The 139140-nt window shown below is 40.1% G+C and overlaps 2 protein-coding genes across 2 annotated transcripts in view; one reads left to right on the top strand and one right to left on the bottom strand.

Moving 5' to 3' along the window:
* The first annotated feature begins 27557 nt into the window (after nt 1-27557).
* On the top strand, nt 27558-128128 carry PCSK2 (proprotein convertase subtilisin/kexin type 2). Its single transcript, XM_031504219.2, has 12 exons — nt 27558-28033; nt 46964-47068; nt 78785-78898; nt 80244-80352; nt 82312-82349; nt 99088-99164; nt 104733-104821; nt 107999-108174; nt 116992-117207; nt 118427-118527; nt 121043-121270; nt 124986-128128. Exons 1-12 carry the CDS (start codon nt 27593-27595, stop codon nt 125470-125472), a joined length of 2181 nt encoding a protein of 726 aa, XP_031360079.1. The 5' UTR covers nt 27558-27592; the 3' UTR covers nt 125473-128128.
* Nucleotides 128129-131150: 3022 nt separating this feature from the next.
* The window catches only part of BFSP1 (beaded filament structural protein 1), a 17188-nt gene continuing 9198 nt past the window's right edge, over nt 131151-139140 (bottom strand). The window contains exons 3-8 of the mRNA XM_021555878.2: nt 138714-138809; nt 137842-137934; nt 137049-137156; nt 134753-134973; nt 133388-133473; nt 131151-132097 (exon numbers count right to left, since the gene is read on the bottom strand). Of these exons, the coding sequence (XP_021411553.1) occupies nt 131151-132097; nt 133388-133473; nt 134753-134973; nt 137049-137156; nt 137842-137934; nt 138714-138809 (1551 nt within the window). The remainder of the gene's footprint in view (nt 132098-133387; nt 133474-134752; nt 134974-137048; nt 137157-137841; nt 137935-138713; nt 138810-139140) is intronic.

Here is a 139140-nt window from a genome sequence, read left to right as displayed (position 1 = left end):
AATAAACCTCCTCTCCTACTGGGACATGTGGTGCAGCCACATCCAAGAGCTACTTGTCTTCATGAAAGGAGTCAGTCTGCCAGAAAACTCCTCTCTGCACCTGTTGAATCATGCTGTTATCACTGGCCATCAGTGTGGTCTGGTGTTCCTAACAGCACATCTAAGAGGAACACAGCCTTGGATATCACCAGCACAGTGAAGCTCTGGAGAATTATACTGAGACCAAAGAACAATTACAAAATTTGGACCAGACATTTGGCACCGCTGCTCCACAAAATGTGCTCAACTGTTCAGCATGGAAAAGTGTAACCTCCCTTCCATAAGCTGTTTTCCTACCTTCTAGAGACTTTGTGCATCTGAGGGCAAGTAAGATTTTGAAGTCCTGCTCAATTGAACACTAAATCCAGGGACCTCAGATAACAGGAAAGCTGGGCAGGAGAGAACGCACATCCAACCAATATGATAAATGCAACATTCTCCCATAAATTAGTGAGAAGATGGCAGTTTTTATACACTTCTATATAGTTTACAGTTTACAAAGGCACTCTGATTGGCAAGCTAACATTGTTTACCTTTGCCTTAAGGTAGTCAGACTTTTCACACTGCAGCTTTACTCTAATTCATGCTTGGATAGCTCATTACTTTGTAGTTACCTTAACACAATTTCTGTCTGCGCCACAACTGAATTCTCACTGCATCAAAGGCTTCGAGGCCCCACCAAGGCCGCTCATCAGGGCCTGGTCTGAGGGGTAGTGTCACCCTGATTATTAAGATTTTCTAAAGCCTTCTGAGTTTACATTCTGTTTGAAAACTTTCCCACACATTTTCTATAAACAACATATTGTTTTGCATTCCTTCATGGGGGTGGAGGAAGTTGATGTACTGGTGGTTTGTCCAATGTCTTTGGAGAGGTGGCCCATTCACTCTCCAATCCACTGTCACCTTTGGAAAAGTATAAAAGTTGGAGTCAGAAAATAAACCTTCTTTTTTACCTTGCCATCGCAGTGGCTTGTGTTGTGCTTTCTCGTGTCCTGTAGTGACAGGGTAGCTCAATTCTCACTCCAGACATAAATCATGCCCTCTCTCTCTCAGAAATTCTGTAACAAAACACTCTGCTTAAAAGCCTGGCGTAACTTCTACTGTGTGGGGCAAACTCAATACGGTGCCAAGAGGAGCCCTGCTGGCTGACTGTCACTGCAGGACACGTGAAAGCACGATGTGAGCTGCTGCTATTGCAAAGGTGAAAAAGAGGAAGTTTATTTTCTGACTCCGCCATTTCTACTTTTCCAAAGGTACACAGTGGGTTGGAGGGTGAATGTGCCACCTCTCCAGTGATATTGGATAAACTACTAGTACATCAAATTTCTCCACCCCTATGGAGTAATGTAAACAATAGATGGTTTACAGAAAGTTGTGTGAGAAAGTTCTCTACAAGAATTTCTAAAGCCTCAGAAGGCTTTAGAAAATCTTAAGAATCAGGGCAACAGCTGACTGAGGTGCAGGTGGCCATCTCTGTGCTGATGGAGTGAGATCTCCTCCTTGTAATGCCATTACATCCTGCTGTCAGCTGCCTCTGCAGGCAGAGAAGCAGCGACCAAATGTGGCAGTGACGTGCACGAGTGCTTGAGGTCAGTCTGTGAGGGCTGAGAGCCACACAGCAGCACTGTGCAGAGAGAAAACCCAGTTCTTTGCTCTTCAATTTCAGGTACTTTTCTGAAGTTCTGCTCTAGTTTGTGTTGTTCTTGGAGATTAATTAACAAGTTATTTAGAGGCCATAACTAAGACATAAATGCACAGATAAAGCAGGAACCATGGGTGGAGGGGGGTGAGAGTGCCTCAAATGCCACTTTTCAGTTTGTTGATCCACCCTTCTCTCTCTAGTTGAACCAAAGCAAAGGCATTGCTCTTCAATTATTTTTCTCCAAAATCCAGAGATCTTATGTGTGCCTCTTTGCCCATATCAGAGAAATTGAGAAAAACAGAGGAAAGGGCAGACTGTCCTTGAGTCATTGGTGTATCAATATATCGTGTTTAGCAATCCCCTTGATGACAGAGCTCTCAGCCCTTTAGCTCCAATTCCTTGCCATGTCTGCTGTCCTGCTTGACAAACAAAAGTGATATTGCTGCCATTTAAACTGCAACTTTTCATCTGACATAATTTCTGTTGAGACATTTCCTTCACTACAATTTTCTATATAAACACAGATGTTGAAAAAGGCAAGAAAACTTGGAACTACCTTAAGAGCAGCCAGTTAAGTTACGGATAAAAACTTGTGCTTAAAAAATTCCTCAACAAATAGTTTGTTGTTTACCTACCAACTCTGTCACCATTACATCATGAATTGATGGAGATTGTCGAATCTGGGAAGAGAATTTTATTCAAAAATACTTTGTTATGAAACTGACAGTTTTCTGGGTCATGGTATCCCTGAGGGCTAAATGGTGAAATGGGAAATTATTTTGATCAGAGAACAGGCACAGAGGATCTCTTAATGCAAACTCTTCTACAGATGACTGGATAGTCATTCTCCTGTTCCTGGTTCTTGACTCATCTGTGGCATTTAAAACAGAGAACTGGAAAATCCTGGGACAGAATGGCAGTATGGCATAACTACTTTAGATATGATACCAAGAGGACTGAAAAAAGTATGTTGTGTTATTCTTGTGTGGGAGTTAATTAAAAGAAGAGAGGATTAAGTGCTCCTGCTCACTCAGAGCCTTGCTTTACTTTCCCACCAGATGCTCTGCCTCCTTCCCTTCTCGATATAACCATGATTGAAGCAGCAAATTTCCCTACAAAGTGTGTATGCAGTAGTCTGCTGTGGTCGTGAAGGTCAGGGGAAGCTCTGCTCTCCATAGTTCTGTATCTGGACACAAAATAGACTTCCGTGGTTCATTCTCTCACACATGGTTTCAAGTTTTGTGCAAATCCATATCATTCCTGACTGCCTTTGCAGGACAATCCTGCCTATCAGAGTAGTTTATTCTTTTCCTCTACAGCCACTGAGTAATCTCTCTCAGGAATCCTGCACTCCAAACCCTTCCTGGTATGGAGCACACATAGCTTTGAGGAACTTCTGTATTTCAATAGACGTGGGACCAGCTGTAGCAGTGTCAAAATTCCTATGCTGGATACTCACACAACATTTTAGTAATCTCACAATACCAACAAAGAAATGAAAAGGAGCCCTGGAAAAATTACTAGGCTCTCTTAGCTGGGAAATAAAAAAGATAAATGAAACAAAATAGTACAGCAAAGTGCTTCAGTTCACCAAGGTTTGCATACCCACTGCACATGCTAATAATCAGGTTAAGTGGTGATATATAAGAAACATCTTCCTGGAGGTGATAATTATTTTAAATTCCCTAATCTGTTGTCAAAATGGTCCCATTAATCAGCTATTGCATAAAAGGATAATTTTCTGCTATTTTGACAACTTCAAGTGGATGAAGTGCTGCTGTGTTTGGGGCATTAGAAACTTTTGTTAGGCCAGTGTGACACCTTATTATTTTTTGTAAGTTCTGCTTTGGAGGATCTAGATATGTGTATTGAATTCTGATCACCATTTTCTTTCATTTCTAAAAATAAGCAATGTGAGAGTACAAACAGTATGCCTGGATCTCAAAAAGCAGTATCAGCACTATTTTAGCTCATAGTCACAAAGTTGTTTCCCCTCTTCTAAATTTTTAATGAGACAAGCTTATATAGCACAAAATTATATTTGAAAAGCATTTTAATTCACTTGATTGGAGTATCATGAAGAATTTACACAATTTACACATATATGTAGAAACAACTGGAAACAAGAATTATACAGTAGCATAGTCTTTTAATGGCTGCTTCTATTTTGATTTCATTTGTTTAGAAGAGTAGCAAAAACCTTATGTGGTCAGAGAAAACATCACTTGTGGTTCAGTGAGCAAAAGCATAAATAAGTTCATTTCGTGCAAGCTTTGTTGGATGGATTTGCTCCATCAAATAAAGATTTTGGTTGTTTTTAGCTAGAAATACTTAAGCAGGATTGATGGCTAACAACTTATCAATAGACTGAAATAAATCCTTGGCAAAAAAGATGAGTTCACAATGAATGAAGGAGAGGGGTCATTGTTAAATATCTTGATTATCTCAGGATATCTCAAGATATCCAGTTATTCACCTTCTGAAGTATTCTCCTGCTTTTTTAGAGCTGGCAGCTTTTAAAGAGACCAGCAATTTAGGCTGAACTCTCATAACAAGGGCAAGGAACTGAAACATCTTTTTCTACAGGATGCATTGAAAAGACTTTTTTTGTGTTACCTATGAAATATGTATAGATTAGGTAATACTGCATTTTTATTGGGTTTTAGTGCATTTAGAGTAATTAACTTTGTTCTTTTCTCTGCAAGTTACACTGTGTATGAAGTTTGAATAAAACAAACGTATAAAATAAAAATTCGTAGCATTTTAAAAGAATTTTGGTCTAAATACCAAATTCCCAAATCTACAAGGTGAACTCCCTCTTCTAAAGCTTTTGGGTGCATTTACATGATCTCATTAAAACAAATGCTGTCTGTTTGTGCATCTGTAAGATCGTTCATTAGTCAGATTTGATGTTCTGAAGAGGAGCTGTAAAGATTAATTTCTTTCCATCTCTTTCTTCTCAGAAACAGATCCATTTCCTTTTTTTTTATTATTTATCCATCACAGTCTTCACGTTATTTGATAATGCATCTTCTGATGTTTGCTCCATGAAACCAATTGTCTTGTGAAGGTAAATGACATAAGGATGTGTACTGGAGTTTTTTGTTTGGTTAGATGCTACTGAAAAATGCATAGTGTGTGACTAGCAGCCATTTCCAAATGTCATAGAATTCTTTGTCCTTAGAGAGGGACAGCAAAGCTTATATCAGAATAAATTTAAATTCAGTATGTTCTGCTCTGGTGAAATATCCAGGTTTAGAGTTGAGAGAGAAAATGTATTTTGAATCTGTAATTCAGTTTTCTACTAACAAACTTGCAAGATTCTTAATGATCTGGATAAATTATTTAATGTACTTTTTCATATTTTTCAACACATATTTTTTAGTAGATCTTATTTTTCTTTATAGATTAATTTACTTCAATAATGTGGGCACTAAATTGAATCTAAAATGTATTGACTTACCATTTTGTGGTGTGTCAAGAAATGAGCCAGATCTAAAAAAAGAGGTGTATACAAAAAGTGCAGTTTCTTTCATGGTGTAACACTGATAACCCCCCGCTGTGATTAACATATTAAACAGAGATGTGCCACTTTCTCTTTGCTTTGGCATTCTCAAAAAACTCATAAGAATTAACAGTGATATGTATTTACAAACAGATATTGATACACATGAATGCAACAACCCATCTTTACTGGACTTTATTAGTGATTTATCATATTTAAAGAGATTTCTAAAACTACTTAATACAAACTGAGCAAAGTGCTCATCTTAGCTTGTCAATACTAGGAGATAATGTTATATTTGGGCTTGGTTGCTGTACTATTTCCTGGATAAAGGTTTTTTTATTAAATAAAGGGGTTTTCTGAGCTCTATTTCCCTTTGAGAGACTGAAGGAGAGAGTCAAACTGTTTCTAAATGTGGTTTGTGCTCACTACAGATTAATGCCTGGCTGCATTGGCCATGTCTGAAATGGCAGCATGAGGGGCTACTCCTTAGCTACTCTTTTTTCCTTCACTTTAGGGAATCATTTCTTCCTCTATTGAGGAAGAAATGAAAAATTCTAGTTTAAGCATTTTTTTTTCTCATGCAGGCTTTATCTGGGGAAGAACTTAGTAAGTGGAAAACCTACTTGGAGATATACCCTGCCCTTCTCCTTTAAAAATTTCTCAATATTGTTTGAAGAAAATCTCTTTTTGTTCAGAATAGACCAAATCTGATATTAGGATTGGATAGTTTAAGTAGGAATAGAATCTTTCATTTGAATTGAACGTGCTTTAATGAGATATTTTGTAGGTGATTGGGTTCTCTGTTTAAACAAAGGAAGATTCAGATTCTGGATTGGGCTTTGACCCCTGATACCTCTGATTTCCTCTCTGTCAGGTCTGCTCTGGCCAACACAAGAAGAAAGGAAACATCCTGTGGAATGGCTTTTATTGTGAAGCATGGCAGGAATGATTCTCTGACCCAAAGTGAAGTGCCATCCCAAACAAATACAAATTTGATAACACTCTTATTTATAGCATGCTGCACTTTAGTCTTATTCATGATCAGGGTGCTGATTTGCAAGCACACAAAGCATTTTTGTTTAAATGGGTAGAGCAGATAAGAGATAAGTAAGGAAACAGGAAAATAAAATGTCTTTTTTTTTTTTTCCATGGACCAGGATAGGAATAAAATCCCATTGTCATGATTCTCAGCCTTGTGTTTTGCCTCAAAACTTGCTCTGCTCAAAATGGCTCCCTTGACAAACCGTAGATGCCATAAATTTTAGGCATGATAAACTTTCTTCTTATCTCCTTCTTTTCTCAGGCTGGCCAAGGCACACAGGCTGCAGGTTAATTGCTTTATCTCCCATAGTGAAAAAGACACAAGAGCCCCAAGTGGAAGCAGTCTGAGCTGCTCCCCAGATGTCTTTCTGCACAACATCAATATCACAGACTCTAGGGCTTTTTTTTTTGCTCAATCTCTAATTTTCTTTAATCATATGAGGCAGTGTGGAGCCAGCATTCAGCTTTTTGATTTTTTTGTTAACCTTTCCTGCTTGGCTTGGATATTTTGATGTTGTTCAGAGGTATCAAATGTTTTGATGACTCAGAGTAAGACATGCAATTAAGTGTAAGAAACCCATTCCTGTGGTAGAGGATCTTTTAGTTTGCCCAGCTAGGAGCTAAACTCAAGCAGCACAACAAATTAATATCTCATTGATGGCTTCTCTGGTGTGGGGGTATATTAACTAAAGGTTGTTGTGCACAACAGGAAAACAAGTGCATTTTCATCAAACAGCAGAGTGCATGCAGAGTTGATGATGGAAGCCAGTAACTGAAATATAAACACTGGAGTACAGTCATCCATTCCTGGGAGAAGTGTATGTGAAAAGGGAAACTCCAGGAACTTTAACCTAAGGACATTTTAGATGAGACTGGAAAAAGGCAGTAGAGTGCTGCAGGAAGGATGTGGAAATGGGACTGCTCAACACCCTCCCTGTGGCAGGAGCAGGGCACAAGACAAATATTGGTGTTATATTGTTCCCAAGTAAAGGGAGATACACACCTGCATTTGACAAGATTTGGCAAATATACAACTGACAAGTGTTGACATGTGTGAATTCTCCCTCTTGGGATGGCTCAGTAACTTCAGTTAGAAGAGGATGGTCAGATGCTTTCTAGATATTCAAGACAGAATAGCTGTTTCAACCTCTCCTATTTCAGGAAAAAAATCTGACAGTTCTGGAAGAGATTTGTGCCAAGTTTGAGGTTCAAAATGTTTGGATGGTTTCTGGTTGTGGAGAATTCATTGGTGTCAGTACTGATAACTGGCTGTTAGAGAGTGAGGACTCAAGGAGGAGTACTTTTTGGGATCCTTCTGGGTGTTTCCTGTAGTTCCTCAGTATGTTTTCCAGTTTTCCTTCCTATTTCATAGCATGTAGCTATGTAGAGGTAGAACATTTCCACCTCCTAGCCCCAAACTTCTTTTATCTTTCAGTTTTGTGAGGAATTGTAAAAATTTTAAATATTTCTGGCCAGCTGTAATCAAAACTACAGTCTAACTTCTCCCTCATTAGACTCTCTGTTTTCATGACTTGGGGGGTTTGATTTTTAATCCTAAGTAAATGCTTCTGTCAAGAAAGTAAAATCATGTATCTGATCACAGGAGCCAGGCAACTGTTTTGTGAGTGGGCAAGACAAAAAGCAAGGATGATTTCTAATATACTGTCAATTACTGAGGGTTGACAATTTTGCTACCATTGGGCCCTTGAAAAAGTATTGCCCTCTCTCTCTTAATACTGACAAATAATGTCTGACAAAAAAATGTAAAAAATCAGGAGTGCAAACAGGTTACAGTCACTAGATTAAGTCTATAGGGGGTATATGGTCTGGCTGGTTTGCTATATTAGCCTGTTTTCAAAGTCCAATCTAGTATTTCAAAATCTGACCTAACTAACAATACAGCCATGAACAATAAACAAAAAATATGGGTGGTTTTGTTGTTCATCCTCTTCCAGAAGATTTTGGTTTTCTTTGGGTGCAAATAGTCTTAATTTTCTACTTTGATAATTATGTTGAGTTATGCTTTATTTATTGTTAATAATGTTTATTGAGTTCTCTCTAAGGTGGCTATGTATCCCTGCTTAAAAATAGATGTTTATAAAAGAACTAAAATTATTTTCTGGCTGGTTGATTGGATCATTGCAATTTTGTTAGACCCATTGTGTACAGAGAGGTAAGTCTCATGTTTGCTGGATGCTCTTTTAAATGTATCAGCCATGAGCATCCCTGACAACATTTATTATTACCAGGATAGTTTCAGAGAGCTATGAGTGACAGCTGAGTTACTTAGCTGATTTCCTGTATTGCCATCCCTTAGCTCAGCCTTAGCACTGAATGAGAATAGTATTAATATTTGTAAGACAAGCCTCTGGTAACATTTTGAATATAGATTGAGCAGCAGAGAAATGAGAGAAGCAATCAGGGTCAGATCTTCAGACATAAATTTGTCCCAGTGGGCAATGGTGGTGTGCTGCATGTTGACATTTTTCCTTTGAGTACTTTCCACTGGAGAAATCTTCCCTAATTTTCTCAAACTCTAGACTATAGATAAAATTTAAAAACCTCCATAAAGCAATGTGTTCCCTCTGTTTACTTGCAGGTCACAGGCCTGGGAAGTTGTGCTGTATTTGACCAGGGTAGAGTTAACTTTTGTCACAGTGGTTGGTGTAGGGATGTGTCTTGGATTTTTGCTGAACATGGGGCTGAAAATATAGAAATAGTTTAGTTATTGCTGAGTAGGGTTTACACAGAGCCAAAAGGAATTTTCCATGCTGAATGGCATCATGCTCAGTATATAAAATGGAGGAAAGAAGGAAGAAAAGTGGGATTTTGAATGACAATGATATTTGTCTGCCCAAAGGACTGTTACATGTGATGGAGATAGCTGAACACCTGCCTGTCTATGGGAAACGCTGAATTAATTCCTTGGTTTGCTTTGCTTGCATATGCAGCTTTTGCTTTCCCTATTAAACTGTCTTTACCTCAACCCATGAGTTTTCCAGCTTTTACCTTCCCCTTCTCTCCCTCATCTTGCTGGTGGGGCAGTGAGCTGCTTAAGTGCTGGCTGAGGTGAAACCATGACAGAAGTGAAGCTGGTTGCTGCTCTTCCGAGGTGCAAAACTGCTCTTTGGGGTAGAAGAGAGGTGTGGCTGTGCCTCACTTTTGTGCTTCCCTTTGCAGCAGCCCGCTAAAGCTCCAGGGCTCTGTCCAAATCTCTTTTCTCTTGCTCTTCAATTTCTGTGACAAAAATATCCCAGCATAGCCTGGCCTCTGTGACCTTTCAGGACAGGATGAGAGGAAATCTAGCTCCAAAGCTGGCTGCTTACAGGAGGAACAGCTTTGGAGAGACTGCAGAAAAGGCAGCAGGACCAGCTGAGAGTGGTGCCTAAAGCCAGGATGAGCCCCAGCACCATGGAGAGCTGTCCCACTTTCTTGGCTCCGTGCCTTTCCTTTTACAATTTTCAATTTTCTCTGTATTTTCAGTTATCTCTGTATCAATTACATGAACTCAAAAGATGGTATGAATGACAGACAGCTGCTTCAAAATATTTTTTTTTCCCTTAACTAGGCAGTTGTGAAATTTTCATTGGTTGTGTACAGAGTAGAAGGGATGTCAAAGGTTTTTACCATTCAGGCCATCAATTGTGCTTCATAAGGACTAGCACTGTGCTTTACCTGAGAAGGTAGAAAGTGAATAAAACATGCTCTACTTGTTGCCTGAACCTAACATTAACAAAACCAGCTCTATCCTAGCATGGCAACATTGATATAAGGCTATGCCAATTAAACTTCATAAAGAAAAATAGAATTCTTGTAAATATTAATCAATTTTATTCAGTGGAAAGTACTTTAGTACTTTCTAACTAATAATAATTTAAATGTTATGGTGCAGACTAAACAGGTAACCACTTTCCAAGCAGACCTGAGCAGTGAATGAGGCACCCATTTTCCTGCTTTCAATTTAGGGGTTGGGTAACTAGAAGAGAGGCAAAACAGGTAATATATTTTCCCTTCAGTTTTTATTCTTTGTTATTAAAATACACCTGGCTGTAGCAAATGTTTCCACAACTGCCAAGTAGGCAAAGTTAGGATATTCAGAGCTGATTAGATGGACAAGGCATGTTGAAAGGCACCTGGGAAAATTTTACTGAGAGAAAAGTATGTGCTGAACTCTTTCTTCTGAAAGAACTCTTTCTTCTTTCTTCTTTTGATTTTCAAATCAAAAGGTGCAAGGTTTTTATTTCTCTATTTGTGCAAAATAAAATATATCTTAATAATGTATTCAGTCCTTAGGCTGCATTGACACAGATCTGGGTGGGATTTCTTCTTATATATTCTGGTTTTAAATTTTTTTTTTTTTTTCAAAAGGAAGCCTCATGGGTTAAAAAGGAGATGCAGATTACTTGAGACTGTGTCCAGCAAAGGACTTGGGTATGAGAAGTTTTCTGGGCAGCCTTTTGACAGGTTCAGACAGACCCTCTGTTCTTCAAAGGTCACATGAGAAGAACTTTGTGCTTGAGAAGGAACTTTAATCCAAATTAGATAATAAGATTTAAGATGAGTATGAATTATGAATCTATTCCAGGTTAAAAAGAAGATATAAAAATATCTCTTATGGTACCCTTTCTACGTGGCTATTTGTATTCAAAATTGGGCTGAATGCTCTTTTCCTGCTACCTCACTTAGTTATGAACATTTTGCTTTTATTGACACACCTGCAGGTTTAGAATGAAAACAGTTTGCAGCTGATTAAGGATGGTGTGCCTGGCAATTTCTTGCTAATCTCTCTTATTGTGCCCTTCATAAAAATGGTAGTCATGGCATAAATCCTAGTTTAAATCAATACCTGGAAGTGCTAATCTCTGAAAAGGAAAATGTCAAATACCTCCTGCTGTGTGCAAAGTCTCAAATTCTATGGCATAAACATTAAAGGCTACTGAAATGATTCAACTTTTTTTTCCTTTACACAAAGCTTTGCATTTCCTTTTCTAGCATTTCAGATGCCCTTAGGCTTTCTTATATAAGCAGTACTTTAATGATGGTGGGTGCATGATGTGTCTGACAGTGACACTTGGTCACTGTTCACCCTCTGGAGGGGCCACTGCTGGTCCCAGGTATTATTTTTGTCTGTGCCTTGAGTTCTGGAATCACCTTCCTTCCTTATTCATGGGATCTCTTCTGAGAAAGGTTTCTGAAAGGCCTAAGTGTTAGTTGCATGTGTAAGTGCAGTGTAGCACTTAAATAATCAGTGTAAGGAACCCTGCAGCCAAACTGAGTGGTAAATTTAATCTGTTTCAGGACCTTAAACCCAGATTTGAATACTTACTGTCACTATCCTATCCCACCCCCATGATGTTTTTCTTGCTATTAATATTGGGACACACAGTGCTTTTAAAACCCTGCTCTTTGCTCTGCAGTGCCAGAGGGGAAAGGGCAAGCAGGTGAACTGTAAGACTGAAAGATCACTTAGAAATTAGGACATAGTGTGCTTCAAGGTAAAATGACTTTACCTGCCCACTGTTTCTGTTCCATCTCTGCAGAAGTATGTGCTCTAAATGAAAATTGTTCTCATAAACATAATTCAGAACCTAGAGAGTATTTTTGCTGTCACTGATATCCTTGGTCCTCTGCAAAGCCAAGCTGCTTGAGTACCACAGTGGATTGGGGAACCTAATTCTGTAAAGCACTTTTTGTAGATTTGTCATGATTGAGATTAACAAACTGAAAAGGACAGAAATTATCTATATAAGTTTTAAAACTTTTAGAAACTTTATTTTTATAAATATTTTTTCTATAAGCTACATATATGTTCTTTATAAGGTACACATATATTTGTTTTTATAAAGTACATTTATGAATTTTGTCATTGTGCTAGTTCTGCTGCAAAAATAGAAGCCAAATTTCAAAAAATCTTTAATTTTCTTTCATTATGTCCATGGATAAAGACACCACTGATTCCATGTCAGCCCCAGGAAGATCCAAGGAAAATTAATAAAGTATTAACAAATTAGTGACTAAATCTGCACTAGATTAAAGGTTTACAAGGAGGAGACACCTGAATTTGGGTGGTGTTCTCTTAGCCATGGAATAACATGAGAGAGGGATGACTGCTAGAGGAGAGTCATAGTGTGTGCAAATGGATGGCTGCAGACACCTCAGGAATTATTTGGTCTGAAAGGACCCTTAAGAAGTTGGTTTTTTTTTTTGTTTTTTTTTTTTTTTTTTTTTTTTTGAGATAGGGACAGCTTCTCTTATAAAAAAAACCTCTGTTCTCCTAAGGACTTTTTGTGTGCTTAAGAAAAAACCCCAACCTGTTTTCAGCTACCATCTTTAAGGAAGCGACCTTGGATTGCATGCACTCACACTGTTTTCCTCCTGTAAAAATACTGTCAGAAAGAATATGTCAAACAGCAATCCTCTTTTTACAGCTCTGCAGCTGGAAGGACCACCACTATTCCATCATTTCCCAGAAGAAGGTATAGTTTCTCCCTGGTTTTTGGCAACTTTTGGATGCCAGAAGCAAATAAGTGTTGAAAGCTTACGAATAGTAAATTTGCAGCTTTATACCTAAGACAGCTACTGCCATATTCTGTTCACATAAGCAGTCCTGCTGTAGAACCAGCAGGACTGTGTGCAAGCACACTCTGGGGCACAGTCTGCGTGTCTGAGATGACTACTACCAAATAAAACCAGTGCAGAATTGCAATCTCTTCTGCCTCTATTGCATCAGTGACATTTCTGTTGACATCAGCAGAAGTTGTGTTGTCTGATGGAGCTGAAGCAGCACCTTTCCTTTCCTGGGAATGAAGTAATTTAGTTTTATTTTAAGGGATGGAGGCATTTCACACCTCAGTGTTTTCATATTCCAGCAAATACTAAGTGTAATTCGAGTGACCTCTGAGGAATTTGTGTGGTGAATCTAGTAGGTGGATTGAACCTTACTGTGGCTCCAGGGATCTGTGTGTGATAAATTAATAACTGTTCACCAGTTGGATTTGTTTGCAGAGTCTTAAGGGCACACAGTGATGATGCTGTGCTGAAAAGTGCATTCCAGCACTTACAGATGTACAGAGACTGCATTAGCTGATTTTTTAGAGCTGTGTTAGTTTCTTTGCAAGATCCTATGTCAAATATTAAAATCAATATATATGGAGATGAACACTGGGCAGCTGTACCAGAACTGGAAACTGGTGCAGGGAAAATGCCTGGTAGGAGGCAAACAGGAGGCTTCTTTTTTGCCATGACAGAAATATGCATCTTGTTCACACATTTACAATATCCCATCGCAGTTTCTCACAGTGGCTTTCTCACATGGGCTTTGCACATATTTTGGCCCCATCTCTTCCCCATGTGCCTCTTTCCAAACATTCTTCTTTTCTGAATTTTCATTGGTTTATCAGTCTTTCCCTTTTTTGCCTCCTTTATTTGCTTCTGCATTCCCATTGCCTTCACTCCTGGCTTTTCCTTCCCCTCAGTCTCATACATTCTTTCTACAGGCACCTTTGCCACTTTTTCCTAATTATTTCCATCTCTACATTTTCCTGGGCAGTATGCAGGGTCCAACTTGTAGGGTGTAATTACCCTTTGCACACCCAAATGAGATCAAGGCTGAAGCTTCTTGAGCCCTTAAAACCATTGCATCTTCCAGACACCCCTGGGCTTTGAAAAAGGAGAAGACCAGCACACAGATCCTGACTGATGACAGGCAGGTCAGAAGGGGAGCTGCAGCTCAGTTTCTTCTTTAGGGAGGCTCTGAGACCTCCATCCTTTCCCAAAGCGACCCCCAAGGTACAACCAGAACCTGAGTTGTTATGTTTGGATCAACATTTCCTCTACTGTTTTGCAGAGAAGGTCAGGTCAATATAGCCTTGCCACATATTTTTGGATTTTTGCCCTCAGTTGTCCTTGGTTTCATGTAGTCAGAACTGGTAGAGCTAAGTACAAAAGGTACAGGTGTTATCCTGCCAGAAAGATATGTTTTTATGGCAATAATGTGCCTGGTCTTAAATGCCCCTTCTTTATCAGTGCTTTCCCTTAGATGTGTGACTCTGTGATTGTGTTTTTAAGAGCAGTTCTATTCCTTCTCTTCTGTTTTGTTTGATTGAAAAAACCCAGCTGGACTTTGCAATGTTTGGGCTGACTCTTGGTTTCTGTGACTGTCTTAAATGTTTTGGTTTTTTTTTTTTTTTAATACTGCAGCAATATCAATCTTTCTTGAATCTGAGTGGCCAGAATTATTTATGTTATTCCAAACATTCCCAGTGCAACTAATTAAATTCTTGACTGCAAAGAAAGCCTGCTTTTGTCAGAAATGTTAGGTAACTAACAATTATCAATGACTATCAGCAGAAAAATAGCTAATAAGTACTTCAATTTCTGATGCTCTTTAACCTTGCGACAAACACTGATTTTAAGGTATAATTTCCTTTAGACATGTGTAAGTAGCTCATATGATTTTTATGTCTTCTTTCCAGAAGTCAGTCTTGCTCCTTGCATTTGTTTGACTTCTCTTTGTACATTCAATAAAAGAAATTCAGATCTGACATCTTAGCCAAATCCTTGGAGGTCAAGAAAGCTGCAATAAGCCCATGTGCCTGTAGCCACAAAGATATCCCTCTGCTGTTGGGAGTGTCAGCTCAGAGCCCACTCTTGCTTTGATTTGCTGGTGACCTTTCCTTTCAGTGCTCAGCCCTGTTGAGACTCTCATGAGGGATGCTACAGAAATGAACAGAATCACTTCCTGAGAAAAGAAATGCCAGGCATTAAACAGGCAGCTGAAGAAGCCAAGGATAAATAGGAATATTCTGTTCTTGAGAAGGAAAAGATTGTTTCTCTGCCAAAAAATCCTTGCAGACGCCAGTCAGTTGCTTCTGGAGGGCAATGTTGCACATTTTGCTTCCTCATAAAATTTAATGCAAGTGTTCAATACTGGGTGCCTGATTAGATTAGATAGCCCTAATTTATATATATATTCCTATTATGTAGGTGAATGTCACACTGGAATTGAGGGATTTCAACCTCTGGATTCATGTGTTTAACCATTCCTCTTTGAGGGTATGCAAAACCCCACATAGGGTTTTTTTTTTTTTTAATCCTTTTGTCAGGACCATCATTTATCATGGATATATGGGTACTTTTATTAAGATAGCTAATATATTACTAGCAATCACAGTTCAGTTTTAAGATTATTAACATTAAGATTAGCTGAATTGTCCCCCAATGGCATAATGGGCACATTAACCCATGTCTGTACATCAGTGCCAAGCTGTGATAGTCACCTCTTAAACAGAGTGATTGAATATGTGATTTTCAAAGTATGAACAAATGAATGATACTGGTCCATCTGCACTGGGCCAGTTCAGGAAGAAATGGTATTTGCAAGTTAACAGGAGTGGGAATGAAATGCCATTTATGTGATTGGATGGAAGTGAAAATTGAAAAACAAAAAAAATTATCACCAAACAAATAAAATCCTTTACCCTTCATGAAGGAGGGGCTGTGTCCCAGCTGTACCTATCAAGTAAAGAAGAGAGAGAAGGAGGATTTTTGTACCAGGACATCAGTGGTATCTCTTAGGCAAAGAGCACACTGGCATGTGCCATGCACCTTGAGCTGAGAGCCCAGCACAGTTCTTCCTGCTCCTTCTGAAGGGTTCAGAAACTGATCTATTTTCATGAAAGCCAGAATAAGGGACGTTCACTGAATTTTATCTAAACTGATTCAGTTATAGAGCTGAAACATTTATTCCTTTTTTTTTTTAATCCCCATATGTATTCAAAGTCTTTGTAGAATCAAGACAATAATTAACATTAGTGCTAAGCTGGTTTTATCCCTGGAACTCAAGTGCTTTGGAAGGATGAGTGTTATCAATCTGATTGAATGACTCCACCTGCCCAGTTACAAAGACTTGAGGCAATTGTTGGAGAACCTGGTGAATGAAGCTCAGGCTGGATGGGATCAGGCAGTGGGGAAAGACTCCTTGACCCCCTTGTGTGGGGCTGTATCTTGCTCCTCAGGGCTGGAGTGGTTTGTGTGCATGCTTGTTGGCACGAGAAGGCACATAAGGTAGAATGTAAAGGAGATAAAGGTTGTTTAATATAAATTCTTTCACTTTTGGAAGTTACCTCTGTGGAGTATTGAAAGTGAAAATAGCTACTTTTTGTTTGACTGTCTTGTTTTCCTCTACTGAGCAGCACTCTGTCTTTGCCCTGAAATGGTTTAAAAGAAGCTGGAATGTATTTCTGCTAAAACTCAGTGATGCTCAGTGTTACAAATCACCTCATTCCCAGGATAAAGTCTACTGAACAGAAGCATCACTGGGCACAGTCTGATTTCTTGGTGTAGGTCAGGAAAATGGGAAGGGTCATTGCTGCTGGTTTAATTGAGCTGATTTGTTGAAACAGAGGCAAATACAAATCACCCTGTCAAAACAGTAAAGCAGACAGTGTCACCTAGGCCTCAGAGTACACTTTATTAAAGGGTTTGTCTTGGAAAGGAAGAGAAAATCTAGCAACAGCACTGAAGATGAGGTGGTTAAGATAGAAAACATGCATGAATTTCTTGTTTGAGGGGCTGAATGTCCTCACCTGTCCCCTTGAAAAGGTAAAACTGGACAAGTCATGATTTATCTGGTGCCTGAGGTTTTCAGCTGAGAGTGAGGAGTTCTAGGCTCTAACCACATTTCTAAGACCCTACTTTATTTTTTATCCAGTGACTCCTGAATAGGAAGTTCATAAACATTCTTTTTACCCACTCGAAGCTTTAGGAGGTTACAGCCTACAGGATTTCAGCATTGTGTTTCTGGACTTGGTTAAATTTTATCTCCTTGAAGATTTAAACCCTCCTTGGGATATGGTACTGACATACATTGGGTCATAATCCTCAGACACATTACCTAAGATTTGGCTGGTGAAGTCAGAATGAGATTTCAGGAGTTTTCAAAATTCAATTTGGGACACATTTTGCTAAGGTCATTTGAAAATGGAGGTTTGAGGGCTTGTATAAGTTCCATGCTTTTGAAAACTCTTTATATTTAGACATCCATGCTTTTTACTCTTCTTGTGCTGCTAAACTTTTCATTAATAACTTTCACATACAATTCAATAGTTCTAGCCAAAAAAAAAAAAAAAAAAAAAACAACTTGAAAAAAATATCTTTCAAATTCCACAGGCCAATGAGTCAACCCAGTAGTGCAGTGAATTGATGAAAAGCCCAGATCTCACAGCTGTCATGTAAGACATGAAGATGAGCTATAACCCACTGTGTTGTCCCTGGTAGAAAGATTTTTGAGGGTGGCTGTGAAGGGGAGGAGCACCAGAGTGTCCTTGCATTGTTTCATAGAAGCTTTGAGGTAAACTGAGTCTTTCAGTTGGAGAAACTGAACATCTGGTTATTGACTGTGCCTGTTCCTACAGTGGTAAAGAGAAGTCTTGATGCCAAATCAAAACAAAATCTCTTATTGAATAGATTGCCTGACATGTTGTGCATATTTTAAGCAGCATGGCTGGTGCCACCTCAGTGGAGCCTGTGTATTTAGAGTATTACCCTTGTAGTGAAGAGCTCACGAGACAGGCACTGAAAGATTTAGAGCAATGCCACCTAGTGCTAAAATGAAATCTCCTGAAATAAATACATTTTAATTTTTTTCAGGCTGTAGGTTTTTTATTTCTTTATTTTTTTTTGGCAATTCCACTTGTTAGCATTAAACTTGGACATCAGAAAGCCACCTTGAGGCATAGATAGATTTGCTCAGAACCAGCTTGGAGTTGTAATTATGGCTCATATCTTACTGAGAGCAGCAGGAAGAGCTGACCAGGAGGAGCCTTATTGCCTCACTTCTCTTCTGTCTTACACCAGTTAGTGGCTGGATGCTGATACCACCACTTAGCAGGAGGGTGTGCATCTGAATTTAACCATTTTTAGCCTTTGATGCCTGATTGTGAATAATTTTTCCCCCACAACAGCTGTTTGAATAAGGTGACCATCTGTCCCTTATTAAAAAAAAAAAAAAAATTAAAAAATCCTTTTCCCAGTGTTGTTCAGCCTATATCAGTTTAATATAAGTATGTACTTTGTCCCACATTTTGGCAGTGATCACCCAGGGGAGTCCACAAAAGATAAAATGTTTTCATAAGATCCCTGACTGTTGCATAGGAAATAGAACAGAGAACATTGCAGGCTTTCCTTTTCCTTTACCAGTACTCATTTTTCTGGTTGTTTCCTTTTTTTTTTCCCCAAATTTCTTTTCATTTTTGTATTTTCTGTTTGTATTTCCTATACAAACAGGTATTCAATATCTGCAATGCATTACTGTGATCCTTTAACAATGAAAATTATTAGGGCTGTTCTACATTATGCACTTCCATAAGAAAACAGATTTGATATCTTTCCCACTGAGATTATTTTTGTCTCACGATGCCCTTTATGATGTTGGTGATCCTCCTGCCTAATTTCTTCATGGGAGGGTATCACCATTTTTCAAAGAGATGGCTCCTGGGACTAACCTGTACAGGATATGACTAAAAGAACCTGCCAAAACAAGCCTTTGGGCAAAACAGCAATGCACATTTGGAGAGCCAGATGCTCTCTCTCTTTCATTATTTTAAAATAGTGATCCATGGCTCTGCCAAGACCAGTGTATTATAATATATAGTGGGTAAGATGTGCATACAAAGGCAAAACTGTCTCAAAAACCAGATCTTTTATTTCCTTTTAATCACTGATGCATCTCTGCTCCCATTGAGAGATAAGGATTGCAAAGAACTAAAAATTATTGGAAAGTCTCTTGAAAGGTCTCCTCTACCTTGAAGCCAGTATGGTTGCGGTAATGGAAAATAGATTTTCACTTTTTGAAATTTGTGGTGATGGAAAATAAGTTCTCATTTTATGAAATTTGATCATGTAGCAAAGTAAAAACGACAACCAAAACGAACCACACGGTAAAATAAATTTCAGTTTTCCCATACTAAGGTGTTTATTGAAGACTTGCATTCTCATCTGTTCCTTGAGGCTTCTTTATTTTCTGTAAGTGAAATAAAGATTTAGCCAAACACCAGGTTCTTGTAGTAGTTTTGAAATGAACTCTTGAGCACAGCCTGCACATGCTTTTGTTGTGTTCATTACAGTTCTCTGACAGAGGAAATAGCAGCAGGTAATGCATTTATTTGTGAACAGAATGATGATAGGAGAGGTGTTTAGGGCCCAAGTCATGTTTGTTTCCTAGTGATTTACTTGTTCTTTTGTTTGTTTGTTTGTTTTTCCTTACTGAAAATTTGCTTTTTAAATTCAGAATGTGTAATAGCTATTTGGTGAATTGTTTAGCATGACAATATGGATACACTTCTTCATGATTTAGAAAAAGACAACAGAGCAGAAACAAAGGTAGAGGAATAGAGGTGTTTGTTTTCATGCTAAAAACCCAGACAAAATTATTTCTGTCAGAGGAGAATTCAAAAAAATAGACAGCTTTATTATCCATCTCCCACTGAATTTCTGTGGGCTTTTAGAAAATCCTCAATTTTTCTTTACAAAATGTTGTTTATTGCTGTTGTCTACAGCACAAGGTCTTCGAAACCTCTGAGTGGAATTAAGTTTCTTTGTCCAAACAGTCTCAGTAATCATTACAGGAGATGTGGGATGAAGGGGAAAAGCAGAGTTTTCATTTCTCCCTTTGCCTTTGCCATTGCTAACCTTCAGCAAGCAGCTTTTTGTGGCACAGCTGGTGGCAGAGGGCTGGGTGGTGGCTGGTGGCAGCCTCACCTCAATCTCACCATGCTGGGACATGGCACACTGATGTCCCAACATGGTAAGATTGTTAATTCCTAATTCCCAAGCGAGTACCTCTAGTAGACTGTCTGCAGCATCCTCTGCACTTTGTTTGGATAATATTGCTAATTTTGATAATGCTGCTCATTATCAAAACAAACCAATCAAAATTTGCTTTTATACACTGGCACAATTTTTAGGTTGTGCCTGCATTCCAACTTCAGTGCCTACCTACCAGGGGTGTAAAAACACCACTGGTTTCTAGGAAAAGGTTTTTAGGCAGAGGCACCCAAATATGACAAAACAAGAGGCAGCTACGCAGACATCCTGAAGGAAATGAATTCCAACAGGGGTGAACATCTATTACCTTAAAACTAATATTTTGGTGTGATTCTTTAAGCCATTTTGTGGATTAAGGAAAAGCTGGTGGTCTTTAGGTTTTTCCAGGGTGGGAGGTAAACTGCAGGTGTGTGAAATTGGTACGAGGAAGATCACAGACTAATTCACCTCAACTAATTCACCTTAACTCTGGTCGTACTTGGCAGCTGAATTGTGAGAAAGTTGACCAAAGCTGCCCAGCACAGAGTGGAGATCATTTACTTGTATTTGTCTGTACTTTTTGACGGGTTGCAAGGCTTTAATATACAATAGAAAATACAGATACTTTGGAAGTTCCAGAAAAATTATATTTATATAAAAAGCTGTAATATGTTTATTTTCCTATCAACAAGTAGAACAAAGTTACTAGTGGAAGAGTTTAATTTGCCTTTTAGAAACTTGAAATCTCAAAGACAAACTTTGAGAAAGAAACCTATATTCATCTGGATGTATGATGCCACATCTCTGATTTATGAATGCAAAATTAAGTCTCTTCATAGAGAGCTTTTAGCTCAGATGGGGACAACTCCTTGTTTTATTTTCATTCTTGCCTTTAGAAGTTACTTTTTTGTGATCATTCCTCTTGGTTTTTCTTTAAAATCAAGTGCTAAAAAACAGATAATGAATTTTCTTCTGAGTTGTTACTTTTGGTTGGAAGCAAAGCCTGAGATTTTAATGCATGGAAATAAAAAATTCTATAAACATATAATGTTTCATACAGATGATCATTAACTGCTAAGATAAAAATCATCAAACCTTCTGTGGGAAGCATAACATGTTCAAATGAATGAAGTCTAAAATGAAAAGGAAACAGTAAACACAAGATTTTTCAACATTTTTTTATTAGGAATCAAACACCCCAAAAAATTGTCATGGAACTGTCAATACCACATGAGAGTTATGATTGCAATAAATTGTATTTTTGGGGACAGCTGTTTTGTTTTGTTGCTTGAGCCAAATGTTCACTATTAGTGTTCTACCAAAGTTGAAGATATTATTATTATCTATTATTATTATTATTATTATATCATTATTATTTATGTCCCACCTGTATGTTGTCACCCATTCCTCTCTGTCAAGGAGATGAACAGTTGCAAGGGCTCAGAAAGTTGAACAAACTGTAATTACTGCATTCTATTTTTCAGCTTTTCTGTAATTAATTTGAGACACAGTTTGGAGCTTCCTGAAGCAAAGTTAGATTAGTTAGTAATTGATGAAACTTTCATCATCTATGTGGGTGGACTTCTTGGAGACCAATTTTCTGGATCTTTGGATGTTTTGTTTTGAATTCCACTTTCAATCTATTTTTTGTGATGCATGATCTCTGTCCCTAACTCCACATATCCAATCATTTTCCTTCGCCCACTCATTCCCATGGTCAACACACATCTTTTTACCTCGGATTTCTGGTACCCTTTTCCCTGACTCTGTTGTTGGCTTTTGGTTTTGTTTTGGCTTTTTTTTTTTTAATATTAGTATTTCCAGGTATTTCTTAGAAGCTTTCTCTCACCCATTGTTATCTTCTAAAACGTCACTGAGACCATCTGCTCCAAACTGACTCTGCTGAGCAATTCCAGTTCTCTAAGATCATTTGCACAGAAATTATTTTTCCAGACAGATTGTTTTCAGCAAAGACTCAGTAGCAGAAAAAGCATAAAAGTCTGGCAAAAGTGGCAATCATATTCTTTTAAAATAAATGAACCACATATTTTCATGAATTTTAGTACCTCCTTGTCATAGCTGCCTAAGCTGAACATTTGTCTATGTGGATATTAAGCAGTGGCTAAGAGTCAGATTCAGGGAACAACTTTTGTGTATGGATAATCACATTCCTATTTAGAAAACAGACATGTACATGCCATAGTCTCTTGAGGCTTTCAGCACAGGCCTAACTTCAAACCCTTCTTTAAAGGGCTCAATTTTTCCTTTTTTTTCTTAATGCATATTTTACCTGTAAGCTATTACTCTCTGTTGATTTTGGATCGTGCCCTCATTAAGTAAGTGTAGGAGATTACACTCACTGGTTATCTCAATAGTTTTGCACTTCCCTGTCAGGTACCATCTTGCTTAACAGCCCCTCTGGTCCTTATGTCTGGGAGCATAAATCAAAGAGAACCCAAACCACTTGAAGAGGTAATTACACTTTTCCTTCTCCCATGCTCATTGCCTGCAGCCCTGCTGGCCTGCAAGGGATGGATGCTTAAAACCAGACTTTTACTATCTGCATTATCATGTCTCTAAATTAGTACATGTTCACTCTGACACTTGGCAGTATAACAATTGCATAGATAAAAGTGTATTGGAAAGATTCTGCCTGCAACTTAAAGTTTATATAACTAGAAGCTGTGGAATAGGCTCCCAGTTTCCAAATGTCTTTTAACTTTGACATGTCCATGCAGTTTCACATGGTGATGACACAAAATATTTTATCCTTGGTCATAATTCTATATCTTAGATATAGAAGGAGTCCCTGCCCTCTCTCTTCAGTAACCACATTCAACTTAACATGCAACAAAGCATGTGCCTATAAATAATTCTGCCATTGTAATAACATATTTTGATAGCATAATGTGGATGTGACCTCAACAGTGACAGCATAAAACAATGAAAATGGTCAGGGAAGTGTTTTTAAGTAGGGAAAATGATCTTGAAGTCATCTAAGATAAATGTATGCCAAGCTCTTTAATCTAGAACCCCCACACAGAAACACTGCTGCTGCTTGGCTTCATCATGCGTGGCTTTGCTGTGGTAACTCATCCATCCATCTTCCCATCACTGTGCTAAAATGGCCTGGATTTGTTTTAGGAAAATCCTCTTTGAGACAGTCATGGCTGATTACCAAATCAGCCCAAAGTGGATCGTAGCTGTGCTCTCTGAACTCTTACTGAGGTTTCTGCTTTGCTCATGCCTACACTGCTCATTATCAAAACAAACCCATCGAAATTTGCTTTTATACACTGTCATAAGACAACCAACAGCAATGCAGACACACTGTTAGAGAGCTTCTAGAACCCTGGAGTGACTGTGATCCTGTAGGTGTTGTGGGCCAACTCAGCAGGGGATTTTTCATCTCAATTTCTATGGCATTTCCTCATTGCATTTCACTCTATTCTTTTCATTCTGTACTTTCATTATGCATATTGTCCTGTATTCTTGATACACAGACAATATAAGCTTTATATTATTCTATATTCTCTAGTTATTGCTATTATTCATATAGGTCTGTTTATTCCCTGCCCTAAATAAAATTGACAAATGATACTGCTTCACTTTCTTTCAACTGTGGCCTTTTTAATTATGCATCCAATTTCTTCCCTTGGAAATCTCTTCTCAAGCCTTTTTAATCCCATTTCTGTTCTTCTAAATGTAGGTACTATCCTTGAGCCTGCTCCAGAGTCCACTTAAAGCATATATGCTGACTTCACAGCTTCAGAAAGATAGGTTTAAGGGAGACTCGGAGTTGTGCCAAAGGGTGCTTATGTGTTTTGTTCTCTTGTAACACAAAATTTAATTATTGCAATGTTCTGTTTCCAGCTCTTCAGCACACTACTGCTCATGCATCTGCTAGGATGAATGATTAAAGATGAAAGCAATGTAAATCCTGGACTTAGGATTCTGTTTACTTGCACAGCAAGGAAATGAGTTTTTGCAACTTCCTCTGACATACTGGTCTCTTGGCATGGCACCATCCTGTGCAGCCCCCAGGGAAAGAAACATCTCCTTTAAAGTTAGTACTTCACTGACCTCAGAGTGAAAGCCAACTACATGTTGTAAAATAATTGTAGTGATTTAATGGTTGTTTAAAAATGTAGTCAGAAATCCATTTGGAACTGGGATTTTTAAACTAATTTTATATATATTTTTTAAAGCACTATTGTAGTTTTCACTGGTAAAACAAGTATTGTTGTTTATTTGCCTTCTGTTAGATAAGCCAGAATTTAGGGGGAACCTTCATCTCCTATACTGGACTACCTGATGAAATTGAAAAAAATTGTAGTTTTGTTTTTTTTTTTTGATCCATTGTATCTGTGACATTGCTTGTGTCTGGGAGACCCTTGATATTGTGTGACATGTCAGTAAATAAATAGGATACAAAAATCCAAACGGCCTTTATGACACAGACTAAAAACTGATTAAATGCTAGGTTCTTTAGTATAATGACAAACTGGGAATCATTGCTGGAGTTGATTTGATTCTGCAGAGGCTCCAAAGGACTGGGGCCAAGAAATTATCTCTGTAAAATGTTGCTAATCCAGTATATCAATATAAACTTATTACTAATAAAGTGAGTAGGTTAAAGATGAAAGCCATAAAGTATAAAAGAGATTAGTGCTGAGTGACTGTTTGGAAAGCTCCATGCAGGTAAATTATGTGTATTTTTACCAAGTAGAGTCATAAATATCTAGGTACAAAGATTGTTGGTTGTGTAGGATACCATAACTTGCTCTGAAGAGGGCTCAGGGAGGATGAGAGAATTGAGAGTCAGCATCAGCACTGCTGCACATCAGGGAGATTAGGCAGCATGGAGGCTGAATAAAATCCTCAGCTGGTGAAAGACTGGGTACCCAGTAAGAATAGAATTGTGATGTAACATCCATATAACACTGGCCTGACCTCTGCTGAAAAAAATCTGATGCAGATACAGTTCACATTTCAAGGAGTAAAAAGATTTATGGGAATGCTTGAAGGGATGGAAAATATGGCTTACAGGAAGACATTCAAGGGAGTGTTACTCTATGTCTTTATCATCACAATCTTAAAACTCATCTGGAGAAAATAATAGTTCAGTAGTTCCATGAAAAAATTCATAATAAGAACAAAACCTATAAGTCAGCGTAGGATTGATCAGCATTTTAAAGAGAGGCAGAGATATAACTTTTTACAAATGACTGTAAGCAGTCATTGGAACATTTCCCCAGTAGATCAGTCATGCTTGCTAATTCAATGTTTGTATGTTAAGGAAAAAAAGGACTATGGGCCAGATGCAAGAATTAATGCAAGTAAGCCCTACAGTTAACATAAAGTACTAGGTTAGAAATACCAGTGGCCCTGTCTAATCTTAAACTTCTGTAGTCATCAACATAATGTGTATTTTTCTTTAAATTGCTGCTTTTGGTGGAGTTTTCTCTTTTTGATGTTTAGATTTTGCTTTTGAAATCAGCCTTTCCTAAACAAATCCTTTTAAAAAATGTTATTATTTTTAACATCACACAGGCAAAGCCATCAAAGCTTGCCATTATAAGGTTTACAAGCTATAGACAGTGGATGCCCTGTTGGCAATGTCCCTTTAAGGGCACCAGTCCTGAGAGGTGCCAGGTGGGGCTGTCAGAATAAGCACAGAGAATGATCCAGTCACACCTCTCACCCAGACCTGTGCTATGATCCTCATTTCTGAATGTGTGCAGGATCTTGCCTTGCTGGTTAGAGGGAGCCAGGAGGGCTGCTCCATTGCCTTTGCTATCGTTGTTCCTCTTTCTGTGGACTGGCAACAAAATAAAACGTGGTGTGTCAACCCAGGGAAGACCTCTGGGAAAAGAAAAACCTGTATACATGAATTTAAATTAGAGAAAATGCCTTTTCCCTACTTTTATCTACCTTTTTTTGTCTGGTATCAAGGAACAGCTGTGGATAGAAAGCAGCAGGGTTTGACTACTGTCAAGCAGCCACTAGTAGGTAAAACTGATCCAGGAGCTCACAGGAGCCTGTGTTACCTGGAAATGCTTTAATACTGGAAAGATTTTGTAAGGAGAGGCGTTGCTGACTCTTCATGAAAACAATCAACTTGGTTTAAGGAAATAACACATAAAGTTGTTCTTAATAACTGCCTCTTCTTAGAACAAGCATTTAAAAGATGAATTCTACCAACACTATTGCTAATCTCTTAATGAGACTGCAAAGTTGTTTTCCTTCTCTACTCTGCCATTTCTCATGGTTTACCTTTCCTCCACGTTTGATTTTTTTCCAACATCAGTCATACATTTACAACACTTCTGTTGATGTAACTGGGCTTTGGATTGGGCTTCAAGTTTCCATTTCCTTTCTGTTTAAATAGGGATTTCTTTTATCCAGAGGGGAAATCAATAATTTGTCATGACAAACCAATGCTCATTTGGATTCACAATGATGCGGTCAGCTCTTCTATTGTGTTCTAAAGCACTTTAGGATAATGGAAGAAGAGCCTTGTTTGTGATTTTTGATGTTTTCTTTTGTTTTCCCTGATTTATTTAACATCTGTACTCCATTTGACCATTTGCAGGACAGATTACAGTAAATCTATAATTTTGTTTGTTTTAAAGAAGATTTTGCTTTCTGTGTCCCAAGTCTTTCCCAGGGGATCATTCAGGGAACCATCAAAGGATTAACCTTTGGTATGACAAAGTAACAAATGCATCTGCAAGACAAAGCTTAAGTATACTTTGCCATAAACTTGCATAACCTGTACTGTTCCTTTCCAATCATAGCAGATGGCAATTACTTACAGAAGCGAGCTCCCATTCTTTTTTAGGTGCTGCTATCTCTGCAATCCCACCTGTGCACGGAACATTCTCCATCCTTGGCTGTCTCAGCACAGGGAAGGCCCAGGTAATTTCCTGCTAGTCATCCCCTGCAAACTATTTGGGGATTGCTCAGGGAGCCTCTGTGTTCCTGAGCATCCCGGCAGGGCAGGCTGGGAGTCAGCGAGGAGCCCTGGCCCTGAGGCTTTCCCATGGCTCTGCGCTGTCACTGCTTGATCACCTCCCTGTCCCTTTGCTTGTGCAAAAAGAGGGCTAAGGGACAGGCTGCTGACAGCCCTGTGAGCAGCAGGCGCGGGGCTCTGCCTAGAGCAGGAGGTCTGGGGGGAAACTCCGGCTATTTTGTGTTCGCGGCTCGAGGAAAGAAGCCGGGCGCAGTCAGGGCGGTGAGGGTCTTGCCAAAGTCTTTCGTCCTCCGTTCCCTACAGCCACCCGCGTTTGCTCCAGCTCGGGAGTGTCTGCCTCCCCTGGGCGACCTTCCCCGGGGCAGGGGCAGCCGGAGGGCTCCGGGCACGGCGGGGCTGGCGCCGGGAGCGGGCTGCTGCGCGGGTGCAATGGGGAGGCGCGGCTTTGCGGGGGCAGGGCTGTGGAAGGTGGGAGTGAAGCGTGGGTGGGGTGCTGGGGAGGCGTGCGGAGCGCTCCGGGAGCGAGCTGGGAGCGAGGGAGGGAAGCAGGGAGGGAAGGGGGGCCGAGGCGATCCTCCCCCCCATGATTGGCAGCGCGGCGCGTCCCCCTCCATCCCCGCCCGGCTGCTGCTGCCCCTCGGCCGCCGTGGCACACGCATCCGCACCGCCCGGTGCTCTCCGCGCTGCTCTCCTCTCGCCTCTGCCGCTCTCGTTTGTTTTCATTTTATTTTTTTTTTTTTCTTTTTTTTTCCGCCCTCCTCCCCTCCCATCTTTTGGGCGCTCCCCCTCTCGCCCGCCCGCCCGGCGGGCTGCCTCCGCGGGCGCGCAGCGCGGGGCCATGCCGCCGGGGCCGCCGCTGCTTCGGGGCTCCTTCCTCCTCCTCCTCCTCTTTCTCCTGCACTTCCTCGGCGCCCCGGCCCGCGGAGCCGTCTACACCAACCATTTCTTGGTGGAGCTGCACGACGGGGGCCAGGCGGAGGCCGAGCGGGTGGCGGCGGAGCACGGCTTCGCTGGGGCGCGGAAGGTAAGCCCCCCGCGCAGGGTCGGTGCCGTGCCGTGCCGTGCCGGGCCGGCGGAGCGGGGCTGGCCCCGGCGCGGTTCTGGCCGCCGCTCCCCTGCGGGCAGGGTCGGTGCGGAGCGCCCGCGTTAATCCGCGCTGCTCCGGGGCCGCGAGGAATTGCGGTGCCAAGAGCAATCGCAAGCGGCTCCCCGGCGTTGGCACGGCAGGGTGGTTGTCTTGGAGGGAGAGCGGAGTTTCCCACATGGGAACTCGCTGCCTTGCGAGTTACTATGTAAACATCCTGCCGTGGAGGTGCTCCCATCCTGCGGGGCTGGGGCTGCTGCCCGAGCGCGCCTGGAACGGCTCGGGGCACCTACGGGAAAAGGAGAGACTCATCTCCATGGAGAAGCCTGCACACAATTTGAATAGAATTTTGACACTCAATTTTTGGTTTTGCTGACCTTCTTAATACCCCTATTATTCCCCTAGAGAAATAGGATGACCCCGTGATAAACAATGAATGGTTTTCACTAATAAATGTAAGTTGGGAAACTTCAAGTGCCATTGGAGGTTGTTTTCGCTCCTGAGGTCCTGGGAAATCAAGCGTAGCCAGAGTGGCAGGTCCCCTCCTGGCTCCTAGAGTGTCCCTCTCTGCTAGAAATCTCTCCCATTCAAGCAATAATTAGACCTGTAAATATTTTCAGGTAACAGTAAAACTTGGGGTGAAAACAGGGAGAGGCTGATAGAGTGCCCTGGTCAATACAGTTCCTGGCAGATTTGCTTAGAGGGATGCAAAAGGAAAGCAGGCTGTGAGCGTTGCTGCTGCTTTTTAGGTTTTTTTTTTTTGTTTTCCTGGCAGTTATGCAATGACAGCCGAATCCTACATCCTACATGCTATTATGAATGATAATAGCACCCTGAACTTGAATGAGTGAAATGGCTTTACGCCTCGATTTAAAAATAAAAATTAAAAAAGCATATCAAGTGAGACTCCCTCCCTCAGGTTGCCTTGTTTCAACTCCAGTGGGAGCTTGTTAGAGAAATGAGGACAAGATCATTGTTGCTGTGACCACAGCTAATTCCTGCTCTGATAAGATGCTTTTGTTTTAGGCACACAGCCTTGTCATGATAGTGACAGATAGCTGCTGATACATTTGGGAACGGATTCATTGTGTGCATTGGGTTTTGTTATATGAGACTTAGACAGAGCTTTTTGCTTAACAGTTTTCCTCTTCTAGTCTCTTCCTGCTTGTGCTGCCTTCCTCCTCTCCTGGGGTTATCTGACTGATAAGGCCTTTTGAGGATAGAAGGGTACATTCCCACATAGATCAATTTATTATGACTTTTGCTAGATGCTTTCAAATGATCCTGTCATCCAAGTAGGGAAGAGACGGGGAGAGAGAGGATTTTGTAGGATGGAGAAATGCAGCTTCTGGGCTATTTGAGGGCTCTCCCCTCTACCATGCTTCTCCCCAGCCTCATTAGGACACATACAGCTTCTTCATGGAAATTGTAGCTTACCTGAGGAAAGAGCTGGAGGGAAGTCCCTCAGGTGTGCAAGAGAGAGGTACCTGCTTTCCAGGACATGCTAAGGGGAGGCTGTGGACACGGTGTCTCTAGGAGTGAAGCTCAGCAGAGCCATGGTGTGGTGTGTGTGTGTGTGCACTCATGGCGTGGGGCAGTGGGTCCTGTACTCAGCACACACCGGCTGAAGTTTTCTGAGTTATACTATCCCAATCCCTGAAAAACCAGTGGGTCCTGTACTCAGCACACACTGGCTGAAGTTTTCTGGGTTCTACTATCCCAATCCCTGAAAAACCAGTGGGTCCTGTACTCAGCACACACCGGCTGAAGTTTTCTGGGTTCTACTATCCCAATCCCTGAAAAACCAGTGGGTCCTGTACTCAGCACACACCGGCTGAAGTTTTCTGGGTTCTACTATCCCAATCCCTGAAAAGCCAGTGGGTCCTGTACTCAGCACACACTGGCTGAAGTTTTCTGGGTTCTACTATCCCAATCCCTGAAAAGCCAGTAAGCTTGCCCTGCCTCCTCCCCAGCTGTAAGTGGAAACAGCACTCTGATTTCTGCAAGACAGTAATTTTAGGGAAGAGGAAAAGTTGGCTGGGTTTGACGCTTTACTGGGTGTGTTGGATAATCCGCGAGAGGTTGGTAACAATCTCTACTCTTCACAGGGTTTGGGTGGTGACAATTGGCTGCCACTAGAAGCATGTGCCATTTGTGCCAGTGGCTCTTCAGTGCTGCTGGAGAATCTCCTCTCTGTTTTGCTGTCGTCAGGCTTGTCTAGCAGCCTGCAGCCTGCAGACTCAGCTTTCATGGCGATGCCGACGGTGCAGGAAGTTGAACGTGGCCGTGCAGAGAAGCACAGAGCTGTTAGTGGGAAGCTCTCGAGGGAAACTACTATGTGGAGATATGCTGGCTAATGAAATATTCAAAAAATACCAGCACACCCCCCCCACTCCCAAATTACATCGCAAGGAGAAGTGGTCTTTTAGCTACTTCGATGACACATGCTGTTAGGATGATATATTGAGTTATTTACTTAAAACAAATCCAGTTAACTTTGCCCATATTGGAGAAGAGCCACGTTCTGAAAATAATCACCTTTATTTCAGTGCACTGTAGGAACACAAGAGCAGATTCCTCTTTTTTTATTGTGTGCAAATTTAAGATGCGTATGAGAAAGATTCCTTTTATACGTTTAGAGTATCACAGATCTCTTTTAACATGACTTTATGGGAGCTGGTTTTTAAATTATGTATTTTTAGTGCACATTTTTTTTTCCCCAAGTAACAAGCAATCTCTGAGCAAGTGCATATTACGTTTACTTAACAGCAGATTTCTGTGGAAATGCATGAGAAAGCATTGCTTTCAAGATTAATGTTACGGACTGCATGATGCTCTTTCTAATTGATTCCTTGGCCATGCTTCCTACCATCATTTTGAAACCAGAAGATGTCAGGTAGGCTAAATGTGTGCTTTAAATTCAGTGCTTGATGAATTGACTAAGAAGGGCTTGGTGCTTACATAAACAGGTGCTTTTGTTTAGGTCTAGGATCCTAACGTGTCAAAAAGAGTAATCAGTTTTCCTTTAATCTTCCCTGAATTAATCCTGAATACAGACATCTTTGTAATGCTGATTGTGCTCTTTGGTTTTTTATTTTTAATATTTGCAATTTTTCAGTCCATTTTTACCTGCTAAAATTGATTCTATGTATTCCTGGTGGAACACATACTGTGATAAAACATACTTTTTTCTTAAAATAGTTAGTCTTAACATTTTTAAGCATTCAGGAATAGTGAGACTGCCCCCCTAATATTGTAGGAACTGCAAAAAGAACAAGTTTTTGGTTCTGATTGGGTTTTCCCCCCCATTTGATTTATTTTCCTCTTGGCACAGTTGTCACCAGAATGCATTTCTTAATGCAGGTTTTAAAAAAGCTGCTTTCTGACCTTGCCTTGCAATTTTCAATTAATTTCTAACAAGGAGAGTTGGAAGATGCATTTAGAAAGGTCTTCTATTTGGAGATCAGAGTTTAGGCATCTCGTTCCATTTCATCAACAACAGCAAGACTGAGACAGTCCACAAAATGTCAATGTAACTAAAAGGCTAAATATTTTGCTTCTAGTAGCATTGAGGTGAAGGGTTTTAAGCAGCTAGCATTCAGTGGCCCCAGATTTTAAAATAAGAACCAAACCTGGATTTGAAAACACGGAGAATTTTACATTTATGTTGCCTAAAGCTGGTCTATTTTTTCCTTGTATCACCTGATCCCTTATCCCTCTAAATCTTGCAAAACTCAGTCTTACCTCTCACAACTGTGACTTTCTTTCTTCCTGATTTTTTGCTTAGGAAGCTGCTGGTTGAGGACCAGGCTTTGTGGAACCAACCAGTAATTTCTTGATGAAACACTGTGAGCATTCAGATTTTCTTTTCTTTTTATTTTTCCCTTTACTTTACATAAATGCAGACATATCAAAAGCAAAACTTAACAGATAAGGAAGCTACATTTCTTACTGCAGCAACTCACTTCCCTGCATTTAGGCAGAGGTGAGGTGGGAATTGATGTGGTGTAGAAGGCAGACCAAGAGGCAGAATAATGAGTTCATAGCCTTGAGAACACTTTGCTGGGACTTCTGTCAGGGATCCTGAACATTTCATCCTGGGATGCCCATCCTAAAACCTTAAAATGCCCTCCTGTGCAGACCAACCTCTAAATCTGGAAAATAGGTGTTTGCTTTTTTTTTTTTTTTTGTTAATACTTTGTGTTTTGCCTTGGATGCATAAACAGCTCGAGGAGCAAACACTAGCTAACTTGGAACAAACAAAAAAAAAATCCTGTTACTTAAATTTAATTAATTACACACATGAAAGCTGTAAATTATCATAAAGATCTGTAAACAACAGGCTCAAGCACATCCCTCACCCAGTTTCTGCAAAGCTCCTTCTCTACCAGAGACTCAGACTGTTTGCTGGTAGTGAGTCTTCTGTTTGAGCTATAAAATAATTACCTTGTCAGATTTTACACTTGTTTGGGTGTAAAACAATAAGGTTTGTCTCCCCTACTGTAGATCCCCACTGTAATGGCTTCATTTCTGCTTTGAATATGTGGTGTGGTTATTTTTTGACAAAAGGTGCAGATTAAACCTTACCTTTACAGAGTTTTGTTTTGTTTCCTGAACTACAGCTCAATAAACAGAGAGTTATGGAATTCTGTCTGTCTATAAAGCTGCCTGTATTTATAATTTTATTTATTCCATATTGTTTGGACCCATTTGCAAAATAGAAGTGCAGTTTTTTCATTTTTTTGTTTTTTGATGCTGCAGCCCAATGGGGAATGTGGAAATATTGTTTTTCATTTACATTATATTTAGCTTTGCCAGTGTCAAGTAGAAAAGGTGTAAGAAGTGGACAGCATTCCCTGCATGCTGGGATCCTGGTCTATGTCCTGCCATCTAGCCCAGAGTGCCTGTCAGCCTGGGGTCTCCCTCTTTATGCCCAGGTACCTTTCTTGAAAATGACTCTTTCAGACTGTTCCTGGGCTCTAGAACACACAGATCCATGAATTGCCTCTGTGTGTTTGACCTTTGGGATCCCAAATGCTGCAGCTCTGTCCATGGTCCTGCTTGAAGCTCTCATTCCTCTAGGTAGGCTTTTCAGATGCTGATATGGACATCTGCAAACACACCCAGAATTGAATCTGCCCCCTGACCCCCCTCTGCACAGCTGTGCAGCAAAGGGATAAAACTCTTCATTGCAAGAGTCCCCTGATTTGGAGATGTTTTTGGTTTTTTTTGGATATTTTGCATCAGGCCAGATGGACAGATCCCATTGTCACGCCCAACCAGACCCAGATGATTTAGGGTGCTGCAAATGAGGGAGGGCAATTTGTTTGTAGTTTGGGAGCTCAAATCCAGATTGAAGTCCTAGATCAAAATAAACTATCAGTTCACTCCCAGCTTGAAATGCTTTTTCCTTCTGAGATCCTGTGGCATCCTTGGCATTTGTTTATTAGCAGGCAAATGATCCCAGAGACTGAGTCTGCTGCTTGTCTCCTTCAGAAAAGGACAGAGGTGTTTGAATTTTTGTTACCTTTTGGAAAATCCAACTGCTGTGTGAAGGTGAAAGATAGCCTTCTATCTTCTTCACAAAACATGCCAGGTGACAAGATAGAAGACCCTTCCAACTCTTAGGAAAACTTTTACTGCTGTAACTATACTGTTGTGGTTAAAATGGGGAAACAAACCCAATTGCAGTGCTGTTACTATCAGCATAGGAGAACTGACATGTTTCACTCATTCCAAGTCAAAACAATATTAGCAGAAATTTAATTTCCACTGGAACTTCTAACAGTAAGACCACACTGATTAAAAAAAAAAAACAACAAACAAACAAAACCAAGCAAAAGCAACAACAACATAAGAACTTCTAGAGTGGAATAGTTTTGCTCGTAATAGTTACTGCTTAGTGTAGCTAAATAGAAGTTTTCATATGACACTTAACCTCATCCATTGATGGAGTTGTTCAATTAAAATTGACACATGCAACTCAAGTTTTAAATGCTTGTAATAAAGCAGTTGCAAAGTAGTTGCCAAAAGACAGGTAGAATTTATCTGGTAGGTAGTTTCCATTAGTAAGTTCTGAGAAATGTCCATGCTCACAGAATATTCTGTGAGCTGGAAATCAAGCCAAATTGTGAAAATGGATGATAAATTCTGCCAGTTCTTATTAAAATATTATAGCTGGGAAACCCTTCTGTGCAGTTCCAGGCCACAGAATGGATGGGTAGTTTTTGTGTGAGCTGTAGTAGCAAATTCAGTGCTGTTAATAGATGTAAAATTTACCTTTGTCCTGCAGTGTTATTCCAGTCATCAGAAACCTTGTTCTTTTTCTTCTTTCAACTTTTTTAGATAATTAAATGGGTCAGGTCTCTACAGGATGCTGCTGTATGGTGGCTATAAATATTGCAGTGAGCAGCCCAACACTTCCATCCATCCTTGGCCTCTGGCAGGAGGAAGCTGAACTGCTCAAGACTTTGTCAAAGTCTAGTGTGCTGCTCTTGTAAATCAAACTCTGCATTTAACTCTCACAAGTTCATTGGAAAAGCAAACCCTATGCTACTGAAATGGAGATTTAATTTCGGCTCAGCAGGCTCAGGCCATGTTTTGTGACAGAAAGCAGCATCCCAGAGAGAGCTGGATTCAGTGTGTACTGTGTGAAATTCTGAGTGGCCATGACACACAGTTTGTCATGCAGTGTGAAATACAATTTGGTCACAGATTTATGACAGTAGCTCAGCAGTGTAACTCCACTGTGCTGGCTGTGTTCAGCAAGTAGCAGGAGCTTGGACTTAAAAAAGAAATTATCAGCTTGGCCACTCTTTCCATTTATACACTGTGATTATAAATAAATGAATTGGGTAGTAATAGCTCTTTCACAAGGAGAGAACTGGGACATGGTCCTGTATTACCTATCTTCTCAAACAAAACTTCTGTGGAAATGTTACATTCTTAACTATTTTCTCCACAGAAAGCAAATGATAATAGTGACCTCAGTGTTTACATCAAACCAGCTGGCACATGTATACCAGATAACTCATTATTTAACTAGATTGTTTGCTTACCAGATGAATAAGGTGGTAATATGTCAGAGCAGCTTTCTCCAAAGAACCAATCTGTGAAAACCTGAAACCCAGCAAATATGTATTTAAATATTATTATTATTATTAAATAGAGAAATTTGCTGTTTCAAATGATTGTTGGATACAAACCTAGAGCCAAAGAGGTAAATCCCTTCCTTGTCTGGGTAGTAAAAGAGGTGGAATATAGCCTTCCCTTTCCTGATGACAAAGGATCCTTCTTTCTACCTACTCATCCTTAATGAAAAGCCAGGGAAACAGAGGAGTGTGATTCTGAAATCTGCTCTGTGGGTGAGTCCTGTCTCTGTCACCTACTGTGCAACACCAAAGGCAGCAAAAGCTTCTTTTTAAGGCTTTTAGCTGCAGCCAAATATTGTGAATTAGCTATAACCATGACTGTTGGATTCCCATCAGCCCCATGGGGACTTTATGCTTCCCTGTATCGATTAATTTTAGAACAGTGTCTCACCTGAACTTGGCTGTTTAGAAGTTACTTAGAGCCAGTTGTAAAGTGGAACAGTCAGTTCAGAATTTGGGTGAAGTATCAAAAATCAGCACTGGAACACGTTTGTAGATTTGGAAGAATTGGCTGCTAACATTGATGGAATGATGGTTGTGGATTATGACACATTCATCTTGACAGCATTTCCATCTTTTAATTTTTGTATTGCCATTGAAACCCCCAAACTCCACAGGCAAATGTACTTTATCTCTTAACCGTAAAACCATTCAATTTCTCCTACAATTAAGATATAGTTCAGAATAGAACCATGTCAGAAAAGCAAGTGGATGTTTTTCTTTCTTTTGATGAAGATTAAAACACTCAGTGTGATTCTGAAAAATCCCTTTCCCCTGCCTTCTAACTGAACATATATTATTCATATTAAATATATTATACCTTGCTAGAGAAACTAGTTTTTCAGGCTCTGAAGGCTGAAATGCTGAGTGATTAATTAGAAGTTTCCTTTCCTACATTTTTCTTGCTTGATTAATGTCATAGGAGCAAGATAACATATAAGCACATGCTGGACTGAAAACAATTTCTGCCAGCAATAGACTTCCATCATTTATTAATTGGCAATAAAAGACTTATTTCACAGATGCCTGAAAGGTCAGTGAGGAAGGGTAAGAGGTGGTGTTGGGTGCTGCTGTTTGCTTTCCTTTCTCATCATTATTGCTAGGTTTAAGTCATCCTTTTTCTCCTGTCTACCACGGAGCTCTTGACCCCACTCAGAGCAGCTGCTCCTTGTTGTGAAGTGACCATTAAGCTGTTTTGTCAAGAATCAACAGGAGCTCTCTCCAGGTTGTGGTGGCTTGAGTAAAGGATTTGCCTCTGACCTGATCTCGTGGTAGTGAGGACAGTGTTTGTGACTGCTTCCTAGCAGAATCAAGAAACATTACAAAAATAAGGAAAACAGCAGTGTTCCAAAATGCTTTTCTTTCCTTTTTTGAGGCTTTCTTCCCCTGCTTTTCTCAAGCATGCTACCTAATGTTAAAAAAAAAAAAAAAAATAAAAGGACAAACAGTGTGACCCTCCTGTCCTTTAATGTTGCAGTTTTGTTTCTAATTGTTACCCATGGGCTTCTCTCCCATAAAACACACATTTTTCTGAAGGAACGGACTGCTTCTCTGGCAGCTGGAAGACTTTTTCAGTGTGGTTGGTGTAATATCAGAAACCTCTCTGTGAAGCACTTTCTGTCCATCAGCTCTTGCTTGGCTGCCTAGCATTGAACAGACATAGAGCAAAAAGGAAAGAGTAAAGGTTTTTAATTGCAAGAGAGGTCAGATCTTCTTAAAGTGTCAGTGAGAGCTGGCATCTTTGCATTAGAGTAATTCACATCTGTGCCTTCTTGAGTAACTCTTGTCAGCAGCCAACTAATTTTGCTCTGAGTTGCTCTTATCACGCTACTTCATTCAAGCCTGAGATCCTGGCTTGGCTTTTAGCTGCTGCATGAGCTAAGCACTTGCACACATGTTTATGTAGCCACTTTGTTATGTGAATGTGGACTTAAAAGGAATGCCCAAGTGCCTTACTGAAAATCAGGATCTCAGTGTTTAGCAACGGTGAGGTTTCAGAACTGGTGTTTTGTGTCTGGGGCACGCTGCACCTGAACGTTGTTTTTTAAATAGCAAACTTTAGCTCATGGCTTTTATCTCTGTGTTCCTGAAGCTGATGTGACACCAGGCTCTCCTGTGTGTGACAATAGCAGTCAACCTGTTCTGTTCCATGCTTAAAAGGAGAGATGGGCTGTAAATCAGGACTGAGGCAAAGTGGCCTTTTGTAAGCAGTGCTAATTGCTGTCAGCAATATTGATCTATCTCAGAAGCATACCATGGCCATTTAAATTTGCAGACTCCAACTGAATCAAAATGTTTCTTATGAGTTTTCTCTAAGGCAGATATACTGATAGGAAGAAGATATTTCCATCTTATATTGCTTAAATATATTACAACGTTTAACAAATATTTGTTGTTAAAGAGGTGCCTGATTTCTCACGTATATATTACATGTGTAGATATGCCCATTAATATATGTTTGCAATGGCACTTGGCATTTTGCAGTGGTTTCATATCACAATCTATAATGCTGTGCAAACATTAATTAAATAATTAATATCAATAAATAAAATAACTAAACTAGTACTTATAGGAGTATGCAGTTGTTTCATATCACAGTCTATAATACTGTGCAAGCATTAATTAAATAATTCATATCAATAAAATAACTAAACTAGTACTTCTAGGAGTATGCCATTTCACATGGGAGGAAACTGAAACAAGAATGTTACAGGTCTAATTGCCCAAGATTCTCCTAATATAAGAAGATACTGAAACTCATGTCTTTGGAAATTTAGTTCTGGCTCTGTCCTAGAGCAGAGTTGTTACCATTTGAAGCAAGAGCAGAGAGGGAAATAGCAAATGAAATAGTCATGGGTTGAATGATCTTGGAAAGAAGGTCGTTTGAGGTGTGAAAACTTGTACAGAATATTATCGTCTTGAGAGAAGCTTTGAAAACACAGCAGAACATCAAGAAAGTGACAGAATACCCTTAGGACCTCCATGGGTCCAAGCAGGAAGAAGGTACTTACAGCCAAAATTTTATTCACCTTTGTTAATAAAACGTGGAACTGGCAAAGCCACTTCTGGATCACCATCCTTTTTCCTCCCTTTATTCTTACAGCACTGACTGCCTCAGACTAAATGAATTTTGGTTAATTAACTGGGTCAAGTACTGACCAATTGTCTGTAAAGAATATCTGGAGTCTGATTTCTGTTTGTCTTCTTTTCTCTCTCTTTTTTTTTTTTTTTTGGTTTGTTTAGGTTTGGGGGGGGGAGGTGTTTGTTAATTTTATTTTGTTGTGTTCCTTTGTTATTGTTTTGTTTTTAGGGGTGGAGGTGTTTTGTTTTAATGGGATGGTAAAATTCTCCCAATGTTGTGTTGCACATACCTGCTTTAAGAAAATTTAATTGATTCACCTTCTCATGAAATCATATTTACTTAATTATTCTAAATGATGTGTATGTTTATCTGTTGTTTGTGTGGTTGTTATGGAGTTGTGCAGCTGAATGATTGGAGAGGTTGTCTCCTTTTCCCAGTGGTCGTTTGTTGCTGCTAAAAATGACAACACAGCTGGTAGATACTCCCAGTGACTTTTTGTGCTGAACTCCAGATTTTTTTCTGGTGCCCAGGGCTTGACTGAGGTGCACTTCTTGCACACACACCCACAGCCACCCCATTTATGTAAGAGGACATAATGATGATTGCTCAGCCTTCACTTCAGCCTATCAGTAATAATCACCTACTCCAGGTAATGACAGCCTGGATTAACTCACAGTCCAATTTGAGGGTTAGTGTATAAGCAACATTCTCCTTGAAATGTGGGAAGTATTGTGCTTTCCACAGGGCATGTGGTAGAATTGATAATGGTGTTTACAGTTACTGGGGAGTGACAGATAAAACTCTCTAAACTGCACAGATCCATTGCCATAAACCAGAATAACCATTTTTAAAGTAGCAAATGACTTCTCCAATTCACTGATAAAACTATCAGCAAATCCAGAGTATTGCCACTTGTATGACTTTCTGTGCTTGCAGGATGGAGCTCTTCAGTGCCAAACCTAACAGTGATACAGATACAATAAAACCTTACACCTGTGTGATTCATTCAATTGCAGATCCAATTCCAAATATCACAAACTTGTAAGCAAACCAATGGAGCAGTGTTTTGTAAAGGCTTGGAGGCTCTGGGTGGGGTAATCCAACAACAAAACTGATGAGAAAATGAGAGTAGCCATTTAACATCAGAATTGATCTACCTGAGCAGCAGTGCTTCTCTTACAGAATTCAGAGTGAAAGAGCTCCTGGGGCTCAGCTCTGCTTGTCCCTAACATGGCCACCTCAGAAAAGTGAGATGAATAATGCTCTGAAAGGTTCTCTTTTTCTTTTGCCATGAATTGTGCAGGGCATTCAGATGAATTGCTCATGGACAGATTGGACATGTAAGGGTAATCTCAGTCCACAGCCAGTGAAGTTTCTTTCATTTACTTCCAGGTTTTTATTAAACACCTCATGTCCAGCTGTTGAGGAGACTGTTCTTGCTGCGTGCAAGAAGGACTAGGCAAAAGGCTTTGTTTTATAAAATAAAATTTTATAAATAATTTCATATAATAAATTAATATAAAATTTATAAAGTAAAATTTTATACAATTTATAAAAAAGGCTTTTAGATAAAATAAAATCCAAAGACATATATTCTACAAAGTCTTTGGACATCACTTTTGACTTTGCACTGTTTCTAGAGGAGAAGATAATTTTGCTATGGGAGTGAGGAAATCTTTGAGAAACTTTTGGAAATTACTCCTGCTGGCTTGAGAAGATGCAATAGAATTTTTTGAGCAGGGCTGCTGTGTTCTTGCAGGGTAACCACTATTCTAAATAACAGTAACAGGTGGTGTTTATCATGTGTGTTACAATATTTCCATTGACTTTTGTATTTCTCTACTTAGTCTTGGTCCCTTCTTACTCCCACCACCAGTTGCTGATTCCTTTAAGAGATAGTTGGGTATTTATATGAAACAGAGCTGAAAACGCATGAAAATGTCTAAGACAGGCATTTATGAATTAATTTGTAAGAGAAATTGCCACTTTGTGTTACTGAATTGATTTCACAAGGATGCTCTGATGATGTTTTCATATGAAATTTGCCTTTTGGGAGTGTTGGAGCTGTGCCTATAGCACTTCCACCTGGCAGATTTGCCAAGAGAAGCAGATGAGACTTCGGTGGGGGCAGCTGGCTACAGGACACAGGTACAAGGAGAACTGAGCCAGGGGGGCTGAATCACAGCACTCAGACCTGGGCCTGACTGTGCCAGTCCCTGGGGCTCTTTGGAGCTTGTGCAGAACCCTGGCTCCACCTGAGATCCTTATTGTGAGCCTTCAGCATAATTATAGCACACTAATGAGCAAGTGTGAAATCCTTGCCTGAGGCCATGGGGATACAGAAGACTGGATTTCATGTTGGGTGATCTCTGGTCTGCTCCTCTGTGCTATTTCACATTTCTCTAGCAATGTTTGAATTAATCCTTTGGTGTTTGTTCTTGTGTCATTTCGGTGCCTCATCCCTAAAGTGAGTGAGTGCTTTTGACTTCAGATTTGGCTCCCATCTATTAAAGGTAAAATTATTTCTATGCTAATTAGGGTGGGGAAAAATTAGAGCAAAAGAGTTTAAGTATTAATATTGAATATTTATAAGCGTCCTCAGTGCATTTGGTGAAACCGAGATGAAAAGGTTTCAAAAATGTTTCTAATTTCTGCTGTGAGGTACTTTGTTGTGCTTCTCTTACAATGGTAACTGAAGGTGTGGGGCCCGTGAAGGCTCCAAATACATTTATTTGTACTGGGTTTAGGTGATATTTTCTGTATTACTGAGCAGTAATGGGATGAAAGAACTCATCTGTGCCAATTTATGGTTCCTTTCCAAGTCAGAAATGATGCTTGGGCAGTGCTTGGACTCTGGGGAGAGATGGTTTGTGTTATGCTTCTTTAAAATAAAGGAAAAAAAAATTTTTGGGGGGACGGGTATATTTTTTTTCCCTTCAGAACCAATGTTTGTTTGAACTCACATCCATGGCCACATATTCATACAAAGGCAGGCAAGGAGCTCTGGGAGGGTCTTTGTCAGCCTGGCTGCATGAGTGCTTTCTGTGAATCCCATTCACTGACAGATCCATTTATACTGGTTTTGGTGACCAAAGAAGGTGGCAACTTGCTATAAATTGCCCCTCTTGTATTTATAAATGATTTTGCTCAAAATAAAGTTGTTGCGGACTGTTATCCCCATTAGTAACTTGGGAGAGGGATCTTAACAAAAGGTGAAAGTAAACAGGTTTTAGAATATTACATTGGGGAGAAATCATTGCAAATGATGCACATAAATCAGCAGAGTGCTGTAGGGATTCTGCACTGTGTGAAACAGTGTGAAAGGCAGTATGGCAAGGCTGGGCCATAGTTTTTAATAGTTTTGTTTTAATAGTTCCCATTAAAACAAGAGGGAGCAATCCAGGTTGTTCTTAAGCTTTTTGTGGGCACCATAATGTATGTAGAGCTCTTTAGTGAGCCAGTAAAATGCAATGTTAAAGACAAGGAGCCAGTAAAATTTGATATTAAAGATAAGCCTTGGAACCAATGTTCACCTTTATTTTTGTGTTCTATATTACATCTTAAAACTCGTGACAGACTGTGAATGCTGGACCTCTCCCTGAGAGCCAGATAAAGTATTGATGCCACTGGCAGCTTAATTCAACTTGGGAATTTTCTTAAGAATTTATTCTTCATAATACCTTTGCTAGATGGGTCAGGAGATGCTGATGCTTGTTTGCTGTGCTAGCTCTGCCCAAGGTGGTCTCACTTGCTGCAGTTTTAGAATGAGGAGCAGTATCTGATTTTAGTCTTTCTGTGGCTTTTCTTTAAACTTCTGACTGCTTTGCAGCTGATGTTCCTTTCCTTTGCTTTGGGCAGGCAAAACAGCAGCTGGTATCACTGTGCATATTGCTCAAGGCAAGACCAAGCAAGAAGGGCAGTTTGATTTTCTCTGTCAAGTAGACAAGATGGGATGGGAGCTCTGGGAACTCTGTGTGCTGCCCCATCCTAGATCAGGTGTCTCTGAGGAACAGGCTACTTTATACCTGATTTTTCCTTCTCAGAGCAGTTGAGGGCCCAGCATGGACTGTCTTTTTCTCCCTTTTCTTACCAGAGAATGGCATTTCTCTGGAGCAATGCTTGGGCCTGGCAGGGGAGAAGTATAGCTGTGTTTTTACAGCCCTTCTTCCCAGCAGTGGCATCCAGGGCAGCACAGAGTCCCTCCCTTTTCTTTCTGGGGAAAGACTGTAAGGAGGAGAGTGCAGAAAGGTTGAGAACCATGAATTTCACTTACTCATTTTTATTTCAGTAATTTCACCTCAACCTCTGTGCTTTGGAACAGCTAAGGTACTTCAGACCTATTGGTGCTAAAACTGTGGTCAATATGAATTTTTCCCTGCTTCTTTCTATACCAAATTGTACATCTTAGGCATTTTCATAGAATCATGGATTGTTAAAGTTGGAAAAGAATCTAAGATCATCAAGTCTATTTTGCTTTCAGTTAAGTCTCTTCCACTGAAAGAATTTTTCTTTCCTGCATTTAGTTGATCACTGAATTTTTGAAAGTTATTTTCTGGTCCATGTCCTTCAGGAAGAGGTTTAAACACATTTCATTTTTGCTTCAGAAAGTGTTATTAATAGCCACAAGGAGACTGCAAATATGAAGAAAAGGAGACAGGTGGATATAAAATGTTTTGCTCTACTTGCTGTTTTGTATTTGTGATTCTGGTTTTGCTTGTATGTATTTTCCACCAGTGCTTTTACACAAATATTGCAAGTAATGAAGTGCTTGTAATTCCAGAGATTCTGGCAGTTGTGCCTTGTAATGGACAATATTTATACATCAAGGCAATAACTAGGCCTATTTCTAATTCTAAGTAATCCTCCTCTCTTGAATGTTAAAGTGCTTTCCAGTAATTACTTATCTTACTTAATTGCTATTTTTTTTTTTTGAGGGCAGGAAGCTTTGCTTTTTTTCTTACCAAAAGAACCTGAGCCACCAGGCTGAGTGCATTATTGTTCCATGGTACATGCTGAGCCTGCTGCTGCCAGAATAGGAATTTTACTCCACAACAATTCCAGCTTTACAGCTCCAACATCACAAAGCAGATTCTGCTGATCACACGTCGGAGTCTTTATGTACAAGAGATCTGTTTTCATTTCACTCCATTATTTCCACTGTTCATCTCACTATTTGCTCTTTTATTCTAGCTCCATATCAAAAGACACTTCCTGGAGTAGCTGATAGTGGGAATGTAAATCCTGCTGTGAGCTACCTGTGTCCTCCATTTGGTTGTGGCCAAGAAATTACTGGTCTGGTAGCAGGAATCCCTCAGAAATGGGAGTTTCAGTCATTCCTTTGTGGTATTCACAGATCTAAGTGCAGAATCCTTTTCAAAGATTGACATTTTAGGCCCTTTCCATCCATGGTGTCTGATTTCTCCCAAATGTATGTTCATTGATTTCAAGGGTTTACTACAGGGTTTAGATTCTTCCTGAAAATTACTTGGTTTCTGCTATTGATTATTCACTGTGAAAAACGCCAATTACTTGGTTTTTAAAATTTTAGAAGTGTAATAATAATAAAATGGTTATAAAAATAGTAATACAATTAGAGTAATAAAGTTTAGAGTTAGGACAATTACAAGACAATAAAAAGCAAAGAATTACAGGCATCCAGATGCTCTTGGACACTAAGTCATGAAAAGCATGTCTTGTGAACAAAGGAATAACCTTAAAACAACACACTTGTTGCATAGTCATATATTCTTCATGGTTATGCATACATTCTATTTAAAACAAGAGCTCTGTCTGTTGTATCTCAGCTGTTTCCTTTAATCCCCATGGAGTCTTTGAGTCTGAGCAAGGCCTGGAGAAATTAGCTTCTTCTGATAAGAAGCCATAAATTCCTCTCCTTTGGAAGATTTAGGTGTTCCTCGAAGCAAGTATCTCATGCCTAAAAAAAAAAAAAACAAAAACAAAAAACCTCCCCACCCACGTACATAGTCTCTATTTTAACTACTAAAAATCTTCATTTTAACTAAAAAAGCACAACTAATCAATATAACATAATACATATAGTAACTATGTGCGTAGAGCCATATAATATGCATTTTTTTCACATTCACAATCCACAGTGCTGGATCACATAATCTTGCCTCACTGAGCTGCCTTCCTAGGTGTCCCCCTCTGGTCTGATCTGCTGTGAAAAGCCATGTGAACCATAAAATATCCGAGTTCCTCAAAGATTACTGGGATAACTGTGGAAGAGTGGAATAATCTTAGTCAATCTTATGACTTTGTCCATAAATCTGGTCACTGTTGTACTAATTGTAATGGCTTATGGTCAAACTTGAATACATCAGCTTTAAAAGGTTACTGTATGCAATATTGCTTCATGCTAAGAGGTGTTAGAAACTTATATGGAAATAAACAGCAAATATCTTTTACATATTCCCAGATATCTTTGAAATTGCTTAGACTAATCCTTAATGGAAGAACATCAAGATCAATATTTGACTGGATTTAATTTTAACGGTTGATACTGAAATAAAAGGAAGAAAAGTAGCTTGATTTCATGGAGAGAATTAGAAGGCTAATTGGGCCACAGGCAGCAAAGGATGGTAATGGATATCACACACCAGGATGGATTTCAAGCTGTAACTAATCTGCCTATTTAGATTTTTCCCCCCCCCGCATGTTTTTGAGGCATATAGTAATATATTCAGTGTGGGGGAAGCGCCTTTTCCACGGGAGCCAGATCTATTACCAAACTATGGATTATGTAAATACCTGATCACCCCCTTGGCAAAGATGTCAGGTACAAGTTTAAATGTAAATTTGCTTTTTAAAGCTATTACCTAAACCTAGACAGAATTTGAACTTTCAGAGCTCTGACTCTGAGGATATATACAAAGTGCAGGGGATTTTGTTTGCCTTTACTGTGAGCTTTCATAGTCTTGCTCCTTCTATCTCAGTTGTATTTTTCACAGGTGTATGGAGCTGAAGCTAAATATTCTGATTATTCACCCAGAAAAGCCTTCCAGTCAGCCATGCAGATCAGCTCCAGGGAACCATAATGATTTTGATGAAATCTCCTAAACATTTTATAAGCACTTTAAAAGAGGTGTTTTTATCAGAAAAGGATGCTTTGGGGTTTTTTTAAGTTACTTCACATTTATATATCATACAGAATGGAATTCTAACGTGAAAACTAAATGCTTTCATTTCATTGATAGTAAATGTTTCAATTAACATAAAGAAGTACTTTGAAGAAAAGGAAAACCAAACTTGCATGCTCATTTTTGGAATTACCAGATTTTAAACTTTCAGAATTCACTGTCTTCTATTTCCACACTGCTTTCTACGTATAGTAAATTATGTTTGTGGAAGTGTACCAGATATAGTGATAGATTGACTGAAACAGGAGGCAATTTCATAGAAGGTAATTTATATTTATGTACTGCATATATGTGTATAAAGGAAAGGCATCTGTTTTATTTTATTCATGATGCTGCTACCTGTATTCAGCCCAGGTTTTCTCAACTTTTTTTCTATCTAGACATCAGCCTTTGTATTTCAGTAAAGAACTTTGAACTCCTGCTAAGATGTTTATGTTATCATGAAGTATAGATAATAAAAAGGAGAGGAACAGACTGTCATAGCTGTTCTAGAGTATCTCTTTTAAAAAGGTATTTTACATGCAGGATAGTCAAACCTTTGAAGCTGAAGTAGTCATTCCATTAATGTGTAACTTCCCAATCAATTTTTTTCAACTTTTACAAGGACTAGCTTAATTTAAAAACGTGCAGTGACTTGCTTAGGTTTAAATGTTTAATTGGAATGTCCCTCTTAAGTTCAAATGGGGAAAGAACTGATAATCTGAGATTGAAGTGGAGCTTCCTAATCAAGTGCTGGAAGTGGGATGATGCTCTCCTAACACTATGTCTTTTAGGCTTCTAAAAGCTAAATGTCTGTGAGCCTTCCAGTTGCTCTCTGCCAGTCCTGAGGAGAGAAATGCATTTAATAATGGGAAGCCCTCCAGAGGTGTTTGCTTGTTCCTTAAATGTCTTGGACATTAAAGGTGCAGAAAACTGTTCCCACCTGAACACTGAGCTCTCTGTTTTCTTAATATACTTTGTATGCCCCATTTTGGGGTGGTCAGAAGAAACTCCAAATATAATTTTTTTCTGAAAGTGGAAATCTCTTTGCTTTTTGTCTTCCATTTTATGGTGTCAGTTTGGGTATGCTCAGCAAAGCATTTGTGGGATGATCTCTGGAGTTTCAAATATTTTACAATTAATTTTGTTCTTTTATTCTGGCTTTTTCAGGAAATAGGGAATGCTTCATCTTGTGATTTGGGGTGCCTGTCAGAAATATTGGCCCTGTTGACCTTAAATGTAAGGTGGAAAGAGTACCAAGTGCATCCAAGTGAAGTTATGCAATGTGAGCCTGTAGCAAGTAGGTTTAATGCTCCTGGGGGCCCTTCTCAAAAGTGGCATTCTCAAAAGTGATTTGGGCTCTTTGGTATAACTCTTCACAAGTGTTCTCGTAGATTCCTGCATCACTTCACAGGTAAAACTTTTCTTGTCATCCTTATTAACAGCCAATAGCTCCATGACTGTTTCTTTTTTTTTTTTTCCCTCTCTTCTTCCTCAGCTCCCTTTTTTAGAATCTGGATACTTTTTTTATCACAATGGTCTTGCTAAAGCCAGGAGAAGACGCAGCCTTCAACACAAGCTTCGTCTGGAAAGGGACTCCAGGGTAAGTGTTTCATCACTCTCATATTTTCTTTGTGATACAGACCATTTTTTATGAGATATGAGATCAAATCTGTGGCTATGATTATGGGTTTTTTTCCCCAATGCTTGTTTCAAGCTTGGTGGCTTCAGTATGCACATGCTTCCCAAATAGCCTCAACTCTTATTTTAATTTCACTGTCAGAGGTAGTCATTCATTCTCTGAGAAGTGTCCTCTCTCCAGTAAGTCTCCAGGACATCTCTGGGCACTCTGCAATGTGGAGAGAAGCCATCTGAGGTTATCCTGGCTATCCCCTCCATGAATCCTGCTTCCCATGGGTTACTCAGCCTGAATACCTCGTGGTATGAACAGTGGCACTTTCTCAGCAATCACCATAGATTCCTTTCTTCTCAGGGAATAGTATAAATACCAGTGTAAGCTGTCAAACTTGAGTAGTTCTTTTAGAGGCTCTTGATTGCAGTCTGCAAATGGTGTGCTCAGTTTTCAGCAGCATAAACCTCTCAGACAGGAGAAAAAGGCCCCTTTTGTGGAAAGCTATGAGCTGGCACTGACAAATTCTTTTAACTTATATGCAGAGTTTCTGCACCAGTTTAATACTGGGCTGAAGTTGGATCAGGTAGCACAAAAAGGGTATTTACTGACCAAAGAAAGCAGGTCAGCCTAAGGAATGTAATGACAGCAAATAGATTATTTTTTAATCCTTCATTAAGATTTCAATTCACTGCACTGTGAGGAGAGGGAAACAATTTTATTCCAGACATAATGTGATTGCCAGATTTGTGTTATTGGAACACCTGTGACAATGAAACACTTGAGTAGGAAGAAGAGGACAATAGGTTAAATAAGATCATAATTATTGTTGTGACACCAGAGCAAACAAGGTCTAATGAATTCTCAGCTTGATTGTCTTGCTTCTGCAGAAATTTCAAGTGATTCCAGGCCCAGGTCCAACTAGGATGCCCATGGCTGGTCACTTCTGCTGTTGAGAGCCATGTGAGGGAACCACAGAGGTTCCAGGTGCTGCCTGCCCCGTTGCTCTGTCCTAAAATGCTGAGAGTTGGGTGCTCTGGGGTACCTCTTCCTGGTCCCCTTCTCCAAAGAGAAACCAGGGGCAGGTAAGGGGTTATGGGGCAGAGACATGTCCAACCTGCCTTGAACAGAAATTCACAGGCTTCCATTATTTTGTTTACTAAGCAGAGATAAGAGAGTAAATCACTGGGGAAATACTACAATTAGTGGATACTAAAGCAAATATCCTGAGATGTTTCCTGTCTCTGAACCACCCCGTCTTGTAAAGGCACTTAGGAGAAAATGCATGAGAAAATTTAGGAGAAAAAGCACACAATTAAGTCAGAACATTGAAAAGTAGTAGCTGGGTACAGTCACTGTGCAGAGTCATTCCATATGCTCTTTGGACATAAATATTTCTGTAAGTCTCTGAAAATTTTACAAATACCTCTGGTATTTGTATGAAACCACCAATTCTCACTGCAGCCTAATTTAATATCACATGTCTGAGCACTCCTGTGCTAATTCCAGACTGGCTCTTGCACTGGTACCTCCAGACTAAGTGTCTGCACTGCTATTAAGAACAGTTTAAGTGAATCTACCTTCTCATTCAGAGATGGTCCCTTTTGTAATCATCTGATACTTGCAGTTTCTGTACTCCCAGTTGGCTTCTGTCACATGCAGTGAAATCTCATTTTTCCTAATAATCTCCACCTCATTGTGCTACTGTGTACCAGTGGCTCCCTCCTTTGATCTCAGGGAATAAAGCTGTGTTTAAATAACAGAATACCTCCCATGTGAGGGAAAGGATGAGCCTGGGTGAATTCTGACTTCATGGTTTGCACTGGGAAATGGAAGGGGGGTGAAGCAATGTTTCATTTCCATGTGTAACATGACATTTTCTCATTTAGCCTGTCCTGTTGAATAGTCCTTGAGCTCTCATGATATCATACACATCAGTTGCTTTATATAATACAGTTTGAGAGCAATTAAAATAATTAATCTTATCTCCTTTCTTCTTTTATATGTGAAGTTTTTTTTCTATGTGAAGCCATAAAAATTCCTGTCAAATTTGTGTATAAATATGAGTTGTGTTGACAGTACTTAATTTCAAAATGTAAAAGTAATTTCTAAATGTAATGGCAGCTTTCTAGACCATTTACGATCAATTTTACTTAGCAACAAATGTCAGCACTGTCATGGTTAATATGTTAATGTGTGAAGCCAAGAATAAAATGTTCCTGTTTTCAGGCTAGCCAGGAAGAAAACTTCCACCACAAGGCTATAAAAATCTCTCAGGAACTGTTGTGGTAAATGCTGCTGCACAAAGTTGCTTGGCCCTACCCAAATGTGAGAAAGTGGGCTGCACTTATTCTGTATACTTTTCACTTTTAATGTGTTACAATGCCCAGATAATTTTAGTTACTAGCTGAAAAACAGCACAGATGTTCACTCAATTAATTAATGTTTTTTAATCAAGGGAATCCCTTGAGGATCTATGTCAGCATTTCAGGAGCCTAAGATAGATGTCAAAGCACTATGCAAACAGGTTACTGCATCATTTCCATAGTCTGCATGCCCTTTAAAATGCTCAAAAATGCTTTGCTGTGTAAGATTTACTGTATGTTTGAACCAAAATAATTTGGAGTGGTGCTAAAAACATTGCAGCAGTTATGTGATTTACATCACTGCAGTCAAGGGGGTGGGAATGGAATGTCATTAACTTTCTAAAAATCCAGCAGGAATTAATCTTTGTTTTGAAGAAACATCTCAAATACTTTAACATTATTTAATAGATTTATATTGCTGCAGCCTGGAGCAGTCCTGGCAGTGGATGAAGGTCCATGTAGTGTGGTCACATAGAGTGTTGTCCTGTTGAACTGTTCAAGAAAAAATTGCAGGTGCATGTGGCTTTTGCTGTCAGTACTGTCCTGCCAAGGTGGCAAATTCCACAGTGGACTGAACTGCTTCAAATGGAGGCTGTTTTGTTATTTAAATTATATTATCTGAGGTATGAAGAACCTTCCAGGAGATGTTTGCTTTGACTCTTTTGCATCAGTTGCAAATTTCTGTGGTTTCCAGGTGCACTTCTATTTTGTTATTTTAGCTTATATATTATATAAGCCTATTTTAGCTTATATAATATATAAGCTTATATTTTAGCTTATATATTATATATTATATAGCTTTGTTATTTTAGCTTTGGTGCCAAATGAGTTGCAGGGAGGGGAGCGATTCCCTTTACAATTTTTACATCTTTAAGCTGGAATTCTAAATGAGCTAAGACACAGCAGGCATCTCCAGCATTCTCCATGTGAAATTGCATTTTCGTGTGCCTTTATCTGTTTATTCCTTTAGCAGAAATATCTCAGACCAAAAATTCAGCCATTAGGCTTTTTTTTTTTCCTTGGGAGACTTCATTTAAGGGGCTGCTGGACTTTTCCCTGGAGCTGCAGGCAGGAAAGCAGCCCTTGCCATGACCAGGCAGTGTGGACCAGGCATCAGTGTGAATGTGAAGAGAGAATAAGTGGGACAGGCTGGGACAAAAGTCAGTGAGAAGGTTGAGTGATCTGGATGTGGAGGAGTCCAGGAGCTGAGTGGGACATGGAGGAGCGTGTGTTGGCCAGAGAGACTGGAAATAAAGTGTCCTTTAGAGAGTCTTCCCTGTGAGTAGGGGGAAATACAGCTTCTGTAAGAGCAAACTTTGCTTTTAATAGTGAGGGCCAGTGGTGTTGCCTTGATTCTTAAGATTTTCTAAAGCTTTCTGAGTTTACATTCTGTTAGAGAACTTTGTCACACAACTTTCTGTAAACAAACATACTGTTTTGCATTCCTTCATAGAGGTGGAGAAACTTGATGTACTGGTGGTTTGTCCAATGTCATTGGAGAGGTGACACATTCACTCTCCAATCCACTGTCACCTTTGAAAAAGTATAAAAGTTGGAGTCAGAAAATAAACTCTCTCTTTTTCACCTTTGCAATAGCAGTGGCTCGCATCGTGCTTTCACGTGTCCTGCAGTGACACAATGGTATGTTTTATGTGATTGCCCTGGAAAGGTGAGCCAGAAATACAGAGGTACTTCATATTGCCTTGTTTGTTAGCACAGAAGAGGCAGGATGGGAAATGGAGTCCTCTCCTGCTCCACCATAGCTAAAGAAAAAAAAAACAACCATGGGATTTGCTTCTGTAGTGGGCTGATACTGGCTGGATGCCAGGTGTGTGCCAGCTCACTCTGTCACTCCCCTTCCCAGTGGGACAGGGAAGAGAAAATATAACAAAGGAGGGTTCATGTGTTGAGATATGCACTGGGAGAGATCACTCATCAAACATCATGGGCAATACAGGCTGTAGGTAGAGATATGAACTGAATTTATTACACTAACCAAATCAGAGCAGGATTATGAAAAGTAAAATGAACCCTTAAGAACACCTCCTCTCCACCCCTCCCTCCTTCCCAGCTCTACCTCCAGCTCCAGCAGTGCAAGGAGACAGGGAATGGGGTTATGGTCACTTCCTCACCTGTGCTTTCTTTGGTTGCTCAGGGAGGAGTTGTGGGGACCCTCCCACTGGAGACTTCTCCACCAACTTCCAGCCTGAGCCCATCCCATGGGAAGAGTCCTCCCCAAACCTCTGCAGGGTGGGGTCACTTGCAGGGGGTGCAGTCCCTCAAGGACAGGCTGCTCTAGCGTGGGCTCCTCTCTCCATGGGCCTCCCACAGGGTCCCAGCCCCTTCTCAGGCACCCCCAGCTCCCCACGGGCTGTGGGTGGGTCTCTGCATCCCCCTGGATCTCCGTGGGCTGCTGGGCACAGCTGCCTCACCATGGGCTCACCCCAGGCTGCAGAGGAACCCCAGCTCCGTGCCTGGAGCACCTCCTGCTCCTCCTGCACCCACCTTGTGTCTGCAGGGTTGTTCCTCCCACATGTTCTCACCCTGCTCTTCTCTGGCAATTACAACTGCACCATAACGTTTTTTTCTTTCTTTTTAAATGCATTACCACCATTTCTGATTGTCCCAGGCTTGCCAGTGGCAAGTCTGTCTTTGGAGCTGCCAGGGCTTGTCTCTGCCAGACATGGTGGAAGCTTCTGGCAACTTCTCACAGAAGCCACCCCTGCAGCCCCACTGCTACCAAAACCAGGCCATTCAAATCCAATCACTTTCATTGTTATTTTCAAAGCTGACTTACCTCCTGGTCTCCTATATTATAAATACAGCTGTTGTCTCAACTGTACTATTATGTAAACATTTTTAAAAGTGGCCACATAAAGAAAAAAATTCATGGTAATTTTGTTACCTTTTTGATCCATACTTTTGTATTTTTTGCTGTTGGTGGTTATTTTCTGTTTGTAAATAGTCTTCCACTGAAGGAGAATGGTTGAAATATAGTTTTTTCTCGCAAAGATGATTTTGGTTTTTCCCAAGTTTTAGATAACACCATTTTCCTCCCACACAGTCTCTTTTGTCAGACAGCTGCCAAGATTAATCCTGCTCAGGAAAGAAGCTATAATATGCAGAGAAGAGCTGAGTCCCATTATTGATATCCCTGTGCTAGTGGATCTGTGTTGCTAATGGGAGAATAAATATGCATGTGTGGAGGGAGGAAAGGTTAAATGAAAATCTTCCACTGAGAGTGAGTTTGGCACTTAGATGATGATTTCTTTGGAAAGAAATATCCCAGTGACGGCAGCTGTTACATTTCAGCAAGGGATTAGAAAGGGAGCCTTGGCAGTGCTGAGCCATGAATCTGAGGAGGGTGGGTGCAGAGCTTCTTCCAGGAGTAGTTCACCAGTGCCCATGGTTAGCAATACTCCCAAACTGCTTGTCTCATGGGGCAAGGATAAGAAGGGGGTTTTAAATGCAAAGGATTTAAGCTTTTAATTGAATAAATCAAAGTCTTTAATCTCCTTCCTCTCCTGAGATCCTTTACATGCCCTTTTAATGTGACTGGCTTATTTGTGATTGGACCCTTGCAAGCTGTGAATGCAGAAGTGCCTCTGCCCCACCCTGGCAGGGGTTGTGCAGTGCTGCCAGAATTTAGTGTTTCATCCATGGCTCCTCTTTGACAGGGAGAAAGAGGGATGGATGGCAGCTTGGGAAGGAGCAGCACAGCAGCCCTTAGCAATGGTAGAACAGTGTAAGTCAATCCTCAGGGCCTTTTCCAGCACATTAGTGGCAGGTTTGAGCTGGGCTAAAGGTGTGGAGCCTCTCTTAGGTGTCAGCACTGATCTTCCCCTTTGCAGAAATGAAAATCTTCCTGATAAGATCAGGAAAAACCCAGTTTTCCTCAGTTCTCTGTAGTTCCCCAGCCAGTGTGGAATGCAGTGATCTGGGGACGCAAGGACTAGGAGCCATTGGAGCTTTCCTTTGTTCAGACCTTTGTATTTGCTGTGGAGATGTAACTTATTTCTCCAGCCTTTTGTTACTGGAGACAAATAACTTTCTGTCCCTGGAGCAAAGCAATAAGAGCAATTAACTTTTTTTTTTTTTAATGGCAATTCTTGACATTTTTCCTCCTGCTCCATGCCCCACATCTTGGTTTCTGAGATTCCTGACCAGTTTGATAAAAAAAAAAAAGTAAAAGCTTGGAAGGTATTCCAAGATCCTTTCTCCATCTGAGAAGAAAGCTGGTTTGCCCCTAAAAGTAAAAGGGCAGCAGAAGAAGAAAGGGCCATCACTTGACCAGTTCCCTGTTGTAATCCTGCTGTTGACACTGTGGGTAGAGGGAAAAAACTGGTTTTGTGCATTTCACCACAGCAGTGATCCCAGATTCATACAAAACTTTTGACTTCTGTGGAACTAAATATGATATAAATTAATGTAATGGCCAGGACTTGCCATGGCCTCTCAAATCTTAGATGGAGGCTTCAGGTTCATCATCCAGTTCTCTGCCCTGCAGGGAGGTATGGGTGTGTGTTAGGACAGAGAGATGGGAGAATGGCAGGACAAAAAGCCCTTCATGGTTTTGTCTCTTTTATGTAAATACATGCTGCAGATGGCAGAGGTTGACAGACTTCCCAGTAAAATCTATTTAGCATTTTGCTGTGATATCTGCTGTCACGGGGCTGGCATTCTGGTAGGATTATATTCAGGAGAAGTTTGGAGCTGCCATAATTTTGAGAGACTACAGGGCAGCATTACACCTGCATCATTGTTATCTTTTTGATATGACATGGAATGTTAGGTAGCAAAAGCTCTGCTTAAGTATCTGTAATAAATATTGAACAGCCAAGAGAAACTCATGAGAGGAAATGTCTTCTTTCCAATGCTGAAAAAAAAAACCCCAAACCCCCCTCAAACCTACACTCTGTTCATTGAAGCTGCACTGCACACAGGCACTGAGGAAAGTTTTGTCTCAGCCATCCTGAAGAAATGAAAGATGTTGTGCAGAAAACAGGCAGTGACTTCCATGGATGCATCCCTGGGTTGTCATTTCTGCTGTAAGTCGTGTTATGCTTTATCCAGTGTGTTTGAGGAAGGGTTTCCAAGAATTTGTACCAGTTCACAGAGGGCCTCTTCTGGCAGTGTTACCTTTTCCAGGTTGAGACCATCCTGCACTGTATTTATTTTGCTTTCCCACACAGCTCAGGGCTGTTTTTGAAGACTGTGTGTTTCTAATTCATAATGAAGCCAGCTGGCCAGAATTGTAAGAAAAAAAGACAATTTTTTTTTCAGGGAACTTGAGTCACCTGTATATCATCTGGTACTTGATCTTGTGTATGTCTTATTGCTGAGAAAATTCAATGCTTAAATGGGCTTTTTTCTTTTATGCTAATTGGACCCTTTACAGGTGTTGGTGGGTGGTTATTGAAATATACAGGTTTTTTATCTGAGAACACAAGAAGAAAGAAGCAGCAGAGATTACAGCACAGTGTTTAAAAAGGAAAAAAGCTCATACTCAGAGTCATTTTCTGGGAAGGTAGAATGCAACCTGCACTTCAGACATGGAAAGAGAAAGGGTCATAAGGCAGCAGGGCACAGATAAGTAATTGCAGGAAATATAGTGTATGAATTGTGTCATTCCAAACAAGAATCATCAGGGCTGCAAAGAGGAGATTTAAGTGTCTGTTAAGTGAGGAAAAAGGTTTTTCCACGACTCTGCCCTTCTTGCAATGTTTATATAAGTAAGGGAGTACTTCTCTGCCTCCAGAATGCAGGGGATAAGCTAATCTTTAGGTCATTAAATTGTTGAAAGAGATGTATCAGACATTTAGTGAGGCATCCAGTTTGGTTGGTGACTGTACTATGAATTCCCTGTGATTGCCTGTTGAAAACTGAATCTGAAATCTATTTTTGTTGTCCCTGGCCTTTGCAGACTCTCCTCCTGCCCAGAGAGGGTTGCTGGATTTGACAGTTCATGGAAACTCTGTCCAGCTCTGTGACCAGTGAGGGTTCCAGCTGTAAAGCACCTAGCTGCTCTTTAATTCAGATATCACAATTATTACCTGATCATTTCTGTCTTCAGAAAAAGGACTCTCTAATAATAAAAAAAAAGATGAGGCCTAAAGTTATTCAGATACTTAAGCTGTCAGAATGATTGGGAAGTCCTCTTCACTGCAGTGTGAGGGTGCTGAGCAGGTGCTGAAGAATTTTGCAGTTTCTAAGTTTAAATTCCTCAGATTTTGTGTGGCATCACTGGCTCATCTTGGGACTGCATATGTATATTGTATATGTGATGTGCAATAGAATTCTAAAGTAAAATATCACAACACCATTGAGTATGGAATATTTCAAACAGTTTGCTACTGGAGAAAATTATGTCCAGCACAATGTAAAAGCTAATCTTAACTAATCTATTATTTCTGTTTGTAACTAGAAAGACAGAGAAAAGAAACCAATTGATCAACATTAAAGAATGTTGAATATCTTTATATCTATGTTATATGAAAAAGCACCATTAGCTGCACACAATAAAATAACAGACTATCAAAGTGACATAAAACTCAAACTCTTTTATGAAAATACTGTATCACTGAGATTTCAGGGTAAGCTAGAAGTGTTTCTATTAGAAAAAAATATAAATGAATGTAATGTAGTGTAATAGAATGATGGGCAAAGGCATCACTGTGCAGATTAATGTAGAATTTTACAAAAATAAAAGCAGTGATGTGCTGTAGTCCTGGTGCCACCAGGATCTGAGGGATCTGCATGGTTGGTGGTATTAAGACAAGGTTAGACAGTGACCATGGTGAGCTGGATGTGGCTAATTTCTCTCTGTGGCTCTGGATGGTTCAGGTGACCCCTTGAAGCAACTTTGTGTCATATATTTTATGATTTTCATATTGCTGAACAGGATACTTGGTGTGAGGCAATGGAATGAGCTTTATTTCTCAAAACCACTTGTAACCATGAGGAAGTTCAGTATTTTACAAAACTTGTTGTGAAAGCTGGCCACATTCAGCCTCTGTTCTGCTGTCTGTAAATTGCTGAATTTGCATGAGTTAAGTTTCTGCTTTATTGCTGATGTCTTTTCTCCTGACTCAAGTATTGCTCCCCTGTCTCCCTCTGCCTTTTCCTGTTTCCCTCTTGTGTCCTGCCTGATGCAGAGTCTCTGTTTCCTAGGGCAGGCATTGCTTTTGTTATTTGTCTGTGCAATTTCCAGCCTAGGATCTTCAGAGAGGTTAAATATTGTTAAATATTGCAATGCAAGCAGTGGCAGTGGTGATGCTGATGGTTTAGGGTCTTTTTAGTAGGATGAGAAGAATGGGCAGAGTGAGCCAGTGGCTTTGCATTAACATGGAACCCACTGTGATGCAGAATTCTGCTTTGGCTTAGGACAAGTTTGGTTTGGTTTTGAAAAAGGAATGCAGTGGATGGATAGGCTGAGCTAACAGTCACTGAAGGTTTGAGGATCTCAGCATTCACTGGATCCAGGAATCCATAGGCATTTGGTGCTTGATGAGTGTAAAATATGTGGGGGTTCAAAAACGACCAAGTTACCAACATTAGAGCTGTGACAGAATTCAGACTGCCATGTGCAGCTCTGTCTTCAAGTCTGGCTTCACTTCCAGTTTAGGAAGTGTGTCCATTCAGCTCTACTTCCTTTTCTCCTGTACAAGTAAATTATGTGCTAAGAAACCTTCCTCAGGAAAAATGCAAAAATGCAATCAAACATTTTGGGCTCTGTTTTCTTTTGGGCAAATCTCTAAGCCAAATACAAAATACAGAGGCTGGAGAACTGCCTTTCAAAAGATTTTCATTATATTGTTTAACATACAACTTGGGAAGATTATGGAATTAGTAAAATATTGTGTCTGGTAGTATATGGTACCCAGACTGTGAGATGATAGGTCTAGAATGAAGCAAAATTGTAAGTTTATTTATTTTCTTTATTGATGTCAGAAAATCAATGTTAAAATCAAATGTTAAAACAGTTGATTTGGTTTCTTGTGTGTACACTTTAATGTATATGACGTTTTCAGTAAATAAATGGCAGTGCAACTGAGGATGTGCAGTTAAATCCATAACATAAGACTGGAATATTTTTTGGTGTAGTTTTTTTGGGGTGTATCTAAGCATGGTGTACCAGGGCTTGTGTCACAGGGCTGTGACTTTGAAAACTCCACCCCCTTTCTCCTGAGACTTAATTTAAAAGAATATCTTTAATGGCATATTCTACTATATCACACAATAAATGTATTATGTAGTGCATCCACTCATGCTTTTTAACCTGCTTTACTGTTCTATGCATTATGTGCTCCATGAATACAAAAAGGGGTTTTACAAAGGTCACTGAAAGTTGATTGCAGTATTTGGAGATACAATGGAAATAAATGAAAGGCTTAGATCTAAACTATTTCTGAGTAGTTTGCTGCAGTAATTATTTGATGCTGCATTGGACTACTGCTTTTTCAGCCTCTAAGAGCTCAAAATAGCCAATAATAATTAAAATGCTAATATGTATGTTATGGGTTGGTGAAGTTGAATAAATTCTTCTTGGCCTTGGAAGCTTCCACACTGAGGAAGAGAACATGCCTGGGTAGAACAAAACACCATGGAAAGACTAAGAAATATTAAACGTCCCTATGGTACATATTTTCCCTTATTATTTGTAAAATATCAATTCCATACCATTATAAATGGATTCTGTTAAATACTGCAATTTTGCTTATAAGGAGTGGTATCTGAATGACCACATTTCTGTGAAAATACAGCTTTGTGTTTTACATTGCAAGCTGCCTACTCTCTGAGTGCTGAAAAGAAATACACCCTTATTATGTGTACAGATTTAACATGTCATCAATGTAAATCATCTGTCTTCATGGTCTTTATCTTACTTGATTCTGAGCATTATACTTCATACAGAGGAATATATGGTAAGGGATCCACGAGCTTTGCAGACATGAAGTCTTCACAGGAGAACCAGAATTGCCAGATCTAATTTTTATTATGCTCCTGGCCTCACAGCAGTGTCACTGAACTGATTATGCCAGGCTCTAGGTTATGTAACACTGCAGTGTTACAGTCAGAGTTAATACCTGGTTCTCTTCTTCCTTGCCAGCTCTTCACACCCCTATTCCTTTTATTTAGAGGAGGCACACATACACTGGATGTGTCCCCATCAAGAACCTGAAAAACAAAATGAACCACTGGAGTGAGGAGATGCCCTGTGTTTTGTCTTGGAGTCTGAGGCTGAGGGATTGATTACATTTGTTCCTATCTAACTTGGCTTTGTCATCCAGCAAATATGATAAACTCAGTGCAGAGCTCATCCTCTGTGCTTGGCTGTTGCTTTCCCTGGCTCTCAGCCAGCCTTGCCCTGCAGAGCTTTTGGATTGCTTTTGTCCTCCCTGTGGTTCCACCAAAGTCAGGGCTGTTATGTCTGGAGATGTTTAAAAAAAACCAAAAAAAACCCCAAAAAAAACCAAACCAACAAACAAACAAAAAAAAACCCAACCCCAAAAAAAAACCCCAAAAAACCCAAAAATAACAACAACAAAAAACCAAAACAAAACAAAACAAAAAAAAAACCAAACCAAAACAAAAAAAAAAAAACAACAACAAACAAACAGAAAAAAAAAAAGAAAAAAATCAAGGCGTTTGAGGAGCTGTTGGCTGTAGCTACTTCATGCTTTGGAAAAACCACAGTGTAGTCAGTGACTGCACAGTGACTTGAAAAAATGAGATACCTTCTATAAACTTTGTAAGCACCATTTAGCTGCTCTTTTTTTTTTCCAACTCCAAACAAACTGAACTTGTGTTATAAAACCTTCACTTATTCCCTGAACCTGTTTGAGGGACTCAGATTCAAAGAAAGAAACTGAGAATTTCTAACGAGACAAAATCCTGTGAAAGAGCTGGAGAAGGATGTAAATAATTCTTTATCTCTCTTGTTATTCACATTGTTTATAGTTAAGTTCTATCACTGTGTGTCAAGCACTCTGCACCAATGCTGAGGGTTGTTTTCCCTTCAGAACCAATGGATTTGATCCTTGTGAAGCTCTGTACAAAAGAGCAGTGTATTTTGAATAAATTGGAGTTTTTACTCTCAGCAGCCTTCTAGTCAGAGTCTTTTCATTCCTGTCCTGCCTCAACAGCAACACCTGTTCCCTTGGGCCAGCAAGTATCACTGGCAGAATTTGGACAAAAATGCTGGATATCTTAGGCCAAGGTATACTAAAATAATTATGCAGTGCTTGCTCTATTTTCACTTCTCAACTGGAATGCTCTCCTGAGAAAATATTCATTGGAATGTTTTACTTCTTTTGGAACATAAGCTATTCTTGGGATAATTCCCTTGATTGCTACTGGACTTTATTTTCTGAAAACAGGAAGGGAAATATCCATGTTAAACTTATTTCCCTGTTTCCAGCTCTAACCATGTACAGATCTCATAATTTTCAAGGGCCCTTCCCCAAGTTGTGCAGGGCATGTTATAAGAAAAACTTATGAAAATTTTTCCATTGGACAGTCAACTAACTATAATTAGTGTTTTCCCCAAAGAAAAAATATCTTTAAGACTTCAACTCATATTGTTGATCGTGAGTCACAGGGAAGTAGAGTCTACATTTTCATATTTGAAAGACTTCAAACAAAGTATTTTATAGCATCAAATGATTTTATTTAGCAAAAAAAAAAAAAAAAAAGTTTCATTTTGTTTCTGAGTTTTTGGTTGGAACTTTCCAGATTTTGTTTCATGGTCATTTTTGACGGTTTTCTTCAGTTCCATTAATCTTTCTAAATGAACATCCTAATCCCAGACTTCTGTCAGTCTGAGTCCAGTTTCTAGAGTGTGAAAAGTATGTATCATGCATGTTTCAAAGAAGAATAGTGGAAGACAAGATGCTCCAAAAGAAGCATCTGATGATCAGCCAGGACTCCTCCAGCCAGCCTTCTCCTGGGTAGCTCACTGCTTCCTTCACTTGTCTTCCTAATTGGTTCTGGATGGCTAAAAACAAACTTAAAGGCAGCAGTGCCACTGTGAGGGACTAGAGCTTCTCACAAACAAATCCAGGGGAGCTCAGCTCACTCTGCCTTTTCTGAGAACATCTAAGGAGGCTGAGATTTCATCCAGCCAGAGCAGATTTTCCCGTTCTGAGGAGATGATGCAAGCTGAGTGGTGCAGTCCCTGAAAGGAGAAAGCACTTTACTCATGGTCTAGAATTCACTGCAAACTGAAAAACCCACCCCTTAACCTGAGAAGATGAGCTACAACTGGTATTTTCTTTTTAGTTCCTGGAAGCTAGCAGGTGAAAAACCTGGAAAAGGGGATAGAAATGATTTGGTTTGGGTTGTTATCCCTAAAGATGAAGACTTTATATGGAGCAAGCAACTTCCAATAGGGAGAATTTTTTTTTTTGTTTCATTTCAGAGTTGCCATATGCTATCTCAGTGGAATTTGGGTTTTAATGATGAAGTGGTTTCACTTTCATGTGCCAGCAAGGCTTGGAAGAAAGCTTAAATGTATGAAAGAAATGCAAATTCCAGATTGAGATGGAAAGGTATGAAAAAGAACATTGCTTTTAGCAGTGTGAATCGATCTGACGTCTATTGGTGTCCTGCCATTCATTGCAGAATATTGAACATTTTTGTATAGACAGAGGATGCATTTCTTTAAGGACAGCTGTTTACATGAAAATGTTGTTTGTCAGAAAAATCAACTCAGTGTGGTTTTCTTATTAGCACTGCACTTGAGAAGTGTATGCAAGGTGAATTACCTACTTGACTGGCAAACAATGAATAATTCAGTGGGAGCCAGAAAGTCAAATGAATCTTCCTGAATACTTTCTGTCTGCCTACAAAATAGACAGAAGTGAGAAAAGGGCTGCTTCGGTGATTTAATACTTGCAGCTCTCACACTGAAATGATCTGTCCATCTGAAATAATTTGTGGTCTTTTATAGTATTTAATGGAATAATGTTTAAGTACAGGTTTCAAAGCACACTTCAAATATGGATTATGTGTATTTCACAAATGCTGGAAATAAATGTGTGAAGAAGAGGACCTTTAATTTTGCAAAAGGTCATCCAGCAAAGCAGAGGAAATTCGCAGTATATCTGAGATGCCCAATCTACTGTCTGAAAGAAAAAAAAAAAACCACCACCACCAACAAAAAAACAGAAGTTGGATTACAGCCATTTGTAGTCTTTACAACACCTGGGCACTAAGAAAACTGAGATGAGAACAGTGGGAGAAAAATGAAACCCAAGAGATTAGAGCAGATCCTCTGAAGCCCAAAAGACTTACACAAAGGACAGTAACCTTAAACTGTGATTAGTTGTCTAGTGCTTCCACATGCATGACCTGGAGGTGCAGGAGGAATTACTGTGCTAGAGGCTATCTAAGCATAAAATAATTACACAATTGTATGGAGTCATTTATCCCTAGGTATATTCCAGAACTAGTGATCCTGCCTCTGTTCCTGTCCTTGCTTCCCCATGGCTCATTCCAGCTTTTCCCAGGTATTTCTTTATCCTGGTTAAAAGCAGCAGCAGATGGAGAAAACCTCTCCAGCATTAACAGAGATTTGAACTGACTTCATGCTCAGGAGACTTTAACCTAAATAGTACTTTTTAATTTGCTATTTTCATTCTTTGCTGTCCAGTGAACAACTTGCATTTTGCATAAGCTATGCACAAATTGACTGAATGTGTTTTACTTCATATATCTGACATATACACATTCAATGTTTCCCAGAAGGTAAAATCCAACAGCCCCTTGCCTTTGTATTTTCAGGTGAAAAGCAGCAGAAATTTGGGGAACTGTGTGTCCTTTTGCTACCTTAGACCTGCATTAGACTAATCTACTGACTCCAAACTTGTAATGGTTGGTTGGGGAGGAGATGGTTTGTCAGATGTATCAATGATTTCTTAGCAATTAGGGTTATGTAGGTGTTACAGGCTTTTGCTCTGATATTTGCTCGTGGAAGTTGGAGGTCTCCTGGACCTCAGCAGGTAGGAAGGTGTTATTCAGCTCCTTGCAGTCTTCCTGCCCCAACTGCCAGGAGCATCATCAGGACCAGGAATCTTCTTAGGTCTGATCCCACACTGCAGCACTGCCTCCAGGCCCAGGTTCTGGCATTTGTGAGTGAGTGCATTACACTCTGATGGAGATGGAGAATGAAATGATAAATAGTTTTTGTCCCCTTTGTGAAGTGATTGAAACCTCTTTTAATATGTTTTGCTTGATTAAAACAGCAGCTGCTTGCCCAGACTGACTAGGGGAGCTAATGATTTTGATGAAAGACATGATGAATAATTTGCTTGAGATTTATATGGGGTTTTTTTGCCAAGTCCTGAGTTAAACTGAGAGGAAACATATGAGGGGAGACTATGAGAGAACTTTTTTCAGTTCTGCCTTTATTTTTTTTCTTCTGAAGGTAGACAACAGATAAGGTGTTTTTTTCCTTTTCAGCCCTATTTTATGTAAGGACCTCAGATAAGATTCCTGAGCAATAAAGTGACTTTCAAGGACTGTGTTTTTGTGAGATCTCACGAAAAAAAAGCAAACATAATAACTATCTGCTTCCTTCATTCTTGGCCAAGCCATGACCTCAGTTACATGTTCAGGTAAGGTATGAGCTTCTGCTTTCAGCCTCTCTAAATGTTGCCTGCTTTGGGAATTAATAGAAAGGGGAGAAAAATTGCCTTGGACAGTTTTCATCACCTGTTGGGACCTGTGAATTTTGAGTTCAACCAGAGGGAGGTTTGAACAGTTTTTCTTTAGAGGAATGGTGTTAAAAACAAGAGACAGGCGTTTCTCCGGTTTGCAGCAGTGAAAATCTGAAGCAATCTCACAGAAATGAATAGAGTGTATTTACCCTTGGACAAGAGGAGATGGAACCTGGGTCTTTCCACTGCTGGAGGACTGAATCTTTGCCAAGAAGCTAATGCCAAATGTACACTGTTGTTCCACTGCAGAGGTTCACCTGATTGTTTTTTTGCTGTGGTGTGTCAGAGTTTTAAGAGTTTAAGTATTCCTGCCTCCTCCATCCTGACTGTTTGTTCCTCTGACACCATTCTCACTACTTTTTTTTTTTTGTTGTTGTTGTTACAGTGGCAGCTGGTGTTGGGATAGGGAATGTGATTGCATTTTAAAAAAAGTTCTTTCTAAGCTAAAACATTACCCAGATTTCATCTGCAATTCAGTCCATGGTGAAATGGGGTGAGATGAAACAAGAGAGACTAACAATAATAACTGGGTTGACCTTCCCTGAAACAAAAGTGAGGAATGATGAGGAGCCCTACCCAGAGGAGATAAAGGAAATTTTCAGGCCTTTTCATGGACCCCAGAGGTTTTTTCTGGTCTTTTTTTCAGATTTCCCTGTTTTGCAGAACACTACGATTACCCTCAATCTCATAAAATGATATTTTGAACCAAGACTGTGGCAGTTTCATCCCTCATATAATTCTGCTGTATTGTTGGCATTGCTTTGTTGTTTATAATTTTTCTTTGGTGATGGTTATTTATAGGTACAGCTCACCTTGTCCTTAAAGGAAAGGCCCAGAACAAAGGATGTCATCTCTGATGTCATTGATTAGTGATCACTTGCCATGTCTGTGATTCTGTCATTTAGCACTGGATGTTTTATATTTCTTCAGGCCCAAGACGTGGGACTTTCTATCCTGGTGCCAGTCTAGGCATCTCTTCTTGCCATGAAGTGAATCCTTTTGCTGTAATAGTTTATTTTCCTAAATCTCCCTTTTGTTGCTCAGGGAAGATAGATCTTGAGTGCTTGCCATAACACAAATTAATTCTGGCTTTTTGGAAATATGAAGAGCCCTTAAAAGGGTGTGCAGCAGGCACTGTTAGTATTAATCAGAGATTCATCACTTCTCATATGAGAAATACATTTTCATGAGGGAAGCTTTTCTGTTAAATTTTTATTCTGTGGAAACCATAACATGAATTTGATCTCAAAGTCTGAACAGAGTAATTTCCATAGAATTTGCATGCACATTTTTGATTGCTGGCAGTGGGAATCCTGAGCAAATTATTTTCTTCCATGATCTGCTAAACATTTGTCTCATTGGAAATAAACTAGGAAGAGAAAGAAGTAGACAATGAAGACAGCAGTTTACAGCAGTCTGTGGAAATCTTTGGTGATAGACCAAACCCTAAATATGCTTTTGCTTTTCTCAGTCCTTTGAGGTATGGGCTCTTTTCAATGAGCATGAATAAAGAAGTCCCTATTAATATTAATGCAACTTATGTATGTACACTGGGAGCAAAATATACCCTGAAGTCTAATTATTTTATGCTAATAACTGAACTGAAAAGATACGTCCTTATTCCTGGCCAAAAAAAGCAACAATGGCTTATAGAATTTTCATCAAGATGATAATTTTATCACTTCATTTAAACCAGCCTCTGCTCTGACCCAGTGGGAACTAGGAAATATTCTGGTACCAAAATCCCTGCTGGTGCACATGCAACTGCAAATTAATAATGAGTTTTGTATTCTTCAGGAACCATTTTTCATTGCTCTAGGCAGTGGATAAATAGAGGGGCTTGTGACAACTTCAAACCACTTGGATGACCTGATCCCTTGAAATCAAGGCAGAAACCTCTTTGCCTCTAAGATTTTTGAAAAAAAAAAATTAATATTGCAGATGTGCTTTAGAGAGCGGCTTGGCCAGCAGTCTGTGGGGCAGGCTGCTGGAAAACATGGGCAAGGGTGTAAAAAGCTGAAGTGGGTGTTGAAAAAAACCCATGAAGAATATTCAGACTATGCTTCTGTGTCCCAGTATCAAAGAATGGTTTGGGTTGGAAAGGACCTTAAAGACCATCTAGTTCCAAGCCCCTTGCTGGGCAGGAACACCTTCCAGAAGAACAGCTTGCTCAAAGCCCCCTCCAACCTGGCCTTGAATTCTTCCAGGGGTGGGGATGCCTTGTGCTGCCCTGTCTCTGAGGAGAGTTTCCTCTGGGATGAACCTGACCATATTCATGATTTTCTCAGTTTCACGGGTTTTTTCCTTCTCTGTGGGCTCTGATATGCTTGGGCCAGCTGTGTGTGTCCCCACCACTGCACTGTGTTGGCTCTCCTGCCTCCAGTTTCATATGGGATGCAATCCCTTTGTCAAGTCACTCATCATCTGGTGCCTCTCTTGTCAAGAAAAGAACTGTAGGCTTTTGCTGGGGGCATATGGGTTCCATATGCTGCTCAAGCTGAGCACTGGACATTTCAGGAGTTCAAGTGCAGAACAGTATTGTTCTGCCAATGGATGGCAGCCAGATTCTGGGGTGAGGTGGGAAAAGTGCCCTGATGTGCCCAGCAAGCCCTGCAACTGCAGCATGCAAGGCTGTGATGCCCTGTGAAGGCTGACCTAGAACAGAGACTGGACAAAGCTTAAGAATAAAGTAGCTATTGATTAAAGGTCTCAATGGATATACCTTGGGCAGTCAGGGCTACACCCAAGATGAACCCAAAAATGGTCACAAAATGGATGACTGGTCATGGGGTCTCACACTTTTATAAGTTCTGGTCCATTTGCATTTTGGAGTTAATTGTCTAATTACAGCTTTAGCCCATGGGATTTCTTGTTTTTCTCTCTTCAGTCCACTGTTTATGTTCTTGGGAATGAGATTGGGATTGGTTGCCCTTGGGTCCCCAGCTAGAGAAGGAATTGTTTTGCCTCCCTACTATGTGAAGAGAGCTCAGTATCCCCTAGTATGAAACCCAGAGCCACACACTAAAGCAGAATAGAATCTGAACAATATAAAAGCTAAAACCTGCATCAGCTGGAAGTGAAAGAGAACATCTGACAATTAAAAGACAGGGTTCTGATGTACAAGGGTCAAGCACGATCCTTTGAAAGTATCAAAACAAAATCTAGTTTGGTAAAGGCCAGAACAGTAGGACTCTAGCTGTTTCTTTCCTTTTTGTAAGCCAATCCCTTACTTGTCATTTCCCCCCACCTTTCCTCTTATTACATAAATTGTTCTCTAGAAATGATTCTGTTTTGATGGTTTCTGTGTGGCAGATGGCCTGTCCCTGGCAGCAATACTCTCCTAGCCCAGTGCTGTAGAGCAGTGATACATAAACCTCTGCTGATTTAATTAATGTGGTTGGTGATGGGGATCCATAAACCACTGAAATAGTGTAATTGCAACCTGCACAGCTCAATCAATAGAAATCATCAGTAGCTTCCTACTTGGCTGGGAAAGGCAGGGATGGGAGCAAGCTCCCATGTCTTTTCTGTCATGTGTGTTTTGGTAATTAAGTAGCTGTGAGCAACTGCTCTGCTTTTGGTTGCATGAGCAGATACGTGAATGTCAGCAGCAGCCTAATTGCAGTTTTCCCTTTGTCAAAAGACTGGCTGGCTTCTGTTTTGTGTCTGGCTTCTAGTTATGAAATTTGCTCAGAGAAGACATTGTGCAGCCCATGCACTATCCACTAGACAGCACTTTAGGAAATCAGTGCTCTGCAGGTTTTTAATCTTGTTTCCACTGCAGTAGCAGCAGAGCTCTGAAGGTGTTACAGATGGCCAAGAAAGGCTCACTAGTATATCACTACCACTCATGTGAACGTTGAGGTTTAAGTATTACAGGTTTTAAACACTAGAATAAGCTTAGACTTCTCTGGCAGCTGTTGCTGTATCACTCCAGGCAGGCAGCTCTGTAAAAATAGCCTTTTTTTCTTTATTAAAGCCAAATGGATCTTCTGCAGTTGTCATTAGCACCTGGCTGGGAGGTGTTGCCAGCAGTGGGATGTAATCCCTCCTAGAAACCTGCCAGCATGGTGCAGGGAGGACCTGAATCAGGGCAGGGAGCTCAGGAGATGCTGCAGGAGGCGTGTGTGCCTGGCTGGTGTCCTTCTCTCTGTGCAGAAGTGTTCCCTTCGTGGCAGCCAAAACCAGCCCTTCTCAGCTTCAAACTGCATCGTTTGCTCACAGAGCAGGAAAAGCAGGGAAGGGAAAAGTTGTATTTAGCAGTGACAGTGCAGAAGAGGTTACAAAAGAGATTAATTACATTCTTCAGGGAACTCTGAGGGTTGCAGCCAGGAAAACACAATTAGAAGGCACTTGGTGTGCTTTCTGAAACCAGTTTTGAGAAAGCCTGGATTCTGCATGGTGGAGCCAACTTTTACTTCACTGTCACCTCCAGACTCCAGGTTTGAGGACCCACAGCTAGTTTTAAATAATTCTTTTAAAGCAGACTTTCTTAAATTAATTTAGGTCAGATTGATTTTCAGTTTAATTCATGCACTGCATGTAGGACAGCATCACTGACACTAGTCTGCCTGCCTTCCCTCCCAGGGCTGTGATCTCGTTTTTATTCTGGAAGCTGCCCTTCAGCTGAGATTCTGGCAGCAATTTTGCTACTTCTGGATCCAGTGAGGCCCAACTGCTCAGAAGGAGCAGAGGAAGCTGAAGTAAACTTTTACTCTAAGCTCCAGGCACAGGGGAAGTCCCCTACAGGTCCTCTATGGTTCCCATGACTGAGTGCTGTCATTGGGTTTGGGGGTCAGCTGTATAAAAATGTCTGGGTTTTTGACTCAGAAGCAGTTTAGAAATGGAGTACAGATGAAGAGCAAAACAAATGATTATAAAGGACAGGGTAACAAGCAGCTCTTCAACGAGTGGGGCATTAGGGAGGATTTCCTGTAACATGGACACAAGGGTAATGTGTGCCAGTAATTCTGTGAGAGAAAATGCATATTACAATTTTCCAAGCAGATGGTCCAAGGTGAGTGATGAGCTATTTAGATGAAATTTGAGTGGGAAGGAGGCTGTGGAGAATGAAGTGGAAGTATGATGAGTTATAGCAAAGGTCAGAAGCTGACTTCTAATTGCAGAATCTCTTTGGAGACCAGGGGGTGTATTTTCAGCATATGCTGCAGACTTAGTTTAAGACTTCATCCTGCTGACTCAGTTTCCCTAAAATTTACCTCCACAGGTGTATTGCAAAGCCCTTCTAATCTGTCCATATGGAATACAATGAAACAATGTCTATAAAGCAAATTTGCATCTTTACAAAGGAAATACATTAAGTTAGAGGGGAAGCTGCTACAAGTGGTGCTTCATGACTCCAAATGTGTCTGGGCATTAGCACAAATATTCACACATTTACAAGAAGTCTCTTCTGTGTTAGGGTGAGTCAAGAGACATTTCAACAAAAAGAATAACTTTATATTTTAGTTGAGTCTTACCGTAAAAACCAAATTCAGCAGGTTTTTCTCCAAGTGGTATTTTCTCACAGTCCCCACATATCTGAAGACTTGCTTTGGGAAATAAGTTAAAATCAACAGAGTTAAAGAAGTCTTTAGCCTATGAACAGTCCTGTTCTCTTGGGATGTAACAGATATTCATTGCTTGTGTGGAAGCAGCTACTGTCCTAAGAGAATCACTAAAAAGGAGGTTATATAAAGGTGGATTGTGTAGTACATACCTCCTTATAGGACCAGTGAGTTATGGAGTAGGAGGCAAGTCCATTGCTGGGTGAGCACCCTGGGGTATAAGAAATGGTGCAAAGTTACAAGTGATGACAGAGAGAATAAATAAAATAGAAGATTCAGCATCATATGAGCATCTCTCTTCTTTGCACAGACACAGCCAGAAGGTTTGCAATCTTAAATGTGATCTGGGCCTGGTTCCCATTTAAACTAAAACACTTTTTATACCACAGAGAGGCTGTAAATATAACTTAGAACTACTCTGGTTATCACCTCAAAGATTGATAGTGTTCTTTTTAATAAATAAAAATCACGCTACAAAAATATTTCTGCTGTTGAGGAAGAATAATAATAATAAGAAGGAGGCAGGTTTGTTTTTTTCCCAAGCATAAAGTTTTAAGAAAGTCATATCTGCAATACATGGCAAAGGAATATAAGATAAAGTTTCTGCAAGTCACAGTTTTCCTAATTTTACAGCTAGGTAGGATCTGCAGTTGATAATGACCTATATACACAAGGCCAAATTTTCTTTTCTGTCACCAGGCATGCTGTTTATACCCACACTGAGGGGTGAATATTCAGATTTATTTGGAAAGGCTGATTGTTTCTTTGACCCATGTAACTGGTGAGACAACAAAGTACAAAATTTACCCATAAGCTGCTGATAAAGTGTCCCTGTGGTTTGCAGTCTCTGCATATCTACTGGAAAGAGAAATGTATAGTTATAGCCCAGCTCCAGGGAATTTCTTTCTTATAGACATCTTTGATTTTGTAACTGAAGTGACTATCCTGCTATCTTGGAAGAAGACATGGGAGAAAGTATAATTTACTTTGTCTTTTTTTGGTATTATGTAGAATAAGAAGAAGTTTTTCATTCCTTTGGAAACTTCTTAAGATTTCAGAAATGCTGCTCTTGCTCTCATGCTGGCTTGTTTAAGCAGTGGGAAAAAAAAAAAAAAGGAAACAGATTTCTGAGAATAGCCAGCACCTGTGGTAGTGTAGATCCTGATATGCCACTCCTGCCCAACTGAAGAGAAAGCAGAGATGTGAACCAGTTTGCTTGTTCTTCAGGCATTGCATAGAATATCAAGATGTGCAGGGCTTTTTCCTCTCTCTGAGTGTTTCCCCTTAATAAATTCTACTCCAGGGCAAAAAAAAATCTTGTCAAAGAGGGCATGATCCCATGAAAATTCCTGTTTTACCAAATTGGCATTTTCCATTGTAGACCATCCATACTCAGCATTGATTTTCCATTGCAGCTTGACCAGCTCACTTGCATTTCAAACTAGAAGCTGGAGGAGCTATTGATTGCTTGGCTGAGCAGGTTGAATATGATCTGCAGTCTCCTCTTACACATTGATTCCTTGTCTCTTTACTCTCTGCATCCTGAATGTCACTGAACTGTGAGAGGCCTGCTAAATGGACAAAAATATTGATTTCCTTTCCCCTTCTTTTATTTTTAAAAGCTCCTTATTTACCAAGAGCTGAACTAATATCAGCAAAACAAAAGATAAAAAAGGCAGAAGGATGGTAGTTTTTGTGTATTTTCTAAAAAAACATATGAACTTGGTTGAAACTGGAGTCCTTTAAGTTGTGTTTTCATCAGGAAAGGTTATCTGCCTGTGTGAAACCTTTGAACTCAGGCTGTTCAGCTTCATATTTTACTATTGTCTGATTGGTGATTAACTTCTGGGGTTGGTTCCCTACACTGCTGTACCTCTAGTGTTAGGATTTTCTGTGATTTTTGCAGAGAAGTTAATGAGCAGTCCCAGCTATGCCAGGTTTTAGTGCAGAATGCAACCAGTAAGTCTTTTATCATTGTACAGTGTTTTGTTCCTGTTTTGTTCACCCACAGGTGTGACACATTGCAATAGCAAGTTGAGAGGGACAGAGGAAAAATTCAAGGAACATAAGCTGGAGTCAAATAAAAATGAGGAGACATGCCAAGAGGGATGACATTTTAGTATCTGCTGTTGGTCTGTGTAAGCTTAGACATGTTTGGGATGGCAAATGGGGCTGGTTACAGGCAGGGTAAAACTAGAACTGGTCCAGAACATCCAAGTGTGATCATAAAATACTCAGGAGGTCCTTGTTATCCAGTGGCATTGTTTCAACTAGTAACAAAAAAGTAAAAGCAAGGTAGAGGGATGGCTAAAAACAATGAAAAATAACTATTTTACAGGGAACATTACTTTTCCTATAAATCAAAGTAATTATCATGTTGTCTGTGCTTATTGTTATGAAAATAACCATTTAAAAATGCATAAAGAGTGATACAAGTATTTTGTGGAACAAATTTTGAAATATTTGAAATTGAAAAAAAATGAAATATTTGAAATTGAAAAAAAAAATCTTCATGTGTCCTTCGCTTAGAAGTGGTGGGGAAAGGTCTGTTGATAAACTCCCAGATTTCTAAGGATTTGTGTTCTAACACGGGATTTCTGCTGTAACAGAAATAGGGTAAGTCCCTGTACAAAACACTCCCCAGGGTACAGCTGGGGAGACCCTTGAGAAGCTGTTATGAATAATCCTTCAGAAACATCTACATTTAGCAACAGTGTCTTGTTGCTAGGTATGGAGAGATCCATGAGAGCCTTTGAAAGTCATTAGTTTGCTTGAGAGGAGCAGTTCTCATTTTATTAGTAAGAATTGGATGGTCAGTGACACTCACAAGCCCCCTGATATCCCTGCTCAGAAACTTTGAAACCGAGCAGATGGATCCAAGTCTGTCACAACAAAAGGCATCAATTTTCTGCATTGCTGTGTGTGATGGGGTGAGCCTGGTCAGATGCCAGGCACCTGCCAAAGCCTGTCACTCCTCTCCAGAGCTAGATGGGGAGAGAAAATATAACAAAGGAGGGTTCATGTGTTGAGATATGGACTGGGAGAGATCACTCATCAAACATCATGGGCAATACAGGCTGTAGGTAGAGATATGAACTGAATTTATTACACTAACCAAATCAGAGCAGGATTATGAAAAGTAAAATGAACCCTTAAGAACACCTCCTCTCCACCCCTCCCTCCTTCCCAACTCTACCTCCAGCTCCAGCAGTGCAAGGAGACAGGGAATGGGGTTATGGTCACTTCCTCACCTGCGCTTTCTTTGGTTGCTCAGGGAGGAGTTGTGGGGACCCTCCCACTGGAGACTTCTCCACCAACTTCCAGCCTGAGCCCATCCCATGGGAAGAGTCCTCCCCAAACCTCTGCAGGGTGGGGTCACTTGCAGGGGGTGCAGTCCCTCAAGGACAGGCTGCTCTAGCGTGGGCTGGTTACACTTCATTTATAGAAATGAGCTGTCCCCATCACCATTTAAAAGTGATTCAATTTTGCTTTGTTCATCTGACTTGTTGCAGTTCAATTAGATCAGTACTTTCTTTTTGCTATTACTTTATTCAGTGCTATTACTTTTACTTGAGTGGAGAGTCACACAAAAAAGGGTTACTTCGTGGCTTTAACAAAAATGTAGAATGTGAGATGGGTGGTCCTCTCTGGCATTTTAGTTCTTAAATATATATACCTCTCGTGATACAGATGGAGTGGATAGTAAAATTAAATGTCTTTGTCTAAGTAAACTTAGAAATCAAAGGTGAAAAATATATACTCAGTAACTGTCCTGGTTTTAGCAGCAGAGGGATGTAATTTATGGACAATACCCCTAAAACTCCTGTATGTACATGCTGTCCCATTCTCATAACTTTCTAAAGGGTTTGTCACCAAAACTGTGGGAAAAACAAAAACCCTCTAACAACATTTTTAATATTAGCAAGACAAGGCATTACTTTATTATCTGGCCAAGATATATCACAGAAATCATCTCATCCACACATAGCCTGAGTGTGCAGAGAGAATCATTCCATGACACATGACATTTACTAGATTTTTCATATTTTTTATACAGTCAAAACTCATAGAAATAAAATGGGTCAGTGTTCATTTGTCTAAAGTTGTGTAGTTTTTAGTACTTGGTCTCGAATTGATCCAGATTTCTTTGCTTCTGATGTTAAGCAGGTCTTCATTCCTTGATTTTCTTACCCATCTTTTCTGGAGGAGATGTCTCCAACTCTGCCAGTCTGGGGTAGATGTTCATAGATGGCCGCTGGTGGCCTTTTATCTTTTGGGCTATTCCCAGTCTGTTGGGATGTTAAGTTCATCAGACCTCACCTAGAGGAGCAATGCCTTGGAAAAAAACTTAAAATTCTTTTTCCCCAGGCAAAGGCAAACAAACGCCCTTGACTAAAGTTATACCAACATTTTTAATCTGGTATGTTTTCCAACAGGCTGCAGGTGCAGATCACTGGCTCAGCTGAACTTTTCTGTCTCTCTCTTTTGTTGCCACCATGATTCTGTGGATATGATAAATTAATGCTGCCAGCAGTCAGCACAGCATTCCACTATCTAAAGGTGGCTTGGTGATGCCTTTGTGCATCTGGACATGTTGTCCCAAGGGATGCTGATCTTCAGTACAGTTTATAGGGCCTGAGTCCAGCCACCAGCCTGACTTCTTCAAAAATGCAGGATATCAGTTTCCTCTTCATCTTCAGGAACAGACCTGTATTAACCCTGAGGCTTTAGAGAAAAAAGAACCATTACTTCCTGTGATCGATCAACTCACTGCTGTGTGCTTGTTGGTTTTTAAATCCCCTATCATGCCTATTCGATGTCATCAGTTGGGACTGCCTTCTTCCTCTGGAATTTGATTCAAATTCTCCTGTTCTGAAGTTCTTGGTATTTGAGGTTCAAGTTGTGGGTACTGTTCCACTTTCATACACCCACTGGTATAATTTAGCAAATCGGTCATTTATGCTCGATATAACAGAGTCATTTAACTGCAGGATCTCATTGGTGCAATTAACCCTGTTCCTTTAAAATTAGTAGCTGATTGTCTTGGCATTCATGGGAGCAGAGAGCACAGTAAAGTGCTGCACAGTAAAGTTCCTGGCCCTTCCAGAGCAGTACTGCAGTCAATCGATTATTTTGTTAATTGGTTCTGCATCCAGTATCCTGCTGGTTTATTATCATCCAAGTGATTGTATGCACCATGCACAAGTACAAGTATGGTAAAAATCAATAGTTGAAGCATTTTCTTCCTTGTAAAGAAAGCCATCCATGGGCTACCTTTGATACATGACCTTCATTCTTCTTGCAACGCAGCTAGTCACTTCATCATAATTTAGCTCTATGCTAATAAAGTAGATGAGCAGGTTCTGATCTGTACTTAAACTTGTATCCTAATTAGAAAGGAAGAAATTACTTAAGAATGAAACAAAGGCTGTTATTGTAGCTAAATAAGCCTAATTTTGAGATGGCAAAATTCACGCTATTTTTGTAAGAAAATCTTATTGTTTCACTAGGTTCTAATAAATATCATACTTCACAGGCTTGAATCATTTAGTGACTGTTATCAAAAACCTGAGTCCTATGAATGTGCTTTTTCTGCTTCAGTTAGAGAAACAAGGATTTAAAAGCTGGTGTGAGGTTGCATTGTGTGTGGGATTGAAGGCTGGGTTCCACAAGCAGATGGGGTTATGGATGCTACAAGATGAGAATGTTTCCAGTACTTCCCTACTGTTGGACACAAAAACATCTTCTCTCTTGTTTCTGAAACCTTGATGTGGTACTTGATGTATTACTGGGGAAGCCTACTCTTCTTTCAGAAGTAGAATCAGCTGCAGTTCCTCTCCTGATCTAGACTAGACATGAAAGCAGAAATTTCCTTCTTGGGAAGAAAAAAAAAAGCATTTTTCTACTGTAGGTACCCAGTTCTCAAGAAGATGAGGATTGTGCTGAGTCAGCTGTGTGCAGCCCTAAATGGGCAGTTTTTCACCCAGATCACTGGATCTGCATTATCATTTTCCAAGTTTGCTCTTTGGGGATCTTTTTTTTTCTGGAATGTATGGATGTTACCTGTTCTTGGGCTCATTGCTTTCTAGACCCATCTTTGTGAGGAAAAAGGCAAGTTCTTACCTTGTGCTGGTTAAGATCACGCTGCAAGGCAGCTGACTAAGGTAATTTGTAGCTCATGGAAAAAGCTACCAAGACCTTTTCAAAAAATTTCAATTCTTTTTTTTTTTTTTTTTTTTTTTTTCCCCCACAAAAATGCCTGATCTTTCCCTGATTCAATTGTATGACTTACAGTCATTTGCAAATATGAAGAAACCCCCTTCATTTTTTGTGGCGAAAAAGAGGTCCCAGAATTTCTGAGACTGTTCTGTCTGTGGATGGTGGCATCCTGTATGCCCTTTCTCCAGGTGAAACATTCAGAAAACAGCCTGCAGAGTGGTTTCAGTTCAGTGAAGATTATTCCTCTTTGAGGGGTGTATTTCCATGTCTCAGGAAATTATAATTTATATATTTTGCTATTGTCTGATTGATGATGAGCTTCTGGGGTGGTTTCCTAAATAGCTGTACTCCTAGTGTACAGCTAAAAAACACATTATGTGTGCAAAATATACACTATGTTGTATTGTAAAGATGGAACAAATCAGACAAACGAGATGATACTGGAGAGGGAAAACAGGCTGTGCTATTTCTGCAGATTGCTCCCTCTCTTCCTCTCCTGTCTTAAAAGACAAGCCAGGCCTCCCCAGCATTGCTTTTTAATTAGTAGCAATCCCTTTCTACTTAATCCTAATTCAGGCAGGTCCTGCAGAGGCAGCAAGCTTACGTGGGAGCACAAATGCTTGAAATCTTTTTCTCTGGCATCCCTCTGCATGAGGCTTGTCTCCTGTTCCTAATTATGTTCTCTGGTGACAGCTTGGGGTTTGCAGTGCAAGCAGAGAGGCAGGGGTGAGGAGGCAGAGTGGCAGGTGTTGTTTTGTCTCCATGGCATCACTGAGCTTTTTCTCAATTCTGTCAAGCACTGCTCATACCTTTCCTTACTGTGTGCAGCCACCTGGTGCCACAAAATGCACCTTGTGTGGCTCCTGCTTAGTCACTGTCCCCTTACCAGCTTCTTTCATATTAAGTTTTTTTTTTCTTTACTTGCCATCTGTTCCACTTTTAATCAACCTGCACAAGTCTTGGGAGCACACGTATAAATGGAAGCATCAATTTAGTGTTTTACCACTTGGTGCCTTTAGTTAAGGAGATAAAATTCATACAAATATATTGTTAGAAACCTTTGACACACAGCTGCCTTTTCAGGCCATGCTGTGCCCCATCCTGCTCTCTGTGAATTAGGTTTTTTGGGTTATAGTGAAACAGTAGAGCTGTAGGAAATAGAGGAAAACAGCTTTTAGCCCCCATCAGTTAGATCCCAATTTCATCTCTGTCACAGACACCTCACTGAGCACTGTCTTTTATGCTCATGCTTTAATTAACTGAGACAGAAAGATGCCTCCAAGAATGATTCAACTGTCCTAAGGTCTGATTGAACCTTTGGATTAATTTCTCCTGTGTTGATTTTGACTGACACTATATATAAAAGTTGCTATGACACAGCAGAGTAATTCATATGTTTGCATTTTTAATCTGAAATGCCAAAGTCATGCATATAGAAGTTGTTCTCTGAGTTATTAGATTTATTTAATAACCATGGATTCTTTTCAAGAACACACGTAAGTAAATGTTAGGGGCTCTTACTGCCTTCTTGCTGCACTTAAACATGTATTTAATGCTTTTAAGCATTCCTCTTTGATCAGGAAGGCTAGATTTTTTAATTTTTTCCCCCTTTTTTTTTCTTTTTTTACAATTAAATGTTAGTACTCCTCATCTATCTCCTTTCCACGTTAGGCTAAAGAGGGCAAAATGAGTATGCCAAAGATGACAGCACCTTTTGCAAGGTCTGTGAATATGTTAGCACATATTAGTACATATTACCACTCCAGCTACAGCCACTGCTGGTCTCCTTTAGGAAGGCTCTTTTGCATGGGTCCAAATAAGCTGGTTATGGTCTGGCATGTGAAGCTCCAAAGATGTTTGCATATTTAACTTTTCTTATAGTCTACAGTGCTTCCTTAAATTTTTTTTTGGATTTGCATAAAGAAAAGGATTTCTGAAAACCTGTGATGACTTGTGTTTTATAACCTGTATTTTAATATCCTGTACTTCAGCCAGTGTGGTCAGTTTAGTGGCTTTTTTGCCATATAGTTCTTGCCAATATATTGATTTAGCGCTTATTTATTGCAAGGATAATCCATGAAAGTAGATCACTTTACAAGACATTTTTGAGAGCTTCAGAAGTATGATGAAAGCTCACAACACCAGATTCTTTTCCTCCCAGAAAATTTCTTTGGCAGTGTCCTGTCCTGCTGTAAAGAGGGGAGTTGGGGGGATTATTTTTGATAGATTTCTCAGACCAGAATAAAATGACAAGGCTGCCAGCACATGTACAGCCCCTATAGGAATCCTTCACCTCATGTGTAATGTTGAAGCATAAATAATCAGATTGTCCCTCCCTATCAGGCAGGAAAAGTTATCTAATGATCTAATAATGCCCTGGAGAAAAATCTGAAAAAGTAGAAGTGTGGCTGAGACCTGCTTTGTCATTTTGTCAAATGTCTACAGCTTGGAGTTGTGACATATTTGGGATTTGTTAAATAATTTCAGCTTCTATTTTGGTGGCAACAAAAAAAATAAAACTGTGGCAAGAGGGCTCATGAGAATAGTGATGCCTGGAGAGGGGCTCAGTTTTATGCTCATTGTTTGGTGTCTAAAACATGTTCAAGCTGAGTTTTTTTCTCCAGTGTTGGAATCTGAGGTATTGATGATTCTGAGATTGTAGAAAGTCTCTGTCTTTCTGCCCCGCTGCCAAAGCAGAAGCCATAATTGGTCTGTGCTGGTTTCCAGGTTGTTTATTCTGTTGATCTCTCACATGTTCTGCTGCCCTGCCCAGCTCTGTCCTGCAGGGCAGCGTGTGGGGCTCTGCCCTCAGTGGGATGTGACAAACATTAAATACCAGAAACTCCCTGGGCTGGATTTATAATAACGTGCCAATATCTGTCACCTACGTTGGACAGTGTGTCCCCAGCCTGAACCAACAGAAAAATGCCAACACCACAGTGAGACATGGAGGGCATGAAGAAGGAGAAAAAGGACAAGGCACACCCAATTTCCTCCATCTTGTCCCTTTTGGACCCCTTATCTAGAATCCTAAAATTTTACTTTTGCACCCGTGCCACACTTAATTATTATTTATATCAAACACTCAGAGCTGGTAATTCATGCTGTAAGATTGAAAACTCTTTTCCATGAACAGAGATCACAGACAGTGTCTCTGGGGGCTCTGTCCAGGGGGGTTCCTGACCCCTGCCAGGGTCCCAGACCTGCCAGGGCAGCCAGAGGGAAGCTCTGGATTCCCACACTCCAGGTAGGATATTCCTACCTGGAATATCCAGGGGGGAGTCTCTTCCCCTCACAGATGTTGCAGCAGTCCTGGAGCTTTCTACCTCTTTGTGAATTCTGACTGGAATCAGTGCCTGGTTTAGAAATTGCAAATGAATGACACAAACACAAATAGTGTGTTTTCATAATCCTTATTGTGGGACACAGATTCAGTCAAAGGAAGAAACTGAGAGTTTCTAGCCAGGCAGAGGCCTGGGAAAGAATTGGGAAAGAATGTAAATAATTCTTTATCTCTCTTGTTGTTCACATTGTTTATAGTTAAGTTCTATCACTGTGTGTCAAGCACTCTGCACCAATGCTTTGGGTTGTTTTCACTTCAGAACCAATGGATTTGGTCCTCACAAAGCTCTGTATAAAAGATCAGTGTATTTTGAATAAACCAGAGTTTTGCTCTCAGCAGCTTCTGAGTCAGAGTCCTCTCATTCCCGTCCTGCCTCGACAGCAACACCTTATCACTGATGAAAAGAAATTTTAAAAAAAAGCTTTTTATCTGTGTTGAGAATGCTGAGGTAAATATGTAAAAATTAACCCTTCCAGGTGAGGAAAGCTGTGCAGCAGGAGGGCTTCATCAGAAGGAAACGAGGATACAGAGACATCAATGACATTGACATCAACATGAACGATCCTTTATTTACAAAGCAGTGGTACCTGGTAAGTGCAGAGACAAAATCACAGTAATCACAATTAAGTCATTGTCATTCCAGTCGTTCTGTGTAGTTACAGTGTTTCCCAACAGTTCTTTCCAAATGCAGCACTTGGGAATGGATCCAAGGCTCTTTTGTGTTGGTTTTAATTGTACCCCTTTTATACTGGGAAGATCCAGCATATTTCAAGAGATAAATTTCATTTCAGTCAACGGAAAGGTCCTTAGAAGGCTTGAAAGAGATCTGTATTGATGTCCTGTGGGCATTGCTGGTGTGCTGATGTGGCCCCTAGAACTCATGTATTTGAGCTTTTGCCAGGAAAAATATTGTTGTAGAATTATAATTAAAAAATTATAATGCATTTGCTAGTAAAAGTAAAAGCTTTTCTTTTCTTATGGAAATTTGAATGTAATTTGTCAAAAAAATAACACCTGAAAACTGATGAATTTTGGCTTAAGCTAATGTCAAAGGAAATTAATATTTTGCTTAATTGTTTCAATTTTTCTGTGTCATATTTTTAGAGCGAGAAGTCTTTAATTATGAAAGAAAAGTTATATTTTTACTTTGAAATGAAATTATTTTTAAATTTAAAATATTTATAAAGTAATTCTGGTCAGTTTTTTTGTTGCAACATATTTATGATGAAATACTCAGTAAATTCAGTACTGCCTTGTTAACTTAAGAAGGATATTTTTACTTAAGAGTAATGTTTCTTCCTCTTAATCCATCTCTTATGTTTCATGAATCCATCCAATGTGGCTGCAGGTTTCTTTTTCCTGAGGCAAAAGTTTTAAAATGAATTGGAGGGACATTAGCATGAATGGGATTTTATCCTTGATGAAAGTGAAGGTTAATTAATTTATTTTCTGGTAGTTAATCAAAATGTTGCAGTCTTAAAAATAACAAAAATTTAGGAAGCTATACAGTAGATCTCTGCTTTCAAGAAATACTATTTCCTGCTCATAAAAAATTCCTCTGTAAAATCAGTTGGTCTAACTTTTTTCCTGAATTAACCCACTGACTGACATGTTAAGTGGAAAAGTCCTTTTTTGGGGTCCAAAAGGATCAGTGTTTAACCAAATCTTATAAACCACAGAAAACTGAATTTTGCCAGTGTTGGGTTTTTTCAGGTATTGGTGTTTTGGTGGTTATTTTGTTGTTGTTTTATTTTTTTTACAGCTGCATTATTGCAGTAGATATGATTATGGACAGATGCATACTCCAAAAACATATGGAATATATTTTCTGTACCAAAGATGCATGCAGAGACATAAAGGAAAAAGCAGTGGCTGTGGAAATATGTCAGTCAAGTAAAAAAAGCTATTTTTTTTTTTTTTTCACTGATGTACTAGATTAACACTGGTCAAGCAGATGGGACTCCTGGACTTGACCTTAATGTAGCTGAAGCCTGGGAGCTGGGATACACAGGGAAGGGAGTAACCATAGGAATTATGGATGATGGTAAGTGAAGACTGAGTACTAATTTAATACTTCTAAGTAGACTTTTTTCATGTAATTGAAGTTTAAAAAAAAGATTAAAAAGTAATAATCAATTGCTTGTAGTGTTGAGACTACCAGCCTTCGTAAATACTTTGAGATCTTCAGGGAAAATATGATACAAAGATGGGGTACTGAAGAATGGATATCCAAGCATTAAAAATAGTCTGGAATTATCACTCAGATGTCTTCCAGGGCACACTGTAATGGCATTAAACCTAAGGAGAAATTCCCCTTGACTTCTGTAGGAGGAAATTGCTGTGCAAAACTAAGAAAATGTTTTTTGAATTACATTATTTTCAAAGTCATCCTTGATAGCTGAAATAATTAAACACTTCCATGCTGAATTTCAATGAAGATCTGCATATTAGATATATTGCTAGTTTCACACTAAATTCAGGAAAGATGAAGATAAAAGGTACAGTTGAAGTTACAGCTCTTCTACTTAGGGGTTCTTGCTGAAGTACAGGAATTCCATGCAGTCTCTCAACACTCTTCGGAATAAATTTTGCATGTTTTCCTTTAATGAGGCAGAATAAAATTAAAAATAAATAAAATGCCTGTATCCACATATGTTTTCTAGAGCCAGCCAGGATCTGTCCTTACTTATTTCTGTTCCTCACCTGCTTACTTCTATGGCAAGGTTTTGTGGAAGTAAGAAAGTAAACTCAGACACCTGGATTTTAGGAAGAAATTCTTTGCTGTGAAGTACTGTAACAGGCTGCCAAGGGAGGTTGTGGCAGTGTTCAAGGCCAGGTTGGATAAGGCCCTGAGCAACCTGATTTATGTATTGATGAAAGATCAGTCTCATCTGAGAGATGACCTCTTGTGTCCTAATTTCACTCAGGACTTGGCTCTCAGATTAGCAGGGCACGACTGTGATGGGAACCATGGCAAATTATTTGAGCTTTGTGTCAATAAAACTGATGGTCCATCAGATACAGCTTTCAGAGAAGGGAGTAATTTGCCTTATCATTTGTTTCTAGTAACTCTAAAAAAGATGGCCTGAATAACAGGATTCTTCATAGAGATTTTTGTTGTCCATCTACCATTTGGATCAAGGGTCTCCTAAAGCAAATCTACTGCTAAGGACCCTACAGAATGAGAAGTAATCTTTCCATCAGAAAATCCATGATGTTATGGCATTCTCCTTGCAAATAAAATAGAGCATGTGATGGGGAGGTGGTTGGAAAAACAGGATAGAGTGGTGATGATGAAAATGTAGCATGAGATTGGTGGCCATTGCTTTGTATGTTTTAACTGGCTGTGTAATAAGTCATCTTTTCCCAGCTGAGTGTAGATCTGCCACCTCTGTTACACCATCCTCTGGGATTTGTACATTTGCCATGTACAGAAAGATGCCTTGCTATAGAATGAGTATATTACACACTGTTAGAATCTTTAGCATGCTACCAAAATGTGGAGCCTATACACAGGTATTTGCTAAAATGGTTTAATCCACTGTTAAAAGTTCTCTTTCATACATATAATCTGAAATGTTTGCTTTAGTGATCACCCCAAGTCTACTCTAGGTAATTTCCTACTTAGTTTACAATGGTTAAAAATGCTCATTTTTCTATCCTGTACTGTCCAGTGCTTACTAATCTTGTTAGATTTTGTATGCCTTGAGATGACAAAACTCATACAAAGATAAATTGTGATTTAAACCTTGTAAATAAATATGATCTAGTCTACAAAACAATAAACTTTGTCATTCAGCTCACTTTTTCAAATGGCATCTGGATTTTGACATAAATAATTGAAAAGTCCATGTTTAAAAACTGGAATCTGACTTCAATCAGTTGCATTATTCACCATGATTATTTTCCTATGGTTGTAAAGGAATCTTGTTCTGTGATCATTAGAAAATCTTTTTTGAAAGTCTTAACCTTTGGTTTCTGTTCTGTCATTGTCTTATTGCAGGAATTGATTATCTGCATCCAGATCTTGCATCAAACTACGTAAGTCCATGCTGACCTTTTCTGTAAGATGTGGATTTTCTTATTACTGTAGTCCCTCTGGTACAAAATTTTAAATAGGGAGTAGAACAGCAGTACTCCTGATCTTAGTGATCATACATTTTCCATTTAATGAAGCAGACTGAAAATTGGGCTGCCTGTGCAAGGAGTGGAAATGTGACAAGGCTCTTTGTGGAGGAATGACAGTCTTGTGTCACATTAAATAAGCTGCAGCTTGCAATATTGGATTTAGGACAGAAATAAGCAACCTGTGAATTTTCTCTGCTATTAAGATGCAGAATGCCCCTGTCACTTGGAGGGCCATGGAGCTGTGAGCTGTGGCAGGGCATGTATTAGCCTTTGAAACCACCTGGAACTATTTAATTCCTTTATAACAGGTGTTTTGATCTAGTGTTTCACAGCACATGCAGATTGTGTATTCTCAGCATATCCTATGCAAATTTATTGTTCTCAAATCAACCTCAGGATTCAGACCTTTGGGCTAGAGTGCATTTCTTAACTCTTTGTTTCCCTCCAAACCTCCATTGGCACTACCACTCCAATCTTCAGGTCTCTTCCTGAGGGGAGCCCAGGCTGCTTCAGCTGAGCAATGTGGTTTAGTTGGCAATTGCAATTAAATGAAAAGAGGAATGAGGTGAGCATGAGATTTTGGAAAAAGATGTCAGCCACTTGGATAGAAAGCTCCGAAATGAGGAAGACAGTTATTTTTACATACGGGCAGTTTGGAACATAGTAAAACACACAGGATGAAAACCTATTTGTGTTGCAAGGAGCAAAGCACATTTGGTAGATAATAAGTGGATATAGAAGACTTTGGAGAAGGCATTTGGGAAACAGCTGACCACAGAATGCAGATTAGCCAGTTTCACTCCTTATGAACTGGCTTAATAACAGCTAATTAAACCCTGTGCCCTGACTGCAGAATTCTCTCTCAAGAGAAATAACTCAGTAGGATGTTACCATAAATTTATAAAAATAAATAATTTTTTTAAAGTGCAGCCCTTTTCTTTGCAGAAATTGTGCTCTGTGTATGTTCTAGCATGTGATGTGGGCAAAGCATGTTCACTTTTCAGCAGCACGTGTGGACAAAGTATGTGGGAATATTCTGTTTCTAAAAATCATGTCTCAAATAGACAAGCAGAAAGTCTGCACAATATACCTCATATAATAGTTCTGTTGTTGACAGTGAATTTAGGATCATGCCCAGAAACCAAAACTAGATCCTGCTGTAATACAGTGGTTTGTTTTTTTTAATTCCAAAATATTTTGTGTTTGATGGATAAATATTTGTCGGGTTTAGCAGAAATATATCGGTTTTAGAGTGGCAATAGTGAATATTGTGGAAATTAGTGGAAAATGATGCAGAGAAGGGCAATGCACAGACATGATGGGCGAAATCCTGAAATAATGGATCTGGAGAGAAATCTGAGAGTCAAGAGATATTGGGATGAAAACTGGAAAGAAAAGCTGTCTGGACATGGGGTCATCAAGCATTTAATGGCAGTCATGGAAGACTTGTGAGGAGACTGACTTTGAAACAAGGATCTGAAAAGATTTGGGCAGGAGTGGCTTTGTCCAAGTGAGGAGAGGTTCTGTAACGTAGCAGCAATCAGGCTGTGGAGGGAAAAGAGAAGATTAGCTGGCTAATACAAAATGCAGAAGCAAATGGCTGGTTGGTAGGACAGTCATTAAAGGAGCAGCAGAAAGATCTTGAAGGAGCTAAGACCTCCAGGCTTTAATATTGAAATTCAAAAATAGAACTTTTGACATGAGGTCTGTGGTCCTAGGCTGTCACAGTGCTGTGTCTGAGAAGTGGCTGGTTAAGGACAAGGTTGATTCCTTCTCCTGATGCTAAAATCTGCCATCACCTCCCTTGCCCAACCATGGCAAGACTTGGTTCACCTGCACTTTGCCTCTGCCTGCAAGGCTGCATGTGCCTCCTTGAGTCCCAGGAGTTCCTGCTCTGGCAGCCTGTGCTGTCTCTCAGAGGCCATGGGAACTTTTTTCCCCAGGAGGTAATAATTTGGGCATGGATTAAAGATGAGAGATTTCAATTCCACTGAAGAAAATATCAGTTTAGATTTTAAAATGCAATTAAACTAGTCTCTTAAGCTGGCATAGCAATTATAGTCATCTTTGTACAACTCCTGTACCACATTCTTGGTGTTTCACTATATCTGCACTTTGGGGCAGCTTTCTCTCAAGTTCTGTTGTTTATTTTTAGGAAATAAAAATCTTCTCAATTGTATTAAAGCCTACATACCCTGACAGTGTATGTGCATCTTGCTTGGAACATTGGGAGCAATTGGAAAGTCTCTCAGAGGTGGTAGGTTTGGCAGTTGAGCATGTTCAAGTGTAAAACCTTGGCCTTGGCTCCTCATTTTAATTTGGCTTTTATGATTTTGACTTTCTGGTCTTCTTGCCTGAATAGTTTAATGGAAGTTAGCACTTAGATGAAATGCAGGGTCAGAGAAGAGAAAGAACTTTCTGAAGAAGAAAACTTTGCATTTTCTCTTAAGACTTGAACTTCTACCTATCACACGGAGTGCACTTCCATCCATATTTTTATTTGTAGTTTTTGAAGATTTACTGCTTGAATCATCCATTTCTGGTTTTAATGCTCTTTATATACATGGAAAGACATGTTTCTGCTCATGGTGTGGGTGGACTGCTCTCCCTCCTGGCTTGCTGCAGTATAGCTCCTTGCTTTTCTGGGATCAGGGAGTTATGGCAAAGCTGGAATTTTCCATTCTACTCTGTGAATGCAGAGAGACTCATTGTCAAATGATCTATATTTTCTTCCAAGCCTTGGAAACCCTGCAGGGAACCTTGGAAACCTTCAGGAAATTATTTTTTTCACTGCAAAGAGAGCCCTTCATTATGAACTGATAATTAAAAAGCTGGGGTCTAATCTACACCACGGTTTGCTTTCAAATCATAATGTACATATAAACCCAGCAGTTTTCAGGATGGATTTCTCCAAGATACAGCATCTGAGTGAGAAAGAAATGTCAAGTTACAGGAGCTGCATCTGAGATATGTCTAATAAAAGGGGGGGAAAGCAACTGTTGGGGATGGACACAGCAAATTATTTTAAAGAAAAAACTAAGCAAACAGAGAGTTCTTGTGCCACAATCAGAAACAGGAGATGAGTTGTCACTGGTAACAGTTTTTTATTTTGTTATTTTATCCTTGGCCACTGTCTGCTGGTGAAGGTCAGTGTAGCAGCATTATCCCACTCAGAGCAGTGGGGAGCTGATCATCTCCTAGAAGAGGGTTTGTCCCTGATTAGCAGTAGTTAGAAAAATCAGGATCTCACTAAGAGACTCGGGCCAGGAGTGAGAAATTGCTGGTTTCTGTGTCTGAGCTCTGCCTGAAGCTGAAAGCTTGTTTCAAAAAACCCAGGAGGGAGAGAGAGAGAACAAGACAAACACTGTAGGAAAGCTGGAGGTGACTATGTGAGTAGTATTGATACATGTGGAACGAGAATCAAACAGCAGTTCTTAGTAATAGATAGCAATTGAAAAGATTTTGAAAATATGTAGAATTGCACAGATGTGCAAACAAGCATCAACCTGAGCAGTGCTTCATTGCTGCCTTCCCCAAACCTCCTCTCTTTTCTTCTCTGTGCTACGAGTCCTTATGGTGCAGCCTTATCTTCCCAGGTCCTTGCCAGCTGTCACTCAAACTGTACACAGGAAAGGCCCTATTTAAGGAATGAGGGAAGATTTTTTTGGATTTTCCTCAGGTTTAGTCCAAGTTTTGTGTCATCTGCCATTTCTGATTCGGATGTGAACAGCAGATGGCCTTACCTGTCTTCTCTTCCTGCTTTGTCAGCATCTCCAAACACAAAGCAGCTTCTCTCTCATCACTTCTGATAACTTGTCTCCAGCCAATGCCATAATGGCTCCCCCTGCCTTGCTGAGAGTGGGAGCATATTTTTGGAATAATTATCTTATCACATAAGCAGTGAAGCAGGGAAATGTTCCACTTCTGTTCTGAGCTGCATTTGCCATTGTTTGCTAGAGGAACAAAAACACCACTGAATAATCTTCGCAGCCACAAAAGGAATAAGAAATAGTACAGGCAATAAATTTCACACTGCTGCAATATGTGCAGCAAAGCATAGCAACAGCAGGAAGGATTTTTCTTTTAGAAAGTCTGTTTTTCCTTCATTACCATGAATTTCTGAGTATGATTTGGCCTCCCTGCACACCGCAAAAAGGACCAGCAAACTGTTCTGGCAGCCATGAACCTGTTTGCAATGATTTACCAGTACAAACCATCAGTATCTCTACTAAAAACCTCTGGGGCCCAAATATGGGATTTTGTAGAGCTGACAAAGCTCCACTGACATTTACTGATCCACACTGCTTTGGCCTTGGTGACCTACCACCTCCCCACCCTGAAATCCCAGCTAATTTTCTTCCTGAATCCAGTAGAGTCCACTTATTACTGGTGGGGAGAAAAATGTTGTCCCTTGTTATAGGACACGAGAAAGTACAACATGAGCCACTGCGATGGCAAGGGAAAAAAGAAGAAGGTTTATTTTCTGACTCCAACTTTTATACTTTTCCAAAGGTGACAGTGGATTGGAGAGTGAATGGGCCACCTCTCCAAAGACATTGGACAAACCACCAGTACATCAACTTCCTCCACCCCCACAAAGGAATGCAAAACAATATGTTGTTTATAGAAAATGTGTGGGGAAGTTTTCTAACAGAATGTAAACTCAGAAGGCTTTAGAAAATCTTAAGAATCAGGGCGACAGTCCCTTCTCAGGGCAGAATTTGTTGGAAACACTCTTCAAGGCATTAAAAAGCTCCCAGTGTCTCTGCACTTAATATGAACTCAGGGAATCCTCAGGAATCATAAACACAAACCACAGGAGAGTCAGGTTCCTACTGGCTTAATGTCAGGGAATGATTTCAGGCAGCTTGAGGAGATCTGGTTCCCATGGCATGATTTTCAAAAGACTCTGAGACAGTTAGACTGCATTTCCTACTGCATTTCAAAGGGTTATGCAGCACATGCACTAGACACTTAATTTCAATAAAGCTTTGTTTCTGATTCATTAGAGGTATTTTATGGGAAAACTCTATGTGCTGTCATTGCTTAGCATCTATTTTTAATTGTAATGCTAAAAAACATTTATTATAAAAAATAAAGAACAATATAAACTTCTTTCAGCACATCACTAATTAGATTTAGGCTTGGTTGTTTTCTTTTGGCTTTTTTGGTGTTGTTTTGAAGTTGGGTTCTTGCTAATAAGTTTTCTAAAAAAAACACCAGCATAAAACCTTAAAATTATCAACCAAACCCTGGGATAAATTCACAATACATCATTCTGCTAGCACTGACAATTCAGTTAGAACAGTGATGGATGAAGGCTGTTAATGAAATTTCTGCCACAACCTGCTTCAAGAAATTGCTGAGACAGAATGAAGCCTCTCTTTTGCCAGGATAGAAGAATGGATCAAGTGTTAAAATGTGAGGCTGACTAATGCCTTAGCAGTCAAAACTGGTAGCCTTCTGTTGGGCTGTTTATGCTGCTCAGGTGGCTTCTGGCTGCTCAGGGGCTTATTTTAGAATTTAGAATATTATTACTGAGGAAATGCATGATAATAAAGTTTCACTAGAAAAAAATGGAAGTTACTGTAAAAATAATTATATTCTCTTTCAGACATGGCTATTTTTTCTGTTATTTTGTGCAGGATCGGCTTCTGGGCTCATTCCTATGTTCTGTGCAATCTGTTTTGGTTTTTTTCCTCAGAACATAATAAAGGCTAAAACAGAGATGATGCCATCTCTGATCATATCAGCCAGGCATACAAGGATCTCAGTGTACCTGGAGGAATGTCCTGAATTAGTAACATGCAGAAAATGGTTCAAATCTTGGAAAACATAATGGTCTCCTGCAAACAGCCCTTCCCTGCTCCCAGGAGTCACTGCTATTAAAGGAACATCAAATTGGTGCTCGTGTATTGAAGTCTAAATAAGGTGACTGTGCAGTTCCTCTGCTCTGTACCTTATTGCTGCTTATCACCAGCACTGCCAATGGAGGAGAGAAGCCTGTGAAAAGGAGATGTCAGGGTCTTCCTATTTAATGAAAGGTAAAAAGTTTCTGTAATTGTAATTTCTAGCTTTCAACTCAATCAAAAAGCTGGAACAACAGAAAGAATGTAAAGGCTGTTTCTCCTCTGGATTATTTCATATGGCCAGAGGACACAGGAAGAGGCTTTTTCTGCAAAAGAGGCTGTGATTTGTGAGGGAGGTGTGATTGCCTTAAGGAGGGATGGTTTGTGTCACAGAGCTATGTTTACAGCTGAAAGCTGGATTTCTTCACTGAAAGTTGCTATGTGAATGGCTCTGCTGAAGCCCATGTTAAGAGATCTGGACCCTGAATGCTTGACAACACCTGGGGCTTAGTACCATCCATGCAGCTGGAGTTGACACCACACCACTGATGTTGGCCTCTCCAGGGGGATGCACTGCTGGCTATAAAATAACCTCCAAACACTGCTCCTTTGGAATCAAAAGGTACTCACATATTGGAGTTGCATTTGCCCGATATTATTTTCAGATCGATGTATGCTGCAAAAAGTTTCCAGCTTTATTCTATATTGGAACCACCTGAAAAGGATAATTTTCAAGTTAAATGCATGCCTGGTGTGCAAGCAATGTGAGATGATGCCAAAGTTACTTACTGTGCAAGCTAACAAGCACTCATTGTCTGCAGCCTTTATTTTTCTCTATAATCAATGTACTTAATCAGTTGCACACTGAGAAAGTGCAAGGTGGCTAATCACTTTAATCATAGAGCACTAGTATTAATTTTCACTTAAGGCATCATCTGTGGAAAGTAAATTAAGATTGTTGAAATGAGAAATGCACAAGGATGAAAGAGCAGATGACATTTCTGCATCAGTTCTGGCTGATGCTTTTGGAATTGGCTTGTTCCTCTCTCTAGGGTTTCGCCAAATAAGCCTTTTTATAAAATAAAGTGTCCATGGGGAAATGAAAGTGAAATATGTTTATTGTGGATCAGTTCAACCTAAATTTAAATATTTGACATCCAGAATGTGCTGAATTAAAACAGCAGCAATAAAATTCCATTCTGGTGCTTGGTGCACTTGGCAGAAGAGGGTCAGAGACATGGTTCCCTGGAGGCAGTGAACACCACGTAATTTTAAAATCAAGTTCAACAAATTGAGAAAAAGAGGTTTCCTTTCTCCAAAATTAAAGTAATACATGTTTCATTGAAAATGGCCCAAACAATTTTTAAAGTTTTTTTTCCATTTGAAAGCCTTTCTTTTCTGTTTCTCAAAGAGGAGTTATTTAGCTGCTGATATTTTTAAAGACCCTAACCAGTGTGGAAATCCCTGAATACCCACCAACATTTAGATGCAACTTAATTAAAATTCATGCTGTAGTTATTTCTGGTTACCAAGGTATCACCAGGGAAGTCTGAATTAGATGGTGCATGTGGAGCACTGTTCCCTCATAAAGCTTTATCAAAATTTGATGGGGTTTAGGGAGAGTTTTTTGTGCCCAGTGGTGATTTTGGCAAGGAAAGTCACAAATCCACTTTAAACTACTGGGCTTGATTTTAAAAGGAGAGTTTTGGCCAAGCCCTCTGGATAAGCTAGTCTTGCAAAGTAAAAGACTGTAGGAGACCTGGAGTTCACAAGTAGTTCCCTTTCTTTTTGAAATCAAAATGGCCTAGATACAGTAAATAAAGATATAGATGTTCACCAATACTATAAACACCTCTCCTTCACTGTACCTGTAAATTAATTTGGTTAATTTGAAATTAATTCAATCTCTTCTATCCTGGCACTTCATCTTGGCATGGTTGTTTGCTTTGCATTGTTTGATTTTATTTGTATGCATTTATTTTCTTCATATTAATATTTTACTTCTTGGCAGCTATGTAGGTAGTTAAGGTATTTTTAGACATCTGCCTTATTTCAGATTGCTTTGATTTAAGTATAATGTTAATAATTTCTGTTTCTTTCCCAATAGAAGCAATATGCATAATGAACATCTCTTTCCAGGGAAGAGAATAGCAGTGCACAATGTCTAATAAAATGCTGGTCACATTGAAGTCAATGGTAGTTTTTGTGTTAAAATCAGCAATTTGACAGATCATATAAATAGCAGTTTGTTCTACTGTGCATTGCCTTTATTTTTTAAGCATAACAGTAAGAGGCATAGACTTCAGCAGAGCAAATAATGATACCAAGGGCTGTGGAAGCATGACTGCCTGGGATGGCAGGTTTTCCTGTGGAACAGGAGCTGGAGTTTGATGAAACTTCAGCTACTTCCAGTACTGTATAGCTGTTTTTTGGTGAAACTTAAATGTATATAGTAGTGGATACCTCAGTCACACGTTCCCTGTGCTGTCCTTACCTGTAAGCACTGAATTGGGAATTGCTGGAAATGTTTTTCAGGCAAATCCTGTTCTGACTTCTGTTAAATGAGGTGAGTCTCTATTTTACATATGTACAAAGGTGAGGATGAAGGCTGTGCTGTCTTCAAGGACTTCATCATTTCAATGCTAGCAGATGTTTTTTAGAATTCCTTTTTGTGAGAAACTAAATCACTTGAATTCAGTGGTACTTAACTCATTTGCAGGATTAGTCAACCGTGATACCATGTCTGACAGATGTAGTTGAGAAGCTTTCTATCATCGAGTGATGTCTAGGAGATCTCTTAAATTTTAACATCCAGTAAATTACTGTGAATACATTAGCTATGATCAAATATACTAATCTTTAACAGAAGAACTTGGAATGATCATGTACTATTTAAAATCTTAAATACTTAAATACTTGAAAAATTTAGCGTGTGTGGATTTACATGAGCACATTCTGAAGATTCCACCTTTTCTCTCCGTAATTTTGGATTTAGGTGATTCCACATGGAATAAGCAATGCAAATTTTAAATAATGCCAGAAAATCTAAGTTAGTGCATTAAAATTCCTGAGAGCCCAGCTTGTCTTAACAGTGTTAGTCACATTATAATTTTCCCTTGGGATGCTAATGAGGTCAGCTTACAACTGAAATAACACACAATATGTCTTCAAGACCTTTTAACTCTACGGATTGTTAATCAAGCTGTGTTTGCTTTGTGTGACAGAAGAAATTCAAGTAATAGTTTGCATTATGTTTTTGAGTCTCTTCTCTGAAATTTTCACCTCCTTTTGCTTCATCTACAATGTCACTTTTATGTGTTCATTCACCTTCCATATTCATGCAATTTAGGTGAAACACCAGCTGTGTGGTTGTTAACAGTTCTCTTGACAGCTGAGAAGCCTTTCATGAGAAGGAAAATACCCAACCAGTTTTCAGTATTGTCTGCTTTCACTTCTAGTTCCTCTGTGTGAAAAACGCCAATCACTTGGTCTTAAAAAAGTGTTAAAAGTTTAATAATAATAAAATGGTTATAAAAATAGTAATACAATTAAAGTAATAAAGTTTAGAGTTAGGACAATTACAAGACAATAAAAAGCAAAGAATTACGGACGTCTGGATGCTCTCGGACACTAAGTCATGAAAAGCATCCCTTGTGAACAAAGCAATAACCTTAAAAGCAATAGCTTATTGCATATTCATATATCTTATACATGATGCATACATTCTTTGCAAATTAAGAACTTTTCTGGTTTTTGTCAACTTCTTCTCTTTAATTTTGTTGGTTCCACAAGGATGGAGAGAAGGTGGAAGAATGTTTGTCTTTTCTGATAAGAAGGCTGTAACACTTTATGGGCCTCCTTTGCTGACATCTCTGTGTGAAGAGTTTCTTGATCATCTCATCTTCCTGCTTGAGCTTGTAACAAATCCTATATCACAGAGTTTCTATTTCAACATTGTGTTGAAACCTAAAACTACATTTAACACACTACGTAAGAGAATTAATACAGTGTTAACTTTCTAACATTACACATATAATATTCATTGTAACATTTGCAAAAAGCCAATCATAAAATATGCATTTTTCATAACTGGACTTGAAGGACTGCTGAGTTTGTACTGCAGCCTCTGAGCTATAGGTTTTCTTGCAGTGATGGAAAAAAAAATCTCCCTAATCCCCACATGCTGCTTAGGAGACCTTGGTGCTGGGTGTGACCTGGATTTTGCTGTGTTTGATGAGAAGAGCCCAGGGCAGATTTTGCTAGATGTTGGGCTCATTGGCAGGAGCAAGATGGTTTAGCTCCCCTTCCCTTCCTGCTTATCCCTCCAGGAGGCTCTAAGTGCTGGCTGCCATCAAAACACTGCAAACACAACCTTTACTGCAGCTCAGTGCAGTAAAGCACATATTTGATGTAGTGACAGGCCTGTCAGCTATTTCTTACAGGCACCTAACTAAGAATAATGGACTTGGACCTCATTTCTCTGCTGCCAGCTTTATACCTCTATTAATTTTTCAACTTCAGTAGGTCAAACTAATGCATAATCAGAGTATCTGAAGAGGAAAGCTATCCATTGGAAGGGGAAGGTGGGCTAGGTTTTTAATAAAATGGAATGCTAAAACTAGATGAAAAGTGTGTTCAGAATTTGATTTTTGTTTGCTTGTTTGGTTGTTTTTTTTTTTTTTTCCCATAGTAGGTATTGCACAATTTGTATTTCCCATTATAATAAAATAATCCAAGGACTCATATGTCTCTATATGCTCTTCCCCCCCACCCCTTTTCATTTCCCCCTGAATTAAAGAAACCAAGGAGTTCACACCATAACCCAAGGCTTTAAATTTGCTACTTGCCCTGAAAATTCTTAACAGCAACCGGTTGCCTAATTTATTTTTATTTTACTAATTTTATTGCCTTAGCCTTATGCCTCCCTATGAACATATGTTCTTGATGTGGTGTAGGTACAGCTTAAAGGTTTCTGTGCACCCCCTCTGAAAATTAAGGAATGTTTGGCTGAGCAGAAATAGGTTTGAGTTTTGTAGGTTAATTTGGTTTTTGCCTTCAGAGCTCTGGCTCTGAGCAATTAACAACTGGTGATGTGCTTCAGGTTTTTTCCCCATCAACCTGAAAATTGTGGAGCAGGCTAAGAATGCCAAGAGGTGAACCATGAAGCAGTGTCTTTATTATAAACAGAAATTCATTTGGCTGCTTCTTTATAATAAAGTCTCTTGTCTGCCTCAATTTCTTCTTTTTTTTTTTCTATGTCAGTTAAAGATGCTGGGGAAAATAATGGGGAGTATTTTAATAAGCTGGTTTTATTTTTAAAAATTGATTGCAAAAAAGAATTTTCTACTTCTTAAAAATTCTGCCCAACATAACATTTTCTCTGAATCTTTGTGGTTCTCATTGTTTTGGTCCTGTTTGACTCCACACCTCTGAGCTAAGCATTAGCAAACAGCCACAGGGTTGGGTGGATTTAGCTGGATCTATTTGGATTTTTATTTTGTTCACTGGGAAAACGCCTGACAATCTTGGTACCTAAGATTTAATTTCTTATTTCTTTCCAGTTCTTTTGAGCTGGGAAATATCTGTGCTTAAATCTACCTAGTTGGTATACAGCACTGCTATACTGCCCATGTGCTTCACCTGTGTGAAATAAAAAGTGTGTTTACTCCACCCCTTTTTTTTTTAAAGATGCTCACATGCTAGAGAGCATCAGCCAGCAGTGTAACTAATGCTGGTTTTCTCATTTTGTCTGCTGGGGAAATAGGAAGGGCATTATTGTGGTAAAAGTAAAATAAGTGATTGTGTGACATTGTAGTGCTAAGTGAGATGTAGAGAGGATCATCAGTTACTTCACAAATAAATCTGTTTAATATAGAAAAAGAATACAATGTGATATGACCTCAGCAAAGCTATTTTTCTTCATAACTGTAACTTTTAAAATAATGCTACCTTAATAAAGACAAATGCAAATGCTAAAGTGAGACTCCATGTTTTTTTCAACTGCCTTTTTGTTTGTTTGCTTTTAAATCTAAGAATTGAAAATCGTTCAGCTTTGCAAAGTAAGTTTTTAGATAAGAAGCGGGGGATAGCCCACCTGTCTTCCTATAAACTCTGAAGTTGGATGATTAGAATTCTTACATCTTGTAAGCTCAACAATTTTAACTGTTGTAAATTAAGCAGTAGGAACTTGTTTGCAGTCAGTTTATCTTCTTTTGACTGTATTTCCACTAGCCTCTCCTTTGGTCTAATCCCAGATGCTTGCTGATTGTTGAGGAAATTGAAGGTTTTTTTTCACTAATAACTAAAAAATTAAATCACTGCTGTGGTGAGGTCTTTAATTGCTCCTTCTGTGGCCAAGTTGAGCCTGTAGTGAATACCTGGAACTGGAATACCAGGAGGGTTTACAGGCACCTCAGGTACTATTCTGGACCCAGATCATAACTCCATCAATTTCAAATGATGTTCTGATTTATTATTCTGTGGCTGTTTTGAAAAGAAGAACAGCAGAGAAGTGTGCTGCTATCTTATTTATTATTCAAGATCTGGCTGGCGTTGTCTGGCTCAGTGTTTTTACTTTTGTGGTGTACCTATAAGAACTGGGTAAAAGGCTGCAGTTTCTGGGGAGACATGGCAGATTTCATCAGTTGTGAATTTGCTCTTTAAGATTAATATTTTTGAACAAAACCCATTACTTTGTGGATATATTCTTGGTGTTTACACGGTCTTCAAGCTAGCGCTCAATTTGCTGGATATAGGACATATAGGAAGTAGGAAATATAGGACATATAGGATATAGGAAATATAGGACATGTATTAGTTCATATAGATGCAGAGGTATTTAAAAAGTTACAGGTTTTTTTTAATTTCCATTTTAAAATCCCCACAAACCAAACCAAAATAAAAGTGTGCTTCCCATGGCAGAGAGGAGAGGGCTTATTGTACAATGGCTGACTTAGGAGCAGTGCCTCTGCTTTTTGTTAATGACCTTTAAGCCTTGCAGCACCTCTCCTAGGTTAAACATGTTGCCTCCTTTTTTGCCTTTTGGTGGGCATATTCTATTTATTTAAGCCTATATGTACAAAACTGAATTTCATTTTGCCACCACATGATGTTCAGAATTATTTTAATACAGTTTCCCTGAGAGGTTTTATGTTGTGATTTGAGTTTATGGCTTTGCTTGCTCTTTGGATCAGTAAAGAAATCAAACAAACAAACAAAAAAAGGGATCTTTCTGCCTCAGATCTAGTACAGGACTTTAATGTCATGAATAGAATCAGCCTGTGACCAGTGAGATGTGTCTTTAATTGTCTCCTGCACTAGCATGTGAGCATAGGAATATTTCTTGACTTACAGAGAAATAGGGTGTGTGAATTACGCTGTAGAAGCCTGTGAAGTCAGACAAAAATTTATGGTCTTACTGCATTATTCAAGGTACATAATTTTATTACAGTGCTGAACAATTCATGGGACAACTGATTTATTGTTAGTGTCATATTTTGCATAATGAATCTTTTTCCACAGATTATTTTACTGCATGTGTTTTATAAGGTACAAGGCAATTCATTGGGAAATTCTAGTCTAAGGTTATTTTTATGGAAAGCAGAATTTTATACAGAGGCAAAAGTAATCTATTTGTGTCATGGTATACAACCCATTACTTAATAAATTATTGAAAGGGTCTCATCCTGGGATCTGATACTCTTCTGTTAGTATTTTATTTGGTGTAGAGGCTAGAAAGCAAAAATAGAAGTATTCCTTAAAGAGCAAAACCATTCCTCGCTGTAGTAGCATTTTTGTGATATAATAGATGTTATTTGTAAGCAGTGGTGTATAGATAGTGACTGATAACCATCAGATCACTGCAGCAATGAGCTGGTTGGGTTGGACATCAGGGATTAAATTCACCTCACTGTAACACACAGTGCCAATGACCAGTCTAAGGCCAGCCCAGTGCTGGAGGCTGGAGGCTCAAGTTCTCCCTGAGGTTAAAAACCAGGCAGCTCCCTTAGATGTTGAAAATCAAGTGTTAAACACTTCAAGTCTAAGAGAAGGACCTGCCAGTAGACTAGTTAGGCAAGAAAACAGGGCACTGAATCACCTGAGTGAAAAAGCCAAGTGTGCCCATTCTAAGTGCTACTGTGGATCCTCATCTGCACTGGTTTTGATTGCAGCATCACAGGTTCCTGTGCTGATTAATTCTTCATATTAGCAATAAACTCCTTCTTGCTGCCTGCTGGGGACTCCAGTCTATGGAGGACAATGGCAAAACACAGATTTTAATATTCACTTCACAAAACACGAAATATTTAAGCCATCCACTCAAGCAGTTCCCTTTGTGGTGTTTTAATTTCTTACTTTAGCTTAAAAAAAAATTAACAAAAGCTGACCCTAAGGTATTTGTGGATTTAATCTTTAAATTAGGAACTTGAAGCAGTCCATTTGTACTTCTCTCTGCTGTTTCATTCCCCATTTCACTGCTTCCATAGTGCGGGTGAAATACTCCTTCACAATGCTGAAACTCTGTCTTTTCTCAAAGACTCTAATGAAGATAAATTGCTCAGTTAGCAGTTGCTTTCTTTCCAAGACTTCCTCTTAATTTTGCCCTTTGTGGATGGTTCCCACGCTATTAGTTATCTTTTTCCTATGAGTGCTGTGATATAAAATAAAGCAAATGAGAGCTAAAGGATGTGGCTGGACAACTTGGTTTATCACCTGCCTAAAGGCATCTTTCCACAAGCTGCCTTACCTGGGATGTACAGCAGGGCTGAAGTTTGTGTTATATTATTTTTAGAAGTTTGTGTACTACAGCAGCACAGCCAGAGGGGCTTTTCAGCCTTAATTTTTGCACAGGGGAATTCTAGAGCCGAGAGTGGTTCATAGCAAGTACAAGGTGCTTGTATATTTGATGATGTCCTGAAAAGTCAGCCTCACCACACCCCCTTTGAGCTTAGGGTATGTAAGTGGGACTGCATTTCTTCTAGATGGGAAAATAAATCACAGTTGATGCGTGACTGAATTTAAATTTTCATCTGTACAATATTTTTAAAGTGGAATATTTTAAAAAAAGAAGTTCTGGGTGAATATGAAGTTGGCAATATGTCTGTGTGGTACCTGCATGACAGTGATCTTTGAAACTCATTACATGTTCTGTGGAAAAGTACTTGTTTCTGCTGCCTTTAAGTCTCCCCCTCAGTAATTTCAATTTCTGGAATTATGAGTGGTAGCAAAAAATAACTACTGTCCACCTTCTCTGTACTACTCATGAATTATAGACAAATGTCAAATTCCCCTTTTTTCCCTGGATGAAAAGTGATGTTCTGTTTACTCTATGGCATTCAAATTGCTGTATAAGCAGTTGGGGTAATTAAAAGAAGAAAATTAATCAGACAGCTGGGCACAAAGACTGAGAAGCACTGAGAATTTGTGGCTATAGCTGCCATGACTGGAAAGCATCTCCAGGCTGAAAATCAGGGCGTGGAGATATGGAGAGATCTGCAAGGATCTCAAAAAGGAATTAATCTCTGAGCTGGAAGACAGCATCAAGCCATTTGAGAGCCACTCTGAAAATCTCTGCTCCATTCAAATGCTGCCAAATATTTACTGTCTGTGCTGAATATAAGAAACCAAGCCTTGAAGTGACCACCCAAAAAACCCCACTGTACAGTGACTTGGAAGAAACTTAGTTTTGCCCTCTAAGCATCAAGGGCAATGCTGTCCTCATTTCATCCTGGAGCAAGTTTTTGGAAGTTTAAGGGTTTGAATCCAAAACTCGTGTGCTACCAATGGACTGTCTATTCCTGTATTTCAGGAACTGAGAATCAGATGAAAGGGAATGTTTTTAGGAGCATAGCTATTCATGCACAAGTCTCAAATTATCTTCAATAGCATGCTCAGCCAAATCTTAAAAGGAATACAAGTACACATTAATTAAGAATTAACATAATTCTGTTCCTTGAGTATGATGATTATTAAAACATAAACTCAATGAACATACACTTGAGAGGAAAGTGCTAAATATTTTTAAAAGCCTAATTTTGAGTCACCCTTTATTTTTTCATTAAGAGAGAAAAAAGAAGATGGCACTTGACTTTCTGAAACTTTCTATTTGCTTCAGATCAACAAGTTACTGAGTGTCCTTAACTGCTGCTGATAGGACAAATCAGGAATGAATTAGATTTATCCAGAAAGCAGAGACATGGGATGACATTTTGAGAAGCCTGAAAGCCACATTTGTGAAGCTGTTTAGGCAACTAAAGGAATGAGAAAATATGCAAAGAGATTTTCAGGTGTATGTGCCGGCCATTAAAGCAGTTTTCACGGTTGAATTTTGAGACATTTACATTCTTAGGCATTGAAATGCTTTTAGAAATCTGACTGTTGTAGTACCACATCTGAGGTTGTCCAAAATACTTCTTTTGAAGAAGACCCATGTGTCTGGTCACTTCCACCACCATTTGGAAAATGGGATTTAACCTTTGCTTTGCCACACCAAGTATTCTAATACCTGAATACTCTTGTAAGTGTTGATGTTGATGCTCAGTAGTAACCTGAGCTCTCACACCACCTCCCAGTTGACCACACTGGCCTACAGAGGGCTTTGCATGCCAGAAAATATTGCTCCCCAGGCTTGCTGGGGTGGAAAATGGGAAACGGCACAGCACTGTGGGGCTGGTTTCTGTCCAGATACATCTCACAGAATGAAGAGGGCAAAGTTTGCTATTGATTCTCAGCTTCTCATTCAATTTGTGTTTCACTTCATGTCTGTTCTTCAGCTGATTTTCTGTGTTCCTTGTGTTTTGTAGAATGCCAAAGCCAGCTACGACTTCAGCAGCAATGATCCCTACCCCTATCCCCGCTATACAGATGACTGGTTTAACAGGTAAATGGATTTTGGGCAGCCTGCCTTCACTTTGAATTGTTTAAGAAGTTCCACATCTTTGTGAAATGTCTGTTTTCTGCTAAACTCAATGGTCACAGAACAGACACTGCACTCTCAGTGCTGCTTGAAAATTAGGGGTTACTTACAACATCATTTTTTTAGGTTTATAGTTTATAAATGAAGTTGCTGCTCCAGAAAAGTGTATTTTTTAATTGTTTGGATAAGTGATAGCTGCATACCTTTTTGTTGAAAACTTTTTCAAGATTTCAGGGCTCAGACTGGGTGCTTATCAAAAAATATTTCAGGCCTATTTGATGTGGTTTTCATCTCTAACTTAAGATGACTGGATGGTCTCGTAGTTTTGGATGGGGGTTTTTGTATTTATTTTTAAAGAAATCAATTGCAGTTCTGTCAGAGTGACACAACAAAGAAGTAGCTGTGCTTCCACCTCAGACAGAGGCCTCCTGGAATGGATTAAACAGAGTTAGGAGCTGTGATGTCCTTCTTTGTAGTCTTGCAATTTTTCAACCAAAGCAATATCTCAATGAGATTTCTGCTTCATTTTGGAAAGGACATCTAACACTTTTAAAGTAGTATGAATCTAGTTAGTGAATGGAAAGTCACAGAAAAACTAGGGCTCTAATTTGTGAAGGTCTGCTGACTTCCTTGCTTTATGTATGCAAAAGGTCTTTTTAGGAGCCAGATGCCACTTAGCTCTGGAGAGGAAGAAAATTAAATTTAGCTTTAATGTGTAATGATAGCTTTTGTTGTTTTCAGTGTGGAACTTTATAAAATTAAATATGTTCTGCCAAGTCCCTTTAACACTGATTCCACTGCTATCAAGTATTTTTATAGTGGGGCCCAGTTTGCTGTCCTTACCTGTTCTGCAAAGTAAACTCTCCCTGGAGGAGAGTTACATCCCAAAGTCTCTTTGGACAGACCTCAAGCATTCCAGCAGTGGTCATTGTCCCTGGTTTAAGCACTTCAGTGAAGAACTGAGGGTGAGCAGCACTATTGTTTGTGACCCAATCTGCAATAATTGAGAACAACATGATTCAGGTTGTCAGAGAACTGCAACACTTTCCTCTGTTTCTTGGGGGAATGGAGAGTTCAGGTTGGCAACAGGAAGGGAAAAACCATGAGAAATTACTTTGCAGATATCCTTTACTGTTCTTTCTTTTCAGAAAAAAAGTAAAATTGATACTTAGGAAGTATAACATTGTTTGTCAATACTGGGATTCTCCATCCCTGGAAGTGTTCAGGGCCAGGCTGGATGGGGACACGAGCAGCCTTATCTCATGGGTGGCATCCCTGCCCATGGCAGGGAGATTGGAGCCAGATGATTTTAGGGTCCCTTCCAACCCAAACCACTCTATGATATGATGAACCTTGAGATTTCTTTTGCAAGACAGGGAATTTTCTGTCTTGCAAGGTAAATCATGGGAGCACCACATTCAGTGGAGCATCCCTTTCCTGCCTTAGTATAAGGAAGGCTTTAAGATGGAAGATTCTTTGTTTCCTGCAGGTTAAGGTGCAAGCCAGCACACCACATCCAGCTGTCCAGGAGTAGCTGTGACTGTTTTTCTCTGTGTATTTCTTTGCTATTCTGTTAATTGAGCTGACATACTCCTCTGTAAGCTCTTGCCATGGCTTCTGACTCCTGAATTAGTGTTACTGGTGGGTAACAGCTGTCTGTCTGACAGTCTGTCTGTCCCCACGTGTAGCTACACAGGTGCATCTGGACAGGGCATGATTACATGGAAGATCTACTGAGAGAAGCCTGAAATAAAGGCTCCGTTTTGCCCAGCCAGTGATGCATCTCCCTTTGAATTTTATGCATGCAGAAGGATCAGACTCGAAATAGGATAGCATAATATTCATTTTCCATAAAGAATATGTTTCTATGTGAGCAATTCAAGCGATTCGTGGAACAAGAAGCAGAGGACTGATCACCAAGGGACTTTTGTGAGCTGCCAGCTGCATGTGGAATGTGTTCATTAGACTTCAAGAATAAATAGGAGAGGTTTTTGCATGGAGTATTTCATTAATCACAGCTGCTCTGCTTGTAAGCACAAATTCCACTTGGGGCTTTGTAAGACTGCTGGAATCACTTTGACCTTTCCAACTAACAGCCACTGGCCTATGAAACCATGCAGGGTGGTTTTTGGAAGGGAAGGGTGGTGCCTCAGGCAGGAAATTGCTTTCAGGCAGTTCAGCTGCTGCTGTGGGAGAGGCCCATAGATGGCTTGGCAGCCAAGGGGTTTATTCTCATGTTTGCTGTACTCACTGTTTGACTGTTCAGATCCACAGCTTGGGGACCCAGCAGGAGAGTGTACCCAACGTGGAACAGAGCTGTGCTTGAGCCTGAGGAGCAGTGGGAGCAGTGAAGGAACTTGAATCAAGCCCTGTTCCCAAAACGAGAGACAGCCCCACAGAACTCAGTGTTTTTTAAGAACCACTTTGGGAACTGACTGATTTTGAGCACCCTCTGCTTCTGAGCCACATTCAGTACCTTGGCATGCACCACATTCTGCAGTGAAGAGGCAGCCACAGGAGTCAGTGGTTGCTTGGCCTCATACTACCTCTGATTTCATGGTGGGAGCATGCAGAGGGCACAACTCGGGCTCTCCACCTCAGAGCAATGAGATTACAAATTTCTGCCCTGATCTAAATAACCAGTAATTATCTCCACTCCCATGGCCTTTGTATGCTGTATACTCCCTCACTTAGCTAATAGGTTAGTAGGGAAAAATTTCTTAGCTCTTTTGAAAACCTATCTTCTTCAGATGTAAGAATCTTTTGCTGACTGTGGGTCCAAACCAAAGCAGGAGAATGCTTTCCCTCCTGTGATCACTCAAATGCTTCCAGGCTGATGATAGAGGCTGATGGTGAATAAAAAGGGGATTGCATTTGCCCCACAAAGTGTCCATCTGAGCTCTGCAGGTTTCATTGGTGCCCACTGCAAGCAGCTGCCCAAGAAAGGCAGATGGTCCCAGCTCTTGAGGCTGCAGCTCTGCACAGCCCTCCCCTGCAAGCAGCAGAAGAGAGGATGGATGGCTCCTGTGCTTTGCTGTCTGCAGAAGCATTTCAAAGCAGATGAAAAGGAGCCTCCATAAAAATCTGTGCCACCTCTGACACTTTCAATAGCACATCAGTAGGGAGGTGCACACAGGACCATTGGCAGTGGATTTTAAAACAGAATTGCTGTCAAAGACAAAGCAGAGTGAAATTTTCATAGCTAGAATAGTGTTGCTTTTCTTTTAGAAGAATTTTCTTTTCTAAAAGGAAAAGTAAACATATAGATATAGGTATTTTTTTTAAATACAGTATTCAAAACTGTTTTTCAACTAAATCCACTTCTCCCCCTTACTTTTTTATGCATGTTCATGTCAAAGGTGTTCACTTACACAAAGTTTATGTAAGACTTGCTCTACTTGCTAATATATGGTTTATCTTTGAAGTAGCTTGTTCACAGATGAAAATATTTTTGTGTTCTATCCTCTTACTTTAAATATTGAAATAGGAAAGAGGTGAATACTATAGAGAAAGTCTGTGATTTGTTCTTCTGACATGAGTCACTTCATAGAAACCACAAAGGGTTTATCAATGATACATGAACAGCAAATAGGGCTGAGTTGGAAAAGTCTGCTATTTGCCATTAATAATTCAACCAAATGCATTTCCACTAACTCATAAGTGATTTTTTTTTTTTTTCTCTCTAGTCAGCAGCACAATACTGAAACTCTGAGCTGCTGGAATAGGCTTGTTTACAGTCTCAATTGTGTGGGCCACTCCTCTGGAGAGGCCAGGACAGGAAGAGGCCTTCTGGTAAAACTTTTTTGTCAGGAAAGTCCTAATACAGTTTTTCTCACTGTAATCTGGCAGCATCAGTGATATTTTGCACCTCAGCATTAGTGAAGCAAATTTTCAAAAAAGCCATTTATTCTTCTCTGTGCCTTGTAGATGGCCCATAGGTGACTAGATAATGAATGCCAAGCATTGCTAGCACCTGCCAATGAATGTTGTGTTTCTGTCACACTTCCTTGAGCAAGAACATGAGGGGAAATCTTGTTGTTTGATTGTTGATAGCAATTTCTGTAGCAGCTGAATAAGAAATCTGTATTGCTGTCTTCTCTGCCCCCTTTGTAAAAGGAAGCAGATGAGATATTCTGTCATCTTTCTTTATGAAATTGCCTCTAAAAATATATTCTCCCAAGGAGAGCAGGAAAAAGTATATCTTGCATTTTATCTTTTTATTAATGTTACACTTATCTTTGCCAGACACCCTTAAAGGGAAAGAGAGAGAAAAAAGGTGATTAAAACAATTTTGCTGCCTCACAGGATGGTCCATCTGATGCTCAGTATAACCTTTATAATACAGCTTTTGGAATTGCATGAATCCTTAGCATGCTGTAGGATCAGTGCCACTTTCAGTGCTCAGAGTGGATTGATGTGAGCAGTAGGATTGAGTCAGATATTCAACATCTTAGACTAAAAAAATAAATCTGACAGCAGCACAGGTTTCAGTAGTTTCCCTGCTGCTATGCTATTTTTTAAAAACTAGGTTATGTCGTCTGCATTTCTCTTCTCTTGAGTTTAATTTCTAGGATGAATTAGGAGAAAGGAAAATGCCATCTCCCTTCCTGCAGGAGCCACTGCCAGTGGTGCCAGTAGCTGCCACTACAGCTAGAGAGTCTCTGTTAAGGGCTGCAAAGCACTTCACAGGCACCAGGAGTTATTGAAATACCACGTGTCAGCCCAAACCTGGACCCCTGGGTCAGAGCAGAGCCTTTTCCCACTTGAGCAGAAAGCAAAAGCTCTGTGAGCTGGGTCACCTTGTCAGCTCTTTGGGGATTAGGCACTGGATGAGAGGGATGCATGTGCCTTAGGTGTCACAGCTTTGGGGTGGCCAGCCATGTGCAACTCTGCTGTTGAGTGCAGTGACCATTGTGGCTCCTTTCTGCTACTCCAGCTTGGTATTGCAGCCAATTCTTCCTGTGGCATTTCTTCTGTTGGCAGGGAGGGATATGCTCTTTGTACTTGTTCAGACAGCAAAAAGGCAACCAGACTTTGTTCTGTGAGATTCAAAGTAATGGGTGTCACGCTGTCAAGACACAAAAATAAAGGAATTAATATTGATCTTATATTAAGATCAATAACATACAGTTATTTTATATTTATATATATATATATAATATATATATATTTATATATATTTACACTGTTCTGTCAGGGGCTGTTTCTGCTAAGAGTTGATAATGAGGTAGAACCTGTCTCACAAGCTAAAACATAAAAGAATTAAACAACTTTTCAGTTAAATGCAGTGTAGGGATACACGTTAACCTCAGAGCAAGCATCACTCGTCCTGCAGAGGAGAAACTGGATATTGCCTGCTTCAGCAAGGAATGAACTCATGCCACTATTCAGCACTCCACAGTTTTCCATGGAATGGTTTTCCTCTGCAGCCCTGGGAGCTGACTGGGGCAAAACAAGCTCACAGTGACCCAGCTCAACTCAGCACATGCATTAGCTGGGCTTCACCTGGTCTCTCTGCCTTCCTTTTCACAGCCACGGGACCAGGTGTGCTGGGGAGGTGTCTGCTGCTGCCAACAACAACATCTGCGGCGTGGGGGTTGCCTACAACTCCAAAGTGGCAGGTATGGTAGCAACCCAGGGTGTAAGGAGCTCCCTGTGCTTCAGGCAGAGCTCCTCCTGCACAGACACAGGGGTGTTGCCCAGTTCAGAGCTGCAGCTTGGTGTTGGGCCATGTATTTATTACTTTTCACAGTAGATGGATGTGAGAACCCCAGCCTTGCTCTGGGCTCTCATAAGGTGGTGAAATTCCTCCTCCAACCCGTGCTTCCAAAGAAAAACTGTTCAGGCTCTTGCTGTTCAGTCTCAAGGCAGTTTATTGCTAGTTATTTAAAATATTTTCTTCTCAGGCTGTGGCTGCTTGGTCAGCGGCCCAGGCAGAGACACACACACACCCTGACATCCTCTCTGTCTGTTGTCCTCTTCTCTCCCGCCCAGGGCTGCTGCTGTCTTTTATAAGGTACATTACATATTACATGTTTATAGTTTTCCCCCAATACCTACTACCTATATTACCAAGTGCTTTTCTACTCTAAACCAATCTGTGAGTGCCAGCATCACCAAGAACATGGAGGCAAGGAAGAAGAAGGAGGAAGAACAGGATCAGCCCACTTTCCTCCATCTTAGAACTTCTGACCCCCATGTACAAAGTAAAAACCCCCCTGTACATGTGCTAAAACCCCCCTGTACAATACTAAAAAAATTTCCCCTCTGTTTTGTAACTACTTTTACTATACTATCTAACCCTTTGTGACTGCTTGTTCCACCTCCAAAGTTGGTAATTAATTCCATGGCTCAAACTCAAAATCACAGCTGTTTTTCAGCTACCTGCCAGGGTCTAAAATGCTTCTGACCAAGGCCTGGAACCTCTAAAAATGTCTGAGAGACATTCTGAGTTCCCACAGATGGAGAGGGGAATTTCCCCATGGCTTTGCCTTTTCAATCAAGGGCCTTATAAATAAAGGCTCTTTAAGAGCAGCTCTGCTCCTGCATATGCCAGCTCCTGTTTATATGCTGATTTTCAGTGCTTCTTCCCTGCATAGCTACAGAATTGTTTGTGGCAAATCTCGTTTTGCAGGAGGCAAAGTTTAAATTCCTCCTGCACTTAAAAACCATTTGAAAAGGCAAATCTGATGCTGCTCTGACTCCTTAGGCTCTCACAGGGCAGGACCTGCAGTGCTGTAGATCTCTGTCATTGTAGGTTTCCTTATAGGAGCAGATGCAGAGAATGAAGCAGGTGGTACCTAGCACCCAGCATCCACACCTTGGGTGTGTTGGGTATTTTTACTTCTAACAAGTTCTTCTCTGCACATATATACTGAATACAGTGCTGGGAGTGAGTTAGGCTCTCCACACCATGTGTCAGTTTAGTTAAATCAGAAGAAATCCAGTTTTCCCACTCTTAAGAAAGATAGTTCCATGATGAGAACTGAGGCACGGCAGGCAGACATAGATGCTTATGAATTTCACTTTACTTTCCCTGTTCCACACCAGAACATCAGCATGGATGTACCCATTGCTCCTTGCAGATGGTCCACAGTGTGTGCTCATGGACACCTCTGCTCTGCTTGGCCAGCCCCTGGTCCACTCTAGTGTCAGGAGAATGTGAGGAAGGACACATTTCACCTGTCCCCTACATGACTGAAAGCTGAATCTGCACCAGAGAAGGGCACCAAGGAATGTTTGCCAAGCTCTTACCCAAGAAATATCAGTGAGAGTTAGTAACTGGCTGGGCAGGTCTAATAAATGTCTCCTTTTTTCAGCAAGGGTAACATCTTCAGGGATGGGACATTCCATAAAATTTGCATTCTTTTGAGTTACTCTTCAAGGAATCTGAATTGAGGCATGGGATTTTGTCTGGACCATGTATGGCACCTATAACTCTACAACTTCCAGCTGGTTGCTTAAAAATCAAGAGGTGTGACAATATTCCTGGTGACCAATAGCCTACAAATAACCTGTTTATCTACTTTGTAGTAAAATCCCCTCAAGATTTTGGGGAATCTTCTCAGCCTTCCCTGCCTGAGGACAATGTGCACTGTGTGGTCATGGCATTGGAAGTCCATGAAAGCTGAGGGGTCCATGTTTGCAGAATGAACAGGGAGTTGATTGCAGATCTGCATTCAATAAGTATGGGAAGCAATTTCTCACCCACTGAGTTTAACTTCATCATTTCTAGCTTGAGTTAGCCCATCAAGAACATCCAGCTTTGGTCTGATTTTTATTTGAAATTTATACCACCTTTTTTCCAGCCTTATATTTGACACATTGGTTTTCTATTGAATATAGGAAAGCCACTGGCTTCTAAATCATCATCCTTATTGCCATTCATACTGTTTGGCACTGATTTCTGCCCAGTCTGTGTCCTAAACCATTGGGAAAAGCTGAACTTCAACTCAGGGATACAAATTAAGCTTGGAATGAATCCCTGGTTACTCAGGTCTCATCCAGAGGCCAAGGGACAGGTTGGCTGACAGTGAAATTGTCCTGTGTGTGAGGCACAATGGATGTAAGGGCTTGCACTGCTGTCTGCTGCACTCTGGCCTGCTTAGAGTCAACACTTTGAGCTTTTATGAAGTTTACATGTCCTAAGATTGTATCATTTAAACTCTTTAACTTCTACTGCAGTACGGGTTAAAGAAAGTGGGTTTTTAGTTTGCTTTTTTCCTCCACTTGCTGGCTGTATTTTGCTATTATATCTGCATATTGACAGAATGATATTTTTCCAGGAAATTGCTGGGTAGCATGTTTCCCTCCTCTGATTAAATTCTGGAGATGCACCAAAATAAATAGAAAAATTACTTGAAAAACTAATGCCATGTGAACACAAAACTGAATGTAAGTTAGATGAGGGAGGGGGCCTTACTCATTTTCGCTAGCTTACAAAATCTTATTTTAAATGCCACTGATATTGTTTAAGCACTGAATTTCTGAGACTGCTGAATTCTGTTATTTTTAAAGTGCTCTCAAAGAGTAGATGGAAAATACAGTGTAATTAGAAAGCTAACAATAAAGTTCTTTGTCTTTCTGGGCCATGCTGCCTTGGTGGCTGGGTGTTCAATACTGGCATCCTGCTGGGTAAGCACACCCCGGTGACATGGAAATATCAAGTGCTGAATTACTGAATGGGTAAAACTGCCAGTGACTTAAAATACCTGTAAGTGGGGGCCTTCTGCAGGTGCTGAGATTACATTTGGTGCTGGGTAATGCATATTTCATGCTTTTGTTGATTAAAACCACAGGTATTCGCATGCTGGACCAGCCGTTTATGACAGACATTATTGAGGCTTCCTCCATCAGCCACATGCCTCAAGTCATAGATATTTATAGTGCCAGCTGGGGACCCACTGATAATGGGAAGACTGTGGATGGACCTAGAGAGTTAACACTGCAAGCAATGGCAGATGGTGTGAATAAGGTAACAGTTTTAATAATCTGGGTTCTGGGGCAGAATGGTGTGTACGTGCTTGTGCTGAAACCAGGCTGTGGCAAGCACATTTCTCTCCCTCTCAGGGTTTTTCACAGAGGTGCACAGAGAAATGAAAGAGAAAACAATTTCTATTCCTTGTTTTTCCTATGTGGAATGTGTTTGGAGAATTGTTTACCTGGGGTGAGTCCTTGGTTGGATTCTGGTGAGGATTGTTTGAGCCTGATGGCCAATCCAACCCACCTGGGGCTGGACTCTGGAGAGAGGGTCACGAGTTGTGAGAGAGCTAGAGTCAGAGAAACTAGTATGTAGTTTTAGTACCCTCCTTTTATATATGATGTATTTTAGCATAGTTATAATAACTTTTTCTCTTCAGGTTCTCAGAGATAAGCATCATACCCTTGATAGCTCAGCTACCTCAGGTGGCATAAAAGAAGCAGGATGGCTCCTGTGACAGTGTTGGAAACAAAAAGTTTTTATAAAAGGCAAAATAAAAAGGCTCTTTACAGAGAAAGCCGAGTCAGAGCAAGAGGTTCTTGCTCTAAAACACTTTACAAAAGCCATTACTTCTTTTGTTTTTCTTCTTTTCTAGGGAATTGCTTAGGTGGAACTTTTTGGCTTCTGTCCAATTAGCTATCCTTAAATTTGAGGTGAAGTCCCCAAGGTCCTATGGGGTGTCTTTTAACCAAATTGAGGAGAGAAACTTCTGGGCTTTTTTACTTTTTAAGGGGACAAAGGGTAACTTGTTTATTCCATCAACAGGGAGCACATTCCTACGCCAGTGACTTGGGAACAATGCATTTGCACAAATTATCAAACTTTCCCCATATTTCAAGGTTCCTTTGATGTTCGCTCTGCAATAATTTGGATTGATTTTATAGTATAGTCTCATCATACTGTGTTTATCTCTAGTCAGCTAGAAAAGCTCTACAGATGCTTTTCATAGGACATCACAGTTGAAATGAAAGAACCTGAAATATTCCCTGGTTGAAACATGCCAGCTGAGCTACTGACACTGCATTTTCTGTTTTGGTGTGTTACCAATTTAATAATTGTTTTGGATTTAGAATTTCTCTCGGGTCACTCATGTATGGGCATTGTTATAGCTGTGACTGAACAGCAAAAGTTCAGATATCCCTGGACTAATATCATCCAAGAGCCTTCTTGTTTATTCACACATTCCCAGCTCCTTCTAGGAGCAGTCTGTGGTCTTTGTAAAAGACTCAGTATCATCTGTAATCTGTTCAACCTGTACATTATAAGATGGGGGAAATGTGTGTGAGCCACAACTCAAAAATAAAATAAATTAGCCCAAACAAACCAAGCTTGCATGGCTTTGTCTCCACCTCTTTAGTGCCATGCAGCCAAGACAACCATGGCTGCCCCCTGGTGCTGTAGGGAATGAGCCTCCTCCCCTTGGCTGATTATTGATGGGTTTCTGTATTGACAAGATCTGAAATTACCCAGAACATCTGGGACAGTTTTCTATGGGAGCTCCACAATCACTCACTTTTCCATCCAAATTATTTCTTCCTTTTACTTGTGCCAGATTCTCCCATTCTTCATCACCAGCTCACTATAAGCAGCACGTTCAGTTTACCATGTTTTGTGACATGATAATTAAATCTACTGCTGTGACAAACTGTGAAGCATCTAAAGCTTCAAATGCTGAGCCTCAGATGTTTTGCCTGTAACAGAGGAATTATAGTCACCTTCATGCTTCCACCCATAAAATTGGCAATGTACTGCAATAACACTGGAAGACTTGTCAAAAATTCCTTCTGAGTCTGCTCAGTTTCATAGTATAAACTGTACAAAGGTCTGATGAGTTCAGAGTCCCTCTGAAGTCACCTTGCACTGGCTGTGATCCTGTTCAATCTTGTGATTTTCATTTATATAAAGATCCCCTTAAACACTTTGGTCTTGAGGAGAATCTTTCTTAGGTGTGTGACAGTTCTAGCAGCACCTTGATGTGTTATAGCTGCCTGATCTCTCTTCCACTAATGTTGGTTGTAGCACATATAAACTTTGAACACCGGAAATTTCCTTGTAGTTTCTGTGTTGTCCTCATCCAATGGAGAACTTGTATAAAAGTAGCAAAAAAGGTGGAAGAATGAAAACTGAACTAGACTTATTTTATCCTTCAAGAGAAGCAGATTTTAAATCATAATAATGGGATTTTTTTTTGTAATTTGGTATATAAAATACCTTTGAATTAACTTGCTGTCATATTGCTCTCTGCTTTAATTTGTGTGGTTACACTGGAATTAACTTTCTCTTTGAATGTTAAATATCAGAGTAGGGATTTTTCTTTTCTGTTTTGTTGCTTATTTGGAGTCCCATACTCAGAGCGTTGGGCATATTACCTTTTTAATACCTTGCCTTCAGGAATGATTCTCTTCAAGAAATAATTTGCAGTATTAAGATCAGAAGGGGCCCTGAGCTCACTCGAGTTGAAGGCTCAGGAAAGAGAGAGCACAGTGACAGTGAGCTGTGCTCTGGCAAGGATTGCTCTCATCAGGAGACATGGGTCTGTCTTTTCAGGAGACATAAAATTAAGGGGAGAGCCTGCATTAGTAAACCAGTTCTGTTGGCTGTTGCAGAATTAGGAGGAACTATACTGGATTCTCCCTTAAAAACAGTATTGTTGTCCAGGAGCAATTAAACTTAATCTTGTAGTGGCAGCATTCCAGCTGTCTCCTGGCAGTATGTGCACAGAAGATGGGACAGTTCTGCCCAAAGTAACTCTCTTTGTGTTGTGATCACAGCTTTATCTATCCTTCTTTTGCTCATTAATTTTGTAACGGAACAGTTTTTTCGGATATAGTTTATTCTGATCTGGTTGGGGTTTTTTTGAGCCAGATTTTCTAGAGATATTTCAAGCCACAAGTGTATGTTAGGTATTCTCCATGGTGCTGTGAAAAACCCACTATAGAGTTGGCTGCATGTAAAGGAAGACTAACAAGCCTTTGATATAATAAATCCCCTTTTACCTAGTTTAGGTCTATAATATATGCATCACATTCTCTATTAACTGTAAAAATGTAAATCTAGTTTATTATTATTATTCAGTGTAACCCTCCTGTCTTATTAAAAAGTAGCTTTTGTAACTAAGAAACAAAAAAAAAAAAAGTAGGAATTCTTTTTATCAGCCTAGAGCTGATTCTCACCAGAGTTATGGTTCACAAATTAATGATGAAGCTGAAATATTGGTGGGCAGGAAGAAACATGCTGAGAATAAAAATGTGTTCTTAAACTAAAAGCAATACTCCAAATGTCCTAGAAGGCAATATAAGAGCTCTTGCATGGAGCAAGATTAATATCCTAAAGTAAAAATCAGTAAGTAGGGGTGATATAGAATTCTTATGCAGACTATGCATTTAATTGAGTTGACAAACACAGGTAATGTTTGCCTTGCTGCTGCCACACTTGGGAGCCCAGCTCAAAGAGGACATTGCCAAGTGTTTCATCCTTCCCACAATCTCCATTCCACTGTCACGTCCTTTAGAATTTCTCCTTCCAGAGCTACTGAGATGTGGGGGTAACTAGTCACTTGATAATGACAGTGTGCTAAAAACTGCAGAAACTGTGAAACTTCATGTTTACATATCTATTTTTATTTCTTGAAGCCACCCAGCTATAACTAGGTGGACTAAGGCCAACATGTCTTCTATTTCTCATATATATTCTTCTAGCTGAAGATGTTCCTGCTCATTGCAGAGTGGAGTTGGATTAGATGGCCTTAAAAAGTCCCTTCCAACACAAACTATTCTCTGATTCTATTTTCCTTCCTTTCCTTTTCCATTACCCATTCTTGGCACGTGTTAAACTCACTCTTTGCCTCAATCATAGCTTCATTTTGGTGTGCTGTTCTCTTGGAAGGCAAATAGCACAGACAGAGGCAGCACAGAATAGCACAGTTAAGGACAGCACAATCTGCCATCACACTGGCAACTCCTTTATGGGCTAAGGCTGGGCACAAAATGGATGGAGTGTGCATGAGCTGGGTGTCAGCATAACCCATGTAACCAGAAGTTATTGGGAAAGGTACTCAAGCTGCTTTTTGTTACTAAGACACAATCCCACTCATTTTTTTAAATGTAATCTGGCTTCACTGTGGTACCTCATGGCTTTAGTTCAGGCACAGTGGTCAGCAGCATGACTGGGTCACTGAGAGGCTGCACTGCAAGGATAAATGAGCTCACAGCTGAATTAGCAAGCATTTGGGAATAGAGATTGAAAAGAGTTTCCTACAAAGATCCACAAGTATTTGGCAATTACCAGCACTGACCTGACACAGGCGAACACTCTTACCTAATGCAACTTTCAGCTGCTAGAAAATACTTATTTGGGATGTAACTAGAAAGGACTTTTAAAAACTGCTAGTTTTTAAAGATTGGGCTGAAAGTTGTGTGTGTACAATACTTGCCTAATGAGGGGGCCTTGCATTCATTGTATGCTGGACAAAACAATGCTGTGGGATTTACATATCTCTTGTATGAGCTGTGCTTACCCACTTTGGGGGCTAGAAGGCTTGGAGAGGGAGGTGGAGGTGGTAGATGGAAATCCTGTGACAGCACGTTTCTTAATTAGAGACTTTCTGTGCTCTAGTATCTTGCATCCAGAATTGTATCAGCTGTCATCTTAAACAGGAAAAGGCAACTTAGGTCAAAACCTAATTCCACTTATATTTTGTGATGCATCCTGTTTTTACTGTAGTGTCCAATAAACATTTCTTATTTGCCATTTTGTGAGTCCAGTTCCTTCCAGCTGGAGGAGCCAAGGGAGTGAGGGATGTCAGGGATGCAGGAACGTGCAGGGAGGCTCCAGAAAACCCTGGCACTACAAAAAATGGGCAGCAGTTCAGGGATGCCAAGGACTCACTGCCTCCAGCTGGCTTGTACTGCACAGCCACCTCTGCAGTAGGTGGCTATGCAACAATCAATCAAAGCTTCAGGAAACACTGGCTCAGGTACTAGCCCAGCAGGCATAATGAATGAAGAAAACAACAAAGGGGGGAAAACATCATTTAATGCCAGAAGTTACATAAAGTGAGAAAGGCTGAAGTCTTCTGTCAGCTCACTTTTGCAAGGTAGTTTACAAAAGATGTTTCTCTGGGATTATGCACTTGTGGAAGATGAGAGAAAGGGATAGGAATATTTCTCAGGGATTTTTTCCTCATAGTGCAGTATTCCACTAAGGACACTGGAAATAGAAAACCTTCTCTTTTCTTAAAGAGAGCTTCACAGGAATCACCTGTCAATTACTAAACATATAGCCTTGCCTAAAATTTAATTCTGGATCTACCTGAATTGAGAGCTGGGCCTCTCTTGGGCTGGTATTAAATGATCCATTTTCAACTCTGAGTGAGATACGTCTTCAGATGGCTCAGAAAGGTGAGTGCAAGGCCATGCATCACTTTTGGAGGAAATGAGCAGGTGTCTACAGGATTCTGGAGGAAAGATATTCTTTAAAATGTATCTTACAGCCTTGCTGGTGTTGTGTTCTTGACTCTTCCTCCAAGCTCCCTCTGGTGGTTACAGAATATGACACTGCTGCCTTCTTCAGTCTCATTTTTGGTCCCCGTGTACAGCAGCCTGAGTCACACTAGTAATGTTTTTTAGGTTCACATAAGGTTGAGATGCAAATAGGAGCGTTCAGTTCACTTTGAATATGCTTTTTAGTTAATGCAACTGGATTTTTTTTTCCTGGCTTATCATAGAATCATGGAGTGCTTTGAATAGGAAAGGACCTTAAAGGCCATCTAATTCTTGACCCCCTGCCATGCCATGAGCAGGGATGCCACCCACTAGATCAGGACTAGATCAGTTCTATTACTGCTACTATCCAGAGAATTGAAAATTCCCTTCTCCTGAAGCCATATATTTCTACCTGAAAAGGACAATGCCTGAGAACAGCCACCAAACAGTTTCCCTGTGCAGGCAGTGCCACTGTGGGTCTGACTGTGGGACATGGGAGCAACAAGTCCTAAGCATCACTGCAAATAATGCAGTTGGGCTGCTGTCAGTTTATTCCAGCACTTTTTGCTCCTCTTTCCAGTCCTGGCTAGGAAGGAAAAGCAATTGAAATTAGAGTATTAAGAGGTGAGTTGTAGGTTTTAACACTAAGACCCACTTAGGGATGGGACTCCTGTGAAAGTGATATCCTGAGGCCATTCTGAAGTTACAGTAATTGCATGCATAAAATCCATCCCAGAGTTTCAGTTCCTCTGTGAATTCCCTTTGCTTCACACCAACAATCTGCTACATACATTTTGTGCCATTCTGCTACAAATTCCATCCATGGGTAAAATACTTGGCAGCATGGAACAGTCCTGCTGAGCACAGCTAAGTTTTTTCTTTGTGCTGGCCACTGCAAAGGTTAACTTCCTATTAGCACTTTAGAGAATTTCTCATGTGAAATTGAAGTGTTTCCTCTCCCTTTCAAATGACAAGAAAGGAGATTGTTTTAAGAATGGGTCCATATATAACAAGCATCCTATTCCTGCCACCAGCAGCCATCTGCTTTCTGTGTTGGACAGCCACCTACTTTTTTGGGGCTGAGGCTGTCCAAAGCAGGTAGAGGGTTGCAAAGTGGTGTGGTGGTGTAGGTGGGCACGGTGGTGGCAAGATTGTGATGTAGCCTCTGAGAGCAGTTCAAAGACCAGGTTTGGGCTCTGTAAACTAATGGCAGTCAGAAGCAAAAGGTGGGATATGGAAAAAGTCAAAGAGAAAAAAGGCACAACTGGTCTTGTTCTACTGATTTTATTTTTAAAATAAATTGCTAGCATTTTCTTCTTAAAAGTGTATATTTTTGCAATAGTATTCCCCTCCCTTAAAACACAGGTGATACCAGGCTGTTGTGGAAGTTCTTAGATGGATTTCAGTAAGCTTTTTCATAGTCATTATCTTTATTATGAAAATCTATGTCCTGAGATGTTACATATACCAGTGTCAGCAATCCTGCTGTGCAATTCAGTGGATTATAATGCAACTCACTAAGATGCTTGAAATAATGAGGTTGCTCTCTTCAGTGGGGTGCAATGAAAAATAGAAGCTACTGCTGGGAACTCAGATTTGATTTAAAATCCTGACTGCAAAGGTTCCTTATTAAAATGCCACTGCAGGTTACTAAGTTTGTATATTCATGTACTTCCATTTCGTGCTGGGCAATGGGAAAACCAGAAGAAATATTTTAGTCTTTTGCTCAGTGCATCTAAACAGTGTGTTAAATTCCAGCCTTGCAGACTTCTGGTGCTCTTGGAAGTAAATGTTGGATTACTTGAACTAAACACAGAGAGGAATGGTGGCTGTGCTGGAATCAGTTGGAGATCTGAACTTTGAGTTCCACAGCACTGACCTTTGAGAGTTGAAGTTCTCACATCTGACTCTCTTTCAGGCAGCTCCTACCTCTTTCTGATTATGCAATTAGAAGGAGCTGAGTTGATCCCTTCCCACTACCTGCCTATCTGGAAGTTGGGGAGAGGGAATGGATTTCTTTTGTTCAATTAATGGCAAGCCTTTCTAGTGGCCCTTCAGCTTCAGTCACTCCTGTCCATCTCAGCATAATTGCTGGGCCATTTTTCTGTAGATTATTTGCATGGCCTCATAACTTTATTTTCTCCTTAGAAGTAGAAGCTGCTTTGTCAGAAAAACAGCTCTGAGCCAATCATACTTTTGGGAAAAGAAATGTATTGAGAGAAAAAGGTGCTGGTAGAGCTTTTGAGCCACTGTCTGAACCTAACTGGATCTTACAAACCCAGCCTGTGAGATGATGATCTTTATCCCTTTTAAAAGAATTCTTTTAGACCATGACATGAATGCTGATGAATCCATAAAATATGCTGATGAATCCTTAGCCACAAGAGTCTTCAGGGTGTGAAGCAAACCAGGTGATAAATGGAAGTGGTTTGTGTACACAAGGTTGCAGAACTGGCTTTGGCTGCCATTTACCTGGATTTAATAACCTGCATAGGTCTGTGTATCACAGCTGAAACTTCATATATGTTTAGTTTCTACCATATTTCTCCTTTATAGATGCTCAACTTTACAATTAGATGTACAGTTGTTTTGCCAAGTGATGGGGGCAATTTAAAGGACATGGACACCAATAAAGAATGGTCTTATTTTACTACAAATACTAAGGCAACACAGAGGCAAAACAATACATTTAATAAAACAATAAGCTCACTATGCACTTGTCTTCAGCAACAAACAAAACAAGCAAGATAATGCACCTAATCAGTACTGTATGAGAGAGAGAGAACAGTGGTTGAGAAAGATACATCACCAATTGCCTAAATACTTTACCATCATCCAGAGCCTGCAGTCGCTGGGTCTGTTGCAGGGACAATTTGGGGAACTTTCCATGGAACTGGGAGATCCTAGAAATGTGTTCACTTCTAATTCAGGTCTCCAAAATTGCTACAAATGGGGTGTTCCAGCTTTTTTAGTACTCTTCCCAGCCAACAGCGACCAGAGCCCAGGCCATGGTGGGGATAGGGGTTTCCTGCAAATAAACATCTGGTGATGTCACTTGGGAAGGTTTCTTAAAATTATACATTTATTAGCATATCTTACAGATAGTTACACAAGATTATGTGAAAGTTCCTAAAGCAGCTTGGTCAGTCTGTATTGAAGGTTCTTTTGGTAAATGGCTAACTTAGCATCTATTACATGATTTTCAGGATTCATCTAAGTCAGCTTTGGCTTGGGCCTGTTCAAGCCTGAGCACGAAACTTCAGAAGTTTCAAGTTGCTGCTATCTCCTATTTGCTGTTTAACTCCAGAGGGATTTTCCCCTGTCACAGGGCCGGGGTGGAAAAGGCAGCATCTACGTGTGGGCCTCTGGAGATGGAGGCAGCTATGATGACTGTAACTGTGATGGTTATGCATCAAGCATGTGGACCATCTCCATCAATTCTGCCATAAACGACGGCCGGACAGCTCTGTATGATGAAAGCTGCTCTTCAACCTTAGCCTCCACCTTTAGTAATGGCAGGAAGAGAAATCCAGAGGCTGGAGTGGTGAGTCCTGATACTCCTGTGCTGCTGTTGCTGTCTTTGTGCATGATGTTTGTCTATCTGCATGACCTATTGCAACTCTGTGTACTTTAAAGCAGCAGATTTGAGATGAATATTTTCTCATTTGCAGTATGTAATGGTGCCAAACCTGTCAGCTGAAAAGATGTGGGATTTTTACTGAGAACAGCAATGATCTTCTAGAGCTTCAAAGGAAAGTTGGTGCTTTCCTTTGTCAGAAACCAGATTACAGAGTTCAGTTGCCTTCTTTCTGGAGGACATTGTGTCAAAAGGTCTCTGTAAGAATCTAAGTTAACATCTGAGATCATATTTACTTGTACTGGCAGACTTCTGCTGTACAAGCAGCACAGAGCAGAATGACATTTAGTCACCCACAGAGGACATATGGGAGTTCAGATTACCAGAGCCTGCTGTTGCTGCAGGGCCATACCTATACTGGAAAACAGGCAGATTCTGTTCAATTGTATTTGGGATTCTCTTCCACTGTGGTGATCACTGCTCTTCAGCTCTTCAGCACCTTCAGACTAGACAGGACTTAGTTCAGTTCACAGCGTGGAAAATTCAGGTGTGCTGACTCAAGGTTAGTATTTGCAAAAAGCTGTTGTACATTTTCCATGGCCCTGTCTCAAACCCTCAAGACACACTGTGCAATCCTAAATGCCCACATGCAGTAGCAGACAGAGCACTGGTTTCTGTCTTCAGTCAGCTCTGGGACGTTACCAGCCAAAATGATCTGTGGCATCTTTGTAATTATTGCCACAAAATGCATTTCTGAGGTTTTCGTCTGGTCTCTGCTGGTGACTAATCTGCACAGAAGACAGCAGCCTGTTGTTGCTGCTGGTCTCAGAGTTGGACAAATATTAAAAAGCTCAATAGTGTTAACAATTCTAGTTTCAAATATTTTTGATAATCAGAAAGGAATTTAAGGCCTTTGGTTAAACTGTGTTTGTAAGAAATAGATGGGTTCTAAGTGAAAATGACCACTGGTTTACTACCTGATGACTTGGTCTTTCATGTGTGCTCCAAATGTGTCTCACGGTGGTTTTAAATTTATACACTCTTCCAAAAAAAAGAGAACATATCGTGGGCATGAACACAATTAAAGAACAAGGGCACAAACACCACTTTCTGTATTTTTCTGAGTCTGTAGCTGCAACAAAAATGGGATCTCTGGTTTCATTAATTACATCTAATATCATTGCAGGCTACAACAGATCTGTATGGCAACTGCACCCTGCGTCATTCGGGCACGTCTGCAGCCGCCCCTGAAGCAGCCGGAGTGTTCGCCCTGGCCCTGGAGGCTAAGTATGCTGCTGAGAAATTCCTCCTGAGCTCTGGAGAGGAGAGGGCTGTGCTGTGTTTCATGGTTTCATCATTCCAGTTGGCTGGCTGTGGCACCAGGCTGCAATAACCAGCTCAAAAGCCGCCTGGTGCAGTGGTGACGTGCATGGTGACTTGCAGATGGAGCAACAGCCTTGCCAAAGTTGCATGGAAGATGGATTTTGGCTGTCTGGCTCTCTCTGTGTCCTCCCCATCCTCTAGAAGTGTTAGACTTCTCTAGCACTGTTTGGAGGAAGAGATAATTTAATTTCTCCACATGTCCTCTGTGAAACGCCCAGCCTACAAAAGCATAAGAATGACCCTGTAATATGAGACAGGAATTCCTGTTGTGCCAGGATACTGGCTGAAATGACAGAAGCTTAGGAAGAGGACAAGAAATGGGGATAAAGAGTGATCTTTCAACAAGAGCTTTGTCAATCCATGATTGACAAAAAAATTCAGTAGGTCTCTTCTGTTTAATAGCAACCAGCAGATTGATCTTCCTTGAAGTTGTCTAATGCTTTTACAAATTATCTGTATTTGGCACATAGGTCATCCAGTAACAATCAGTTCCTCAATTTTTTTTTTTTTGCAGTGGTGGTGTGGAATGTTTTCTTTGTTTTCTTAACCCATTGCTGGTAGCTTGTTTCTGAGCTGTGTAATTGCTCTGCTACATGAAGGAATACATATCCATTGTCTGTTTACCATCTCCATGATATTCCTGGCACTGGGAACCTTTTTTATACCTTGGAATCATTATCTTCTTCTCTATTGATTAGGAAAAGTTTTCCTTTCAATAACTTTTACCACCTTTTTACTTTATGTTATCTTTTTCATGAACTGAGGCAACATTTGCTTAGTTACAGAGCTGCAGTTGCTGTAACCAGGGCATGAAGTGAGTACTATGTGCACAGTTTCCTTCAACAGTGCAAAATAATGAAGCTTTGTAAGAGGAGGCCAAGTTTACATTAGCAGAGCGATGACTGTCGTGCTCAGAACGTGACTTGGTCCAAGCCTCATTTTTCAGGTTTTATACATGTAAAACACATGACAAATGTTTAGTTTTGGATGATCATTCCTTCTTCTATCAAATTCATTCAGTGGGACAGCCACTATATAAAATATTAATATGGCCATAAAAATGTAAATTTTTAATGAATTTTCTGACCACTGAATGTTTAAACTGAACTGGAACCTAGATATCAGTAATAATTATCATTCCTCTTCATTTCAGCCACACATAAAGACTGGAGTTAGTCTCCCATTATCATGAATAGGAATTAGACTTAATACCCCTGGCTTGCACTAGAATTTCTAGGCTTTGCTGGGAAGGCAGCAGGAGAGAGAAGGAGCTGTCAGTGTCTCCCATATCCTTCTAGCTGTATTGAATTTTATTGTGCAGAACTATCCTGGATGAGCCTTGCCAGGATCACTGACAATCTCCCATGAAGCCTGTTCGTGTCTGCATTATGTCTGTCAGCTCATACACAGCATAGAATGGATATATCTCTCAAACCAGACCAACCTATGAAATAGAAAGTACAGCTTTAAAATATGTAGCAAGCTCTTAAAATATCTCAATAAGAATGATCTCTTCTTTTCAGCTGCCTTGTGTCACCTTGGGGGAATGACAGTAATTGGCTTTTCTGGTGTACATTCAGCACGCACACATGCTTATTACTTGGGGCACAGAAAGCTGAAAAGCAGATCCTTTTTGGCTGATGGTTTGAATCAGACATATTGTGATGTTGAAAGAGTTCATCATAAAACTACTGGAATAGCTTTAGTTATGTAGAATTAGAATGTCAGTTCTAAAGTTTTCAGAATAATAAGTGCCCTTCCTGTTATCATAATTACTGTACATCTAGGAAGACAAGAGAAGATGATGAAAAATAACCATTGCAGCTAGGCAAATGTTACTTGACTGCATGCATCCATGCTAATAAAACATGGGTGAAAAGCCTCTGCCATACCTTCTACTGCAAAGCTGCAGCCACCCACAGCCCATGTATCCATAGGCACAGAATCCTAACATTACTAACTCCTGGATCATTAGAGCTCATCAGCTTTATTAGAGTAGGGCTTCTGAGGGTAGATCTTGGAAGGTCCATGGGAAAAGCAGGAGGAGCAGGCAAGAAAAAGGGGGCAAGATCTAAGAGGAAAGCTAGGTGAAATTTTTTTATAAACTTTGACTTTTTTGCATTTCTCTCTGGATCTGGTGTAATATCTTCCTCATGTTATTAGTTTAAAGATGCATGTTGGTACTATAATGTCTAGTTAAAATAAGTTACTTTTGATCAGAAGTGATTTTGCAATTTTAGAGAACATATTTGGAAAAGTACAATAGGCTTCAAAGCTGTTCTTGTTTCCACTGAGATCAGTAGAATTTTGGTGTTATTCATAGAAGAAAATTTACCCAAAGCCTTACTCAAGCACAGTTTTTCTTTAACGTGTGCTTGGAAATTCTGTAATGTCTGTTTCTCACGGTGCTCTTCCACAGCTTGCACCTGACCTGGAGGGACATGCAGCATCTGACAGTGCTCACCTCCAAGAGGAACCAGCTGCACGACGAGGTTCACAGGTGGCGCAGGAACGGCGTCGGGCTGGAGTTCAACCATTTGTTTGGCTATGGTGTCCTGGATGCAGGAGCCATGGTTAAGATGGCAAAAGACTGGAAGACTGTTCCTGAGAGGTTCCATTGTGTTGGAGGGTCAATACAGGAACCCGAGTAAGTGAATAGTTGAGTGGATGTGGTTGGCTTCTTCCAGGCATCTGGGAGACTGCAAGCATGCAATTATGTTGACAAAGAAACTTAATGAGTTTTTTTTTGTTTCCTAAGAAACCATAAAAATACCAGTAATAAGTTGATAAAACATTTTTTATAAACAATGCTTGATGAAACTACATGATCTCTCAGTTCCTGGCTTGCTGGAGCAGTACATTCTATAGCCCATCCTATATGCTAGTGCCTGTAGTGTTAATAGCAACAACCATTTCTCCTGGGCACTCACAGCTATGTTTGTGCTGAAGTTTCTGTGAAAAAAAGAACCTAGCCCCAAATGAAAATCTGTGAGACCAGCACTGTAAATTACATACTCTGCTGCCACATGAAATATCTATCAGCCAGGTCATATCTCATTGTGAGATTCCTCAGCAGACAATTTTATCTCCAGAAGACTGAAACAATCACCTACAGGTACCAGCACTGAACACTGCAGCATTTAATTGTGCTTGCTTTAAGCTCTTTGATTCTCTAATTTCAGGGTAAGTAGTCAGGTTGTTTTCTGATTTACCTTTATGTGCTAAAGTGAATGAGTCAACAAATGAATGAATGAATACTAATTGACTACAACAGCTTTAGTTTAATTTAAGTAATTGAAATACTAACTTAATAGTGGCCTAAATTATATCTATACCGTTTGAAATTTGACTTTCCAGTGCCATTTTTGAAGGCAACATTATTCTGTTGGAAAAATAAAACAAACCAGGATGCCACCCTGGCACATAGCTTAGTCAGGGAAAGAATGAGTTTTCCCCCAACCTTGCAAATTGAATTTGCATGATTCAAAGTTCTACAGCTGAGCTCTGAGTTTTAATTTATCTGTCCTATGCATACTCACAGGTAAAAAATGAGAGTACCAAAGCTAGTTTTAGGATATCTCTAATTTATTAATAATTAAATGCACAATAATCTCATTTATCTTAGGGCAGCTCCATTTACTGAAATGGGGATCATCCTAGAGGAGGATCTTTCTGTAGGCTGTAAGGATGCCCTTCTGTCCATTGCCTGACACACCTGTATATTAACAGCACTGCTGTAATATTTGTGTTCCCCAACGAAAATGTCACTGACAGGAGATGATAAGCATTATGAAGTACAACATGTACCTTTTTTGAATTACACTGTAAAAAAATAGCTAGCTAAGTCCCAGCATCTCCAGAGACTCCTTGGAAATTAAAACTCTGCATTTCTGCTGTGGATAAGTGGGTTATTCTTTCAGTTTGGTTTGATGAAGCAACATTTTATATTTATATTCTCTATATTTTTATTTAAGTATAGATATTTGTATACATCATATATGTATTTGGTATAGACTTATGAAGGTGAGTATTTGATATGGAGGTGTGTTTCAGAGCAGCATTGTCAATTAAGTAAAAGGCCAGGAAATAATTAACAGAGATAATATACTGTGTGCTGAAAGCAATCAGTATTTAAAATAGAAACATTTGTTAGCAACAGGAACTCCCTCTGCTCATTTCCCACACATACAAAAGTGGATATACTGTATATATATGGCTACTATGCCATGGACATACTATATATATGTGTGTGTGTATATATATATATATATATACATATACACACAAGCTGGGTAGTGGCACATGGCAAAGCTGTGCCACTTTCTCTTCTTCACCTTGGTGTCAGGCTTTTTCCACTAACACTGTTTTTTTTTGTTTCTTTAGGAAAATTCACCCAGACTAGAATAATTATTCTAGTGAAGCAGAGACTATTAGATCCTAGTGAATAGGAAAGGGGGAAATAGAGGAAGCCTCTTCTCATGTTTTTAGAGAGCTGAGAGAACTTCTGCACTGCAGTACTTGAGAAAGTGGAGAGAAAAGCTTTTTGCAGTTGTCAAGCCTTCTACAGAGCAGATGTGGTGGGAACACATTGCTCTTGTTTCTTTGAGCTTTAGTCTGGACAGGAAGAAAAGACTCACACTGCAATGTTCTTCCTCATTAACTGAAGGAGATAAAACACTTGTCACATCTCTGGGAATGAAGCAGTGTTTGACAAAGCTTTGTCCACTGTGTGAAGAGGCTGTGAGAAAATATGAATTTAGATTGAGTTGAGATTGAGGCTTCCCATGCAGAGAAACTTGTAAGCAAGTGGTAACTGTGAAATTACAATCCTTCACCTCTGTCTGCACCTAGTGCATTTTTCTTGTGCCTTGGCACGTAAAATAAGTATCTCAAGAGCATTATATTAAATGCTCAAATATTTCAGCTATACAATATTATATCAGCTTCTGCTCTATAATACTCAGAACAACACAGGCTTTTCAGTTTAAACTAAGTGTTTAAATGCCTTGAGGATCTTAATCTAAATGATGTTTTGCTCTGCAAGTACTTCCAAGAAGGCAATACTCTGTGGAAGGGGGACAGAGACTAGCCTGAGCCACTTAGTGATGTACCAAGTGTAATATCTGGAGCTCATCTCAAGAAGAAAAGAATTCCTGGAAGCTAGGCTTGAGTGAAATGCTTTCACTGATCTCTAAAGAACATGGTATTTCATTAGCAGAGGGAAAAAGCTGGTACTGATTTCTTTTGAAAAGAAGGTATTCATTACCACAGTGTAGGCAATGCCCTTCAAAAGATTCTCAATTTGCACAACTAAGGTCAGGGAGAAGCCACTGGAAGACAAGATAATGACAAGGTGACTGGAGTCGTTTGTGACTTGGTCCCTTTTGTAATGATTGCTGTAATTCTTGTCTTTCAATTATTTCTTTTGGACAGAGGAAAATGTCACACTGCTCACAGAACACTGATGCTGAAGATGTAGAGTATTTTTACACTTTCCATGTATTCTGCCAGCCAGTTTCTGAGGCAGTGGATAATTGAAGTTGCATCCTGACCCCAACAGGTTATAAGGCACTTTACAGCCTCAGCTCCCATGCCAGACAGCACTTTGGTAACTCAGTAAATACGTGCAGTTTCTTTCCTTGGTGTATGTACTCGTGTACAGGAGCTGTTCAAGGGTGGAAATCTTCATGGAAAACTATTTTTCAAATGAACACTTTGGTAACTCAGTAAACATGTGCAGCTTCTTTCCTTGGTGTATGTACTCGTGTACAGGAGCTGTTCAAGGACGGAAATCTTCATGGAAAACTATTTTTCAAATGAGCAGACTCCAGCATCCCACACTTGTGCTGGTTTCCAAAGCAGAACAAGGACATAGGCTTTAACGTGACTGCACTGAAATTCTGTGCAATTGGTTCCTCCAACACCAGAGAACCATTTGCTGCTGTCATTAAGGAAACTGGCATGACTGACTACTCATGGTTCTTTTACTAAGTATGCACATTGTTATGCAATTACCCAATATAGGAGTGATAAGTAAAGACAACCATTAATGTTAGTCCTTAAAGAGCAGTATGTGTGCTAGTTCTCTCTTTGTGTAGGTGTACATTTCATAATGATTATTATGAAATAATAATAACAATAATGTCATAATCATTATTTTCAAATTAAGGTTTTGGTATAATTTTCTAAACGGGGAATATTTGCTTTCTGGCTAAGTTTGCAACTATTATTATTTCCTTACTTCTTCATGTATTAATAAGGAAGATCACACATTGTTTTTCTGTGAGGCACAAAAAGCCAGTAGTTTCAGCACAAGCCGTATCGTACTGCTTGACTTGCCTTCACTATCTTTTGACCCGCAGAAAGATACCAGCAAGTGGCAAACTGCTGCTGAGGCTGACAACGGACGCGTGTGAGGGGAAGGAGAACTTTGTGCGGTACCTGGAACACGTGCAGGCCGTGATAACCGTGAATTCCACGCGCCGAGGAGACCTCAACATCAACATGACCTCGCCGATGGGAACCAAGTCCATCCTGCTGAGCCGGCGGCCCAGGGATGATGACTCCAAGGTGGGTTTTGACAAATGGCCTTTCATGACGACTCACACGTGGGGAGAAGACCCCCGAGGCACCTGGGCTCTGGAGATCGGCTTTGTCGGCAGCCAGCCCCAGCGGGGTGTGCTGAAGGAGTGGACGCTGATGCTGCATGGGACTCAGAGTGCACCGTACATAGACCAAATCGTAAAAGATTATCAGTCCAAACTGGCCATGTCCAAGAAGGAAGAGCTGGAAGAAGAGTTAGATGAAGCAGTGGAGAGAAGCCTGAAGAGTATACTGAGCAAGAAGTAGTGCTGTGTTGCATGATGGTGTCTTTCCTTCCCCACACCCCTCTACTCACCGTTCTACTATCCAAACCTCTGTGTTAGACGTATTACAATGATTGTCTCTGTAGACAAATTATCACCCTATCTTGATTTTAAAGTCTTATATCTCGTCAATAATTATTTTAATTGCCACTGAAGCAGTCCATTTTTTATCTCTAAACCACAAAATATACTCCCACCAAATACTATGTACAGTTTGTGACTGTAAATGATGATTTTTTTCTTTTGTGTCATACAAATAGGTAATAACCTGCAAAGAAGTTAATGGCTTTTCCCTTCATATTTCTGTGGTAAATGTTTGTATTAAAAAAAGAGTGAATTTTAACACTGGAAGTTGGTGATAATTGAGCACATTTTAAAAAATGACTGCAAGAGAGGGAATCACAAAGAGGTTGTCTGGAGAGGTCTTTGAACATGCTCCTTCTGCATCACTGACTTCAGTGGGACTTCCTCCACTGGGTTCAACCAAAGTACCTCTAGACCCCACAAAAAGAAATAATCCAGAGATAAGGAAAACTCACCAATCTGATTTGCAGAAATCCAATTCTTTTGAGAGTTTTATTGCATACTACAGTTACACTACATACACACTTCAGATACAGGATGGATCAACAGATATGCAATAAGGAAGGCAAAATGATGCCAAAGCTGGGTGGCAGGGAGAAGTGATTTAAAAACCAGGTCAGGGCCTTCTAGAAGCACAAGTCCCAGTTTTGCTGGATTTTTTTTTTTTTTTAGTTTGGTTGTTTTGGGGATTCTTTTCCTGTGTTGTTGTTTTTTTGTTTTGTAATTTTGGCAATTTAAATCAATTTACCATCTCACAGCAGAACAAGCACATAGGGATGAGCTGTAGGATTTCTGGCAGCTTGTGTGCATCTGCTGGTCTCTCTACTGAGATGTTCTCCAGCACTGTAAAATGAGGCTGTGTCAGCACCACGAACCACAGACACCTGTTTTCTGGGGTTTGCAACCCAGCTGCCAGTAAGCTGCTGTGGGGAAAATTTGAAGCACACAGTTTCAGTCCCAAAGCAATTTTTAATTTAATTTTTTTAAAGCTATATATTTGCTGGTATTATGTTATACAAATATATTTAAGGAGAAAAATATGCTGAAGTTATTAAAGTGTAATGCAATGTTGGCCTTCTTGAGAAATAAAATGTAGTATATTTGGGAAGATTTGTTGGCAGTCATTGTTTTTTCTGTTTAAAGTCAGTCCCACCTTGACTTTTTGGACATGAGTTAAAGTCCACTTCTCTCACCCTCAAGAGTATGCTCTGGCTATTGCTGCAAAACATAACATTCTCCCTGGTGGGAATTGCTGATGGAAGCAACCCCTACATGTTCTCAGGTGTGAGATCCCAAATTTAACCTTTGAGAAATATTCTGCAAATATTTAGGCACTTGCACTAAAGCCCATCAGTGGACCTACTTAAATGGTAATTTTAAGCAGGTATTTCAGATCTTTGCAGGATCCAGGATCTGCATTTTAGCAGTGACTAGTTTCAGCATTTTATTATGTATTTTTAGTATGCAGAGTATGAATCTAAGATGTTTTAATAAGAGTTGTCCTTGTTGATCCGGTGCATAGCAGTAGAAACACATTCAGTAAGTAAATATTTATCTAACAAATTAAAAACGTAACCCAAAGTTTCTATGGTGGATGTGTTTCACTTAAGAATGTATGAGAATAATGTTAACTCAAGAGACTATCCATCTTTTATTTTTCCATAAGAGCCCCGTTCTTTCCTTTTCCACATGAAAAATGAACAGCTCAACCTACTCAAAGTCTGTGTAAATTACACTCTAAAGCCAGGCCAAGCAGCCTCACACTACTCACAGGTTTCTCATTGTGTGCAGCAGTCCCATCAGAAAAATTTACTACATATATATATATTTATGCACACACTTGTATGACTAAATTCATACACACCCGTGGTATCACTCTCTGTGTGTTTTATATATATATATATATATATATATAACATACAATATATATATTCAGAGTACGTTACGTATATTTGCATATAAATACGTCTAGAATTACATATGGTATGTCAGGTATAATACACATACATCATAACTTTTTGTGTGTATGTGATCAAATAAAGAGATTACTGAAAGTTTTAACTGGGCTTCTAAAATTTGGAAAGGTTTTGGAATAAGAAAAGGCCATCTGGAATTCTTAAATGAACATGTACATGACTTTCCATTGCATTCATGTAATTTTGCAGTTGTCTGTTCAATTATTAAATATCTTATAAAGCAACAAAATAACTAGATGAATGTCCATATTTTCATAATGCTGACATAATTTAGTAATTGAAGAATCATAATAATGAGTGATATACAGAAATGGTGAATTTTGATACAATTATATATATAAAACTACATTTATATACAATATAGAGATCTACTTCAAATTCTTGGGGATTTTTGCTTCAGGGAATCACCGAAAAATATGTCCAGTTAGATTGAGTTTTTATGGTATTGCTGATGGAAAAGAAAGTTAATTTGTTAGTATTTATAATAAAAGGAAAAATTAAGCTCATGATGCAAAACAGGTGAGCCCTGTGATGATGTTTTATAATATCAGTAAAATAAAGAGCTGTTATAAACTGGCAGGTCCTATCATCATTGCTTATCTGAAGGTACACAGAGGTAAAATGCTGCTCTCAGTGTGATGACTTCCTACTTCTCTGATTTTACACTGCTAAAGAAATTTGTATCCTGCATATACTGGCTATGGAGAAGATAAAGAGTTGATAGCAGCAGATTATTAATAAAGTGCTTTATGCTAACTGTGAAACTGTCACATGCAAGATTCACGCCACAGGCTGGGAGGAGCTTCTTTAATTTTACATGGCATTATTTTCATGGTTCAAACCCATTGGCTCCAAGGCCAGCTCTGCAGAGGGAGCAGCAGTGCAGGAGCTGAACTGCATTGGCAGGAGGATGTTCAGGATGTTCCTCTGCTGTTTGGATCACTTTGATTCACATTAAACCCCCTGTTTCCCTTTTCATCTCCCCCCCATAAAATTTGGGTACTTTTTAGTTCCTGTGTTCCCACAGCAGAAAGTACATTTCATTTTGTAATACTCTACCATGTCTGCAGCAGTATAATCTGGCAGGAAACCAGATCTAGTTCTGATTGCCTCAGAAATGAGAATCTGCCTGTAGAAACCTGAGTCTCATTCCAGTCTCTTGTCAAACAGATGCTTGCAAATATTTCAGCATTAAACTTTAGCATTTCGATTCTCACTTCATTGAGAACCTGCATTTAATGTAGAGGTTAGCCCCTAAAATTATGAGATTTACTATACACTTCAGCATGGTCATTATTAACCAGACACTACTAGTGATTTTCTATATAACTTACATGCAAATATACAGAAATTTTACAGACTGTAGCAGAATTTGGCCCTCAGCTCTCCTTAGTTCTTGATTTCTGCTGGTTGCTGCCCAGGCAATGTGATTTGCTTCAGCAGTGAGTGCCATCAAACCAGCTTTAGGGGCAGTTCTTACATCACACTGAGATGTTGAACAAGGGTTACAGGCATCATAAATCAGGTCTGGGTCAGCAGCCAGTGGTGGCACCACAGCACAAAAAGGATTAAGGTTGTGGAGGTATTCACACACTGCACACCTCACCCAGGCTGTCCTGACATTGCCTCTTTGCCACTGAATGAGACTTTTTGTATTCTGAACTTTGGGTCCACTGTATTGCAGTGAAATCAGATGGGCTGGGAGAGGGGGAAGAATACACAGTTCCCTCTAGGTACTGCCTGAACCTGTTTATATTCTGCTTTGTGACAGAATTATTAAATAGCCTGCATATTGCTGCAATGAGGGTTGGGTTTTGAGTTTGTTGGGTTTTTTTTGTTTACCTTGCAGCAGTCAAACCCTTTGCACAGCAATTATTCTGGGCAGTTTTTCCCAGGTCACCAAAGCCCAGCCTGCATACACATTGATAAATTCCTTCTCTGTAGTTATTTACACTGTTAATATATTAAACTGAAAAGCAACACGCTTGAGTAAGCCATGTCTGGAATAAACTCCCACAGCATTCCAATAAGCCAGAATAGACAAAAAGCCCTGACTAAAATTGTGACTGTGAGAGTCACCTGTCCCTGTTTCAAAGAATAAGGTGCCCCTTTACCAGACATAAGAATCACAGTAGATCTGATGCTACACCTGTGCTGGACCTCATGAATGAAATAACCAAACCCAACATATTATTGAAGAAAAGTCTTGGGTGCTGTGAGGAGTTCCTGAAGCTCAGGCTTGTCAGCTCAAATGGCTTTTAGCCTTGCTTTGCTGCAGCTGACAGGAGTTAACAGGCAGAAAGAAAAGGCACAGCAATGGTGAGCTGAAATGAAAACTTGGAGAACTGGCGTCAGATTGAAGAAGAAATGTGTAGAGACTAATCTAGTACTGTCCTTCAGTAAGTCTTGGGTTTTAGTGGGATCCTTTGTGTGCCTGGAGTCAAGCTGAGGACTAAAGTATGAGCACTTTTAAGTAGAGCCCATTATTTTCACACATACAAGCAGAATATTGCAAAATATTTCCTTTCCCTGATTTTTTCTTTGTGAGTTTTTGGGGGTTTGGGGGTTTTTTGTTTGTTTGTTTGTGGGTTTTTTGGGTGGTTTTTTTTTGGTTTTGTTTTTTTTCTTGAGCTGAAGGTTTCTGGGAGCTGCAAGAGTCTGCTGTTGCTGCAAGTGTTGCTTTTTCCTTCCCCAGGCATGGGGAGGTGGAAAGGTACTGCTTATTCCAACAATCCTGTGGAGCTCCATGTGACTGCAGGTGACAGGACTGAGACAGGATCCTGTGGCAGTATGAAACTCTACAGTCCAAGGAAATACTTAAAAAGAAAATACCTTAATAATCAGTCTTTGGCTGCAGTCTGCTCAAAAGCTTGTTGGCATTCATAAGTGCATTAGTTGTGTTGGTGAAGGACAAATAGTGGCTTTTTTAAGGAAGATCTCCCTTCAGAAAATTTCATTCTGAGATGATCTGCAGTAAGAGCTTATCTTGAATACAGGAAGTTTGTCTTTATTTCAAAAAAAAGTCTGCCAAGCTCATTGCTATTTAAAGTCTCTGAAAGGGAGAGCTTTGGAACAGGTTATTTAAGAGGCATCCAGCCCTTTCCCTGGAAAAACCCCTGCACACCAGTTAGGTGATGTTTACAAGTAGGGTGTGTGAGTCAATGTTATAGGCAAAAATAAACCCACAGTGTGTATCTTTGGTAGAAGGCAAAACTTTTATTAAATGAACCAGATGTCACAAGTTAACATTTGCAGCTGTCTCAAAGGTGGGGGGGGTTGTACAGCAGTTAAAGGGTTAAAGGAGCAGTAGAGGAATATGCAAATTTGTCCCAGATACTGTGGAAAGCCAGGCAGCTCTGTCATAATAATTTCTTCCCGTGTGTCTTAATCATGAAAATCAGTTGCATAGGATGTGCCCTGGAGAGCACTAATGGTTGTTGCACCAAAGGTGAGCCTACATCAGACAGAATTGCCATCAAGGTTTCAATCTGTGCCATACCAAACAGCAAAAATCTCACTACTGTATCATTCGGTCAGGAAAAAAAACACAGTCATGTAATAACTATGCCAGACAAGTCGACTATCAGAGGGTATGTGCCACTTAAGTGCCTTTGTCACCTGGTTTCTTCTTGCTTGTCTTCTCTATCATTGTCTCAACAATCATTGCTGTCTCTTCATACGTCTGAATTCTGTCATCTGAGAACTTCTCAATGGACTCCACCACCTCCACCTTCTCATAGCTCATAGAGCCAGGTAAGGCTGCTTCCCTGAACAAAAGGCCCTGCTTATCTTCTCGCTCATATTCTGTCTCCCGAAGGAGTCCTGGCTCAGTTGGGCTTATCAGACCAGGGGAAGGAACTGTCTCAGGCTCAGAGATATCCGGGTACTTTGTGATTTGCTCAATTTTTCCTCTTGCTTTTTTCCCCCATTCATGCACATCTTCTTTTCCCTCCTCTCTCTGTTTATCTGGGAGTTCAAACTCTTCTCTCCTTTCACAGATTTCCCCTTTCTCTTTTTCGGGTGGTTCGGCGGGTTCTGGCAGCTCTGGTATGGGCTCCACGTCACCACCATTCATCACCTTCCCATTGCCAGTGGAAACTGTGATCCCTGCCCCAGCAGGGACGGAGGGGGCCAAGATGCATGGTTCTTCATGGCCCTCCTCCCCTGTCACCAGCACATAACGCCCTTTGGGATGGGCATCAGACTTAGCCTCTGGTCTCTTGTGGACTCTTATTTTCTCCTTCACAATATTACACAATTTATCAAAGGCTTTACTTATCTGGGCTCCATCAGGTACATCCTCTGGGCCCATTTCTTTTTCATCAAATTCCGATCCTTCTTGCTCAGGTTCACATCTGACTGAGCCTTCATGCCTAAACTCCATCTGATCTTGGTCAAAACCTTCCAGAGTTCTTTCGTACATTCTTTCAGGCGAGTGACTGTCGGTTATGTCTTTTGACATCAGCTCCTTTTTTCTGGCAATTTTCTTTGTCAGGCCTTTTTGCCTGGGCTTTACACTGGCGATGTCTTGCATGGCCTGGGTGATATCTAAAGAAAAATCAAAACAAAGAGAACAAAAAACAGCGCTTGAATACAGTCAGTGAAAATGTTAGAGCTGCCTCTTGCCCTCACTACTTCACGTGGAGAGCCTTTGTATCCCAGGGGGGCTAAAAGCAAACCAGGCACCTCCACTCCTGACAATTTGGAGTATGGACAGATGCTGAGAGTCATGTCAGGAGGTGTTAGCAGTGACTGGTGGTCACGGAGCTGAGAAGCCACCCATCTACAATGGCATCACTCAGACACTGTCATTGAGCTCTTAGAGTCTTAGAGCCCCCTGATTCTGATCTCCTGGGCAATCAGTAGCCACAGATCCCACGACAGCTTAGCAGCTGCAGGAGCATAGGCAAGGTACTGATTTCTATGGCATGAGCAGCTAGAGCAGAGGAGACAGGGGTTGGTATTGGTAATTACAAGAACATGGGGACATACAAATATTAACATATTTTCTCCAAGGCAACTGTTTTGTCCCCTGCCACAGTACAGTAACACTCATGAAATACCATGCTAATCCTGCAGGAGAAATTAGTAGTGTGTCTAGAGACAGGCAAATGTATAAAAAACCATTTTGCATGACAGTAGTTATTTACAGCTGTGGAGGATCTGGCCTCAGGCATTATATAAATGCCTCAGGCCATTTAATATAAAACTGCTACAGTTCATACAGCAATTAGAAAAATCACAGCTGCATGCCAAAAACATCCCTCATACATTGGTTTGTCTCTGTTCTCAAGGCAGTTTGTCATTATTAAAACTCCAGTGAGCCTTGAATTTACGTCATCCCATATGTTAGAATCTATCACATCAACTCCTTTGTTAAAGCAGTCTCACTCATTTAGCCCTGGCCATTTCCTTGTCAGCAGGTTTACAAGCATCTTAAATTCTAACAAGCCAATGTACAACTTAGAGGCAACATCATTCATAGCAAAACAGGCCTCAAAAATGGCCTGTGGCACTCAACAGTGCTCTTTACACATCACTGAAGTGCCAACAAACTCAGAATGAGTCAACACAAAACCTGCAGCTCTTTCCAGCATTTCAGGTGCCTTGTTGATTTTGCTCTTGATTGGCCTAAGTAGTAAAGTGTAGAACTTAGCAAATAAATGCTTTTGGCTTATGGTTTTGGCCTTTGACAGCTTGTCTCAAGGCCAGCTGAGGTAAGCTGAAATGGTTGCATTTACAAACCTGTAGCCAGGCTTTTAAAGAGAGATGGACAAAGAGCTTAAAATACAATGATGCTTCTCCTGACAGACACAGAAAGACACATCACAGGTTTACCTCTTCCCCCTGAAGCCTGAGGCTGGGCAGGTCGGTAAATCTGTGTGAAGAGTGTGACTGGGGTTCCTGCTATAGCAGAGTTTAACCTGTGGGGAATATGTGCATCCATCAGTTCTCTCCCCACCATTGCAATGAAAGCAAGTCAAATTAAGTGCAAAATTAAGCGCAAAGAAATGTACTTCTCTGTGGTGAGGAGTCAAAAAGAATGGTGGGAACCTGTTTTTTGTCTGGGGAAAATCGACAGCCACAGCACCTTCACAGGACTGAGGCTGGTTTCTGCCAGCAGGAGACATGGGATTCTCCAGCAGGTAAAGTGCACAAGTAATTAATTACAACATGTAGCAGCAGATTTGCACTTAGCACGGCACTTTGAAAAGATGGGAAGTTTTTAGATGGGCAAACAGTCAATCCAAGCCTACCAGAGGTCAGCAAGAACTGTAAATCCATTTTAACCATGCTGGGCAAAATAGAAATTTGGAGCAGTCTTCCTTGTAAAACATTTGAGGAGTCAGTAGTATTAAGGGTTAAAAATTAAAATTGGGAAGCATGCCTATTGCAAAACAATTACTGTATCTTTGGCCTCCCCAGTCTGCTCTGCTGGAATTTGAGATATTTTGTCCTGTCAGAGACCCTGTGTCGATGTGATTTTCTGCGTTGAGAGTTACTCTGTTAAGATACTTCTAACTAGACTTCAGTGTCTAAAATATGACCCTGAAAATTAATTAAATTCCCATTCCCCACACATAGGATAGGCTATTTAGTGAGTGTTCTTCCCCTGCACAGCCTGGAGCAGTAGTTTGGGTGCTCAGGGTTCTGGCTCTGCTGCTGTGAAAGATCCTTTTCTCTACTGTGGCTGATGGTTGACATTAGAGGGAGACAATGCTCCTCTGTAGGTTTAAGCACAACCCAAATCCCTGCCAATTTCTTGTATTTTTCCTCTTTCTCCACATGCCTGAGGAATGGCTTTGCTGTGAAGAATGCTTTGCTTTGCAGGGCATTTGCTTTGTCTGCACCCTCCATAAAATCAACCTGCTGGTAGTGTCAAGAAAGTGTCACCAACACCCAGTCTGAGGAGAGGATGTTCAGATTGCTTTTGTGTGCTCCTGACCTCTGTACACTGATGCCAGGACAGCATATGGAAAGGAGACTGCATGGACAGCAAAGCCCAAAATGGCTCTGACCCTTTCCGTGGCAGAAGTTCGACCTGATTTTGCATCTATTTAAATTTCCATCTCTAGATATCTACCAGCAAAAAGTATGAAAATACTATAGCTTTGGGTGAATCAAATGCCCTCAAACGTACATTTTTCAAAGGAGATAAAAGAGATCACTGGTCCCTTTGAGTGCCCAGAAATCCAGCCTTACCGGCTGTCCTCATTCTCGATGATCCGTTTGTACCGCTCCAGCTCATTCTCCAGGGACTGCTGGTAGATCACCAGCTGGCGGCAGTCTGTGGTGTACTTCTCCAAGATCCTCTCAGCCTCCTCTATCCCCTTCCTAAGGTTTTCAATCTGCTCATTGTAAAGCTGAATTTCATCGTCATAACTCTCCTGGGTGTTTTTAATTGCTTGCTCCAGCATGGTTGTCTGGTAAATAAAATCGGTGGTGAAAGAAGCAGCTTTGGAAAATTCACCACCCCATATTTTAAGCATAATGAAAGGCAAGTCATGCTTTATTACAATGTGATGCTGCACTGCTGAAACACAGGAGCAATTTCATGACCTTTGTTCAGTTATTCAAAAAACAAAACTTATCAGAGTGGGCAGGGCCTCACAAGCACAGTAAAAGTTCTTAACTGGGAAGATGAGCTCAAGAAATACCCACTCCTCCTTCTCTGTGGTCTGCAGACAGGGCAAATAAGACCAAATGTCATGTTTTAAACAAAGAACTCTGTTCTTGAATTCAATTCCTCAGCCTTTTTTGTCAGCGATAAAACCAATGAGCGTATCAACCAGGAGGTGGCAAAAGTCACTTTCCAAAAATAAAGGTTGAGTTTCAGGTGGGATATTTCACCCTGTAAATCTGCTCTCACTTTCTTCTGCTATTTTTAGATATTTATTATAGTTATTTTGTCACATTTTTTCCCTACTTTTCAAAAAAGTTAATGGGGCAATCAGTGACTAATGAATTCTTAAATAACTGATTTATTTCTATATGCTTCAGGCAAGATTAAAAAAGGACTTTTGAGAGCCTAAATATAGAAGTGATGTCCCATGTCATTAGTTTGGTTATGCTGTAGTGTACAAGTAGACTGAGACTGTTCAGTGCTCATGGGGTGGGGTCCATGACCTCTCAGGCACATGGCTGTCAGGTCCAGAAACAGGAAAGCAAAGAAATTTGATGACACCTCAGTCATCAAATCCAGCCTTCACCATCTCAAGCAACTGTGTTACTGACTTCCACTCATAATACTATTTCACTCTTCTAATCTCAAAGCACAAGAATGAATAATCTATTTCTAAATGGGATGGGAAGATTTAATTTTGAAAGCAGCACGATTAATTCCCCAAAGACTGCCTCTCTCCATCTGCCAGCAGAAGGTTGATTTCCTCCCCTTTTTCTCTATATTGATTCACTATTTCATCCCCATATTGATTCCAGAGCACATGTGTCCTTTCCACCAGAGCATCAGATGTGAGAAAGAGACCATGGAAAATACACTGTCCTCACCCTAATGAAAGAAGTTATGCTCAAGAAGTTATGAGTTGCTGCTATGGCTCTCCGAAGGAGTCCAAAATTCCACCAAAAGATGTTTGTGTCAATATTTCATTCCTCTCACCTCGATGGACAGCTTGAGGCACAAAGGATGCTGTGCTTGGGGCTATTCTCCACCCCACTGGCTAAAAAATATTCGACTGCATGGAGGTAGAGTGAAATTCTATTTCACTCTACAGCCTTCAGCTGCTCCTCCACCTCCTGCCACCCTCAGTCCTACACTGCACTCAGGTTTGGAGACAGAAGGTTGATTTAGGGCAGGTTTGGCTGGGAGATGGGCATGGACAGCTAGTCAAAGTCTTTGCCAGACATTTTCTGTAAGTCAGGGCTTGGCAAAAAGCATATGGTTTGTCCTGCTGGTAGTGTCCAAGCACAGGAGAGATGCTGGCTTAATGCTTAGTAGTGACATAGGTGAAGGCAGAAAGCCAAATGTAGCTCAACAGCCCTCTCAGGTTTGCTCCCCAAACATGTCCACTTCTTCCCACAGCAAGCTCAGCATTGGACGTGGCAGTGATAGAAAGGATTGGACAGAGCCTGAGGCTCCCCATCAGTTTTCATGGAGCAAATTTCCAGCCAGAGGTCAGCGAGTAAAAAAGTCATAGGAGCCCTGTGGGACTTTTCCATTCACAATGTCCTGCTGATTCTGTCCTGCAGGAATCCAGTTGCACTGTGGAAATCTTCCCTCATCAGCCACTCTGATAAGCAAAAACAGCTTCATTGCACCTACAACACCTACAGCCCACCCTGCCATCTAAACCTGACAAATTGTTCCATTGAGAGAATGGGAATGAAACAGCTGAAGATGGAAATCTAAAAGGAAAACACAGCTCCAAGTCCACCAAGTTAACATGACCATGTTGAAGCCATGTTAGAGGTTTTACCAAGTGACCATAAAAAAGCAGTTCATGAGCAACATGGTTGTGTTTATGGCTAGTGGTTCCAATACCTCTGTCTGCAGCTTGTATTTCTGTGCCTGTAGCTGGCAGAGGATGCTCTTGTATTCCTCCAGCTGGCTCTGCAGAACTGGGATCCTCCTCTCTGCTATCAGTTTTTCCTGGTTGGAAGAAAACAATGTGTGTACAGGAAATTATGTTTTACTCCTAGAAAGAGCCAAATGAAACTGCACTACTGGAAACAAACTATAAAGACAAATAGAAAATGGCAAAAGACAGATGAAAGATGGGTATTGAACCTCAAGCCAAATTCTGTTGAATGGTGGCACGGCTTTAAGAATAAAGATATCAGATGGCAGGTCTGTAACAGTACAGATTAGACCATGTAAATCTGTTCACATCTTCTTCCAAATAATGAACATTCCTGCCATAGCCACTCATGGTAGAAATCACCAAGTTTTCATCTAGTCTGTATCAGTTAATCTCATTTAAATTTTCACCACATCTCACCCCTTCAGGATAAGATTTCTCTTCAAATATTCAGATATCCTGCAAGCTCCTCTTCAGAGAAGAAACATGACTTCAAATACCTTTGTATCACACATTTTTGGGACTAATATGTGTGCTGGAGTGCACCTGACAAAGCTTATCTCTCTTTCCTCATTGATAGAGTGTTTCAAATCTACAATAATATTTTTCTCTGATATTCATTATTCAGTACTTACACATTGTTTTGACAGTTTTCACCTAACCTTGGAGCAGAAGTTAAAGGATCTGGGACACTTTAGTTGTAAACATTATCGCTCTTTCTTAGAGGTGCATGCACTTCCCAACAGCAATACTTGCCTCACATATGCCAGTGGTTATTGGGGACACACGAGGAGTTGTCTGGATGATCTGCTGCAAGACATTGACATAGGTCTGGATTTCCATGAGGTTCTGTGATAAGGTAAAAAACATTTTCATTAGAAAATGCCAGAGCAAGGTAGACGTTTCCATGTACTCCTGGGGCTTATTTCTAGATATGTAATGCTTTTAGCCTGTGAAAGTCCAATTCATGTTCAGGCTTGGGTTTGGAATATGATTTTATAACTGCTTTTGAGTGCAGTTTCGTCATACTGAGGTATATCACAGACTTTTGGCTAAGGACTATACAGTTCATAGTCTTAATTGAAGATTCCATGATTTCCAATTTCATAGGAGATTTTCAAAATAAGAATCACAAATACCTTTGCATGTGGCCCCAAAAAAATGAGTCACTTTTTTCAAAAGCAGCAAAGATTGGGCAGTGGCCTGATCCCAAGACCCACAGTTCTTCCAGGAAGAAAACAAGTGTTAGGGCAAGTCAGCTGCAGTGGAATCATACATCCACAGGTATATGTCAGCTGATTAACTGGAGTACCCTCTCCCAAAAAATTGGATGAAAGCAACAGCTTCCTTGGCATGAAATATAAGACAGCTTGATCAGCATTTTGGGCTTAACCATGACACTAGGTTGACAAATTCAAGACTCTGCTACAGCTGTAGTGACTGGACCCTGAGAAGTGTGTTTGGGGCTGGAAACAATCGAGCTGTTGTGCCCACTGAAATTAAATAATGCTATATGCACCCACCCAAACACAAATGAAATTTGCTTTAATTTGTCACTGTTTGCTCACAGGGAAGGGCAAAGTTCCACATCTGTCTCTGTATGGAAAGCAGCAATTTCAGCCAGTTACCTTCTTGTATCTGTCCTTTGTAGCATTGATGTCATCCTGCAGGAACTGGGACTCGATCTGCAGCTCCAGGTTGCACAGCAAGGCTTCATCAGCTTCCTGCAATGCAGAGACACGGTGGGATGACGTGGTGGGATGACATGGTGGGATGACATGGTGGGATGACACGGTGGGATGACACAGTGAGATGACATGGTGGGATGACACGGTGGGATGACATGGTGGGATGACACGGTGGGATGACACAGTGAGATGACATGGTGGGATGACACGGTGGGATGACATGGTTTGATGGCACGGTGGGATGACACGGTGGGATGACACGGTGGGATGACACGGTGGGATGACACAGTGGGACGTGTGGCTGGAGTGCCAAACCCACAGCATCCCACAGGCACTGCATGAGGCACTGTGCACCTGGAGCAGCCTG

The sequence above is a fragment of the Lonchura striata genome, chromosome 3 (genome assembly GCF_046129695.1).
Source record: "Lonchura striata isolate bLonStr1 chromosome 3, bLonStr1.mat, whole genome shotgun sequence".
NCBI classification, from domain to species: Eukaryota; Metazoa; Chordata; class Aves; order Passeriformes; family Estrildidae; genus Lonchura; species Lonchura striata.
This window is presented reverse-complemented; position numbering and strand designations above follow the sequence as displayed.

Bases quoted from the DNA above. Each gene is read 5' to 3' on its own strand.
- PCSK2 (XM_031504219.2), top strand. From the start codon at position 27,593: ATGATTGGCAGCGCGGCGCGTCCCCCTCCATCCCCGCCCGGCTGCTGC. The intron at 28,034-46,963 runs GTAAGCCCCCCG...CTTCTTCCTCAG, and splicing joins GCTTCGCTGGGGCGCGGAAG to CTCCCTTTTTTAGAATCTGG. The intron at 108,175-116,991 runs GTAACAGTTTTA...CCCCTGTCACAG, and splicing joins TGGCAGATGGTGTGAATAAG to GGCCGGGGTGGAAAAGGCAG.